This window comes from Anopheles arabiensis, chromosome 3 (assembly GCF_016920715.1).
Source record: "Anopheles arabiensis isolate DONGOLA chromosome 3, AaraD3, whole genome shotgun sequence".
NCBI classification, from domain to species: Eukaryota; Metazoa; Arthropoda; class Insecta; order Diptera; family Culicidae; genus Anopheles; species Anopheles arabiensis.
In genome coordinates this window covers 12,911,979-13,056,157 of record NC_053518.1, presented here as the reverse complement: position 1 = coordinate 13,056,157, position 144,179 = coordinate 12,911,979, and the positions used below count along the sequence as shown (strand labels likewise).

The following is a 144,179-nucleotide window of genomic DNA, read 5'->3' as shown; positions in this document are numbered from 1 at the left end:
TGGCTGTGGTGTGAAAGAATAATGTCAAACTATCGTAAACTTTAATAATTTGAAGGTGGAAAGAAGGAGAGCAGAAAATACGTTTGCCACGTTGCTATGTGCAGAAGCAAGCATTTTTTTGTTGTCTATAGGTGAAAATTATGGATTTCAATTTATTTTTCAATTCCTTTATGTTATCGTAGTTATCGTTGTTGGTAAGCAGAAAATATCGAACCCCCAATTTGGAGCACAAATTTAATGATTTGTTTGAACAGTAAAGTTTTGACTCAAGTTTAATGCCCAAAGAAGAAACAAAACCGATTTAAAACACCACCGAAGCCATTCCTACAATCATCCCCGAGTTATACTGGCAAATCATACCAATAATGTGCTGTTTGGTCCCTTCCGTTTCAAATTAGTTTTCCTTCACCATGATCGATTGTATGTACCTTCTGCAGGTCTGCTGACTACGTTTTGCTGACTCACTCGCCAGCAATTGCGACTGGTATGTGTTTTTTCCTTCATGTTTTCCACCAATTTCGATTTGCGGTCAGGGCAGAAAGTTGAGAAAGCAAAATCATTGCAAAGCACCCGATGATCACCGGATACGGAGGGATATGAAGAGATAAAGTGATGTTTGGGCGAAACTGTAGAATGGTCGAGGAGAAAGAAGGAGAGAAAAAACAACGGTACCATTCATCAGCCTTTATCGCATCGGTCATCAATCCGGTGACTTTCGGAAACGGACTAAAGGGGGAAAAAAGGAATGAGATGTGTTTTTTTATCCACGCAAAACTAGAACCAGAAAAGGAAGCATCAGAGAGAAAGATCCGATCGAGAATGCTCATAATTTGAGGAGCTTATGTTTTCTCAATTCATGTGTATGAAAACCATGAATGGAGAACACACAAATGGTTATTTCCGAACAGCAGTGGTAGATTGTAGAAAACACTCATTTTGCGATATCATGCATTGATGATCGAACGATGTTTTGTTGATGATTTACGGAACCAGTTTGAAAATGTGCTATTTGTGATAATCATTATGGATTATAAAAGTAGATGTATAATTGTGTCTAAAAACACGAGGTAATGCTTTGTTATCACGATTTCTTACTTTTTGATTTCGATTTTTATTCCATCTTTTGTTTTGCTTGAAAAATAGTAATTATATAAAGATTGTTTATACGACATCATTATCATAGGCTGAGTCAATGAAACATTTGAAATTTAGAAAAAATGAACGACTTCTTGTAGTTCAAATCGCATTCAGAGAGTTCTCATGTAGTATATTTAAGCTTAGTTGTCATTACCATACTTTAAATTAAAACAAAAGTAACTGATTAAATAAAAGTTTATAATATTGTTATCCTTCCTGGGTTTAGGCAACATACTCCACACGGTCATCAAACACCATGCGTCTCCATTTGCGAAACAAACAACTAGGCGCCTCCATTAAACGAAAGGACATCAGCTGGTGTTAATGATTCACTCGCAAATGTACCCCATGCAACAGTGGCGCACAAGTAAACAGCCTGTTGAAACCATTTACCAAAAAAAAACCTTCCCAGAAGGTAAAGGTGGTATAGTAAAAACCTTCCCTCTTAACGACTTGAGCGTCGTTTGGCTTGAGCGGTGGAAGTAAAATTCAAAAAGTCACCCAAAAATTGCCGCTGAAGGTATTAAAGAAGGTGAGCTTAGTGTCGTAACCGGGGCGAATCGTCTGTATGATTGTTCGGTAGTAAAGTCAAAGGTCCGTAGACTCAAAAATGATGCGAGCAAATGTTTATCGCCACGTTTCGTTAGGTTGTGGGACGATGAAGGTTCACTTTACAGTGTGTCGCGTTGGGAGTAAAAACTAGAGGTGACAACCGTAAAATGCGAATGGTTGCATAAAAATGCGCTCAAATTTATTTGGGTTTTGTTCAGGCCATAATGTTCCATCAATGAAAAGGATTTATTTTTATATTAAGTCACCAAAGGTGTACCACAAATCTCGTAAAGATCGCTTGCAATGATAGTAGTTTTATTTTATGATTATACATAATAATGATACGGATCCTGGTCCAATTCACCAACCACAAACGTGGGGTTTTTTTGTATGATTTTAAATTATTGTCGTCCGTCAAACGGAAACATGATTATTGCAATCGATAAAACTCATTTATATTGCATATCGGTGGATCGATTATTGAACGGTGGTGGCGTGATAATAGTGTGCTATCAACATGGCAAAAAATCCATTCCGCGATGAAGCCAATTGTGACGAAACGAAAAAACGACACAACGGGCAAACGGTGGGATTGAAAATGAATTCCAAACCCATCCACCATACGCGCATCACGATGCATATCTATTATAAATGTTTCGTTGACGGCTCCGGTACAGTAGTGCGGGGGGTTTAAAACTATGGACGCAAAAAACAGCAACCTTAATCGAAACTGACCACCGGAGGAGATTAAAATTTATATCAAATGACCCTTGTCTTCGCATGATGAAGTGTCAAAGTAATCACGCGGGACTAATGAAGAGCCCCGGTCCGAAGCCTTGTCGGTCAATGGCTTTGAAGTGTTTCGGTGTTGCATGTGGAAGGGCACAAAACATGATTGATAGCTGTTGACCTGAGCTGCCAGTCAGATTGAATTGGATTGGTGTACGGTATTTATCATCGTTTTATTTTCCGAGCGGCTGGTGTGGCGGTGTGCTTCGGAGAGCGTGCACATTCTCACCCCCCAGAGCGCTGTTTTATCGTGCATTATAATGTATGCAAATTTAAATCCCCAACGCAGCAAACGATGTAATTGGACGTGTAGTACGAAATTGCTACTGATTGATAGTTGAAAGGCTTATTTGCGTTTTGAATACCTAATTAAGACGAGGCAAGGAATGGTTGCATGTTGAGTAGCAGAAGCAAAAGATAAAAAAAATAAATGCACTAAAACATTATTGTTAATGTTCTCGTGTGGATTAAACGCAAGTGCGTGGTATGCCGATTTGCATATTGCGTGCTGTTCGGCAAAATGCGTTGAATGTATTATTAGGTAAATAATTTTGAGATGGGTTTATCTAATTGCAAGTTTGCGTGGGATTAAAATAAATGTAGCAAATTTAGAGAGCCTTTGGGATATTTTATTTATGTTTTTACTTCCATAATGTAGCATTTGTTAATTTAATAAGCGTTTTATATAAATTTGTCAAAAAAAATTAAAAAAAAACACATTTTGATTATGATATCAGCTTCATACGATACTAGCAAGAGCTTGATCGGGTAATCTATTCTAGCTACGGAAAGGCGGTCCAGATGAGATCCTACACCTTTCCAGTTTTGTAAGAGCAGATCTATTCAAGAGACCTAAAGTGAGTCATTACATCGAAATAAAAAACATAAACAGTACAAAAAAATATTTACAAAATATAACGTTGGATTGAATCCTAACAACATTTAGCAGCAAGTTTATCACTTTTTTAAGAAACTTTAAAGTCTTTACAGCCACACAACAAGACGTTTAATAATTTTAGATCCAATCCTCGCAAAAATGTGTCATCTCCTGTTTTTAATAAAGATAATAAAGATGGTTCATAATCATCAGTAAAAGCATTGGTTCATTGCCATTGGTATACAGTGAATCTTTTAATTCAAAACATTTATAAATGTATTTAATTTAACAGTTTAGTTATCAAGCATACAATCGGATACAGTCTTACAGTATTTAAGTATTTCAATTAAAGTTACCAGCGTTTGATATTTACCGAATATCTTTTTTTGGTAGCGTAACATAAAAAGAGAATTTTATTTGCGATATTCGCTCATATTTAAAGACTTCCCGATCGAGCCTAATACTTCTAACTTAACGAAGAATGTTTGTATTTCATTTCAGTGTATATCATACACATTTTTAGCATTAAATTGTAAATCATTGAAATGAAAGCTGAGCCCAACATTACCAAAATAATATGCAGTATTGCAAAATTAAAACTGAGCAAGCGGGTTAATGAGTGATACTCTTTTTTTGTTGCTCTTAGAATGCTTACCATTATTCAGAATTCAAATATACTATCTCTAAGCATATCCAATCCTTTTTTTTGCTACTTCAACCCTTGTTAAGTATCACGAATGTGGTAGGGAGAGTACCTTTCTGTGCGTGAATGTTTGCGCGCAGCAGTGACAAGGCTTATTTGCTCAGCTGGGATAATAATGTTGCGTTCGGTAAATTTTATGTCACCCAAGAGTTCCAAGTGGCCTCGAAATCGATCTTCTCACTTGTACCACCACATTCACAACCAACACCACCACCACCAGCAAGCAATCATGCGCTGCGGTCGATGTGGCCTGTAGTACTGCTAAAGCGCACGGGGCACGCACAATGCCGATTGCTTACCACGAAATGCAATCGTGTCGTGCCAAAAACCGCCATGGTGTATGCTCGTTTGATCGTGCACGGGCTTTTGTGTAAATGTTGCGGCTTACAAAATGGGACCATGCGGGCTTCCGGCATTTTAGCTGGCACAACCGGTAGAACGGTTGTTAACAAGGAGTAAACAGTAACAAATCAACCGGTTTTCGATAATCACAAGTGGATTTAAGCGCATGCTGGGAAAGGGGGGAAAACACACACACACACACACACACACACACACACACACACACACACACACACACACACACACATACCACACACAAAGAACCAAAAGCATTGGTGTTTGATTGTTTGCAGCCCTTTTAACTCAGCTGGTCACATTGGATCACGCAACATTTATCATACTTGGGGACGTAAATTTAGAGGCATGTTAAAATTTGCCCAGCTGCCAAACAATGCTTGGCTTCGGTCAATATATCGTACTGCGCTGTTACAACAACCTTTCAATCATTTCAGATTGGCAGATGTTTGATGGTGAAATATTACGGCTTAGTACTCAAATATTTACTACCATAAAATGGGATCGTTTATGAATTATACGTAGAGTCCTTTATTTTAACTAAACGTTTTGCGGCAATAATGATTATTTTCTCCTACTGCCCAGGATAAGAGCTAATTTTGCGCAACAGAAAAAATCCATTCCGCAGAACATTATTAGCTCAACACAATTGTCTGTGGGGAAGCATTGAGCACAAAAGGCCATAACGCATTACCTTAACATTGTAACAAACTATCAAAACGCGCCTTGCATACACGATATTCGCAACGTATCGCTCTACTTCAAAGCATCCCTTTTGTCCCGTCACAACTTGGTGGCCCGAGTTCACTTGCTTGGCGCACCGAGGCAAAGAGGCCAACTCGTAAAGGGAGGCCCCATAAAAGTTTATGACTTTTTAAATATTCGCTTTTACAGCCACTCGTCCCGCTCAACCCACGGCTCGAAACAGGTCCAAGGACACCACGGTCCAATGAAGCGGTGTGGTTGAGAGGTAAGAGGTATGGGTATTTTTTTTCGCACGTGGAATTTTATTTAAATCACCATCTGTGTGTATGCCGCTTACGCCATTGGCACTGAGGCTTGACTTTTGCGTGCCAATCATCCACGATGCCAAAAGGCGCACCCGAAAGGAGCGAGAGTGGCAGCTTGGCACTTTGTTTCGATTGCTCGTTTTGGTTCGAAAGGCAGCTTGTTGAAAAGAAACAAAATGTGAAGCAAAATGCCAGACAGAGAGAGAGAGAGAGAGAGAGAGAGAGAGAGAGAGAGAGACAGAGAAGGAGTGGAAAAAAGCATTGAAGGAAAAGCTGCTGAATGTCTACAAAAGGCCAAAAACCGAAAAACCAATATTAACATTCACGATGGAGCGTTTCACTCGTGAGCTGCACTCGCGGCCACGCGTCTTACCCGACAACCCATTATTGTGCCGGGAGTGTGTGGGGGGAAATGAAGTGTGATGGAGGCCAGACGCACACGTGTGAATGTTCGTCCTGTCGGAGTTGTCAAGTGGCATCGCAAACGGTGGCATCAAATGGAAAAACGAAATATTGCCCGCGAGTTCACGCTTATGGCTGTAGCCTGGGTGCTAACAACAATAAACCAATGGTACGTGAAGATGCTCATGGGGTGGTTGTATGCGAGAGTTGTGTGCTTTGCTGGGGGTTTTGTATTTTTTTAATTTTGTTGCTAGTGTTGTTGCTTTGCCAACAGTCCAATGTGTCATTAAACATATGGCGCCGGTGGGTGTGGTTGGTGTTGAAGATGGTTGGGTTGAGTGTGCTTACGTGTGGGAGACGGTGTTAGTGATTGTTTTATTACCATGAATCTAGCGGTGTAGAGATTCGGTACCTGGCGGCAATCTTCATGTAAAGTGCATGTAAATGTTTGCATTGGTTAACTTGTTTTTATTATTTTTCAGTGTATTTGTTGCGTTGTTAACAACATTATCTATGAAACAAATCAATTAAGCCAATCTCAAAGTGTCATGTTCTGACACAAAGAGCATTGTAGAGGAACCTGGGGCAAAATGGTTAGGTGGGGCGAAATTGACTCCTGTATTATTGTCAAATTAACACGTTTATAATGATTTCTAATGATTGAAAAATATCACATACAATGTTTAAAGCCCACCATGTCCAATTCGAACATAAGCTTTTGTAAGAATTTAACATATAATTAGAGAAAAAAGTGCATCCAGGTACATGATATTTATCTATTATTATATGATATTGATATGATATTTATCTGCGTTCTCATTCTAAACTAACTTCTGGCTGGCCCTATTCTTACAGGCTATCTTGTGGTTTAGCTGCCCATGTGTGATAAACTGCTGCGTCGGCGAATCCCACGGTTGCCCGTTGAAATGCGTCAAATCCTTCTATTAATTATTATTAATAAATCATAGATTTGTCTACGCAACAACATACGTATTTTAAAATTGCAAATTCAGTTTCTATTTTAATGCTTTTATCGTATTTATGATGCTTTAAAAAAATATAAACAGTATGAAATGTTTTCACTTTTTTGTAATACATCAAGTAATTTTCTTTTTTTTTTAAATATTGCATTAAATATGGAAAAGCTATAGCTGCAGCATATAGCTAATATTATTTTAATTATTTTTCTTATTGCTTGCAAATCAAATTTATCTTTCTTATTTATTTTTGGCCCTAATTTATGTTGTTTTTAATTAATGATTGGATTTAAGTTATTTATTGGGAGTGAATGGATGTAAATAGTGTTTTTTCCAACCTTAAAAATTATTTTTATCCATCGTCCATATTACATGAGCATAAGGCATATCTCAATGATGACTAAAATATATATGCTTGTTGCCCTCACTAGCAATACCTTCAAACCATTCGAACATTACCTGAAAATATACCTTAGTTGGCTTAATTACTAACTATTGCTAAATTCTATCAAATGTACTGTTTGTAAAATGCTCACAGTTGAAGGGATCATCCTCAAAACAGATGTATAAAATTTTAGACCGAAGTTGTTTCGTTAATTGCCACAGCTAGACGGATTGGCCTGGGAAACACTACCGACATTCATTCTGATTGCACACATGATAGATTATACCTTTGGGAACACAGATATAACATGATCATACGCAAGCACCTAAACAACGAATGTGTGGAGAGAAAAAAAAAGGCCGAAAGAGACCAAAACCGTCCGAAATCGTCGAACAATCTGCTCGCAGCCGTACAGTTAATTATCCCATTCCAACTAATGGACGGTTCGATTTCAACATTATCAGTGCTGCCTTTCTCCCACGGGTACTGCCCTGATGCTTTCCTCCGTCCACTGGCCTGCTCTTCCTATCCTAAACCGAGCGGTATTGTTTGCACCGGCCAGAGAGATAATGAAGGACGGAATCCCTTTGGGAAGGGAAAGATATTCGAAAACAGACTCCGAACTGAAGCTTAATTTCGAAGGAATTGTGCTTTGGAGTTCGGCAATCGGCAATGTGCCGGCCAATGAGCTGCTGATTGATTTGCCGGATTGCTTTCTAAGCCATGGGCATTGATCGACAAATGTATTGTATTGTTCCCTGCTTCGGTCGGGTTTTCCTTATGCACGACTGAGCTGTGCAGAAAAGTGGGAGCATTTATCTGAAGCACATCTTTAGCGACGGTAGACAGAATTCGACTGGGTGATTCATCGAGCAGCAATTCCCATCAGAAATCAGCACATCAGGGGGGCTGCAAGAAAATTGGACAGAAATTGTGAGCTTCTGCTTCGTCCTATGATTGAATGCTTTCGATCTGGCTTCTTTGCGTCGAATGCACATCATTTGCTGCATAATCAAATGCAGTACACGCACATTACCTGGGTGCTGCCGGCCCGAACCACCAGCTCGAAGATCGAACGGTCATAGCTGTACCACCAGTGCCACGTATCCCACGGGCATGTTGGGTCCGCATTTCCCGCATATAAATAGAAGCAAATATTTTTCACCTTCTCAATTGACCTCTCCAGCTCGGAGGAAAGGTGCAAGGGTTAAAATCAATTCATTTGAAAAGTGCTGAAACACCTCCGGCTACCTTTGAACCGTACGGGGACATAGGGTTGAAAAATATTGCTTCCCTACCGTCGCTGCACAACAACATCAATCGGTTTGCTGTTTTCCTGTAGCAGGTTGCGTGACCTGGATTGGCTTCAAATGATCAAGCAAGACAACGCTGCTCGTGTTTTTTTGTTGCTTCTACTCACACAGCAACACTCACCTGCAGCCTTACTTACACAAAAAAAGAAGAACCGAGGGCAAAGAGTAAGCGTTTCATGCAACACAACTGTAGTGGGAAGTTGCAACTATGCTGTATGATGTTGGAAAACAGCAGATGAACAGTGTGCATTTTTTTGACGTTGTTTTGGTTCTGGTTCGCTACGCCTAGAGCTATATTTGAGTAGGTCAAAGTGGCAAAGAGACGAGAAGGTATGCGACAGGAAGTAGGTAGAAAAAAAAGGTAGAAAGGAAGAGTTGAAATTGATTTCGATGAGCTGATTGACCGGATGATGTGAAAATAGATCGTTTCGATAGCTGGAAATAGGATTGGACGCTTTTGATGCTTTGCTGACGTTAGTGTTTGCTCCGCTGGTCGATGCTGGCAGGGATCGATATTGTTTTGCCGTTGACGCTTGTAAGCTTATCGGGAATTTTGGGTACAAAAATAATTTGTTTAGTGTTGTAGATGTTGATATCTTATTTTAGTTAATTTATTTGAAGTCATGTGATTATAACATTGTATATAAAGCAAGTAATATTTTGGGGAACTAATTTAACTATTTTATCAATAGTATAACTTAGCACTCCGCCTAGCCTAGTTATTGGTTTGACATTATCTTTTTCCCTCACTTTACTTTCATCGCTTTGGGCGTTACATTTTCGTTGAATTTCTTCTTTTAATTTTAGTTATCAAACCTTTGCAAAATACAGTTCTCGAGAAATTTTAAAGGTATAGGCTCTAGGGCAGCTAAGTTTTAAGATGTAACAGCCTCCGATCGAAGCCTCTAAGTAAGGTTAAATGTATGCAAATATCACTGTCTTCCCTCGGTGGAATTATAAATCATCTGAAGACACTCTGCACCCCAAGGGCATAACCGAGCGATGAGATGTGGCAGGTAATTAATTCAATTCCCTCTGTTATTATGCAAAAACTTGTTTTCGCGTTACGATTTACATGCTTGTGTAGTATAAATATTTATTGACGTTCAATGATTGTGTTTGCTTTAAACTTTACCACATACACACGCCTGCGCCTGGGTAATTCCAACTAAGGCCCTTAGGGGATGTATTTTTTTGCTCATCCATATGCTTTAATGTGTGTGGGAACCAATTACGCCCGAGTGTGCATAAGAAATTGCCACAAGAAATGGTAATATCCTACAACGCACACTACACACAGCTTTAAGTTCGAGGTGAAAGCATTTAGACGGCTAATAAATTCATCCCACCGGCCCATCGCAATCGCTTTAAATTCCTGCCACCGTCGCGCAACGCTCGGAGAGACGGAAAATCGAGCCATAATCTCGTGGCTGGAATGTTTGTTGATAAAAATAGTCTGACCGTACGGGATGCGAAGAATGCGGCAGAAAGGCTATCTTCCGCCACGTTCCGGGACAATCTCCGGTTTCGTTTTACGCGTGGCTTGGTTCGGGGAAACATGTCTGGCTATCGTGATGTTTTTTTTTCTTCTTCTTGCAGTACTTTTTTCATTCCCATGTTCTGGAAACGACAAATATACACACTCACACACATAGCAACTTTATCCGCAAAAATCTCGATGGCAGGCCACACTTTGGCACCGGATGGATGACCCATCATTAAGAGGTTCGTTTTAGCTACAAATTGCTAGCCATTCATCATTTTCCTCCGGCTAGTGGCCGAAAGTTCCGCTCCTGGGTGGAGTGTGTGTGTGTGTGTGTGAGAGAGAAGGTTTCAAAATGTGGCGCGCCAAACATGACACACAATTCTATGTCACTGTCCCGATGTTGCTGTAAAGTTGTTCATCGAATTTCTTGGCCCAATCTTTGACCACGACAATCGGAAGTTTGTTGGTGTTTGTTTGTGGGCCAGCAAAGGGCAACGACAGCAAACGGAGTGAAGGTGTGTTGTGGTCTGTTTTGATAACACGTGTCTGCTGCGGACAGGTTTGCGGGGCTCCAAAAGGATGAGCGGGGGATTCAAAACTTGCCGAATCATTTGTCAAGGGAGTCCTTTGTGGTGAAAGGGCTTAATTGGATTGGGGACACAGAAGTTAATAGTTTGAAAGTGTGGTTGTGTGTAGAGATGTTTGGTGTTTGGACGTTGAATTGGAATGTTAGAGGGTTAGAGAATGGAGATATCATTTCAGTAGTTTTGTAAGTTTGTAAGAAACAAACTGATGTTATTTTTTTGTTATTTAATGAACTTATTCGTACACTCTCATGGTTTTATAGTGTTTTAACTGTCACAACCTTTAATGTTACTTCCAATGAAGATAAATTATAACTTTTGCAAACGCAAATGAAACCACGTAATCGGTCTATAAACACAGTATATGTTTTGTTAAGACCAAAGGATCTAGAAAACGTGGGATTTCTCATTTCCCGCGTACCATGGGAAACATCACATTTCGCAATAGAAAACAGATACGCAATTCGTTAATTAAGCATCTAGACAACGCACACAATCCACATAGAGAAGCATAGAGATAGTTGTAACCTTATGGTGCTACGGCACCAAAAAACTATACCGGTTATGCCAGTCCCGCTTTTCCTATGCACGGTTAGGTGGGTGTATTATTCCGATAAACCATGATTACGAAGTTTGTTAAGCCTGGTTGAAGCAAGAACAGGTAGCACTTGTACGTTTATGTTTAGCGATGTTTTTGCTCATTCTTAGAGCGAATGAAATGTAAAAGACAAACTTTGGCAAAGCCTTTTTTTGTTGGTGAAATGCTCAAGTGAGAAGATTATCATTCAATTAGTGTAAACGAAAACTTTCACCTTATGGAAAGGCACAAAGCTTATAGACGTAAATTACTTGTGAAGCTTTTTGAAAGGGGTTTGTTTTTTTTTTTACAGCGTGGAATTGAATTTTATTTACTTCATGTTTTCTATGTAAAATGTAAAGGAATACAGTGAAGCGCCTATTTTCCGGGCTCTTCGGGACTCGACCTCGCACGGATAGTCGAATAACACGGATAATAAAACAAAGTGTTTATTTTCATCACAAATTCCAGTTTTTTTTTGTTTTTGTTTTAAATTTATATAATGTTTTGGTAGAACCTAGCCATTTTCCATACAGTTCATGTTTTTCCGATGATAATATTTGAAATGTGCCGTGAATTATAGCGTTTTTTGTTATGAAAATGTGCTCTGATAACCGTTTTTTCAAATATCCTCTTCAGAACGCAATGTCATCTTTGTATTGAACTGTCATTTTTCAACAGCACGGATAAACGAACAACCGGATAAAAGGTACCCGGATAAACGGCGCTCCACTGTACTTTAGATGTACTGCACATATGAAATAATGCTAATAATTAAATAATACTAATCAATATCAGCTCAATGTAAGAATATATAAATTAGTCTTAGCTGTTTTTAATTGTTAAATTGTAGCTACCATATCGGATTGCTTTTTTGATCACTTCAAAATATAAGAACGCAGAGTCTTCAGAAGCTTAATCTGACTGAACCAGACAGTAAATAAGAGCATGTTTTTGTTATGTTTTCAAACAAATTGTGTTCAAACAAAATCAAATAAAAAATTATAACATATTAGGATCAGCAATATTGTTAATATTTTAAAGTACCTTTTTAAGGTTTACTGTTTACAATTTTATTCGATCTTATTCATGTAAGCGTAAAATAGGTGTGTTGATGCTATCATTATGCTATTTAAAACACGAATAAACAATGTAATTCATTAATGTAGTTAAACATGTGTTGGTTAACTATTTTATTTCCATTGTCTTGAATTGATGTTTGTCTAATTTTTTTTTAAACCTTAGATCAGATGAATTTGTAAATTTTATTTACATATAATTACGCTTAATATCAAATAAACATGTGAGCAATTCCGTAGCAACTTTTTTTACCATCGCTCCTCGAGTTGCGAAACATTTGTTGCACATTTGCAATTTGCCTGAAAGCAATTCCCAACATCTGATGCTGATGGGGAAAAATACCCCACAAACGGCGCTGTTGAAAGTTTCTCCCAGTACTTTCAATACCATTGTATACTCCCTCGCAGTACTGGAGCAACATTAAACCCATTCGCCTTGCTTACATTAGAAATTGCGTCGTGAAATGTAGGTCAGTTGTGCAGCACTCAGCGCAGGAACGGTGAGGCAGAAGAAATGGCAATAAAGATGTCGTTCCGCCGTCGCGACTGCATTGCATCATGATGGCGGCCGTTCCGCTTCCGCCCCACCCCTGGGGCCTGCTTATGCATGAGGTCGAGTCGTCAAGATGCACTGTGACGCTGAATAATGGATACAGTCCACGCCCTGCCAATGACGTAGGTCGTTTCGCATTCCGCGAAGAGTTGCATTCATAATCAGAGCAGGCCAGACGGTTCCTTAGACGGGTTTGCTGCGGCGCAAGGGTGGTGCGTAACAAATGACGGGGTCGCAGATGTATGGAAATTAAGCTCGAAACGATCCGGGGTTTCCCTTGATTATCGCTAACTAACGCTATAATAATTGCAACACATAACATGCTAATTAATGAGTTGCGTTTCACAACGTGGGACAGTTTTCATTGGATGTTGTGGGACTGATTTAGAGCCGAAGGACGGCAGGCTTGGCACCTTGCCAATGGCGCATATTGTTTGGGCTTCAATCAGGTTAGCTAAGATTTGTAGAACTAAAGTAAATTTCCCCTTATCTATGGTTTTGTGCTATGGTGGATCTTTTTTTCCGGGAAATGTGTTAATCAAAAGACACAGTAGTAGAAAACAAAGTGGTATATGAATATACTCAAAACAATGCGACCCTTTTCAATTCGAACCCTCGAGTAGTGGACGGTACCTTTACGCCCGTGTACCGTTCATATATTCCTGCCAATCCATCAGCACCACACAAGATCTTCACACTCCTTGTGCTGTTACTGGTGACAATTTGATGGAGCAGTGAGCTATCCCGGTAGTGTCGTTCTATTCTCCAGCCAGTGTATTTGTATCATTTTTTATCGCATTCAATGTCTCCCACTGTCCCACGCTTTTGGAAGTTCTATCCCTGCGAGTTAAGACCGTGTGCTACGTGATTTATTTGGGGAACGTGTCTTGAATTTATTTGCTTGGTGGCAGTGAGTGTGACTGTTTGCGTGTGTGTGTGTGTGTGTGTGTGTGTGTGTGTGTGTGTGTGTGTGTGTGTGTGTGTGTGTGTGTGTGTGTGTGTGTGTGTGTGTGTGTGTGTGTGTGTGTGTGTGTGTGTGTGTGTGTTTTCACTGTGTCTTGAAGTCTTGAAGTTTAGGGTTCTGTTGGTAAAATAAAGGTTACGCTGGAGTAGAAATCCCCCACTGCACAATCAGAGTGAAGTTGTCAGCCATCAACATCATCCACGATTCCTGGGGAAAGACTTTGCCCACCTTTGTTTTGGGCCAGCTCGAGTGGAGACAATGGAACGTGCCGTTTTGTGCGTACATTATCTTTCAATATAACCTTTGTGTGTAGTGTTTTCATCTTAAGAGCGGTGCTAAGTGAGATGGTGGAGATAGTTGAGAAACAGATGATTTTCTTACCGACTGTTTGCGTACTTGGGGTGTGTCCGGATGAAAAATGCCTATTCAGCATTGATCTTTGATGGAGTTCATTTAAAATTCCACTTTAAGAGGCTGTGAGGCACATCCATTCGTAAAGGTACTTGTTTTGTTACGGGTAATGTATGGTTTAAGTTGGGATTAAAAGATTCATTATGTGATAGATGGGATATAGCATAAACTATAATTATCTATTATAATTAAAGGTAGTAAATGGAGAAGAAAGTACCTAATCAACGTAGCAGTTATTTTAATTAATAAATATATCATTTCTGGAAGCATCCAACAAGACTTACCAAATTTTTCAAACTGAATTGTGTTTAAAAAATATTTAATGTTTAATTTAACTGTACAATTTATCTGCTGAAGCATAAACGTTAAGTTCAAACTAAACGATTTTTTTTTCATTTTACAGTTGCATCTCGCAGTTGTTTTGAGTTGTTTTTGAGCTTTTTTCAGGTGTTGGTGTTAAAGGTTTTATTAAAAAATGCATTTCTAAATCGTATAACATATGGTATGATCCAGATGGTTGGATTGGAAAAAATGACATAAACTCTTCCACCCAAGCATTATTCAATAATTCGTCTTTGTAAAGACTAAAATGGGGAGCGAATTTTATTTTGTAAGTTACAGATCGATCTAATATTTGAAGCAGTCAGCAAATCGAAAATTCACAGCATCCATCTTGACCTAGAGATTGGAGAGCATTATTTTCGACCACCAGTCATCGACTGGGTGGTCTGAATGTCTCTGCCCCTCAACTTAGAATAATTGTCTATTGTTACTAAAAATTGAAGCAAAAAATAAGTAAGAAAGGAGAAAGAAACAATAAACTACAGTGAAATCTCTCTAAGATGAACCTTCAAGGGACCATCAGCTTTAATTAATCTTTAAGCATTAATTCATGTTGAGGAAGACTATGAAGTATCCAAGAAACCGCGGGGACAAACATGGCCTCCAACATCCAAAAATTCATCTGAGACAATTTCGGCTGCCAAATCGCATATGCAACTTACATAATATTAGCCTAAAGGAAATATTCATCTTTCAGAGACTTAAAATGTATGAAATATGAAGGAACCGTCAAAATGTTCATCTTAAAAACTCAATTCATCTTGAAGAGACTACGTCTTAGTAAGATTTCACTCTACACTATTTTCATCAATAAGTATTGTTTAAGAATTAACATATTTGTAGTAATTTTGTGTTGCAAAATAAGTTAAATTATTATTTACATTTTTTTTAATCATTAGTTAAATGACACTCGGCAACATTATAACACGAGCAAGAAAACAGATAAAAAAGTCTGATTTAGCCTCTATGTAAAACTAAGCTGATTGCGTTTATGAAAAGTTGTTGCATTACTCTTTGCAAGAAAAGGAGCCTGCATCACTAATATTACTGCTGGATGTATTAGTGCAAAGGCAAAATATACAGAAAATCATTCATAATCAAAATATGCACCAGTTATTTTTAGCTCTTTTCGAAAGGTTTTGTACAAAAACTATTCTTCCTCCATTCAAAAACATAAACCATAAATACACTACAAACCAGCCTGTGCTGGCTTTTCCACAGAAACAAACAGTTGTTCGAGCATGCATGTGGCAAGATAAACATATGTGCTCAGCAAACGTATCGTGCTCAGAAAAAGAAAATACACACTACCGCCGCTCGTGCTCCGTTTGTTTACTGACGAGTAATAAAGGAATAGAAAAAAAACAGTAGCAAAGAAAAACAGCCCTGGCCTGGCTTTTGCACTGATGGCGATCCGGAAAAAAACGAGCTGCGGCACCCTCGATGCTCGTGGGAATTGGACCCAAAAATGGAACAGAACAACAGCAGCAAGCCACCAGACACGGTTGCAAAATGTTACGATTGTTGACCGCTGTTGACTAGTGAATGTGAAACGGGCCGGCTATATACGGCCGTCACACACACACACACACTGCAGATATGCGTTCACATGGAGGCGCCCGGTCCGGCACAACGCAGTACGTTTCGTCCACCAGGTCCGGCGTGGTTGCCGACAGTTCAAATAAAACTGGCGACACACCACATCGCAGCCCGGTCTTCAAGAAAGCACCAACACTACACGGTGCCAACCCCTGCAAATGACCCTGGCGCGGGTACGAATGACGAAGCTAATAAAACATACCGGGCGCACGTGGTAGCGCATCGGCGACCCTTGCGTGGAGCGAAACGCTCCAGTGCACTGCATCCCATATGGTGAGGTAAGACGCATCGCTAACGGGCCGGTGCCGGTCGGTCACAAACCTTCATTAGGTCCGGTCCGGTTTCGCAGGGCAGGTTGTATTTACTTTCTTTGCCAGCAAGCTTTTCTTTCTCTTTTCGCTGCTCGCCAAGGGACGCACTTCTGGGACAGTTGGTAGAGTTTTGTTTTGCAGAGAAAAAATATCGCTTCTTCGTTTTTCTTACACTCTGCCAGCAGCAAGCACTTTTGTTTCACAACATGTCGCAACAGGCAAGGTTATATTTCGTGAAAACAAGCACCGAAAAGCGTTCGTTTCAAGCAGAATCGCTTCCAGCCATATCATTGGACGACAACATCAGAAGAAATAAAAAAAACTGCGAATATATCAAACGGGTTTCTACTCCACCAACGAATCAGGATTGCTAATGATCGCTTATATTTGTGCGACGTCAACAGTGTGCCTTCTGGGAACTGGGAATCGCGCTCCGGTTGATGCTGAAATTGAATAACTTGCTCGCTTACGGGGCCTTTCGATCGAGGTGCTTGGATAGATTTCATTGGAAAAATTAATGTCCCGCTGGCTTCTGCCGAATCACTCACGACATTGACGTCCTTAAAGCTGCTCCTGACAGCCTTTAAAAGAAACCGTTGACACTGATCGTTGCTGCGTCGCAGTAGAAAGTTCGCAGTTTCCAAGAAAATCAAGCCATTTTACCTCTTCGTAGTGCGTGCGCTGGGAGGGTTTCACGATGCGTGCACGGGCATACATATTGGCTGCTAGGATAAGGATCTGAAAATGGGGACAAAGATGAAATCGAAGCAAAATATGTGCACATATTTGCCAAGAGAAAGGAAAAGAGAAAGAAATAACGAAAGAGAGAGAAAATCAAGGAGGGTATAAGGGGTTTTGTTTTTCATCGAAACGCCTCAGGTGAAGTCGTGCGAGCGTACGAGTGATGCGAATTAAGGATCAGACAGGACACGTATCACACCATTGACGTCAGCCAGTGCCGTCGGGGTGGAAGTATGTTAATATACAAACACGACAATCAGTGTTCGCTGTGGCAGGAAACATCCCACACACCGTCACACAACGCGATGTCGTTTGCTCGGATCTAGGCAACTCTGCTGTGAGTGTTGTTTATCGAGAAACGGAAGGTTGATGTTTGACACTTGCCTTTGGAACACGTGCGAGGCGAAAGGAAATTGGAAAATAATGTTAAAGAAAGTGGTTTGAAATGTAAAACGCGTGGAGAGTCTTTTGACAGCTTAGGAAATTATGGAATTTTGCTATTCATTGTAAATGATGGCTGTTTCGTTGGTTCAGATTATATTCTTTAGCTTTTACGATTTTTGTGTAGAAATGTATGGAAACTCTTCCAAGATTATTCAAGTATGTGAACATAAAATATGTGTATGTGTACCTTACCTTATGTTTGAATTATTGTTCAAAGTCTACTTTTTCATTAACCGTTGGTCTAGGTTAGCCCCAGTATCTCTTTTCAACCCAATGAAGAACTGAATCTATACGGAAGATCCGTGTTTTCATTTAGTTTAAGGAATTGAGGCATTTGACTCATCATAGCTATGTCTTCTGGTATCGCCATTTCCTGTAGCAATTATTTTTTTTATAATTTTTCTTAGAATTACTAAAGTGATGAAGTATAATTACCATTCGTTATCTTATTTTGCATTCTTATTGAGAACAATCGTACAACAATTTGTTGTAATAAATGCCAATACATCTGGATGTTTTGAAGTAAATCACAAAACACGACAGTTTTATGGCACCAACTTAACCTGCAAAGCATATTTGTCGTAACAATGTAAACCATATTCTGTTATAAAATAACATATTCATTAGGCTTTTCTAAATACTGGAGTTAGCTTTAATAGCTACGATAATCTAAGTTTAAGAGATCATCCCTGTCTTCTTAATACGATCGAGCGAATGTATGAAGGAAGAATCGAAGGTATCTTCTTGGGCAGTTCCGTGGTACAGTCGTCAACGCGCACAACTCAAGAATATGCCCGTTTTGGGTACAAACCTAGAATGGACCGTCTCCCCGTAGCAAGGATAGACTATCCGGCTGTGTTGTGTGGTAATGAATCAAGTGTCAAAAGCCTGTATGGGCCGACATGTCCGCGTAGGACGTTATGCCAAATAGAAGAATAACTAATCAGTTGAAGATATACCCACGCGGTTGATCTGACTGGTAGTTCCTTTGTATACTGGGTAGTTTTCATGGAGTTGACTGCGTCCAATTGAGCGTTTACGATGCCAAAGACACACTTGACGAAAACCGATAACTAGTTTAACAATATCGAAATGGCTATGAAAACCCTATAACATGGTGCTTCAAATCTTTTCTTACCAGATTCTGAGACAATGATACCGTAATAAGAAATAATTGTTCTTTTGATGTATCTATCCGTAGCGTTATAAACTCAAACATATAAAAGCTTAAGTTTTATTCCAGCCGAGGCGAAGAGTATTGAAGTACGTGGTAATGCACGGCAAAGTACACACGCAAAATAAACCCATTGCGGAACCTCTCGTTAGGGTGTTACAGGTAAAGTAATTTTCAATTCAATTTCATCCCTATTTGTCACCTGCGCTTGCATAAGCTTATCAGCGAAGAGGAAAGTTAATTACGGTGGGTTTTCACAGCCCGGAACCCTTAATTGGTTTATTTACCTTTTGACGGAGTGGAGCCGGTAGAGCAGAGCGAGTCTTAATCTTGATCTTCGCTCATTTACACTCAATCCAGCGTACGTGCTGGGTGTTGCTAATACGAACTTTGATTGATATTCCAGCTAATCTCTTCTTCAGTTCACGCACATAGATTTCACACGCACGCACACACACACACACACACACACACACACACACACACACACACAACTAACTTCAAGGGTACAGGCTCTTGGAAATGTTGTTCTACGGTTTGTCGGGTAAATCCCGGCTAAGGCAGAAAGTAAGAGCACCTTCGTTAGCATTCAAATGAAGTGCTATCAATTAAATTTTGAGATTCTTCCGGCCATGCCGATCCCATGGTATCCATTTTAATGGGTTTCCTATGAATTCTGTTATCCGAGGATGGAACTAGATGAAATGACGATTAGCAAAACGTTTGAGAAAGATTATTTGAGGCTCATGTTGGGTACGAGCTGATTCGAAGAATTGAAAGAGTTTCAGCTTTGATGACTGCTAAAATGTTTTTTGGAATCTTGTGCGGTCCACGCGGGAGTGATAGTGTAGGGGGGGGGGAATTGTTTTGTTTTGTTTGTATCTGCTACTATAAACTTATTTTATTGTAAACATAGATTATAAACATTGCAAACACTGATTATGCATCCCTAAAAATAATCATAACAACACATTGCATATCTTTAGGCGTTCTACAAAGAGAAGAAAGATATATTTTTGCTGAACCAGAACTTCTTTGCTTCTTTAATTACTTGAAAATAAATTATATGGTTTATAGTATAAAGTGAGATACATATTTGTCACATAAAGTTCACTTCCCGGAAGAAAGAATTAAGAAAGTGTAAATGTTTAATATGACAACCCTCCTGAAAAACCATATATGTTACCCTATTTGAATGTTTTACTAAAAGAAAATCAAAACCTTGCTCGAGTAGTGGACACCTCAACATTTGGTGATAGAATTTTGCATTTGCAGTTTGGCATTTGAGGTGTGAACAAATAAAGCATTTTACTCACCTCACAATTGTCTGCCAGTTTCACCACTCACCTAACCTAACGACACCCTTTTTCTCAAATATTCACCCAAATAATACCTGATGAATTATGTAACTTCCTTTGCAATCATCGCCAACGCCAGCGATTGTAATGCACGGCTTCACCACGAAAGCCACAAGCTCTGCCCAAGCCAAAGCGTAAGACCAAAAAGAAAAAAAAGGAAAAACATTTAACTTTGCCACTTCGTGGCAAATGCCAATAGCAAAGCCACACCAACACAACACGCCTTGCCACCAACTTCCAACACACGACATCAGCAGCAGCTCCCACCACCCCCGGTCCGCCGACCCGCTGCACCCGGTGCGGAATCGTGCGGAATCACGTTTGATCTGGTGGGCAAATATTATTCCTTCTCGAAGCTTACATTTTCCCTTCATTTCGCCTCTTTTAGCGAAAACCCCTTTTTGCGTACCCTCACGTGCGCGTAAGAGGGGTTTAGGAAACGAGCCAAGCTTACCCGTCACTCGTTTCATGTCCCTTCTGAGCGCGCCCGGCTGTACGCGTACGGCTGCTGTGTTTGTGGTGCTACGGTAATGACGGAGAAAATGGTTCGCTGCCCTTTTTCCGTCGCCGTGCTGCTGCTGTTGCGACAAAGGGGGGAAAACGCGAATGGCAAATCAAACAAATGTCGCTGCGTGCTGAAGCTGTGTTTGTATCGGATTTTGTGTTTTTGAAGTGCGATCAAACGAACCGTAAGTGGGTTGTTTTCGGGGAAATTCACTTTTGGAGTGAAGGCTGTGTTGAATTGTCTGCGCAGTACAGTGCAAGAAAATAGAATAACTTTAGCTTAATGATTTTATTACTTTTTTTTGCAATTTAAGACAGTTTATTCTGCGTCATTATTTAAAACTGAACGATGACTCAGCACACACTTATTCTAATTTAACCTCGAAGACTAGCACTCACTTCATTCGCTGCCCGTTCATTCAAATGAGCTTACGACAATCATTTTCCAGGTTCAACAGCATTTAAGAGCAATTCTCTGCTCCGTTCGTCTAATCTTATCGGACCTCACCCATCTCAATTTAGATGAGCTTTTTGTGTGCGCGTGTATGTGTGTGTGTGTTCTATTCCCAGCCACACTGTATTAGCTCAAGCTGGACACCTTTGCCAGTCTGTCTAGGGGTTGCTGGAAAGGACGAAACAGCGCCGATGATTCCCGAACCGCATCAACCGCACCCAGCTAACGAACGTGCAATTATTGCTGAGTTAATGTTTCTGCTCAAGCCACGGCATTCAGCCACATCTCGCTTCCTGGGGGTGGATTATATCGCCCGGCTTTTCTACCACAACCGACCCTAAAGCTTGAGCACTCTCGTTTTACCGCAATATCGACAAAGTCAGACGACAACCGCTCTTGCCTAGGAACAGTCTCTCGTCGCCTAGAACATACTGGTAGCTAGCTGCTCTGGGAAGGATTCAGCGTGAGCTCACACTAATTGAGATCAAACAATATTCCTTGCGTATGGTTGCGATGTACGGGATGGGTTGTTGAAATTGCAGGGTTCCTTTAATTGTGCATAGGAAAGGAGGAAACATGGCGGGTTTGTGTGGCAGCCGGTTAGATCATATTTACTGTGGGTCGTTCGCCAGACACCATTAGGAATGTGAGGAGCAAATTTGAGTAAGCAGATAGTAAACGCTTAATCGTGTTTCTTGTGGATGAAACGCAGTAACGTAATTGCAGCACCTCGGGTGTAATTATTTATATGAATACATTGTTATTTAAAAAAAATTAATATGCAGGTACCATAGATTATATACAAAAATATAATTGTATAGTGAGCGAAAGAGTTACTTCAGTTGCAGCGCTCACCTGAAAGAGCGTACGGGGAACGCTCTGCAGGCACAATCAAAAGGCTTCATACTCAGTGCTGAGCGAAAGAGCGATGTGGCAAATCTGCTTAGTTGAGCAGGATGAGCGGTGCGCAACTTTCGTTCAGTGTGTGTGATTTTCGCTCAAACGAGCAGGATTGTATTGCGACAGTAGTGTGCGATGAGTGCAACAGAGCGACGTATGTTATACACTGTAGGATGGATGTGAGCTCCATGAAGGTATTTGGAAGATGACAAATAACTATGTGATTTTCTTTGATTACTTAACACATATGTAAGAAATTGTGATGAAAAACATATTTCATATTATTATGTTGCTTCACTTGTGATGTATACTAGCTGGAATGCTCTAGATTTCATTTTATTGTAGACCTCTCGCTACTTTGGATCAAGGGGTTCACATTGACGCCGAGGCCACGTTTTTATTGTAAATTTACCGTTTACCAGATGCAAAATCTATAAAAAATGTTTGAATTATTCTAGTCACATTGTTCCAAAAATCGTGTTTAGTGTATAGTAAATATGTTTGTAATTTTTGTTCATTGTTGTAAGTTTCACCGAAAAAAAAATCAAAGCTATATAACAAAAAAAATAAAGAATAAAAAGAAGAGAATAACAATATTTTATGGAAAAATAGAACGCAAATTTAATACAAAAATAAGATCAATTAAAATATATATTAGAAATAGCAAAAATAATACAATCCACAACAATTCAGCCTAAATTTAATAGAATAACGCTTTTAATCGAAGGCCAACCAGTGAGTTCAAACTGTAGTTCTGTATGCAACGGTAAAGCTTTCAATGTACTCCATGATTGTGTTATGTAAACTTACAATAGTTTTGATTCCTCGGAACGATTGCTGCCTGCAAAATTCTTGTCTGTAAATCACCGTTCTTCATGACAAATCCGGAAAATCGGGTACAGTTTGGCGAATTTTTTTAGAGCAATTTTTGCCATCCAATGTAGACTAGATGGTATGAATCTTTGGTTGTAATCTTATGAGAGGTACAAAGAAACCTTAGTTTTGGCATCAATGTGCATGAGATTACATTCGTTTGAAGATTTTTAGTGATATCCATACGGTAAAACCAAGTGTTAATGTGTATACGTTAATCAAATTGCCATTGAATCCACAAAAAAATCGTTTCATGAACAAGCAAACGTAAACCAACTCAAAAACATAACCTTGCTGACCGATGTTGACTTGGTCCACATCTGTCTAGACATATCTGCGCATTTTCTGCTCATATCGGCGCTACATTCATGACGTGACCTCGGTACTGGACAAAGTCTTGAAAGAGTGTCTTGTGCCAAGGACGTAGGCTTGTGCTCACTTAAATAATTTGAAATATCAGTCAAGTATACTTATGCAAGACACACATTTTAAGTTAAAGCTGATTTAAATATGTAACTGGTACATAATCCTCCATTATGGTAAGTCAATTGAGACAAGTAGAATGACGTATTCAAGAAAAGAAACGTAATATTATTGCTGCGCCGTAACAGAACCGCAACAAAGACATGAGCACAACGGCTGCCGGTCAAGAAGGCCAACTTCATACACTAACTAATCAAGATGAAGAGTTATAATGACGGCAAACGAATCAGTGAGAGTGCTCGTTCTTTTTTTCTTCTGCTACCAGCTTAACCTTCCCACTCATACACCCCCGTTTCACAGTTTCAACCGACTTTCCCGAAGTGCCTTCAAAAACTGAAGCAAACAAGCAGCGGCAGCAGCAAAGAGCAAACTTTCCTCAAGGGTTCATTAATTAACATTCGTGGTTGTGGTGTGCCTACGAAGCTTTTTCGCCAGTTGTTGGCCGCGTCCGAACCCAGCCCGAATCGCCGAAACCGGATGTACTGGCGTGTTTTGTGATGACTCGCTCATTGTGCTGTGCGGACACTCGAGCGGGATGAAGGGGGATGAAGGGCAACGCAAGTACACAATCAGCCTGCAGGGGGGGCGATGAAGAGACCAGCCGGATACGGCATGAGCCGTGTGATTAAAGTGCTGCTTCCAAAGTTTTCCCATCTCAAGGAGGTCACTGGGCGCCATCGTTCAGAGAGATGCTGCTGATGGGGCGGGGAAACACAATCACGCCTCTCCTGGGGCGGAAGGGAAAAAGCAATACCGATGACGACTGAAGCGGTTTTCCTTCGTCACTTGCGGTAATTTGTCTCGCAGTAATTATTATCGATCGGCTCGAGTCCGGGAGCGTAGGCTCGGGCGGAGCATACCAAACAACACGACAAGGAGATACTCCTTCGCCACACAAGCGCCACAGCAATGCAGCCTCGTCATCCTGATCGCATGGCAGCATGTTTCTCCTTTGCTGCACAAAATGTGCTTTATTTTTAATGATGGTAATTTACGAGCCCGATCTACCGAAAGCACGGAGACGAGCGTTCGAATCTCGATGTGCTGTACGGTACGGTGTGTGTGTGTGTGTGTCTGTGCCTTTGTTTGGACAAGGGGAGACACATTTTCACCAGCTTTTTCCTGGGAGAGTCTGCTGTATCGTTGCCACAGTGACGCCATCTTTCGTGCGATTAAGGCGACTGAGGGATGAGCCGGGACCGAGGCGGATGCCGATCGTTTGTCGCAAGAGATGGAAAGTAATCAAATATTGGTTTTTCCACAGGCTTCCTCGTGGGGAGGGGGATGGGTAAAGCCACCCGTCCACCGAAGTCGGTAAGTGAAACAGAAGCGAAAATTAATTGAACTTGTATTTATGTGCCTCCGTGGGTGGATGTGTATCGTCGCCAACGTTGTCGTCATCGTCGTATTCGTTGCGGTCGCTGTCGGGTGAAAGTGTACTCTTTTTGTGCTTCCCGCGTTGCTGTGTGTTTGATTGTGTGTGTTGCCTGTGTTTGTGAGTGTATATTTATGTGTCCATTTGTTTCAATCACCGTCCGTACGTATTATGGCGGATGATAAACGGGTACAAATCGAGCGGAAAATTAAACAAATGGTGTTTCCGAAAGAAAGCGAGCGAGTGAGAATGGCAGCAGGGAAAGCTAGAAAAGCGATAATGTCCACCATCACCCGTGTGATTGGGGGAGGGGGCGGGTTGGGAGAGTGAAACGATACGGCGGTATGGTACCGAAAGACCCTGGTTGATGTTGATGTGTTTCTAATGCCATTGCTCAGTGCGCACCATGTCCCTCGGGTGGTTGAAGTCGAACCACAAAGCCGCATCGAATGGACCGCTTTTGGCGTTCGGTAGCCGCCAAAACGGTGCAAAAGGTGCCTGGTGCGGTCCAAGGTGACCTTTGGTCTCAATTTATAGGCGGGGATTTTGATTTCGTCCGGCTGCACGTTTGGGCTGCAGTTGAAGTTTGTAATTTGTAAATGTCGATTAATTTTCTGCCGTTGATGGCTCACTTCTCACGGATGGTGGGGGAATGGGTATATTAATCAATTTTGCGCTGTGTACGGTGCACACTTTTATGGTGAATTATTAATGATTTATTTGTGGTGAAAGGACGCCCGTCAGCAGCTGATATGGAGATTTCCATCGCATTGATGAATCGATTTTAATGAACAGTTGGTAGAAGAAAAAAAATCCAATTACAGTGTCAGATGTACAGTGCGTGTGAAAAGAATTCTGGAATGGTTGTGTGTCTTTATTGAAAGGTATTTGTTTTTACAGACTAATGATTTTGAGCGAAATTGATTTTACACACTGTGGTGTGAAATCAACAAGCGGAAACATGTAAAAAATTGCTTTGAGTAAGGGATACTATCAAAAATTGTGTTGTGCTTTAACTTATTCTTATTTGGAAGTTTTAGTACAAAGCTTCACAAAAATATAAATTGAATCGTAGTCTTTAAATGGATATATTTGAGTGTAAATTTTATCTAATTATAGATTAAAATATATTTTGATTTAATGACACAGACACGCAAAGAACAGTGATTATATGCAATTATACGAACTTATGGGAAGTTTTCGAGAAATTCCAGGTTTATATACTATTCCAATAGCGTAAACTGCGTAACTGCGTAAACGTTCCTTCATCACTATGTTGTTTTATGAAAATTCTAAAATAGTTATATTTATTATAATTATTTTGTTTCAGTTCCTTAGTTCAGTTCCAGATCAATTCCTTATGAAGAATGCTAGAAATACAAATAAAAACTAGAATTATTTTTTCCGTCTTCCCTGTGCTGCAAAGCACTGTGATAAAAATAAAATAAATTTTATTAAAATGTTTGTCTTCTATTATAAACCACGGTAGTTATATTTTTACTAAAATTTAAATATTTCACTTTTCGACGAAAGATCGTTTTAAAAAATTGCTCATTCAAACTTGCCACAACCCGAGCATCTTCCTTTGCCATGCTTCACTGCTCTAATATATGCTAATGTGCGTCGGCACCGATTTCATTCCTGAGTTTATACACTGCCATATACACACACACACAACGCACACACCATATGGTTAACCGGCGAAGGGAATCAAAGCTGACAAGTTTGCCGAAGAACTTATTGCTTCTCATTTTCTCCCCCCTCTACTCTACTGGTGTGCTGGTGTGATAGATGGCAAAAGAAAGTAATAAAGGCGTACGGTTCCGAGGCACGTTTTCATCGCTTTCATGCATTAAAATTTCATCGCAATTTTATTGCAGTGGGCTGATTTTGAAGGGACGTTTTGCTGTGAACATGTGTCTGTGTATTGGAATTTTAGGCATGCTGTTAATCGCTGTCTGATGAGCGAGTGTTTGTAGATGAATAATTTCCCAAAAACGGAGCTGAATGCTTAAATTTAGATGATAAAAGAAAGAAAAATGCTAAATGCTTAATGAAAACACTATGAAAAGGGGTTGAAAATGTAAAGGGGTTTATTATTTTATTTGGAGACAGTTGACTTCTTTTTTGCACTTTTGTGAAGAGAACTAAGTAAATGGAAACAACACATTTTAAAAAGGGTACCTTTGTAAAGCACATGTTTATCAAATTGAGCCTCCACTAAAGCACATATTTTATGGTAAAATTCAAAAGACATTTAAAACTAGCTGAACGCACGCGTTTTATATTCTTTTCAGCCTTCATAATTATAATTCTCTTATATTTTTGTGCTCCCACAATAAAGTAAAACAAAAGTGCATCCGCCCAACAGGGACGCCCCACTGGGACGGAAATGTGATCCGACAGAAATTGGAAAGGATTTTGCGATAATCATGCCCGAAAGTCATTCAGGAAAATGAATCCATTTATCAAGCGCAACTTGACGGATCATAAATCCAGCCAAAATACGGGGAAAAATTGGGAATGAAAGAGTGCTATTGAGAGGATATCTGTTTCCGTTATTTTCGGTGCTGGGAAGGAATATGATATTTTTCGCCCACAAATGTATTGTGTGGCAAGCCCGATTTTAACATAAAAAAGCTTTCCGTTGTCGTTGAGAACAGTGGTGAACGCAGTTTGGTTTATGGTTTATTGTGGTTAATGATTTTTATACCATACATAATTCATTTTTTTTAATTTACGTTCATTTGATTTCTGTAGTGGAAAGATAAAAAGAAAATTATCAAAAATTTATTAAAAAAATGTATGATAAATTAAAAAAAAATGATATAATTTGCTGCAAAGAGCAACATTCTGCAACGAGATGCAAAAACAGACGCTACAACACGCCATGATTATAATTCTTTGCAACTGCATTCCGATTGGTGATAGGCAATCCCGCCGCACTGGCCGTGTCGGTTTTCGTTTCGTTACCCACGTTTCATGCACCCGGGTTTGGGTGCATTCTTTTGTGGCCATTGATAAATCTGTCCAGCGCTTCGTTGCTGTTGGCCTCATAACATCAAAGTATCAATGCTGTCCGATCAAAGTGACAGCTCATTGATGCCGGCGGTGCCAGTTCGTTGGTGCGCTGTTTAAATGCACCCCAAATGGCCGAACCCCGCTCAGCACAGCAATGCTGCCGGGGTGAGGTTGGTGTTGCAGGGAACGGGAAACAGGCGAACAATTCGCTGAATAATTTGCAAATAAAAACGTCCATAAATGTCGCCATCAGTTGTCGGTGTGGGCGTCCGGTAGCAGCAAATGATGTGTGTGAAAATGGTGAATGGTGGATGGACGTGGGCTGGATTTCAAAAAACCCCAAAAAGGTGTCTTATTTTGGATACATGAAGTGGAATGGTAAAAATGAAATGGTATGAAAAAAATGGAAAAAGCACATATACACCAGAGCCTCGTGGGAAATGATACACCATTAGCTATTTCACAACGTGGAGCTGTATTGATTGAAGTTTGTTGAAACGGATTGAATTGGCATTTCACTGCCACCAGGCATATCGATTAGCGGGACGCTATTTCCGTCAGAATGATATGCCTTCCATAGTAGTACAGAAAAAAATGTATCGATATAGCGGTTGGGTTGATAAGAACTGATAGTTGATAAAAAATATTGCTAAAATTAAAGTTGTAATTTACTTTTGATTCCATGTTGGTATTTCATTAACGCTTTTCAATACTAGTTTTATCTAGAATGTAATGACTGCTTCGAATTACGGACACTTAAGGCATTTTTGGAATGTAATAATTTCTCATCAATTCATATTTCATTCGTCATACTCCAGCATAACTCATTTTACTACAGCAAACCTTCTCCAATTGAGAAAAAAATAAGATTTCCAATAATTTTACTCGAAACACTACAAAAACTTATGAAACTGCAACGATATTTTGATTCATATCCCGGACATTTTCGAGCTAATGTTTCAAATTACCGACGGAAAGCCTCAAAATTTCATTTATAATCTTCATATTAACACACACACACACACACACACACACACACACACACACACACACACACTATACCTTTTTTATCTTCTGAACATGACAATGCCTGTTCCCGAACAATTAAATATCTCGCTGAAAGAGTCAATTATATGCTCGCTGAACATGTCAATAATATCATCGAAAACCCTGTAAGGCATTGGGCACATCTATCTTCAAATATCGTTGTTTTATTATTATCATTGAACTTTGTTCTTGTTATTATCACTGTTCAAAAACTTATTTTTATGCAATTAATCACAATTTACTTCGGCTGCCCATAATTAAAATCAAGATTAGCAATAATGCTCCGAATTCATGACAGTTTTAAATACGTGTTTAAATGAAATTCAGAGCAAAATATGATATGGAACACTCTTGTTTTCACGCTGACAACTACTTCCACAAGGATGGCATTAATAGGATTTATCGAAGAAATAACACTGGTGTGGGTTTGAAGCAAAACTGCTAAGAAAGCCTCTGGTGGTGAACTGACCGACAGAAAATATTTATTTACTTTGTCATCAGGCCCCACTAAGGGGTCGGAAAAAAATTATTCTAGTACATCATGGCAAACATCTAAAATAAAAAAAACGGCATGTCCAGGGTGAAAATATAAAGAAATGAAATAAAAGAATAATGAATGTCCGGAATTTGAAGCATGACGGTATTTAAAAAAATCAGTAGAAATTCATTCACAGGGTGTCAACTCAAACGACTCAATAACATGCTCGTTATGGGTTGAAGCCTAGAATGGATCGTTCCTTCATAGCAAGGATTTGACTATCCGGCTGCGTGGTAATGAATTGAGTCTCGATAGCTTGTACAGGCCGGCCTGTCCGTGAAGGACGTAACGCCAAATTGAAGAAGAAATTCATGAACCGGATTTTTTCTTTAAAATCCGCCAAGAGTAAACAGTAGAGGCTTGGATTTCTGTCAAATGGTAGTTACCCAGTTTGCATTTTATTTATTTATCTATTTGCAGCTATCAATAGATAACAAAGATCCCGGAATATGATTTTAGTTATAGTCTCATGGTAGGCAGGACGACACGTGTCGATCATACGAAGATGTAGTCAACGATTAGCACCCAAGTCTTAAGCGATTTTTAAACGACTTCAGGATACTGCCAAAATCAAGCAAGTGGTTCACTTCAATAAAGTCTATTTTACGAACAAACCAAATTCTGGCACTTTCATCGTGACGATCATAACAAAAATCAATCTTACTACATGGCCACCGTAACTATCTTGGAACATACTAAAATATAATATTTAACAAATGCTGGGTCCTTGAATTCATGTACAATTCAGAACAGCACCCCTAGCAGTCGATTACACCCGGCAATCAACTCATTTGTGTGCCACTCAAAATTAAACTTGGTATCGAGTATGAGTCCGAGAATGACTTTAGATGAACAATAGAAGCGAAGCATAACATCCAAGCCATTTCAGCAGACGTTATATGCGATGCTACGATGACCCCACAGATAGCAAAGTCTATAAGTAGTTTAGACAGACCTTGATCAACTCATAGTCTAAATGACAAATAGGAGAGAAAAAAGACAACAGGCTTAATTACAACTCAGCAACAGAACAAAACTCTGATAATTTGCCTTGTTTTTAGCAGAAAAACGAACAAAATATTACATTTTAGATATGTATAAAATCTTACCTATACCACTGTTTATCATCATAATCTTTGAGTGCTAGTCACAGATGACTCATCAAGATTTGATGATGCTGGCTCATAGTCATGATGATTATAGTTTTTATCCGAAACGCAATGAAACCTTACACACAACAAACATAACATTCATAAGTAACGCAAATACAGTTTATTTTATTCTTAAATAAATCTCACAGTGGCAAAGTATCTTTTATGGTGATGCTTGATTTACAAGAAAGCGACAGCGGTGATAATAATTTCCCAAAACCAAAGCTTTCATTAGTGCTTACATCGTTTAGCTCATCCAGCAGTATTTAGTGGGAGGAGTGGCACAACCATCACACGTCGTCAATTATCATACCGGTGCAGCACGGGGCTAGAAAATGCTTACCTTGCCTGCCTGCCTTACCATGTCGCTAATTAAAGCACCGCAACGCTAATGACTATTCCCTTTGCGTACCAACAACAACAACAAAATAAAAATGACTAAAAATCTTGCTTGAAAAAGCTGGCCTGCTTTTTACAGCTAAACGACAGCAAGCATTTAGCCCTGCGCTGCGATCCGCTTCTTGGCAGTTAAACGACGGTGGATCGTCTCATTTAGCACGGGTAGGTGCAAAACGGTGCCACAGCATATCCTTACCGGGATGGTGCAGTAAAGAGAGCATAAAAAAATGTTTTTAAAAGGTAAAATTAAGAGAAAGGAATCTCCGGTCGGTTGTAAAAAATGTACCTTCAAGGTACCGAAATCCCTCCCCATTCCCTCCCAGCGCTCCCAGTCGAAGAAAAAGTAATTAATCTTTCAGTCAGTTAATGCAAGATGGTGTTTGAGGGTGCGAAATAAAAATAGAAAATGAAAATTCTTTCCATTGTGCCGAATTCATAAGAATAAAAGCTCACAACAACCAAAAAAAAAAAACAAAAAGGAAAAAGGAAAGCATCGTAAATTGGTCAGCAGAGAATGAGGCAAGCAGTAGGAAAAAAGGCTGTCATCCAATTTCATTATTTATGGGAAAGGTAATGTAGCAAACCACGGAAGGATGTGCGCCATAAGCCGAAACCGTGTCATGGTCTGCGAAAAGGGATGTCATTATTACTTTTTTAAATATTTTTTGTTTTAACTTTTTCCGATTTTAATTTGATCTTTTTTTTGGGCCACCAAAGAAAAAGTGGGTTTGCTTAATATGACCCAGAAGAAGATATGCTTTAAATAATAAATGAGCTTTCGATGCGGATGAGTTTTTAAGTTTACAAACCTCCATTTATCACTCACCTGCAAGAGGTGATTATCATAATGCATAATCGGAAGCAAAGCATGACTATTAATTAAAGGATAAAGACATAATAAACATAGCAAAATATTTCTCAACTCTAAACCTCATTTTTGAATTGTAAAAAATCAGTGTTTAGCATGCATTTTAATGATAGGTCAAACGGTCATAATAGACATTCATTTATTTACGTATATTTTCTATTTTAAACTAACGCCGAAACTGCTCCCCCTTCTGAGCAACACATTCAAACAAATCCATACACACACACAAACTTACACCAACATGGCTGCTACCATGGCTTGATGCAATTAAGTGCACTACAAAGTGAACATAACACAACACAGCAGCGCGCTGTGCATGAAATAACAAATTTCCCAACAATTAACCAATTCATTACCATCAAGCACCGCTTAAGCCGCTTCACCTGTGTGTTGTTGTGCAAACTGCATACCGGAGCCCGTTGGTTCCGGTTGCTTTTGTAAACCGGGTGCGCCTTTGCACATTTTCGGGAAACTTTCAGCATAAGCTTTTCCTCCTACCCGTCATCATAGCAACAGGTTACTGTGCTCGCTTACAAAAATTTCCTTTCCCAAAACTAGGCTAGGCTGGCTGGCCCGGAAGTAGAGGGAAGCGACTCATTACGGGTAAGCTTTTTCTTCGAAAAACCTTCCGACCTTTGGCATTGTGATTTGTTTGCTGGAATGAACCCTACGGACAAAAAAAAATAATCCTCTTGCGTGCCGCTACCATGAGACTGATTACATCAAATTGCATGTTTTCGGTATGGGTTTTTTTTTACTCATGTTTTATTTTGCAAACGAGCAACCTCACACGAGTGCAGCCCCGGAAAGGGAAACACGCGGATGATTTATTCAAGCGACCGTGCACACGGAGCTTTTACTGTTGGCGGTGTTGATGCAGCGCTGCTGCACGCGAGAATGCAAGTGTGTGGAAAGAATCCGGTACTATTAGTTCGTTGGGGTAGCTTATAAAATATTACTGGTTGGAGTGTGGCGTTCTTCGTAAGGCTGAATCCATTGGAAGCGTTCCACGTTCGATGGGTGCAGTGTAGGTGTGATAATAGGAAGTAAGTAATAATAATTTAAGAGCTAACCATTGTATGAACGGGCTGCAGCGTGGTTAAGAGCATATTAGGGAGTGTCTGAATCGTATGCTTTGCATTCGAATGCAAAGTACAACTGAAAGGGACGATAAAATCGCACCTTGGGTTTGACCTTGGTGGTTTCATCATTGAATTATCATTAAAAACTTATAAACGGTTTTTAATAGGGTAATAACGTATAAGGTTCGTAACGTTTATCAGTCCTGTTTGGCAAGATTTGACGGTAAACTAAAGCAAGAAACCCAAATGATAAGAGATAAAATGCTTAAAATAATTGATATGTGGATTTGTTAAAATGCTAGAAATTGTAAAGATTTGCATCGCATAATGTCTACATGCTGATGTTGTCCAATTATCATTAATACCATTTGATCTCATTTTCATGAGTTTTGGGGAACTTTTATTAACCAAAATAAACTTTATTCTTAATTTATATGTCTAAATGAGCCTTATAAAAGCCAAAGAATCTGGAGTCTGGAAGTCTATCACAGCCAATATCTATTACAACTAATGCCAATTGGGCTAAAATAGTGCACAACTGCGCGTTTTAAATAGAGAACATTACAAGTTTTTTCAATTCCTTATTTGTGTTGTTTCATATGTTTAACCTGTTTTGATTGCAATGCTTTTACTGTTGTTACCATACCATTTAATTACAATTCATGTTAATTCCAATTTAATCAGATCATGTTGGTACCAGGTCTTGTGACGTAGGAATGGATGTTACTACACCACTGATGTTTTACCATTTTCCGCATAATTGTTCCGCAGACTTGTCCCGGGAGTGGTTTAACTGGTTTACGCGCAAAATACGTAGAATCGATTCATAAATGTTTACTCAAATAACATAGGAAAAGCCCAGCAGGCTGAATATGTGATGTGTTATTGATAAACCAGAAACATACCATTAAATACAGAGACAAACAGTGCTACATGCATTTCTCTCACACAATTTGAAACAACACAATGAAGCATACCTAATAATCATAACGTTGAAGAACACTTGTAACCCAAAACATTATTAATTTATGCATTGTAACCCAGAGCAAAAACAAAGTGCCAGGAGTATAAAAAGGTGGAATTTTTTTTCACCACATAATCTTCCCACTAGTGATGTGCTGTATGGAGTACACCCACGACTCCGATCCGACTCTAACTATGGTTAGGCCGATTCCGACTCCAGCAAAATGGATCCGCTCTAGAGTCGGAGTCGCCTGGAGTCTTCCGGAGTCGTTCGGAGTCGTTCGGATTCGTTCGGAGTCGGAGTTGGTCGTAGTCAACAGGAGCCTTTGTGTTTGTGATCAGACATTTCCTTTCGTTGTGTTTTTTGTTTTTCACTTTGCGCGTGCACTTCTTATACAGGCCTATGTTTCGAGAGCCGACCTCGACCGACTCCAGACGACTCCGGTTGACTCCATCTGTAGCCGATTTCGGATGAATTCAGCCGACTCCAGACGATTCCGAACGACTTCGAAAGATTCCGTACGACTCCGACCAACTCCGGACGACTCCGACTCCAAACGACTCCAATCGACTCCGAACGACTCCGACTCCGAACGACTCCGAACGACTCCGAACGACTCCGAACGGCTCCGACTCCAAACGGCTCCGAACAACTCCGGACGACTCGGACCCCCAACGACTCCGAACGACTCCAGACGACTTCGAACGACTCCGGACGGCTCCGGACGACTCCGGGCGATTCCGGGCGATTCCGAACGACTCCGGATGATGAAGGGCGGACCTACCTTCCGGAGTTGATTCCGAATTTAACGGAGTCGGATCGGAGTCGACTCCGGATTTATGCCAACTTTACCCATCACTACTTTCCACCCAGCCTACCCAACACCGCTCAATTGCGGCCCGCGAGAATATTTTCAACTGTAATCCGGTCCGCGACCCTAAACGAGTTTGACATCACTGGTCTAGTTGATAATTAGAAAAAGATAATTGAATTGGATTAGAGCTGCAGTGTCCAAGTTCAACTGGGACCTGGGAGAAAGACAATTTTCTTTTCTGGGTTAACTATTTGTATTTGTATCTTGATTATTAACTTGTCTTCATTTACATTATCATAACAAAACATTATCATGTTCGTTTTCTTTGAGGATTAAGTGGTAAAAGGGTTGTTAAGCCTACCTTACAAGTTCCATGATTGGATGCTTACCAACAGTTGAACCTAGGATTTAAATTCACTTTTCAGGACACAGTAATATCAAGTCGTTCATGGAAAGATGTTATTTAATTATAATATCGGATAGTTAAAGAATAGTTAACAAAATGTGTTTGTCAAAAGACGGAGCGCCCTTTTTAGTTTTATTCCAGCAGGCAAACATGTTCAATGTTCAGTACACTAGTTGATGGTTGAACGTATGAAACAAAGGATCGTTGCTTAAATATAATTATCCGTGAAACGAAAGAGCAATTCAAACATTCATGTATAACATTATGGAACGTGAACGTTTCTCTCAACAGTTAAGCGCAGTTAAGCACATTGCAAGGAAGCATACCTTGCATTAACAATGTTACTATGCACATTGTGTCCGATTTACGCTCGTTATAAAAAAACGGATGCAAAGAAAAAAAGACAGCAAAGTAAAATTACCTTTTTCCATTCCATTCACCGGAAGTGCTCAGGTAATTCGACAGAATTAGGCATTCATTAAAGGATGCTCCTGGTACAACGGGGACGTGTGTATGCACACATAGTGCACACATAGATAGTGCTGCCGACACATTATGTGCCAACGGCAGCCGTGCCGGGAGAATTATGCCAAGGGTGGGCGTTAAAACCTCTCCCGTGCCAGGGAATACATATACATCTACGCGCACCTGGCCCTGTGAAACAGCCCGCCCCCGGAACGCCCCGGTATTGAGTGCTAGTTTTCCCCTGTGAAACCTGTGCGGCAATTGAACGTTGGTTGGGGGTGGTTCAGGCAGCGAGCGATTCGTTGCCAGCTGGTTGAAAAACATAAAAAAGCCTCAAGAAAAGAAAAAGCAGCTTGCACTGTGCAAAAGGATTTACCGACAAGCTTGTCGGATTGTGGACTCCCTTTTTTCGATTTTCTGCTGACGCTACGTATCTAAATAGGTAAATTGGACAAATCTTGTGAGTTACAGCGTCTAAAGGGGAGCGAATTGAGGGGAAGAAAAAAAACCGGCGGAAGCAGAAAGAAAATTCATCCTGAATTGCTACTTACACGGGGCAGGATGTATGTGGCAAGATTGTTGGAGACAAATTTATGCCCGTAACATATGACGCTGTCTTGTGGGGGGGGGGGGGGCGCAGTGGGTGAGCTGTATAAAAGAAGTCCACCCCAACCCGGTTAGTACCACAGAAATGGGGTAAAAAAAAGGGAAGGTTTCCGGTAAAAATCTATTGCACTTGGTACCGTTTGGTCGCTTAGTTCTTTCACTCGATGCTCTCCGCCGTGCGCAGTGAAAAGGGGATTATGTTCGCAACGACGGCACAGTACGACGCGGGACGGTTAAGGGCAATGAACACAGCAGTGAATGGGGGCTTTTATTTCTTCCGACCGAACGAGTAATCCTTTTCTCACAACTTATTACGTTCGACAAGCGTTATTGCAAGTGGTCGGTGCAAGTTGGGCTGCACAAAGTGTGCACCATTTTGTGATGTTTTGCAGTGTGCATGGTGCTGTGCTTGCCGAATCGAATTATGCACGAACAAATGCCTCGATGCAGGGTTTTGCAGGAGTGGCTCATAGTTGTGGTACACTTTTTTTACTCTTTCTTGCTTGAAATGAACTTAATGTAATTGGAATCGGACTCTATAGCAACCTTGTTGGACAAATCTAATAGGAATTTCCAAAAAGGGTGCCATGGAATCCAACTTCCATCATATGAAATTCACTACCCATAAGAAAGAGTCAAGGAAGTGTCCCACTACTATAAGAACCCCCGGAAAAACCCTGTAATGTGGGAAAATACCATTAAAAAGCACCTCTCAAGTAAAATGTAGCTACAAATTTCTTTCCGCTCTAAATTAAAACCACTCAAACACACAACCAAACTCGCTTCGATTTGTTGGAATACATCTCTTATACCATTAAAATATGCGGGCTGCTTTTTTATTTACAAAAATCTTTTATCCTTACACACGGCGATGAACAATTTCATAAACAAAGCCACATTGCCTTTCTCTCTCTCTCTCTCTCTCTCTTTCTCTCTCTCTCTCTCTCTCTCTCTCTGTCTCTCTGTTTTATCCTTGCTTTTGTCTGTCCACCCCCTTTTCGGCCAGCCGTAACACGCAATACTAATAACTCGCACCACAATCACAAGCGAAGCGAGGAGCTCGTCCTGCCCACCAAAAAAACACAAATCATCAGCATATGTATAATACTTTTTGAGCACACGGTTAGTTGGTTTTGGTTTGGTTTGAGTTGGTTCACAATGTTCCTTTCCTTTCCGGCTCGACTCACCAACCAATCAGTTTGCGTTTGCGTATTTAATCACACCCAATGTTTGTGTGCTTGCCCTGCTCTACGGTTCTGCTTGCTTTATAGTTATATCTAGATCTCGGGTCGCATCAATCGATGCAGCTAAATACATTTCATTTTTTCTTCCTATCTGATTTTAGCTCTATTTATGCGTTTCTTTTTGCCGTTTTTTTGTTTTGCGCATTATCCTGGTGCTTTTGTACATTGCTTAGGGAGGGGGACCTTGCTAGTGGTGGTTTGTATGGGTGGATTGCTTCACCTGCCTGTCCTGTGTTATCAAAGCTCTCGAAACTTAACGATTTTACATACGATTCCTTCAAATTTACGGGCCACCTACGAGGAGTTTATAATCGCAAAAATATCACGCGGGTTTTTGGTTATCCAGGGACAGATCGGTTCGTTTGCTTACTGTATGTGTTTTATTTGTTGTGGTTCCGGCAGACAACGGTGGCGAGTTTTACGGGCAAGTTTTGCCCGCACTGCTGCAAAGGTGAGATCTTCTCAAATAGGACATTTTGATAGAGTGGTGTAAAATTCCGAATGAAGCGTTGAGTTCAAGTTCGAGTTAAACGTATATGATATATATTTTACTAGCTAGAGAAGGTGTGTAGCTTTTGTGGGACGAAAAATGAAACGAAATACTCACAACACCTATCCTGCGCATCGCTTCTCAATGCTTTTACGAGCTTAAGGTGCATTGCACTAGTGTGTACAAAAATGAACAATCTAACCCTCTAACCGTCGTTCAGGGCGGGCGTCACCCAGCCATACTTTTCGTGCGTTTTCACCAGCGATCGGAAGGCTTCCTCGGCGGAGCGTCTGTGTGGTGGGTAGAAAATTAGCAAAAATTCAACAACAATAATTAGAAAAGGTGTGTTTATAAATATGTCTCATTTCATGTTAAGATTATTGCACAAATTGGCACACAAAAGAGGAAAAGTACTACACAACGAACAAAAAGATCTCCCCTTACTTACCGGCTAAAGTCCTTCGCCGACTTTGGCTTGCGCGACACACGGCCTTGCCCCTTCACCAGGCTCGCGGCAAACTGCATCAGTATCGCCTCGACCGTGTAGGCACTGGCCCAGCCGCGGGGCGTCAGCAGCTCCATGCAGATAGCTCCACCCTCCATCACGAACCCCTTCTCGATCCGTGGCTCAACGACACGCATAAACGGTGGCGCAAACGGGAAGTTCTCCGGGAACACTAGGTGCAGCAGGATGAAGGGTATGTTCAGCTCGACCAAATCTTCGGCCAGCGGTGAATCCGGATCGATCCGGAACAGCCGAGCGTGCCACTCGTACAGATTATCGTTAATCAGCTCAACCTGCACGGCGAAGGGACGATGGAAACGCGTTGAGTTCGCGCACGGGTATATGGCACATAGCAGGCGTTTGAGTTCGCGACTTACCGTAAAGCATGGATCCGTCCGGGAGTGCTGTAACCGCTCGATTTCCTTCAGCTCCTTCATTAGCCGCCTCGACCGAATGGTGGTGTCGAGCGGTTTCGAGACAGGAACGTGCACCATAGTGGTGGTGGTGGGTGCCACGACACTAGACAAAGGTGAAAGAAATAATAAGGGAAATATAGATCAAATTCATATGACATTCCAAATAATATTGAATGTTTTATAATGAGACATCGTAAATCGTAAAATGTGTGGTAACAAAAGACGTTTGAGGTTTAATTGTATCTTTAGACAATAATAGTTCTTTTATCTAGGAAATTGGAAGGATGATAAAGGTAAGAAACGGTTTTTTTTTTAATAAATAAATGAAATCTATTGGTTAGATGAATCCTTTCACGACCATAAGATGTCAAAGACTAAATATGCCAATACAATACTTATGTGAATGTATGCTAAGAGAATATAACCAACAGGTTCGTTCATTTTTTGTGCGTTGAGAAATAAATTTGGCACCATAAAATACATTTTATTTCTCTCAATAATCTAATTTTTCATCTGATCTAATCAATACTAATTTAACCACTAAAACGAGTTTTTTACAAAAGATTTTCCCCCTAGGTCGTGAAAGGTTTCAACATAATATGAAGACGCGTATAAACCCAAACCGCAATGAAAATAACCAAACAACATTACAGGGTTTTCCAGGAGTTCTCATAGCTCATAACTTTATAAACACTTTCTTTCGTGAAATGAACCTGATGTAATGGGAATTGGACTCTCTAGCACTCTTGTTGAACAAATCCTATAAGAATTTCCAAGGAGATTGTTCAAAAGGGGTGCCAATGGGTTCAATTTCCAACGTCTGAAGTTCACTTCCAATGGGAAAGAGTCCAGGAAGTGTCCCGCAACTATGAGAACCCTTGGAAAACCCAGTAAATCTTTGCGCCTGAATGTATGCAATCCATGGTTGATTGAAAGACTGTGTACTATGCACTTACGACTGTGTTTAAACAAAATAAACAAAAAAAAAGTAAAGTAAATAAAAACACAAAATAATAAGCATCTAAAATAATAAACATCAAACAATAATACATATAATGAATAAAAAAACAATGCAACGATCCGCCTGAGTGTATGCAATCCATATTTCATTCAAAGACTATTTTAGTTGTCTAGAATACTAGTGAAATAAATATTTAAAATCGTCGTACCTTTTGAATAAAAATTGTATCTCAACGAAGTGATCAAAAACAAAACTAACACTGAATACTTTTCACATAACAACATCAAAACAAATATTTCAAAATGGTTAAGGGATTCTAGTGTCACATTTAAAGAATTAATTGATTAAGAAAACAGTTTATTCATGATACATTTGCACCAATTTTGTACATCCTACTTATTTTAATCCTTTAGATAATTTGCTTTTATTTTTCAAATTTAACAAACTATTTCTCGATGTGGAATATAGCAATAAAGTTGTTTTAAAATCAATAACATTTGTTAAAAACCAACAAAAACATATTTGTTTTTTTAAATATTATGAAAAATGTCAATGCACTTAGAATAAAAACACAAAAAACTAAAATAAAGATGACTCAATAAATCAGCTAAACACTTCAGAAAAAAGCTAAAATTCTTCAATTTCAGCATCAAGGGAACAACGAAATCAAGTGAACATTTAAAATAAGCTGCAAAATACATTTGCAAGATATTGAACAATGATTCAATGATTTCAAAGAACAATTAAACCCAATAAAAAAAACCTTACATGATTGCAAGGATGCTACTTAAAATGAAACCGAAATGTGTTGATCTTCAACGTTCTTTTTCTCTGCTCAAGTAACTAAAGCAAAAAAAAAAAACCCTCACACGTGCATGCGGCCATGAAACACTGCAACATGATATACACGAGCATCCTTAAGCCAACACAAACTCACCATCGTAATCGCCGCATGGGGCTGTCGGTGGTGGCTTTGCTGTTGCTGCTACTGCTATTACTGTTGCCACCGGTGCCATTCGACACTGGGGCACCGCCGTTCGCCATCCCACTGCCGGCGACTGCTGCCGTCGGTCCACTCGACCCACTACCGCCCATCCCGCTCGCACCCGGCCCGGCCGGATGAGCTACGGACGCCGCGGACGGATGGTGATGGTGGGCGGGAAGATGCAGGTGGTTCGAATCGGCGCCCTCGGTCGGGGCGGCCGTGTGGGTGCCGTTGCCATCCTTGTCTTTACTTTCCTTGCTCTTGCTTTCCGAGCTTTTGAAGAACTTCCTAATGGCGGCCGTTACTTTCTCCTTTGATCTGGACGACATTTTGTGCGGGAGCGTTCGGTACGGTGGAACCGGTAGTTCTTTTCCCAGGACCGGCTGTCGGTTGTAATGCTATACCGCGCAAACCGTTCGACGCTTGGGCGTGATGTTTGGACAGGATGTGCTTTTGGGGAGGGGAGGGTACGAACCGAAAATCCGTCTGTCCGGAACGGTTTGGGCTCTCGGCAGGCGGCGCTAGATGTGGGCAAAAGTCACCTCAAGACAAGCTTTACAGCTTTTTCCTTCCAGTGTTTCGTCGGCGTTTCTTTTTCTGTGCCTCCTCTCGTTCAAACAAACCGACCCCAAGCCAGCACAGTTAAACGGTCGCTCGTGTAATGTGTGTTTGCGTTCGGTGCAGGCAAAATATTAGTGTAAACTTTAGCGCTTGCCTTTCGTCCGGGTGAAACGTTTCTGTACGCGCCAACTGCACCACACAACGGTTGACGGATCGAACTGAAGAAAGTTCACTGCTGCTGCTGCTGCTGCTGCTATTGCTTCCTTCCTTCGACTTTCGAACTGTTTGTGATTTGGTTATCTTTATTTCACATTTCCAACTCGGTTCCGTTGCGAGGTTTTACGTCACGGGGCCTGCAGCCGCTTTGCTCGGTTGCCGGTTGCCCTGGAGAGTAAGAAAAACAAAAAAGAAAGGCAAGGAAGATACCATAAAGTTCTACTGTCATGGATATTGATTTCGCTTCATTCGCAGGCCCCGGTACTTTTGCTCCTGCATAACAACGGAAAAGGTTCCATTTGGAATGTGGTTCGGGGAAAAAAAAATAGAAAACATTCACCGTAACGTTGCAAGATAAACAGAAACGCGCTTGAGTCGATGTTTTCCCCTTAACATGTGTGTATGTTTTTCGGGTTTTTCTTTTGCGTCAGACATGAGGTGGTTTTGCGTTTGGTGTGCATTTAAAAGCTCACCGGTATTTTCACAATAAAAAGCAACGTTTTTAAAATGAACTTTTTTGGGATAAATGCCTGTTATCGTACTTCATTGCTGTTCGTACTCTTTTATCCAAATTCGCAGTATAAATCTCGATTAAGCGATACATTTTCTCTTCGTTCTTGAGTTCTGGGCCATCATAGCTCTTTGTTTAAAATATATTATTTACAATAGCAATCCACAACCGATTTTGCCTTGAGAGCAAATTTAAGATGGTAGGATAAATTAGCAACAAACATTTTTTAATAAATTTTGCTCAGTTACGAAAAGAAGATTTTTTCTAACAAAACCAAAATAAATGTAATAGATAGTTTGAAACAATTGTTTTTAATTACATCAAACCATGTTAAAAGTATTACCAAATTGCTTTGAAAATCTTAACAACAAATGCTCTTAATGAAATAAAATCACACTTGAAAGTTTCAAAGAAGAAACAATCTTTTAGTAAGCAATCTTTGCTGATAATCAGTAAATGTTCAGTTTGGCTTGTGTATAAAAACTCTTTCATTATAACACATGATTAAACGATATCAACAGTCATTCACATTTAGACTATGAAAGCGCTTGAAACGAGACCGAACCATCGCCATTCCTTCCATCCAATCCAGCTCTGGGAACGTTCCTGTAACGAAACAAAACGAGAGAAAGAGAGAGAGAGAGAGAGAGAGAAACAAAACGTTATTACATGTTTATTAAAAATAGTTGCAAACTAACATAAATTAATCTACCAAGACAACACAATAAGAGCTGCCCATTCATTCGGTTACAACTCTATCCATCCAGCTAGCTTTCGAGCATTCTTCCCATTAAATCATTCATAATCACATCGTCCTGCGCCAGTTCTGTGCCAGCGCGCATAGCAGCAGCAGCCAACCTGCAGCAGCACGGCAGATGGACAGTTTACCAGTATTTGCCGTTGCACAGAGGGCAAACACGTACCGTTCGGTCGTAAATTACGATTCCAATTAAGGCTTAATTCAATACATCCACCGGTAGTAAATGTTGCAATCATAAGAGCAACGACGAGCAGATCGGGTGCAGTTGGCCAGCCAAGAATGTATTATTCAAAAGGACGACTGACCTAGATTTGGCCGATGTGGCAGAGCGAAGGATCCGGTCACGGGGCCGGTACCAGAGAGATAGCTTAAACAGCAATTTAATCGCTTTTTGATTTAAATGAATAGTTGTACAGATATCGTGGCGGATTAGGCTCGAACGCGCATAAGCACGGTTTAATGGAGAGAATGATGATGAGATTGTGATAGGCTTAGCGTGCGTATATTTATTGCCGATAGGGTGTCGTACAGTGTGGGATTGTTTTACATTTAGTTGGACGAGCAGACAGTAATTGTAGCATGCACAGTTTTTGCTCCAATAGCAATGACAGAAAATGTTGTGTTGCGAAGATTAGAGTTTTATAACATCAGCCACCGAAATTGCAATGATTTATTTGTCAACGCGCAAACTAGTTTAAAATGGCTCAACCTACAACTCACCCTCAGGCAAGTAAAACATTTTCTAACTCTCATTTGAAGTGACAATGTTAAACTTTTTGCTGTCCCATTTTTTGCTGTCTGCAAAGTATCATGATCTCACATTCATCACTCATCAGATTGACGTAGACAAATACTGGCAAACTTTATCCTGCCCCGGTATGGCATGGCGGGATCGGCAAACGCAAACCTAGTTGCAATGTTTCACCGTTTACCCTTCAAACAAGCGAAAGGGAGTAGCGAAAGCGAATGAAAAACAGCCCGCAAGCATCGGTACAGCTCGACAGGAGAGCAAAACTAACCCACCAATCCTAGGACCAGCAGGACAGTTGACGATGAATGTCATGTGACGTTGCCTGCTGCTGCTGCTGCTGCTGCCATTGCAGTTGCTAAGCTGTGGGATGCAGCTAGAATAAAGCTATTTATGCAAAAACTAATAAACTACAGGTGAGGCTTGAGATGCACCGAGAGCCCAACGACGAAGCGGAGGGGGAAAATGCGGAAAAGCGTTCAACACACACAAACTGAACCGGGCAGAGGGCATAAGGAGCATACATAACGGATAACGGGCGGCGAGGGATGGTTGTCGTTCCTGTTTCATATCAAATTAGTGAACCACCAGGCAAAGGACGAGGTTAACGAATGCGGTCAACCTTCCCGGTCGCCTAAAGTGTAGACATTTTGTGGATCGTTCTATTTGCACTGTGTGTGGAGAGCAAAAACAGTGAGGGAGGGGTAAAAAAACGAATTTTAAGTTATTCCATTGCCAAATGTGCTTTAGCGTGGGAGGATTGGTTTTGGGTTGGCCCAGTGCCTGATGTTATGCAAAGTGGTTTTATGTTTATTTATTTTCCTATTTCTAATGCAAAATGTTACTAAAACAGTCAACAACCGACGTTGCGAATGCTGTTTCTGTAACACTAGCAGTTGCAAAACATTGCATACTTTTAGGCGTTTTATCTTCATGCTTAGTGGGAAATCTAGTTATCGACCTCTTTTTCCTATTGGAAACTGCCTTTAAAGCTTTCGTTGTTCTGTGAAACAGACTAGATTTGAGATTTTGAGATTATGTCCGTTTAAAAAAATGCCGCTTTTTTAATGTCCCAACCACATCGCTTCGAAGGACACGACCTTTACCATCACGTACATAAAATAAATAAAACGATTATGCTTTCCTCACTACCATCCCCCACGCACCCAACGAACGGGTCGTCCTCAAAACAAACAAAATGCCAGCTCATTATGCTTTTAATGGGACCGGTTCTAAAAATCCAATTCGCAAAGCAGATGCTCGATGGCCCGGAATGATAATGTAAAAACTATTTTCTAACCATCAAGCACGCACCACGAATCAAGAGCAGAGGGTGGTGACCGGTGACATGATGTTTATCTTCTGTTCACCGGCACAACAGCAGACGCACCCGCCAGCCAGTTGGTTTAGCAGCCGAAGTGTGCTGTAAGAGGGAGCCCGGGAGCCAAGCGAACAAAGATCCAAGATCGGCATCAGTAGTGAAACGGGGATCGCTTTACGGGTTTGAAAATTGCCATTTTTATTGCTCAATTTAGTGTTCGGCCATCGAGCACAGCGTTGGACGAAGGTTGTCCCCTTCCCGGTATGGCCCGGCAGCAGGAGAATGTTACCAGCCTCATGAAAATAAATAGTCCCCGTCGGCCCGGTTCGTTGCGCATGGGGATGGTTGGGGGCTTTTGTTTGTTTGTTTCCGGCATCAGTCATATGCCGCCTGACGGGCGTTATCTGAAACGCGTATCGTTAAAGCGTTTTTAAAGTTTAGTTTTTGATTTTTGTGAGCTTTACAAGAAATGGATTTTTAAGGAAGAAAAAAGTGTACGTAAATGAATTAGATTTTAAAGACTTTTCAAAGAATTTTTTGAGATATAAGGTAAGCTTAACAAAAACATAAAAAATAAATAAACTCATAACCGATATATAACTTCCAAGAATATATAACATCTGTAAAACTTTATTGCAGTATTACCGAAACCGATAAAGCCTATAAGCAGCTTTGTGCAGCTTTGTAAGTGTACTCCATAAAACTGTCCAATAAGATTGGAAAGTAACATTGTGTAAGGATTAATCTCCATTCTTTTTTTTTTAAATCAAACTTATTTCTCAACTTCCTCTCACACATAAAACCATACATCCCAATTCGCCTCCTGAATGATGGGCAGCAGTGTAAGGTTCAATCCTGTGACATTTGCAGCTGCCTTGGTGCGTTGTTTTGTGCAGCAAGAGAAAAAGAGAGCTCGAGATAGTACTCGTAAATTGCACATGCACTCACGAGTTTTTTTTTCATCATGGCAAAAGAGTGCTTGTTACTAGTCAGTTTTTGCATTACGCCGTCGATTGCTCTCCCCAGTACACCAGTTTCGGTTTTATGGGCTTGATTTCCGTTTCACCTAGTTTGCAAAAAAAATGGGGTTGCGCAAAAAAAAAGATCAGGTAGAACAAAAAAAAAAACAATAGGCAAAATTGACAGTGCAAACGGGGGCAACAGAAAAAAGGACACTCGAGAAACTAGACACTCGACAGCTAATGGAAACCATCCATCATGGAATGCATACCTCGTTGCGCACAGACGAGTAGACTTATGCGGGCAACAGGAACAGGACGCGCACACGCAACGCAAACAGCGCGCATACACGTGCGGCGGAAAGGAAGCGAACACAGCATGGCGAAAGGTCACCGCGCTAGTCTAATATCGCGCTCACTGATGTATGTATGTGTGTGAGTGTGTGCACAGTTTTTTGAACAAACAAAGCATGATTGCAGTAGAAAGCAAATGGGGGGAAAAAAGGTAAAAAATGAAGGAAAAACTCCAAGTTGATCCTTTCCCCGAGCGCGAGTGCAACATTGGTGCACATGGTGAGCGGTGATTCTTTTCACGTTTTTATCGCTGTTCGAGATCTGGCTCAATTGAATGTGTGTGTGTGTGTGTGTGGTAGTGTGTATGGGCTGTACGCTCGAAAAGGGAACGAACACGCTGAAACCATTCAGTGTCCGATCGATGACGAGAAGAATAATGGGAGTGTTTCAACGACGACGACGACGGGTTTTATTGTGTGTATCGTGTGCCAAGCAAGGGGAAGGAATTGCCTAGTTCCACCCAGAAGGAAATGGGCTCGGATGGGTTTGAAAAGCTTTGTCAACGACCTCTCTCTGCCTCTGCTTCATTCATACGAGAATGTCAATTTTGATGTAATAAATATTTAGATTAATGATTGGCATTCAAAGTTGTAGCAAAGGCTGTACGCATGAAGCAGCATATCGGCGTAAAAATTGTGTGCCTGTTTTGGTGCTGCGTGATGACATAAATCATCGTGTCATGCGGTACTCACTTGCAACTGTCACTTATAGAAACACGCCTATTGTTGTACTGCTGGTTTTACAGAAACATATTTTTTTCGGCTGAATGTACTTAGCAAATGCTATTAGTGTGATAAAAAACAAGCATATCGAGCTGTATCAGTACTAAACCAGAGCAGAGCTGGAACCAATTAATTATTCTTTGCTCGACTGTGGTGTAGTCTGTGGTTTTCTCGGAAGGGTTTGCATTTTTTATGTCGACAAATTGATAACCCTGGTAGTGGTTGTTATTGTGGTCTTGCGTTCATGTGATCGAATAGGCAATGTTTTTTTTGTTGTGATTGACCAGCTGATCAAACATGTTTTTTATTGAAAAGTTCTGTGTAGACGAGCAGAAAATTCTCTTTTGCTGTACACATTAATATATTCTCAGAATACAATATTTTAAATAATTTTCAGTGTTCATTTCAACCATCAAATTGTTAATTGATTGTTTTTTAATTGAAATATTTTATTTATATTACTTTTTTACTAGGTAAAAAGTTTCGCATCGTCTCAGCTTTTATTTATTGGACTAGGCTATGAGCTCATTTTTTAAATTTTACGATACATCCTATATTTATACATTATTAATAATATTATTTTCGCTCAATGAACAAGATAAATTAAAAGAATTAATCCAGTGTTTGGATTGTTTTTACCTGTATAAACAAAACGGTTTAGAAGCCCATGTAAAATGCATTTTTATGTTTTATGCTTATTGTATCATGCTTATTGTATTGTCTTATTGTGAACAAAATGTAATTCAAAATGCTTCGAATACCACCAAATGTAAATCAAACGTTTCCAACTCAAATTGATAAATATAGCAAAAATGTGTACAAAACCACTCCATTAAACAAAAAGAATTATTTTTTACAAGCAAAAAAGCAAAGAAATAACAAAACATCATGTATTTAAATAGTAATTAATTGCTTCATAATAGTAGTAATCGTAATAGTAATCTTGCTTCATAATACAAATTGGACTCAAAAGTTACTTTACTTAACGTTATTTTACAAATAAAGATACTTAATAAATTTCATAGAGAGTAAAAGGAAAAACACAACTCAATCAGATAGTACAATTTACCTTCTAAAACATGATGAATATCTAAATTATCTAAAATATCATGAATATCTAAATTTTAAATTAGATGAACATGAATTTAGGAATCTAATACGATGGAGACGCCAGGTTGCTTTTAAGATGTTGTTATTTTCAACAAGACTGATAAGCCTCTGAATATGAAAACGGCACGGTGGGTCTATTCATAGGAGGATATATCCCAAAGATCGTTTACTTAGAAGAAGAAGAATCTATTTTCAACAAATCAGAATGTACGTAAATATTATAACCAGATTTGAACCATATTTCAGTTATTTGTGAACCAGTTCTCATTAATTGATAAAGCTACTGGCAGAAAATCCTACTCGGAATAAGTTTGAATCATAACCTGCTACCTCAAAATGTTAATATTCTAATCCGCAAAATTTAATACCTATTGTATTGCAATTGTTTAATCATCTACCATATGTACCCAATAAGTGTGCTTCTGTTGAATTTGCGACGTCAATTGTGTTCAAATGACTGTGACGAAATTGTCACAAATATTTCGAACGTACCCTAAAGGGTGTCCTTAACTTTATCCCTACAAAACATCTGCTAAACTCTACAAGAAAGCGACAGAACGCATAAAGTCATTTTACAACCCTTTTCCTTTTCCCACTCACCGGCTTCATCAATCCCATCCAACGCTTACGCACACGTTTCCGGCACACACTTAATCATTGTCATCGTGTCTATCTACGACAGGCGTCTATCAAAGAAAATCTATCATTCCACCCCACCGGATGTGCTTCCTTCCTTATCATCCGCCCCGGATCGATGGGGTTGAACGATTTCGGAGCGTATTTTACGCCCAGTTTCGCGTCGTGCGCCCGTTCCCGCCACGGCAGCAGGCCGCTGACCCATTTATTGTACGCATCGAGGGTGCCCTTTTTTCGCAGCCAGCCGGTGTTGTCCCGCATCTACTTATGATCTGTCAAGGCCGTGTAACGTGATTTATTTCTGGAAACATTTCATGAATTCATGTATAAAGCCAACGCACGCGCTATCAGCCGCCCCGTACACGTACGCTCATCACCCACACACGCCTGTCCTTTTCCTTTGGATTTCGGTAAACTAAATGCGCCTACGAATTCCACGCTTTTCTGCCACGCTTGCTTCTTCTTTTAGCGTTCCACTCACACACACACACACAATACAGCGCGTGCGGGGAGCGTCATGGTTGGAGTTGGACCGCTGAAAGCAATGGTAGCAATGTTTGTTTTCTGTTCCTTTCTTTTTGCTTCTTTTTATAGTCACACTGCCATGGGTGTACCATTTAGATGGGGCGCTTTTTCCCTCCCCAAAAACGCCTCCTCCTTCCGAACGATCCATCAACGATCAATGAATTCAGAACACACACCACCACACACTGCAATACTACAGCACGTGTGTGTGGGTTGGATATTTTGGGATGAGCTCGTTTTACAAGGACGGCCGAAAAGAATCGTCCGGAGCGAAAAACTAGAGCGAAAGAAACACGATCGATTCCTAACCTCTCACCTGCTGCGAGGTGGAAGTTTTCACCCCACACCCCCCCAAGGTAGCTCCATCCAAACCCACGGGTAATGGGATGGGAAACCGGCGGGAGACAGGGAGAAGCTCGTCGATGGATTACGACAAGCCTATATTGATTGGATTTTCAAATCGAAATGAAATTCTTTTGAAAACACCACTCACTCGGTGGTGGAGGCGTTTTTTTTCTCTCCACCCAGCTCAACGGTTAGCCCTCGTCAGGATGTTTGTTTGTTTGCTCGAGTGAATCCAATAAAACTGACGACCGCACACCAATGCGCACAAACACATAGACTCGAAAACGTTTCCTTCTCCCTTCGGAATGCCATTTCCTACCGATGCTTCGCTTTTAAGCTCGTAGGTTTGATTACACCGAACCCCAGCGAAGAAACACAGAACATGGGCTTTACGGCCACAATAAAGCACGGCTCGAAGGTACGTGCTTCGGCGGTACAAATCGAGTGGAACGCTTAAGTCCTAGCTTTGCATTTTATTTAAATCGCTCTCCCACAACCGTAAGCTACGTAGTAGTAGTAGTGGTCATCGAGACTGGTTGTAATTGAGGCTGGTGCGGTGCGGCCGCCGAGACGAGCTGGCTAAGGGAACGAGTACATCGATGCCCAATTTATGCACCATTTAAATCCTCGTACCGAATCGATCGATCTTCGATAGAGGGTAGTGTGTGTGCGAGTGCAGTTTTTGTTGTTTTTAATTTGTGAAAGAACGAAAACATGGTAGAAAATCACAATGTTCCACCCTCCGTATGGTTGTAAACCTTCAGCTTGGTGCAGCTTACCACTTAAACAATTCATTTTTCACTTCTTACACAGCAGAGCCGCTTCTCCGCCGTTCCGTACGTTGAGCCTGTCGAAAGTTTAATGCCTCGCTTCAATCGGTGCATGATTTATGGTAAAAGTTTCCTCTAAATCTACCTTTCTGCTGTATGCCTGTGAGCTGCATACAGATTTGGTGGTAGTGGTGGTGGTGGTCCGCTTCAAAAGAGCGCAAACGAGATGAATAGGGATGAGAATGTGAAAAATGTTATCGAGAATCTCGGGAAACTCGAAAAAAAGCAGCACGGACCGAAATTTGCATTACCAAAGTGCATGTGCCCATGTCGGAGCTTGCACAGGCGAACTTTGCGCTGAAACAAGCATGCATAAGAGATTCGGCACGTTGCGCTTGTCGAGGCGTTGAGGATTTTTTTTAAGTTTTACTTTTCGGAATGGGGTGTTCGGTAGAAGATTTAGGATGGTGTTACAAGCTCGAAATCGAAAATGTTTCTAGGATTAGCTTTTATGGTGGAAGGTGGAAGAGCAAAAAAGTACAGGTTTACGTAAGCTTACATCACATTTGCATGTAGATGAGCGATTTTTTTTTAAAGTGGGGGGGGTTTTGTTTCAGGTTAAGTATGCGATTTTGGATTGCTGTAATTTGCAGTAAAATCAATGTTTCAAACAATGTTGATTTAATTAGGATTGGACGACTTGAATTTGAAATGTAATCTTGAAAATGCTTCAGTTTAAAGAAACCACAAAAAAATGATTTTGTCAACATTGCGAAGACACGTGAGCATTACGAGTAAAATAATCTCTCGATTACAATGTTTAGACGAAAAATGGTCTTGATGTTAACAGTTGTTCAAACAAATTCATACTTTTTTCAAGGATGAACAACCACACCTGACGGGTCTTTCATGATAAACGATAATAACATTTATTTAAATTATTTCTACATTTCAGCCAAAGTACAGACATTGCATCTGATGCTACCGATCTATTAAATCGCAGTTTATTTAATTTTATTTCAAAAGTTCAGTGAGCAAACAGTCGACATTTTGTATATGACCCGACAAATGTAGTAATAATTGATGTTGTATTGTTGTTTTATTGTGTTGTATTACTCAGTTTTATTAAACAGGTCACCAATGATAGCCTAATTAGAAGTATAACCAGTGCTTCAAAATGTCTTGATTATAACGAGATTTTCACCAACGAAAACAATGAACATATCCGTGGTAGCTTGATGCTCATTGCTGATAGTCAATAAAAGTGCGTCATGACATGCTGAACACGACATGTGAATTCTTGACTCATCAACACTCATGACTGAACAAAGCTCAAATCAGATCACGCACACAACTGAGATGATCAGTGACGATATTCAAACAGTTGGAGAATCAATCACATGCTTGGTGACATTTTGATTAGCACCCAACTCATGGTTTCTCACTTGATCACGACATTTTTGTCACGACATATACTTGGCGCGTGGGCTCTAACAACAAAATGAGCATGCTTTTTCGCTCTATCGGTTTTGATTATCTGTCGGGTCAAAGAGAGCGAGAAAACATGCTCATTTTGTTTCTTGGAACCACTCGCACGCACCGCATATCTCCCAAAACCATCGCGATGATCATCGACTGAAAATGTCACGATCAAGTGACTGATGTTCAGCATGTGATGGTAGCACCAACTGTTTGAGCCTCGCCTCTGATCATCACAGTAGAGCTCGTGACGCTGACATGATTTTGTTTCAGCCGGAATTTGTCATGACTTTGTCAGTGACATTTTGCAAAACTGATTACAGCAAAAAAAAAAAGGCGTGACATAGTGACTGACCAAGCGATGGTCGCAAACATGTCTTGAGCATGTATTGGCCACACCAATCGTTTTGAGTATCACCTCTGATTATCACAATGGAGTACGTGACGCTGATATGGATTTTGTTTCAGTCAGATTGTTTTGTGACATTGACAGTGACATTTTGCAGCACTGAGTATAACACGAATATTCTAGATACATTGTATAGTATTGTAGCTAAGAATCTTTGCGGTATATTTCAGCTAATTTTATGTTTGTCTAAAAATCAAAAATAGCGAGTTTTAGAAGTTTTATTAAACTTTAAATTGCAAATATATGCTTAAAGAGACAACAGAACCATACCAGGAAAGTAATGAGTATTGTTCAACAAGAACATAATTATTATCTAAAATCTAAAGTGAGTGAGAAAAAGCAAGTTAGCAATGATTAGGCTTCATTTTAAATCATCACATAGTGCCGATTCCTTTTTTAGGAGTTTAAATTGACCACTCAAATAATTATTTGCAAATTTGTCATAAATAGATGGTTTTACCAATTTAATACTTCCTCTTCACACACGCAAAAGGATCGGTTCGACACGTTCGGTTCGGTCTCAAGTCGATCCCAAAGGTACACCCTTGCAAACCAAAATTAAAACTTGTTTTATGCCAATTACGCATTACACTAATAGAAAGAAGCTCTTTTGGGAGTTTTAGTTAAGAGTGCTCACGGGAAGCACGATAAGTTGAAAGTATAGCAGCATTAAAGACTACTCAAATAATTTATGGAACAAGAATAGTGAACTATCGTTAGTGTTTGAATAAGAAATGAAATGATTAACATAATCATTTAACCTTGTGTTTTATTTCCATTTCATAACTAGGATAGTACAATGTTAAATTAAAACCATAACTTATAACAATGTTCAATACGGTTCGCTTGCAGATCTATTATGTAAAACAACATTATAAATGCACCCTAAAATCCCAATCTATGCTATTGCTGGCGCTTTAACAAACGCTGATTTTTTCTTGCTATAATTTATAATACAAGGCTATATTCCCCACCAAAACAACGCCTTTTCGAATGAGTTTGTACATAGCTGGTACGATAAAGCTATCGCACAGTTGCTTCGAAGCATCGTACGGTCTTCCCTAGACCCTCAGCCTGCTAGCAAGGAGGGCAATATTTGTTCACCACGAACCATAGCGTTTGAGCGTCCACAGTGCAGCATACCGTCCGGTGCAGCTGGATCGTCCGGGCGTGCAGATGAAAACTATAAATTTGCAAACCCCGGGAAGCAGCGTTTTCGCCATCGGGAGGGTTGAAATATTTTAAATTCTTTCTCGTTTGTGTTTATCGACATCATGCAATGGATTGCTCAAGTGGAATTTTCTGACTTTCTCCTGTATATTCTTTAAACATCTTTCTTTTAAAATGAATTTCGAACGGTAATGCAACCAACGATGCTGTTATTTCTGTACGTACAGGTTGTTTTTAAATATTGTAAGAAAGGGCTTGTTTTATTGGGTATAAAATAACAACAGTAAACAGGAAGAATTTCTTTTAAACGAATATTACGACCCACTTTGAAGGTACTCTTTTTGGTATGGCATATTTTGCTTGAAGCTTTACACTTTCAATCGCTTTATCAACAACATTCCATTCACGTTACGTGCTCCCATTTTTTATTGTCGGATAATATTGCCCTCATTTCAATTGCACGTTCACAGCTAAATCAGCTGCACTTTTCGCTCCTTCCCAGCACGGTACGGGCTACTCCTTAAAGATACACGGTACGGTGCTACTTTTCGAATGCTCCCACAATTGCTATGCCGTAGCACACTCAGCGAAAGTGGACGAACGGTTTTGGAAGACGCTTTTCAGTAGCAAAAGCAAAACTTTTCCTATTCCGTTTTCCCCATTGTGCCGTTGTGCATTCCGCGCTACGGCAGGGAAGTTGTGCAAGCAGCAGCGTGCACTTATTTTCAATAGTGATGCATCTCAAAGAAACGCGTTACGACTGGTGCTTTGGCGAAGGGATAAAGCTTTTCTTGCACTGACAGGGTTATGTCTGTATGTGTGTGTGTGTGAGTTGAAAGAGGAAGAACCAGGCGGGGATGTTTATTTGGAATTGCATCCCCGTTTAGATAAGACGTTTGGGCAACACGGGCAACAAGCAATAGAGGAGCGAATGCAGCACTCTTTGCTCCATCCTCCATTGAATGTAGGGTGTGTGTGTGTGTGTGTGTGTGTGTATAGGAAAAGAAATGGAAAGACATGCTCGGCATGATGATGATGATGTGTTAGGAGCAGATAATTTCAGTCAATTATTGGCCCTATCTGTTTACTCGGAGCGGTGTGCGGTTGGTCAAGTTTTGGGCAAGAAGAAGTTTGTTTTTCCACCACCACCAGTACGGAACGCTATGTCAAGCGGTCAATAGCAAAGCAATAAAACGGACAGTATATCCGGTTTAAAGCGGATCGCAGGGCGTGTTATTGTGATAGAGAGTAGTATTTTAATTTTAAAAGAATGGAAATTGTAGGGTCTTGAGAAGTGTGCAATTATATTCTCAATTCTGCAATAATTACACACTAAAAAGTTTCCATTTCAAACTTGTTGAGTTAATTAGTTTTGTTATTTGACACGTATGATTTGCAGACTTTTCTTGTTGTTTTTCACACGAATTAATTTCTTGTTCATGAATTTACTCTTTTTTTACATCTTCTTCTTCTTCTTCTTCTTTTTCTTCTTCTTCTTCTTCCTTTTCTTATTCTTCTTTTTCTTTTTCTTCTTCTTCTTCTTCTTCTTATTCTTATTATTCTTCTAAGAAGACTTCTTCTTCTTCTTCTTCTTCTTCTTCTTCTTCTTCTTCTTCTTCTTCTTCTTCTTCTTCTTCTTCTTCTTCTTCTTCTTCTATTTGGCGTAACAGGCTTTCGGGACTTAATTCATTAAGTCGTAGCCGGATAGTCAATCCTTGCAACCGGGAGACGATCCTTGCTAGGCTTGAACCCATTACGGGCATGTTATTGAGTCATTCGGGTTGACAACTGTACCACGGGACCGCCTCCATAAAAACCGCTTTTTTACACAAAAACAACAATTAGCACATAGTGTGAAATGATTGCATAATTGCTTGTAGAGGAGTTATGAAAATCAAATATGGCATAGGGCCAATGCCAATAAATTATGATATTAATGATACAACGCGCTACCACATGTTTGCTAAATTTTTGTTACATTTGTTATAACACGACTCAGTTCTTGATCTACAAAATCAAATTCTATACGTGTTATATCTTTTGCCAAATGCGGGTATATAATTATTGAAGTTTTGGAATAAAATAATTTCTGTTGTTCCAACAATATTTTTTTAAATTATGTCCCTCTTCTTTGTAACTGAACCTAATCCTTAATCTTTTATTTAAAAACATACACACATACACAAACACTTCTCATTTGCCCTGACGGAAAATAAACCACACAATGCTATTTTTACTTATGCATGAAAACATAACAACAAATGCATCCCCACCACATCTACAATCTACAAGCTGAACAGGTGTGGTAGATAATCCACACGCTCGAATCACTCGAATCGGGGCATTCCTGTTCATGCCGTTGTTCGCCATCAAATATGCAAAAGACCGGGAAGCACAACTTCTACGGAATCTCACAATTATCATACTTATTGTGAAGCGCCCGGCAGCCCTAAATGGCTCACAATAATCGACTGCCCAACGGAACGGCACTTCCGTAATCCAATTTACGGCCAAAACCTCGACCAGCAGACCAAACACTGAACCATTGGCCGTTTTCCTTTCACCCGTAAGACACAGCACAGCACAGGGCAGTATGGGCAACAGAACCCATTGTCATTTACTGCTCCCGTACCAAGAAGGATCCTCGGGGGAGTTGGGTTGGGTTACGTTTGGTGGTGGTGGTACTATTTCGTCTTTCTCGTTGGTTCAATATTGCACACTTACTTCATAAATTATACAACACATGAAACATATCCTTTTTGCCCGGTTTTTTGCGCCGTCGGAATGGATGGATCGCCTCGGAGCGCCCCCGAAAAGCTTGCACCGAAAGCTACGAAATGCTACGAGTCCGGCAGCAGTTTGGTACAGGTAGCTAGCTCGGTAATGGCATTGTCTGAAGTGCTTTTTTGCGTTCGCTTCTTACCTCGGTTTGCCGGGTGCCGGGTGATAAAGGATCGGTTTGCAATGAACTGCTCCAGCAAACATCGGTCTACCTTGGCTTGTTTGTACAAGGCTCGGGGTACTTTAATTTATCCCAACGATGTCAGTTTGTTTTACACCCAAGCCTCGTGTGCCGTGTTATTAAAGGGACCGATTCCCGGGAGAAATCGAAGCGAAAGCAAACCTTGACACGGCACAACGTTAACCTTGAACGTGCCCCCAGTGGTTGCAATAACTTGTGGCAAAGCCGTGCTGCTCAAATTATCTCTCCAGAGGGCGCAAGATCAAATGGTACCACACGCGGGAAGTACGCGTTAATAATAGTCCTGAAATGTCCTGTTGCTCCAGCAGTATGTAAATTAAGCTCGCACGCTCTGCTTCGCGCATGCAACTGTGGTGTTTTGTTCTTACGCTCCCTATGACGTCAGCGGAATGAATGTTTTACCACCCTCTCCGACGTCAGAGCACGTACGCAGGGTACACGGTTTTCCCTTTTGTACAATCATTGTTGTTGGCAGGGTATTATTACATTAAATAAAACAGCAGCAGTTAGAGCAGCAAGAGCAGTAAAAAATGGCACTAATTTGCATTGATACGATCGTGCTGGTACACGCAATTGTTTTATTTGACGTTAGAAGACGTAGCAAAAAAAAAGGAATTCTATTTTATGTAATCATGAAATTCTATTCTTATACTTCGAACATAAGAAAGCTCCCTTCTTTTTCGCAGGGCGGCCTGGTTCGATGAACTGGAGTTAAAATTAATTTCAGCTTTTATCGACCCACCCGCGTCGAAATAATTTCACGTACCTACTACCTACGATAATGTATTTCACAGGAAGGAATTCATCATCAACCTGAGACCTGCCAGCAGCGGTCCTGTACGTTTCACTCACTGCGATTGTGTGCTGACTGGGTGGCAAGTTAAACACTGTGACGGAGCCAAAAAAAAAACAAGTACCAAACCGGCTACTAGAGCAAACGTAATTACCCTCTATATATAGCTGCTTTATTGATCAGTTCAGTTTCTTGGAGTTCTTCCTATCACTATCGTTGCTCCAACGCAAAGGTTCTAAAAACAAAACGGAAAACAAAACGCGAACCATCTAGCCGTGGTATTATTTACCGCTTTCGAATTACTTTCAATCGCATGGTGAAGGTAAAATGGGTGCGCAGGGTGAGCGTATCTACCTCCTGTTCGTGATGTAATGTGTTTAAACATGCTGAATTAGTAAATTGGTATTGATCGTTTTTATTCTGTTCTGTTCTGAAGACAGTGGAAACCTAATCAAATAAAGGTGAGCTTTGTAAATATACAGGATATATGTTAATTGCATGTGTGGTGAAATGGTCATGAGAGCTTTTACATGCAGCATGTTGGTATTTCTATTCAGAACAAACATTTCCAATGAAGTTTTATTTTCAGCTTTTTTATAAGAATAAATGAAACTAATTCGTTCGGAATCTACTTGGTTCGCTCCGTTCCGTTCAATGGAACGATCGTACCTAGGTTCAAACAATACCACAAAACAGGATTTTTGCGCTTACTTTTTGATATTCATGAGATGGTCAAGATGTGTACGATTTCTTATCATATCGGAACGAAAGTAATGCTTAAAACATTAAAGCAAGTGTTAATGATTGTCTAAAGGTTTTCTAGACAGTATTAGTGCCGGAAACCTAGGTCACAACATGAGAGAAAAGAGCAAGGTATATTGATAGAGCGAGAGAGAAAATAAACCAGCGAGAGGTATGAAGCGGAGATACGATAAGTTAGGAGATAAACTGGCAGAATTTGCCTGCCCTTGTCCTTTTATAGTTAAAAAACGATAATCGCTACAAGTGGGCTAATGTTTTGATTGACTATTGCCACAAAAAAAAGTATTTATCTAAAAAAAATCACCACGTTTTTCAACAATTTGTATCACTCGAAGTATTGTAAGGATCTCCTTGGCAATAGTTATCAGTGTACCACAATGTTGTGTTGTAGACAAGGAGATTAGACACATGGCTGCTGTATATATTTCTATTTTATACACTATTTATCTTTTTGTTGCAACTGTTGTACAGAAGTTTGCTATACATTTTGTTGTTCGTGTAATTCGTTCGTTTACTGATGTAAACCGTGAAGAACTCTGTTTCTACATGGAAGACAAGTTTATCTTCGTAAACTTAAAACAATCCATGAATTATAGAAATTCAAACATAAATATAACTTTTTATAAACATAAATCCTTTGAGGAAGCTTAATTATGGAATATTCCTTGGGAGTAGATTCTAGGGTTGTTTCGTTCCTTTTTGAAAAGTAACTAGTTCCGTTCCGTTACGATAACAATTAAAATCCACCCTCACTTCTCGTTTTGATGAATAAATGATAAAGGTGCAAAAATAGTGCATTGAATTCAGCATTAACTTCAAATTTATTAGTTATAAACAGTCTGCTTTTAAAAAATGGCTTCATTTTATCAAATGAATTAAAACATCCTAATTCAAAAAAACAACTCATATCTACAGATTGTTGGTAAAATAAATCCTAACGAAAACAACACCCTAAGATAGCACAAACCTTTGCAGAAAGTGTCCCGCTACTCCCTCGACAGCGCAAACGAAGCGTAAAGTAAATTTATCTACACTCGAAAAACAAAACCCCGGCATCCGGGTAAATGAGTTAGATCCTGCAATCGCCCGGTTATTCCCATCGGGAATCATAAATTATACTTTATCCTTCTCAATTTGATTATCTCGGGCCGAGATAGCCGAGGCGGCCGAGATTTGTTTCATTGCTGTAGGGAATTGTAGCGAAAGTAAAGACACACCGAGCAATCGGGTTAAAAAAAAAGTGTGGGTGAATGTTGGTGTGCCGGTGTGCGTGTGTGTGTGTCCATAGAAAACGACAACAAAAAAGCGCACCGGCTGCGGACGGTATGGCGAAATTGAATCGGATTTCTTCTTCTTCAAGTGATAAGTTTCCGAGAAAATTGTGAAACCGGATTCTAACTAACAGCACCGGGAAAGCGTACCGGTAAAACGGACAACAATTCAAAAGATGGCCAAGAATAGTGCGGAAAGTCGGAAATTCCATCTCTGTTTTCTACCCCTCACCCGTTTGCAGGCGACTGCCATCGTTTGGTCAGGGTTTTGAAGGACACCGAAGGATGTGAAATGGGGTCTCTCCGTCCGAGAAGGGGAAAGTGAAATGGGGCCAACCGTCCACACACCAATAAGGCGCCGTGACACTGGAAAGATATGTATGCTCTTCACTTTTGCTTACTGGCAACATAAAAAAAAACCCGGAACAACAACGAACCCGGTGTGCGGCAGCACATCGCGTATGCAGAGACCTTGCCACCCTTGCAAGGACATCTCGACCGAGCTAGCGCACGAGCGAGTCGAAGGGGGGCCGACGATTGCTTCGCTGGTCTACTTATGCCGGGCACGGTACGGTGAAGCACCCGTTGTGTCCCGGTTGTGTAGCATTAATTCTAATGCTCAACCACCGTAATGCAAGCGCTTCACATTCTATATACCATGTTCAGAAACCTCACCCCTCACTGGTGTGTGTGTGTGCTTGCCGTGCAGTGGTGATGCTTGCGTATTGATGCGAGAAACCGTGCCAGAAGTGGTTAGGGCTTGGGCTTTTCATACTCGATTCACATAATCCTTTCCACTTTAAGTGCGAACTTTTGTTTTAATTTTGCATGTGAGAGAAGCGAAGATACATTCCAAGTGTGTGTGTGTGTGTATGTGTCGAACTAGGAAAATGCAATGAAAAGAACTTTTTTCTTTACTGTGTACCACAGAAAAACAGTTTGCACTTTTTATACGAACACATGTTATGAAATTAACAAATAATTGAGGATGTAAGAAATGACGAGCAAGGTATTAAGTATGTGAGAAATGTTTTTAGCAACTTGAAAACTCCTTCAAATAGAATCTCTGGATCAAAAGGCTGGAAAAAATCTGGATAAAGAATACAAAGTAAACAGAAAGTTAACACTAAATGAATAAACAATTAAATAAAGTTAGTAAAAATAAAGGTAAAAAAATAACAAATGAAATGGATAGCAACTTTTGCAAATATTAAACGAGACATCAAACAGAACAAACAGAAGAATGTCAAAACTAAACAAGTACATGCATGAATAAATCAATCAAACATAAATTGAATACATAAAAAAGGAAGTTTTTGAACGTAACAAAATATAAGTGAATATATGTATAAATGATTAACAACATAGATAAATGTTAAAATATGAAACAAAGAGGACAATAAAGTTGATGAAATATAAAATACAAAGAAAAATTACAGTTGTAAACCGTTCCACTTGTTAAAAGATAGTTTAAACGTAACGATCAAATAGCATGTTATAATGGCGATGTTTTAGGTAGCAAAATTACTACAACAAATACTTCCTAATCGTCATTTCCTCAACTCTTACACAACAACGTACAAGTTTTATTGCATCCTTCTATCCAGTAAGTGCTCATAAATCTTCTTCGCACAAGACAAATTTATGTAGCTCTTCCCAAGCCCAAGAACAGCTCATAGCACATGCTTCACAGATGAGTATCAGTCTGCCGGGACGATGGTATGTGCTCATCACACATCACACCGACACCAACACAACCCGTGCAGCCCCGAACCCATGGCGCCGTGTGCAACAATGAAACCAGCCTCTTATCATTCAACTTTAAACCGATAACGAGGCCACTAGCGACGCATTCAGGGCACACTATCTCTCCCGTCCATGCTCCACAATGCACAATGCACCGCACTCGATGCGTTAGGTGCCGCCTGTCGGTTGCAGCGATCAACAGTGCCACTCATGGAATGCACACGGTTTTCGCCTGCATTCCGAAAGGATGGGATCCGCGAGCCACCACACGCACACACACCCAAACACCGGCACACACATACACTCACCCACACGGTTGGTTGGAAAATGTACTATATCTCCTCGGGCAACGCGCTTCGCTATGTGTAATTAAATCCATCAACGTAACCACGCACGGGAGCTCCCAATTCCTTCCGGGCAGAGAGAAGATCCTGCTGCTTGGTGCCTTCAAGCAGTTTGGTCCCTCACAGTTCCTGCCCTGCCCCACTGCCTCCTGTTTTGTGAAGGAAATACATACACACATGCACGATTTCATCTCGTGTTACAGTAATCGAAACCGTACGGCTACTGCTACTACTACCACCATTGCCACATTGTATCCGATGCGCTAATGAAAAGCTAACTTTAATTAGGATCATATTCATTACCCACTTATTACCGCACACTCGTCATCGGGCGTGGGTTTGTCAAAGCGGTGTGAGCTTTGGTACGGGATCGGGAGCGAGAAGGGCCCACCCGATTGTGCGGGTCCCAGCGGGAGCAATAAAGTACTTAATTATTATGGCGGCAGGAAGAGTAAATCATTCCCAGGTGTCCCAGGCGGGTGTGAAATCTGTATCGGCTTGAATGTGCCCGAAGATGCAAACGATTGTACGTGGGCGCGTGTTGTGATGATTATCTCTATTTTAGGATCAAATTAATGTGTTGCATACATTAAGATGCTTTATTGCGCTATTTCAGCTGTAATTAGTATTAGCAATGAGTGCTTTTATTAGTTTGCCTTAATTTAGTAGTAAAGACGATTTGCGGTATCAAAAGGATGAAATGTTCGTTTGTAAGAAAGATTAAAGCCATAGTTATGCAAAGCTGATCAAATAAATATTACGAAACATATTATGGATAAATTCATCAATTTTTTTAACTTAAAGTTGTATCATAAGTGGTTGTCTAAACGCTTTTCTTTATATTAAATACGGATGAAATATAAAATTGTTAAAAAGATAGATAAAATTCATATTGGGATACTATTCTCCAAGAATATAATTATCCATTTCTTGATTTTTAAGAAAGGAAAGAGCTTAAGCCTTTGGATTATCAGTAGGAATAGTTCTAATAATGGCGCTCTTTCCGTTTTAAGTTGGCGGGCTGAAATATATACATCTGTCAGCTGTTTGCAGTGTATAGCTGTTTTCGAGCAGCTATCGAAGTGGGTATAATATGAAGGTGGGCTTATCCCACGGTGTATGAATTCAGAAGACTGATTTTTATCGCTTCTGCTTCTGATTGAAGACTTTAAGAGTGTTTTTTGTATTCGTCAAGCCTCCAGAAAGCTTGTTTGAGCAAAAGTGTTCACCCGTCCTGTCAAAAAGTGATGTTCAAATTTGGTTATAAAAAACATGCTATGAGCCGAACCACCTGGACTACATACACTTTGATTCTGGATTCCATCACCAGATCTTTTTAATGCACCTCGGGATAAATGTAAACACCACCTTGTTTTGCCATGTTTTCGAGTAGGTACTCGAATCTAATTCTAGTTTTGAGGCTAGAATAATCTAGACTGAAAATTGCAGGCTTGTTTTATGTGTGGTTTTGTATGGAGTGTTTACATGATTTCAGCCTCCAACTGTCAAACTCCATATAAAAATGCTGACTAGAATCGAGAAGGGCCCTAATATATCATTAAGTCGAGTTTGTTGCTTAGGTTAATGATTCCGATGATTATCATGATTCCGCATTTATCTCTTGAGCCTTTCGATTTTTTGTGGCTTTTTTCCTATACTAACATTTACGACTAAAGCGAAAACTTACGAGGAAGCAACAACTATGAGAACTCAAACATGTTTTGCTGCAGACAACAAATCTCCGGAATTATGGAAAAGGAAAAGGTCTGACTCACAACAGAGTATATGAAGCTTTTGAACATGAATCTGCTTTTGAATTGTTATGCATGGCGCAAGGTACATGAGTACTTTAAAATAGTGCTTTAAAATTAATTACAAGGTTTGCTTAAACTTGTGTTACCTCTGTACCTGCCGATTTATATTGGATAGTATATTCATACATGAAAAATCGTTTCAGCTCAAGCATCATCAAGGCCTTTTGACAGTTCAAAATATGCGGATGAGAACTCCAAATGTCAAGATTTTGTAACCCATTTCGCTTCTGAACTGTTTCCTGGGCCTCAACAAATCTTAGCCATATTCTAGTCTTATTGTCGTAGGTCTGTGATTGTTCCACCGTCCTTGTTATTCGTTACAAAGCACAAGTTAAATATTCGCCTATTAAAACTTCCTCCTTTCTCGCGTGATCAAAACAACTAAAGACCTTTGAAAAGGCCATCTGACAATGACCCCATCTACCCATGACTCATCTAATAATTAATGGTAGCGTTAGAAGCATTAAAAATAACACACAAAACAATTAAGTCAATAACATTTTAAAAAAGCATCAACTAAAGACATTACAAATTCAATAAAATAAAAACAATTTCAAATTCATGTCTTTAATCCCCGTAGTTAGCCATGAACTTAGTGTGGTACAGTTATTTTTTTCCATAAATTGCATCCAAAATCCGCCCACTTCATTAGCCATCTGTTCAATCGTGAGCGTAATCGATGCACAAAAGAGTATAAAAATAGCAACGAACAAAGATCGATTGAAGGTAAAATGAAACGGTGCAACCCTCACAGGGCGACACCATCGGCCATCGGGTGTGTATCGGGCCGGGTGCACGGGCGGAACACAAAAATGAAAGTCTTAACAGGCAGCAACAAAAGCCGCGTCCATACGCGCCCAGCGCCACAACGTCCAGCACGAGACGCGAGCAATTAATGCAATCACGCGCGCGCGCCATACGTTACGCCTCGCGCGTCCAGTCGAGCGGTTCAGCAGTGTCGTAAATGGTTTTATTCCCCACAACCCCAGCTACCCGGACCAGTGCCGCCAGCTACCATTACGCAGTGTGGTGCGTAAGTTTTATTTTTTACTACCGTGCGATTTAACAGCAAAACGCACCACGCAGCAACGCGTGGAAGCTCTTTTGACGTGCGGTCACTTACGCGTTACGTTCACCATTTGGCGGCCAGGCCTGTGTCGGGCGGGTCGGGCAACCATTCCAGACGCGTTCTAGACACACGCTGCGCGCATAGTAACCAATCGATCGTCTATCCCGGAACGGATTATCCGATTAGCCGTTTATCGACGTTGTTCATGGTGGTTTGGCTGAACAAAAGCCAACGAACAGACTGTGAAGCGCATGAGAATAGCGCAACGCAGCGTGAAGTAAAGCGTCTGCGGTGGAATAGAGTAGAGGCAAAAAGGGAACCGCGATGACGACGACGGCGTGCTGAAGCTACAAAACATAAAAAAGCTCACTCACCGCAAGATGAATGCTGCTGCGGGTTCGAGGAATGGTAGCGCGTTGAACGCGACCGGCGACCGCAAATGGCATTCGCCGTGCTCAAGGACGCGCCGATGGCAAAGAACTTGAAAACGGTTTAGGCGCTGCCGTGCCCGGAACTTGTGCGATTTCTTGCGCAGTTAACCCTTCGCTGCACGGGATGGAATCATTCTTGGTGGAGGAGTTTGGCTTCGATTGCTGCTCGATACATAGAGCTAGGTTTGTCGAGCTTTTGGTTGAGGGTCTAGTGAATATTGAGTAAGGAATGGGCCGGCTGATTAGGTTATGTGCGACGGTAGTTTTGTTCGATTGTTTCCTCTCCTAACCCTTGCTAGCTTCCTAGTGCCTAGTGACTAGTGCCGCTGGTAAATGGATTTAATGCCTAGTTTTGATATTTATCTCATTTTATTGTGATTGTAGTAGAATGAGGAAATGAATGCGCCCACAGAACAGCTTTCAAATTTCATTCAGCTACCTAGTCGCAAAAAAACACAATAATTTTCACGCTAAATGCTGATCAATTATAATTAATAATCTTACTTATTAATCATTTGATGTTGTAATGTCCAGTGTTTCTCTCTATCTGAACTATATCAATTTTGCTGCAGGAAAATAATGAAAAATATGAATTGTGTTTGAAACATTTTGCTTATTTAGTTCAATTGTCTAGTTTTTTTTTTGTAGTTTCAATAAACATTACAGAAAAATTAATAAAAAATAATTTTTTATTATAAATGAAATCGAAACAAAATAAATTAAAGTTTTGTTCACAAGTACTAATGCTGCAGTTTTTATGAACTTATAGTTTAACAGAAATAGCAACAACAGAGGAACAGAGTGTTATAATCAGGAATGTAAACGACTTTTTGTGGCAATTCAGCCGGTGTAATCAATCTGTCACGCAATACAAGCAGGCAGTTGAACATTCATGTAATTCACGGACGCGGTTGATTATTCTTGCAATTTCTTGCTACATTTCTAACCAGTAAAACAATAACATTCACAACGCAACTCGCAACAGGGTTGTAGGTTGTTATCTACACTCTTTTTCAGATTAGTCAAACATGATATTTTAGTAATTGTTAATCAAGGATTAAGATAAGTGTGTTTTGTTAAAAAAAAAACATATCGTTTCGTGTACTGCTAGATTAAAGGTTTAATGGCTGAACTTATGTAATCTGTACTGGTAAACTAATGTGAATAATAAAGTTAAATAACGAATGAATCAATAAAACTTACATATCCGGCACTTCGACGGCTTTGTGTTCTTGGAATCAATTAAACAGGGTAAAATTTTACCCTTTAAGAATATAATACACTAATAAATGAGTAATACCATTCCATACACATTTTCGTTTAATATTAAATTTACTTGAACTTCGATCAGATTCTGAACATTTCATTAATGATTGCAAGTAACATAAATCTATCATATCAGGTACAAATCGTTAAGATACAGATTCAGTTCTTGAATTTGAATGGATTAAAGCCGAATTCAACACGAAACAAAACACAGTCGTTGCCACCTAATTTTGGCTCTAAAGCATCAATTTTTGACTCTTGTAAGAATCATGGTACTGAAATTTAATAAATTTTTGAGCCGTAGTATACACTTACAAATACATGCCAATATTTTCACTTCATTAAAACTTACAAAATAGACATACCAATGGTTGAAATTACGTAAAATTTTGTAAATAAAGCGATTGATAATTGAAAATTGCGAAAATTGTAATATAAAATTACAAAAAAAATTTTGCTTGAGAAAGCCTTTTCAAGAAGTTGTATGAATTCTGAATCCTTTGTTTACACCTACAAATACATGCCAACTTTTTTTCACTCCTTTGAAACATCCAAAATTGGCAGAACAGTTGTTTTATTTTGAATTCTTTCAATCAAATTAGTAGCTACTTAACATAATTTTAATACTTTTGGAATACACAGTTTGGAGTTTTGTAAATAAAGCGAAAGACCTGCAGAGAAAAATGTATGTCTTAGAAACAAAAATTGATGCTTTTGAGGCAAAAATTGTGACACGCTGTCAAAAATTGGTCTAAGTCAAAAGAACAAAAATAGGTGAGTTATGATTAGATTGGCAGCCACTGTAAAATGAAACAGCATTTTCAATCCAAAGACCATCAAGATTCCTAGAACGACATTCGTTGGGTAGCAATATATGATGAAAAATAACAGTCGATGATAATTAAATAAAATTAACGATAATGTAAAGCACTTTTTACACAACTTCCTAGAAACACCTAACAATTACTGACCAAACCAACATACGAATGAAATACACGACAAAAACTGTACGAAATACAAATCGTCAACTGTAAAACCTTTTAATTAAAACCACATTTATTGAGCGAAAGTCAGAAAAAAGGTCCATTCCTTTCGCCCGATGTAAAAGAGAGGTTTTCAAAAGCAGACATGATTGTTCGTCGAGCACTCATTAACCAACTTGAACATTTCATTACTTTGCCCAGCGAAACAGGAACTGCTTGCATTAGCATTTCAGCTCTTCTTCGTGCCCTTTCCGCTTAGCAGCCCGCATCAACACCGTACCGAGTTGCTACAAGAGGATTCGCTCGTTCTTACACCACCAGCCCAGCGTGTCCCAGGCTTTTTATTGAAAGTACGAGTGCATCCTTCGGGAGAAGACACTTGCTCGTTTCATTACTCATTTAAAACGACTTGCCTGCTTCTCCCGTGGTCTGACTGCGCTTGCATTCCTTCGACCTCTTTGCCGAACCACTAAAGCTCGTTAAAAAGGATCCCCCCTTCTTAGCACACACTGTTCGAATCAGGGAAGTATTCCCATTGCTCCCGAGCACACAACAGCCCGTCAATCCGGTGTGTGTCTCGTTACCTCCTGATGCTGCTTTCGTGCGCGCGTAGTTCATTTACCGATCGGTGCAACCCTGACGTACAGCGACGTAGTGCGTCTATATCCTCCTGTGCACAATTTCTCGTGGTTCAAGGTTCTAGCTTATACGCAGCACCAAACTGCCTTACAAAGCGGTGACTAACGCTCCTGTCCCCTCCTCAAGTCGGCCGGTTCTTGTCTCTCTCTCTCTCTCTCTCCTGGAGGATTTTGTGTTGTAACCCTTCCCGTGGATATTGGTTTTAAAACGCGGAACCAAACCCCATTCAACCGTCGTGCTCGATGCAGAATTACGATGTACCGTGTGCGAGGGCGTCTAAGTGTGTGTGTGTCTGTGTGCGTCAGATGGTGCATGAAAAACCAGTTTCACAAAACCAGCAAGGACAGGTTGGGCGTGCAAATGCGAGCGCACTCTCTCACTGGCCCTCCGACCGGTCGCTGTCTTGTCGCGGAACGGACAAAGAAAACAGACGATGGGTGCAGTTGCAACTCCCCTTTCCAACGCGTTTGAAGCGGCAGGGCCGCCGTATTTCACTGCGAGTTCTTTGACTTGCGTTCGTTGCGTTGCGCGAGGTTTTTGAGGACGGAGGAGTTTGGTACAGTCCCTGTGCCCGTCCCGTTCAGCTGTTTTGATGTTGAGGTGATGAAGCGAACGAATCCATTCGCTCGCAGCATTTGCATGCGAACCATGGGTGCTTTATGGGTGACACCGAAAACAACACAGCAGCTGGGCTGCGCGTTGTGTGACAGACGGCAACGACCGAAAACCCGATAAAGCCGTACCAAGGCGACGACTCCGGGATGCCTCACGGAGGGCGTATGCATTGATAAGTTCACGGAACTAGCCAGGAAAGCGGTCCGGTTGCCCCGGAAAGCGATAAACGCCACCATCAGCCGCACCAGGGGCAAGCGTAATGTGTGGCGTTGATAGTGTGTTAAGAATTCATTTCCTCTAAACAAGTGTCATTATCGGTGAAAAGGATAATATTATGACTAACCGCATAAAAAAATAACTACTTCCTCCCCTCGCCAAAATCAATCACCCTCGCTCGGGTGAGTTTCTTATCCATCGATCCGAGCAAATGGGCAAATAAAACGTAATAAAAACACTCGCGATAATGAGATGGCACGCGAGCGCCATCTGGACACGCCGTCATGCAGGCGCCTGCACGGCCGGCAATCTGTGTGTCATCATCAGCAGCCTCCCTCCGACCGTCATTATCATAAACCAATACAATCATCTTGCTAAAAACGGCTGCCGCTGTTTACTGATGCTGTGATGAAAAATCGAACCAAGTGGATGTAAATCCGGTGGAGTTCTGCTCGCTTTTCCACCTCGTCGGACCGCAAAACCATTCGGGTGGAACCACTCAACCAGAACAGAAGGCAAACTCGAACGGAAGAAAAACGCCCACCATTCGCACCGTTGCTGCTTAAGTAATCTAATCTTCTTTCTTTCTGCCTGCTGCTTTCCACTGGAACCACTTCCGGGGCGTGGGACCGTGGAACCGTCCGAAAAGGGAGGGGAGGTCTTTGTTGGAAAGGCTTTTTCGGGTTTGGAAAGTTTCAGTGCGTAACAGTGCGAGATTTCCTTGCGCACTTTTGTGTTAGTGTGAAGTGGAATCCTTTTTCGGGGTTTTTTTGCTCTTTCCTTGGACTGCTTAGCAGCGTTGAAAGCCGTTTGAGGAAGCTCTGTCGCATCAACGGCACCATTGCGAATCTCGTCCCCTAAACACCTAAATCCCATACACACTAACCCGACCTACGGTGAGGAAACTAAGACACCAGTCCATGCCGGGAAAAGCCACGGAAGCAGGAAATGGGAAACTTTTAATGAAGGAAGAGAGAGAGAACAAGGCAAAACTAAAGCTGAACAAAAAGGCACGAAACACTATTAAACGCTTCTGTCCAACCATCGGCCTGAAGGACAAGCAAAGCGCACCGGGGGATATACATTCTCACACACACACACAGCCAGTAGGCAGAACATCTCTCTCTCTCCGTGTGAGTGCGAGCATGGTGGTGGTGACGTTGTCATCTTGTTCTGCTATTCCCTTTACGCCATTTCCCTTTTTTCCGGCCAAAGGTTTTCTTGGCGGTGGAAGCTTCTTCAGTAATCCAGTGATAATGACCGGATGGTGGTGATAATGCTGGGGTTTGGTTTAAGCGCACCAGTCCCTGCTTTCCTCACACCAATCTCGGTGGCCCGCCAAGGATGGCAAGTTTTTACGCCCTGCTAAGCATTGAGATTTTTTCTTTTGGAATAACGACGAAGCATACAGAAGGCCCAGTGGTAGTAAAGTACGTAAGAAGTGGTGTTTGCTGGGTGCTATAAATTTATTATTTAATTAATATCTTATAACATTATTGCGGCCAACAGTTCGTTTAATCAATTCAGCTAACTGGAGTTGGAGTTGGGACGCTGTTGCGCTTGGTTATGTAATTTTGGCATCATTTTAGCAGGCTTGTATAATATAGAGATTGCGTACAGTAAATTGTGTTTTTTTGTTCGATATAAAGATTATGTCAAACTTGTCCGTTTTAGTGAGTAAACAATGAGGTTTCCCTGTTCAAAGACCGTTTCAAGTCCCTGGTTAGTTTCAGCAGTATCTTGTATCCGTTATGATACTGGGTGGCAATCTCCAACACTTAAAAGATAAATCTGAACCCAGTTAGATTGATTTGCGTATGCATACTACCAAACAGACAACATGTTCTGATCCGTCTGGAGACTTCGTGTCAGTTACATCGTGCTCTAACACCAATCAAACAAGACAACAGACTCAAATAAACGTATGTAGTTATATGGAGCTGCACCGTCAGACATCTCGAACAAACAATGCAAACATCTTCTCTAACCTGTTAAATTCCATACATTTGTCGTGTCTGATGTCTTGTACGATAGCAGCAAGAACGCGGTATTACTTTTGACCTCACAGGAGCTTCAGGAGAAATTGTATCCTAGAAGACACAATTGGTGATATTTATCCAACTCTTCATAGTCCTCTTCTTAGAAGAATTATAGATGATGGTTTTCTATGTTTGGAAAAGGATGAACTAATGTTTTGATTTAGAACATGGAGTTTTTTTCCAAAAAAAACTATTGAAGAATTGTCAGCATTGTTCTATTATTAACATAAGATTAAAAGGAAATGTTTATGCTTATCAATTATCAATTTTTCATGCGTAGATCATTGTTAGAGCATCTTAAAGACCGCAATAAGATCACGACGGTATCGACTGGTAAGGACCGAAGCATACATATATTAATTCTCACACTAACTCACACTTTGGAGTTCATTTTCTCAATTGGATCTCAGAATGTTACAAGTATTTATGTCGTCAGATGAACCGAAGAAACGAACAAATCCAATTAAAGTCTGTAGACTCTAGACCAAAGAACACAAAAGGGCAGTAGAAGTACAGTCTATACTCTAGGACGGGATATTCAAATAAGAAAGTTCACCAGTTAGGTACCCTTTTGGCACATAACAATAGTAGTACATTGTTGTTCCTCTATAAATGTTAGTAAACCTCAGTAGTATTGATAGTAGTAGTATCTGTCGAAGTATTAGATGAAGAGAAAAAGATCTTCAAAATTCTTGAAATAATTTTGTACTTTATGTCTTGTGTCTCTGTTTTCTACCTATTTGTGACGAAAACTCTGTCATGTCATGTACATCTTAGTAATTAGGCACTATTTAAAAAGTGTCCTCAAACGATATACATAGAAGCTTTTCCACTTCGAATATGAGAAAGTCACAGGAGATACAAAAGAACAGGAATGGTATAATTTGAAGCAATTTTACTAGTTCCAAATATTTCATTATTGCATCTTTCAACCAATTCTTAGCACCTTTCCTCACAATTGCATGATTACCTTTAATTCAGTTTAAAAAAAAAAAGTGAACGCTCACACTTATACATCGTCGTCTAAACGGTGGCGGCCAATTTCACGGTATGTGTGATGCAACACAATTTTCTTATTTGCGCGCGTTCAATATCAAAGCAAGTAAATCGAAACCAATTGCAGACCGATTGATTGTCAGCTCTCCCACCGGGGGGGCCCGTACCGTGCTGAGCAGCAAACCATCGTCAAATAAATCGTGCGTGCGCCGCTCACGGGGTGCGATGTGATGGTCATTAACGCTTCGAGGGTCACCATATGTACCACGGTTCGGTGGTCCAAAGTGGTCGCGCGCCCGCGCTCACGACTCCCACTTTGTGTTCAGTGAACTCGAACACGCAACACCCAGCCACTTGTCCGGTAGCAGCAGCAGCAGTTGGTGTCTCCCACCCTCGCATCACTTATCAACTTGTGCCCCAGTGACAGCCCGTCTCGCTTGCGCGCCCGTTTGAGGGAGGCCACCCATAGTTTGCTGCACAGTGCTGCGGCGCTGGTCGTTCCAAAATATGCAAGTTAAAGTTCAAACGAGCTTCGGCCGCAAGCTGACAAGCAACTTCATCTTCACGACCTTGTTGCGAGCGGTGTGTTGCTGACCTGTGGCGTGCTCGCACCAAGGAAATGGCCACAAAAGGTGGCGCTCTCGCTGGTCGTTCCACCGGCTCAAGATTTCCATACACACACAGCTAAAACAAGTGATCAACAACAACAACTGTAGCAAAAAGTATGGGTAGCATCACCCACCACCACACGGTCTGTGCTGTATTGCGTTGCTTTATAAATGCCGGAAATTAATGCTTTGTGTTGCGAAGGCTCCGGTTTCTGGCAGTTAGCAGAGCGCGGTGGCCGTTCAGCAGCCAATTGGCAGCCGCAGCGAGAGCTGGTAGATCATTCTGTTTACAAAAACCGAACCGAAAAATATTGTTTCGCCGCTCTACAACGGCTGATGCGCTTTTATGTCTTTTTCTCCCTCTCTCTCTCTATCTCTCCCTCGCTGTCTATCTCTTACAACGTTACAACCGGAAGAAAGACGATGGTTGATGTTTAATTTATTAAAGCTAATATTAATCCACCCGGCCAAATGAGAGACGAGCTGGAGGCGAACCAAACGAAGTTAGCGGAAATATAAATCGCACCGGGTGAGCTTAATGGGTTGAGCGATTTTTTTGTTTTGTTATTCAGGAGGAACGGTCCGAAAAGGCCGCTATTGCTATATAGGATGAGCGATTTATTCACCAAAAAAAGGTCGGATTGATTAATTTTTAATTTCAGTTTTAAAGCGACAGACAACCATTTAATTGCAACGCCTTCCATCACGCTCTGTGATTTGGTTTGATAACATCTCGGTAGGGGGGAGTGGGGGTTCTTTTAAAGAAAAAAGCTTTATCTTATCTCTGTTTTTTTGGTTTGCTTTTCTTATAAATATTTACAAACGTCTTTCATCCTTATTTTTACCAATTTCAACATCAATTGTCCGTCAATGATAACGTTAAAAAATCAGGCAAACACGATTCACCCCAGGCCTTGCAGTGGGAATGTTATGGGATAACACCGCGACATCACTGACCTTTTTTGAATGATCCACTTCTGCCTGTAGCAGCACCACCACCACCACCTTCATAAATCAATTGCATTCCCTCCTCTCTAGTCCAGCCAATTGACCAGCGCTCAATCAATACGGATGACCCTGGGTTGCACCAGTGGCCCCATCATCATCATCATCATCAGCAGACCCGATAGGTCATAAAATGAGTCTACACATACACACGCGCCCATAATAAAGGGTCTCTTATTGATCAGTTTTATTAATCACTTGACTGCACTTGCACTGGAAGGAAAACTTTCATCATCATCATTATATGGAGGTCATCACGGCAAACATTCTAACGGTAGATTTCTGCCGTCCCCTTTCACCACCAATACCATCACCACCAGATAAACGTATGCAAATCTTACCTTTTCCTGCCTCACTGCCGCCCACTGCCGCTGGTCGGATGGAAGAAAACGGTCCGCGGACCGGTCTCGATGCAAACTGATCCTCCCGACAACAACAACAACCACAACAACAAACACCGTTGGATGCAAGAGGAAGGCTTGAGAATTATTGCAGCTGCTTATTATCCGGTCCAGTCGCCGGCGGGTGCTGCTTAACCGGGTTCAACTTCCGGCACCAATTCCGCACCCGGCGTCTCTGATAAGCAGCAATGCACCGAAGGCGCGCGCTCACACACACACACAGCCACACAGTGCCGTTGGTCTGGCTTTCCAACGTTTAGTGGGATTTTGTATTTTATTCTATTTGCATACGGCTCAGAGATGCACTCTTGGCTGAGGCTGACTGCTGCATCTTCCAGCCAGCGAGAATGGCCGGCCGGATTTAGTACTGTTTACACTACTTTGGGGGGGGGGGGGCGGAATCACCAGATCCAGGGGGGTGTTATTTTTGCGCAACACAACACCGAGCTTGCCTGCACACACACACGCCCGACGGAAGAGGCGGAAACCATTTTAGGTCACTGAACGATACATTGTAGCGCTGTACAAAGAAGAACTTTTGTGCATAACATCGCGGGCGCGCGATTGCTTCAGCGTGTGACCTTGTGCACTTTTTCGCTCCGATTTCACTCACAGCATAAATTAGCACACACTTAAACACACGCGCGCGCGGGGGCACAGTCACTCGCTCACAGCTTCTTGTGCACGGGGTGGCAAAAAAAAAGAAGGAAAAAAAAACACACACACGCACACGAACTAATCCTTCACCTTGCGCCATCCGGGGCAGGGTGCCCTCAACGCGAAAACAGCTGTCCGATAGCTTTCGCGACAAAACATAAAACCCCCCGAAAACACTACGATGGTGACCTTCTGTCGTGCTGGTTTTTGGCAGACTTTAAGCTTGTCCCAGGCGCACCCGTCAAAGTCGCATCAAAGGCGGCGATAATTGTGAATTGAAGCGTCCGCGTGTTGTCGTGGCGACCGTAGCAATCAATAAAGCCCAAAAACGGACGCCCTAAAATTCGCATAAAACTAACCTCGCTGAAAAATAGGGTTCATTATTGATGAAGCTTGTGCGTGTGCTTCCGTTTTTTAGAGTTGGAATTTTCCGACAATAATTTGCTTCATTTTCATTGATATATTTGTCTACAAATTAACACGTTCAAAATCAAACTGCTTTTCACGACACAAAAGCAAATCGTTTTGCAACGAACGCTGCACATAAATTATTTCAGTGACTTCGAAAACAAAAACCGATACACAATTTCGCATTACAAGCTTCTTCCCTACCCACATACACACACCCATACACACTCACCCAACTCACTTTGTTGTTATTGTACGCCGTATTCTTGCTTCTCCGGTTCTTGGGTTCGCCCTTCACTTATGCGCCAGAACCAGCGTATGAAGCCACGCGTTCAATAACGTTTTGTTAGCTCTGCTCTGGTACACTCTGCGTGTGATCTGATCCGCGGCAGCACGCGACGATCCATACACGACCACAGTTCGACACAAACTTGTGCGTGCGACGGAGTTTCGCGCTGGCCGTACCCGCGTCGCGTGCTTCGAGCATGGGTGCACAACCCGAAACCCGAGCGGCCGCATGGTCCGACCCGAGCGGGGGCCGATAGTTTATCGATCCGCTTTGTTTACGGCTCGGGGCACAGCGGGCAAATTTGAAATGGCGTTGTGGCAAACATATATTTATTTATTTCTGAAAAATTAAACAAAATTCTTTAATTAAATTGTAAAATTGGTCGCTTAAAATAGATAAATTGGAAACTAATATTTAGAAACGAAATAAAGATAATAGGAAAAAATGTAAAAACAAGTTTTATCGTGTAGGATTTGTTCCTATCTCTTATTGAATTGTTGTTGCATTGAATGTTTGAAAAATAGCATAAGAACATTTATTTATATTTTTGATCTAATTTGTATTAAAAATTTGGGTTTCTTATTATTTGGCCCTACAAACGTACCATGAACACTAACGTACCGTACCACTAAAAGGGCTCGGGATCGTTATACCCATAACGGGTGTGTGATGCTCACTTATAACTTAGCAAATTGATATATAAATATACAGGATTTTCCAGGAGTTCTCATAGCTGTGGGACACTTTATTGACTCTTTCATTTGTGAAATGAAGATAATGCAATGGGAATTGGACTCTATAGCACCCTTATTGGATTATCCAATAGGAATTGGCAAGGAGCATGTCCATAAAGCGTGCTATAGAGTACCATTTTCCAACATATGAAGTTCATTTCCAATAATAAAGAGTCAAGAAAGTGATCGACAACTATGAGAACCCCTGGAAAACCCTGTAACGATAATTTCATAACAACGATAAGCAAAATAAAGCACAATGAATTACAAGTATCACTCTGTACCTACTCCAAGTACATATAACTACGCTGTAGCAAGAAACATCCGAAAGCTATAGCCATAAAGCCGAGAAAGCTTTTGTTTATAGCACAGAATAGCATACGGGAGCTTTCAAGCTCCGTTCGACCAACAACACCAGGCGACTCCATCGGGACAAAAGCTTTTATCAATATCAAATTATCGATCAGTAAGTACGTATTCTGAAAATAACATTTAATTTTAGTTTGCAACTATTTCCTTATTTCTAGATTAGCAGATAAATAGAAATATCAGCAAATATTCGGTCAGTGACTTTGATTTTCAGTTAAAAGCTGATCTGTTAGAAGCTGTAAGTATCTGAATATAATAAACATTCAACAATAAAATGAGCATAATTGACAAATTGGGTCAACAGCAGCCCTAATTTTAAATTTAAATGTAAATGGTAGGGCGGTAGACAAACAATTGGAATATTCATACTTCTATACATTTTGAGGGTTTAAAAGCATTAGGACGCATTAAAAATAATATTAGCGATAATTTCTTTCGTTCGTTTCAAAAATGTTACCTTATATCTCGATTATATTAATCCATTTTCTGTTTATTTACCATGTTTGTTTCCAACCGTATTTCGGCCTCATCTTTATGCTCCTCGGTTTCATTCATTCCTCTCTAGTATCTTCTTCTACTATCACTATGCTTTCTTGGGTATGTGCATTCATGAGGTTACGAGGGAGAAACAATAAACAGATTGAACGTCCGATAGACGCCAAACTAATTCACGCGATGTCATCCTTTGGCTTTAAATTTATTTTTACAGCCAAACGAAAGTGGGAAAATGGGAAAAAGAAAGAAATCTAAAGTCAAATATTTTACAAAAATACACACTTACAGATACAGGGAAGAACAACCGTCGTTCGAAAACGTATTGCAAATCATACCGTAACAAAATTAAAGTAGATCCAAAATGCATTTCAACCGGACGCAACACATCCGACGCATTGTGTACGGTTGTTTCCCATTTCTTTTTAGGATATATGTTTACTCTTTTCTCACCAGAGCGATAGGATTGATTGGTAGTGATTACTCATAGTTTGTAGATAGGTTAGTTGGTTTTCTTGTGTTTGTTTCTAAATTGCATCACACTCAAGTCTCTTCTAGTATCGTTTCGTTTTAAAAGGCAATAGAATGTAATTCAGTTACATTGCAGTGATTTTAAGTGTATTGGTTTCCTTCCATTAGCTTGCACTTCTCGTGCCCATCCGATCGTACTACATTTCCCCCCTTCTGATATACGTTTTGCTAAGCTCAGCTTTAGTTACGCTGGAACTTGCACCAAACATTTGGACCACAGTGTTCTGAAAACATATATTCCGCGCACACGTACGGTAGTGTGAAATGATTGGGCAAATTTAAATAGATGGCACTTGGCTGGTTTATATACTTGCTGTTGCTACTCTCTCCTATCGATTATGTTGATAGTACAGTTGTGTTTTGCTGTTTTTCCCGTTCCTTCTCTCTCTCTCTCGCTGTCTCTCGCGTTTGATTGATGATATTACAATTAAATGACAGTGCTTCGTCCCTAAAAAAAATGATTGCTTATTACGAATACGTCCAGTACTGCGATTGCAGTTGATTGAATGATACACATTGCTTCCATTAAATACAGCGTGTTGGTGTGAAGTTAGCATACTATTCTGCTTCTGCTTCAGCTCCTTCTCTTGCGTGACGTACCACCTTTGCGCCAGTAGAGTTTAAGAATTTAATTAAAAAAAAAACAATTCTGTGGAAACTTTCGTACGTTGGTATCTGTTACGTTTCGTACAGTAAGGGAAGATATAGATTACATTGCCCCATTTTGCGTCCGTTTGCTAACATTACCAACACACTCTCTTCATTTCGATGCCATCGCGTACCCGTGTGCAGTATATGTATGTTGAAAGTGCTTTGTATTATTTCGACTTTTAAACTACAAATGTCTTCTTTTATTGCCCATCGTATGGAAGTAGCGCGTTAAGTATACCGCATAGAACTGATTAACAGTGCAACTGTGAGGGTGGGGGCGCGTCATCGCGCACCATGGCCTTTTGCTTGATTTAGTCATCTCTCTCTACCTGGCTGCTAGTGGTTTTGTAGGTTCTTTCTTTGCTTAACAAAATGAATACATTCAAAACAGAAAGTACAAATACACACACACACAAACACAAATGGGTTACACAATGAAACACATGAAAACTCCTAGACCTCGTCAATATTAACTGGCTTTAGAAAAGAAAATTCGAAAAAATGCAGGACAACTAAAACAAACGGAAATATAAAAGAACACAAACAGGATGTAAATTCATTGCAACAAGAATTCCATTTCTAAACTACACACTTATGTACGGATTTTCATTTTAAATAACTAAAGCGAGAAATGCTTCTCATTTGCTAGCTCACGCCACCTGATTGCAGCGAATGTTTGCGCTGCGATTGCGTCCAAGTTGGTGGTGCTTTTGAAGTTACTTCCTATAGTAATTTGTAGATCGATGTTTTACATCCTTATACCGCACTTTACGATAAACACCGGAAACAGTACTCCACTGTCACCTGAACCACCCTCTCTCTCTCTCTCTCTCTCTATCTCTCCTTTATGATGCCACCATGGAAAGAACACGTTTTATTTTGTCATATGCGGGGAAGCAATGAGGATTCTTTGCTGATTGTTGGAGTTAATCGTGTTGGTGTTGGTAAGGAAAAAGGTAAAACTCATCATTTTACACCACGCTCGCTCGCGCTTTATCCCCCCCCTGCGCCCAAGAGACACGCCCGACGCAAACGTTAAACCTAATGACTTACAATTTTGCCGACGCAAAACCAAACAGCTATCGCTACAAAAATAAAGTCTCTGTCTTTGCTACCGCGTATGTTACACTCGATCTCGTAGTCGTCAGCGTTGCCCTACCCCACTATTACTATACAATTTTCGATAAATAAAGGCCTGCCGCACACCACCACAGCCGAGTTTCAGCTGCATCCCTCGTGAAAGGATGGAATGAACTCAGCCTGGTGCAGGCCTGGCTGGCTTTAGCGGGTTTTAGCGTTCTGCTGTTTTTTTTTCTTCTTAAAAACCCCCCAAAAATATTATTCTATTCAAGTGCAATGTGTTTGTTACGATGTTTTGGTTGTTTCACACACACACACACACACACCCACACATACACATTGTCCCCGTTCCGGTGTGTGTGTGTGTTTTTTTTTCGTACCTTTTAGCAAGAAAGCATCCATTATTACCGTTTCGCTTTTTTCTCTCTCTCTCTGTCGCTCTCATTTCTTTGGTCTCGCTCCTCATAAGGCCATCGAAGTTAAACGAGGAAGGATCAGTGCCGACCACTGCTATAAAATCACTTCCGGACTTTCCTGGATGAAATAGGCGTCCAGGGAGTCGAGGCGCGTGGCCAGCCCTTTCACACCCGCTGGTGGTGGTACCGTCGTTCCCGCGTCGCCATCGCGCTGCTTCAGCTGCTCGTTCGCACTGGCCGCGGCAGCGAACGCGTCATCCACCGCGACAGTCGCCTCGTGCTCGCAAAGGTTGCGATTGCTGTCGCTGATGCTGGCACATCCGCCTGAGGACGAGCGGAGCAGCACCGGAACGGTGATGTTGGCACGCTGACTGCCACCTTCGCTGCTGCCGCTCGCCGAACAGGACCGTTCGTTCAGTATTTCCAACTTGTTGAAGTTGAACATGTTGTTCGCTGCCACCAGCCGGACGCGGCGCGACCGTTCCACCGCTTCCTCGTCGTCCTGCTCTTCCTCGTCCTCCTCGTGATCGCTGTTTAGCTCCACTGCCGTTGCCTTCAGCTCGGGCTCACAACGCATCGGTACGGATTCCTGCGATCGCGCATCGCCATTCATCGTCACACCTCGACCGTCGATCTGAAAGACTTCTTCCTCACCGTGCTGCGAGCAGCTTTCCACCTCGCCAGCAGCAGCAGCAGCACGGCCCTTCCTCCCGAGCATGAACGGTTTGTCTTCCTCCTCGTCGTCGTGTCCCAGCTCAGGCACCAGGGCAGACACGCTGGCCGCATCGTCTCCGCTGCAGCAGCACGGACTAACCCCTTCGAGCCGATCGGTTTGCGTTTCAACCGAACGCATCGGGCGAGATTCACGCTCGGTGGCGGGTATGGTCGATGCCGCCGCTGCTCCTGGCGATGGCTGCCACCGGCTGTGATGCTGCTCGAGCCGTCGAATCTGTTCTACACTCATCACTGGCCAGAAGGCCAGTGATGCGTGCCGTCATAAGATGTCCTCGAGCGATTTCGCGTTGGTCGGGTAGTGGTGTGTTTTCGGCTGCACGGTTGCGATCTTCTCGTCGTCGGCTTCGGTGGTTTCGTTCCGGCCGGCACCGCGCTCCGATTGTGACGCGTTTGGCTGTCCCTTCCGATCGCCACCGAGCTCCACCATGACCAGCGCATCGTCGCCGGTGTCGTCCTTGCGAGGCCTCTCGACCACACAACCACCACCGGCCAGCAGCGCATCGTAGTGCTTCAGATTGCTACGATAGTGGCCACAGCCGAGTATGTACTGCTCTTTGTAGCTGTTGCTGTTCAGCGTGCAGCTTGAGTCGAGCGTCTGCAGCGGACCACCACCGCCCAGCCCGGACGTTGCCGTATCGAACGAGCAGTTTTCACCGGCTTGGAACGTTTCCTCCGCTGGCAGATTGGTACGGGACGACGGCCGCTCCTCATTACCGTTCTCCTCCACGCCGGTAGCGTTGTTGGCCGTATCGGGCACGTTTAAACTCAGCTGCCGCCGCTTCGGCAGTGGTAGCGAGGCCGTCTTTTGCCGGTCGCTAAATTTCTCCGACCCGCCCCGCACACCTATGACGAGCGAGTTGCGCACGGGCGTGGTTTCGCGCGGCGACGACGCAATCGAGTGCGATTTGGAGTGCTGAAAGCGGGTCGCCAGGCGGGTGGTGGTCGCCTGGCTGCTCCGGCCGGGCGTTAGCGAGCTGCGGTCGCGCGAACGCAGCGAGACGGAACACTCCGCCCCCAGCATGCTGCTGTAGAAGGAAGACGCGGCCGACGAGGAGCAGGCCGTTGCGAGCGGTGCCAGCCCGAGCAGCCGGTTGCAGCCGACGCCCACGTCCCGCCGGCCGGGAAGCATCGGCGCCGTGTCGTGCGAATCGGGCGAGGCGGCGAGCAGCGCACTGCAGCCGTTCCCGGGGGCCGGCGGCGGCTGGGCCGACGGATCGATCGTCGCCCTACCGCAGGCGCTACGAATTGACGAATGATTACGGTGCGAATGGATGCTGTTCTTGCTGCTGTTGTTGTTGTTCACGTTGCCTTGAATAGTTATACTTTGGGGGGCAAACTGCTAATCGCCACGGTGCGCATTGCGTGGCGCGGGATTCTTACGATAAAGGTAGACCTGCAGCAGGATGGCGAGATCCAGGCTGACCTGGAGAGATGGAGCGGAAAAGGCAACACACGTGTTAACTGCTGTGGTCTGTATCCGAAGCCGGTTCCGGACAAAATTGCAAACAAAGCTTACCTGCAGCGTGCCGCAGATCCAGAACTGGGTCGGCGCGTGTCTTAAAACAAAGTAACCAGTCTTAAACATATCACCAGCGGTCCACATGATCACCATGCAGATGCTCATCCCGTGGGTGGACTTATTTTTATAGTTCCTTACAAACTGTGGAAGGCCTGCCGGTGGGCAGCAGAGTAACAAAAAAAGATAGATGAAATCATTGGGAAAATGTCTAGACTGCACCGGGCGCTCTCGTACACTTACCCAACATTGCCTCGGTGAAGACGGCCAGGAAGCCAATCGTTTCCATGAACCAGGTAACGGAAAGCATCAAATAGGTAATGGCAGCGCCGATGGCCCACACGAGGAGCATAAAGTCGACGTACGACTGGAAGTCCGTCCACTGCCAGAAGTAGCGCGAATCGAAATCTGTTCCATTCGATGAAGAAAAAGATAAACATATAAATTAAATTGTTAACACAATCTATAAAAGCAAATGTACAGTTCTAGTATCTAGTCTAGCTCGCACAAATGGTATCTGGTGGTTCATGAAAGGGGGACGAACAGGACACAGATGAGGTTTTTTTATCGTTGTTTCGCAACGCAACAGGAAATGGAAACGAAGTAGAATGTACAGAGTTAGAACATGATCCTTGCAAAACGTATAAAGCTAAATCGTTAAGGTAATCATAAACTATACTTAAAATGATTGAAGACGCACACACACACACACACTGGCCATAACAGTTCCCTATCGAACAGTTTTTGTTAGCATAATGAAGCGAAACATGCAAATTGTTAAAAATAAAATCCATTTCCCAAGGATGGGCACGCGCCGGTCAATTTTTTTCTTTTTACAACCGACACCAAGAGGGTGTAGGCTAATGTTTAATCACAGCAAAAGCACGTCGTCAACGAACGGAATGTGGTCGATTTTTTCTTCTCCTTTTCATTTACTGAAACGCAAGGGAAAGGCACTGTGTTGCGCCCTGGGGGGGGAGATGGAAGGTGCTGCCTGGGTGTAAATGAGATTATTTTTCCTATGACAAGTGCTTTTTGCCCCGTTTGGCGAACGAAAACCATCGGTCATAATTTTACTGCCATCGTGTAGGATCGTACGCTTGTAGCAACTTGCAGGTGTGGCCGTTACTGCGTTACCTTTACGGGCAACAAAAGGATATCCTGAAACGACGACCACTCCCTGGGCTGCCGGTTTCGTGCTCTATTTTACGGCGAGTTTGCTGAGTGGTGCCGGCGTCATGCGGGTTAGGAAAGGCTACAAGCTCTGTAGTATCTGAATTGAAGCAAAATATAGAACTGCAGGACTATTTTCTTCTCTGACATTGAAAGCGTTCAATTTAAACACGTGCCACGTGCCGTTTTCTGTTTCTGCTACATAGTAATGCTTTCTTTTTTCTGCTGGACAAGAAAACTGACAACACGTGTGACAAACCGAACGATGCAACAGACACTCCATCGTTCTCAACAGGCGAAACTAATTCCAATCCAATGGATTGGAGGAAAAGATTCACATTCTATAAATAACGCTCCCACAGCAAAGCGACACAAACGAGCATAAAGCTTGGAATTTCAATCTACCATCGCTAATCGGACCTGATCGCTAAGAAGATCATAAAATTGCAATCCAAGTGAGAAGGTGACACGGCTCTGTCCCTGCTGCACCCCACAGTCCGACACAGTCTGGCCTTGGCTGATAACCTCCTAGGGAACGCTCCTCGCAAAACCCACACTGTCCTTTTCCTTGCTGTCCAATAAAGCTTGGCAAATGGGATTGACTTTTGTAGCTGTTTTCCCTTGTTTGGGCCAATCCCAAATCCAACGCCACTATTAATTTTATCAACCTGTCAATATGTTTTATGCCGGCGAATGGGAAAGTGGAACGCATTAAGGCCCTACGGCGACGACGACCATTTTGTCCGCTGAGGGGAGGTTTGGTTCTCGTTTCAATCCCCATTCTTGGCTCATCATTTGGATCGAGAATTTCTCCTCCCCGCTATCAACAGGACACCATGGTCGGTGCTGCTGGTGACATCATTAAACGAACGCTTGATTGATGACGGTAAGTACCAGGCGCACACACACACCCACCAGTTCGTTTATCTGTTCTGCTGGTGGTGGCAGTTTTTGGTTGTAAACGAAATCCTTCACCACTCCGGGCCGAGCCCGACACACTAAAACCACATCAATTCAATAAAACCTACACGCAACGGATTTCGGTTTTATGGGGCAGCAGTCAGTGCCTGTTGTAGCGCGAAAAGCTCCATTTCCTGTGTGTTGTTGCTTCTACTATGTCAAACGATCCGAACCGCTGATTGACGTGGTCGGTGAATAATCCCTCAGCTAAAAAGCTTTGCTCCACCAACAGGGTTGAGGCGGGCGGTGAGACAAAAGCAGGAAAATGCACAACCACCCAACAACAGGCGGACATCGTTAAAGCGTGCTGCTGTTGTTCGGCAACAACCTGTCGAGCTGTAAAGGGATGACTTTGATTGAGGCACTGAGCGACGCAAGCAAACGCGCAGCACAAACGCTTATCCCATCGCGCTCTATAGAAAGGCACCGTAGCGTGACCGATGCCACGCGGCAAAAGCTTCAAACTTCTGTAGGCGCGGATTAGCAAAACAAATTCAAATAATGATTTACTTTGCCGCGCCCAGACGGAAATGCGCACAATGCGCGAAGAGAGATCCTTTTTGCTCAGTGTGCCAACGCAGCAACGACTTGCTACGATATTTACGACATTAGAGCTTGACTTTATTGAAAATCGATTTACGGCAAGTTTTGTTGTATCAGCGGATGGATTGAAATTTCCGGCTGCACCGTATACTACCGGCAAAACATTGTAACATAAACAAAAAAACATACACACACAAACACATTTTCAACGAAGAGTTCGGAAAGCTTTTCTGCGACCTTTTACGTGGTTCCGATTTGTACCGGAGAGTTGTTGCGGGCTACTGCCAAAGTTGATGGGAGTTTTTTTTTGTTTCTTTTTTCGAAGGTTACCACATCCGTTTCATTGTTCGGGACACATTGTTCCGGTCCGTTTGACGACTTCTTCGCCCTCTCCCCCTCCCGAAAAAGGATGTATGGTTTTCGATTACTTTAGCTCGTCCTTCATTGGACGATTGGTGCCTTGAAGCCTTGGAAAGGGAGTGTTGCGGGTGCAGTAGCTAAATATCGATCCTCATTTTATAGAAAAACAGTGACCTTTTACTGCTAATGCAATGGAGTGGAGTAAGGGAAACTGCAACCAGTTCATGTTTGGGGGGTTCCTCAATAAAGAACAAGTTTATCTAATCCTTTTTCGAGCATACTGGGCACACATGTCCATGGCAACTATTTATTTTGGATATGAGTTTTGAGCGTCCTTTGGGTTGAAGTTTTCCCTATGAACTATCCCTATTCTAGGATAGTTGATCAAAATGATACTCAACTTTGAGTAAAACCCCTTTAAGGACTAATGGAGTTTAATAACCATTGTTCTATATGTGGAATTGTGCAATTAAATGTGGCATATTTTTTGTTGCCCCAATTACAAGATCATTTCCAACACAATTAGACCATTGTTAGAGATATGTTTAACAAATATTTCTTCTTCTTCTTTGGCTCAACAACTGTTGTCGATTAAGGCCTACCAGTACCACTAGTGGGCTTTAGCATTCAGTGACTTATTGATTACACATAGGAGGATAGTCAGTCCGTAGGACGTGGGGGCACGGTCGATTCGGAGCTTGAAGTCATGACAGGCATGATGTTAAGTCGTACGAGTTAACGACTGTAACACCAGACCGGCCAAATGTTTAGAAGATATATAAAGATATATACATCCATGTAGAACGGCTTTGTTTACTTTGTCCATAGGCATAAGGATCTTAACATAAAAAAGGTATAAAAAACCCCGTTACATGGAAACCAGCATGATCCGAAATCGTCCGAAGTCATCCGGAATCGAAGTCCTACGGAGTCGCAGTGGGAGTCATCCGAGGTTGGAATCGACCGGAGTTAACTATACTCGGAGTTGGCCGGGATCAAGAAGTGTTGAGGCCTGAGACAGCAGGCGACTCCGACTTCAGTATGATTATGACTTTAGGCGACTCTGGACGGCTCCTGCCAACTCCAAAATTGGACGTTTCCGACTTCGGACGACTACAACTCCGAACCCGGGCGGAATTAGTGATTCCGATTTTGCCGAAGTGGGAATCGCACTAACAATAACCGGATCGGAGTCGTGCGTACGCTCCACAGCGTATTTCACTAGATACTGAACTTGCGTCATGGGAAGTATTTTTTTTAAATATTGTGAACTTGTCGAAAACATTTGAAGAGCCAGTGTTGTAACAAGGCAAGATACTCCTAAATTACTATTTTTATAATAAAACAAACTAAACCATAGATCCAAAGATCCGTCTCGCCTGTGTTGAGCTTTTACGGGAAAGAGTGGATACAAGTTTTTCCCTTCACCACGTACGAGATTATTTCCGGTCATTCTGGTTGGCTACTTGCCAGACTACATCACATCTGTGACACTCTCAAAAAAAAGCCAATCAGTTAGTATTGAATAAAAAATCAGTCCAATTTAGGGTGAAAAACACAACTGTTACAACTTTGCAGCTTTCTCCCTTTGTGTCTTTTAAAATTGCGCAATACTCGAACCACGCCATTCATATATACTTGCTCCTTCAACAACAACACAATAAACCGACTGGGTATAGTGGTAACCATTGTGCTTCCGCTTATCTCGAACCCTCCGCCCCCATCTACAAATCCCAATGCCACTACATTGCTGTTAGGTCGTGACTTTGTTGCGAAGCAACTAAGAGAACAAACAGCCAAACACAGCGGCACGGGGAAAAGCTGTTTTCTAAATTCTATGGTGAATTTATGTATGGTAGCGTCTGTCTCTCTGTGTGTCCTCTTTATATTGCACAAAGCCTTAGAAAACGTTTGAAACAACAACAAAAAAACGCTTCTATTTATTCGCTCACCGGCTCACCCATACAGAAATACGTTGTTGCACAGCCCGCACAGCCTTCCAGTGGATGACCATATCAACGCAGTGAAAGCATGCAAAGGTTCTACACCCTTCAGCCAGCAGTGCGATGAAGACTCGCTTTCATGGAGAAAAGGTTGCGCCTTACACCGGCAAGAAGCGGGCGCCGTTGGCCACACAAACCAGCACACTACACTATTCAAACTGTTGATATTCACTTAGTGCATGAAAAGGGGTTGCTGTTGTTTCTTTGCTGCATAGTGAATCGCTTCCCCGTGGGGATCTAGTAGCTGCTGTTGATTGTTCAAGAAGTCGCCTGCAAGAAATTGGCGCGCACACGCTGGCTCATGGGCACTGGTGTCCGTCTTACGACACAGCGATGTTCTTGTGGGGGTAGCGGAAGGTTGTGTAATAGTGATGGGAAATATGAAGAATTTCGTTGGAATCGATTCCGGCTAGCTCCGCAGTTTTTTGGGATCGATTCCGAATAGTAGGTCCGAAATCAGTTTGCGGAATCGATTCCGGAATCGGCTTCGGATTTGGCTCCGGAAAGCGGCAAAGAATCAAAATTTACTTGTAAATGATCTATTCACATGGGGATTCCCGGACTTATTTCGCTTCCCACACTTCTTATTTCAAATCAAACCATTCCATTTCTGGAAGCCTCAAGCCTGATTCCGGAGCCGAATCCGATTCTGGAATCGACTCCGGAATCGGCCCCGGGATCAACTCCGGAATCGGCTCCGGAACCAACTCCAGAATCGGCTCCGGATTCAACTCCGGATTTGGCTCCGGAACTAACTCCGGAATCGACTCCGGAATCGGAATCGATTTCAGCATCGGAATCGGCTCCGGAATTGATTCCCGTCACGGAATCGGAATCGGGTGGGTCCGATTCCGAGATCCCTCCACTATTGTGTACCTTGCTGGATAATAAATTTACGCCAATCTGCCCACAGTACTTTGGCTTTCGTTGGACCATTCGAATATGTTTTAGTCTCGAAACTGTTTGTGGTTCGAAAAGTTCTGAGCCAAAGGGAGTAAAACACACACACACAAACACACACACTGTATGCTAATAATACCAGTTGGTGATTATTTTGTTGGAGGAGAGCGTTCCTACGCGACATTTTCCATACCGACCGAAATTATGTCCGTGGCACAGGAAGGGCGAAAAATAGAAACGCTTTAGCAGCATTACCACCCGCCCATCGGGCGGGCAAAGCAAAACAAAACCAGGTACATAACTCTTTGATATTTATGTGCCAGCTGCTCCCGGCCGGCAGGACACAAACGTAGCGGGGCAAAGCAAAATAAAAGCCCTGAAATAGCGACCGAGGACACGGATGACTTCTTCGGTTCCGAAATGTCAGCAAATATCATTCACACGGACGGGCGAATGTCAACCTGATTATGGTGCGATTTCAGGTCGTCCCGTGGCTACGCAAATATTAAAACGAGCTATTTCTTTCGGCAAGCTTTGAGCTGCGTTCGACCGTGATGAGACCAGGGAAAGTTTTAAGCTCTTTTACAAGCAACGTATTCAAACTACCCCCGCAGCAGAAGCAGCAGGTCCTAGCCGGTGGGTTTGTAAAGCTCGCACAGCCCTGCAGCCTTGGACGGTTGCCAGCAGCGATGGAAAAGGATAATGCGGCCACAGACCACGGGCCACAGCTTTAATTGCCACGGGGTGCACGCGTTTTAAAGGTTGCACACTTCACACCTTTAAAGGTAAGCGGATGCATGCGCACGTGTGTGAAGCAATAAATATCATCCCCGAGCAAACCGGAGCAGCACGTACCCGTGAAAAGTTCATCATGACCTTCAACCTGTACATCCATCTACCCCTGGAAGCTTTCTGGGATGGCGGGAGTACCCCCACGCCCGTGAGCGGTATTGATGGAAGTTAACAGAACGCAGAACAGTGTGAATAAAGCGTAATTAAATAATCTCTCGTCTGGAAACTGCATCATACCGAAGGGGCGGTGTACGTGAGCCTTGTTGCCAGGGAGCGCTAACAACAGCCATCCAAATGCCGCCGCTAACCGGGCAGCTAGGAAACTAGAAACGATAATTAATCAACATGTTAGACGAAGCGAATGCATTGAATTGGCTTCCGGAGCTCGGGGGGAGAACAATTTTGGTGAGTGTTGTTGGTACGATAACCACTCTCCTCCGCTCAACTCGCTCCCGTATATTTTTAGCACAAAAGCACGTACTTGCGTTTGTTGACGTCAATTTATATTTGTTGATTATAGTTTCTTTTATTATTTTTTCGCTTTTGCAAGAATTCGACCAAAAGCTTCTTCGACACACACACGCACACACGGGACTCGGGTTAGTGTGCACACACTCCACAAGTCTGAAATATGCCCGACGGTATGGTGGTCGGTCCGCCGAGAATTAATATTCCCATTGTACACGCAACGCAACAATGCGTCAAACAGTGCTCTACACAGCAACCCCCGTGGGGATACCGATGCTTGCTTGTGTGTGAGTGCGATGTAAAAGGACCCATCGTTACGTGTGGAAGGTCACCCGGTGTAAGAATAGAAAGCTTCCGAAAAGGCAGGATATCTCGTGCTAACTGACTATTCCCCGTCCTTGAGAGCCGCCCGAAAACACTTAAATTAGTGAAAGCAACTCGATTTGGAGCATTCTTTTCAACAATCGCTCCCTCCGCGCTCGAGTCCTGTTGCCAAGTCACACCACTTGACGTGATGTCGTTCGCTAGGGCGGAACATTCATAGCGAAGGTGGTCGGTGTGCGTCTGTGTGTAAGGATAAGGCAACGGAGGTAGCCGCGAGTTGATTGGAAATCTTTTGGTAATCTTTGGCACCGTATTGGTGGCAAACACAGCTGAAAGAAGCCTGAAAGCTTCCGAGTCTATGCTACTACGGGTTTGAGGGTGCTCGAACTCAAGGGCAAGGATAGATTGATGGAACAGCCCGTTGGGAGTTAATTTTCCTTTTCTTCGTTTCGTTTTTTGGGGATCGTGGAATCTCGCCACAACAGCTGGCTCGTCGGCTAGCTTTTTCGTGGTTTCACCGCACACACAAATAACATGTGAATATGAGTTCTAAAATTAAAAAAAAAGTATTTTAGGTTACAGGCGTAGAAACGTTCAAGGACACATAACAAAACACAACGAAATTGTTTAGTGAAAGGGTTGTGATGAAGTCATTAGTATTAATTCTATGATTTATAAGCAAAAACCGGGATGGCGTGCACAGCAGTCCAGTAACACGTGCGCTACCGAAGCTGAACTGAACATCGTCATTTTCCTCTCCAAACATTATTGACATAGAAACACGTGTGCGTCAAGCCAGCATATAGATATCCTTTTCGTGAACGGATGGATGATTAGCCAGTGGGAGATGAAGCGAATGTTATTTGTTGTATCTACTGTCGTACGGTTAGCGTTGATGTGAAAGGAATGATGTGCACCGGGGATGATTTACACACGTCGAAATGAGAGCGCAGGGACAAATAACAACAAGCCGTGGTATGTTTTTTGTTTTGATGTTGCCATGCTTTCCACCCTCTCTCCTTTTTCTCTCGGACGTACCCAGAATGTAGTGGCGCGATCGTGATTTCTTCAGCGTGCCCGGATGATGTCCGCCACCAGCGTCCGGCGGTGGTTGCGTTACCAGGGCCGATCCGATACCGATGCTGGTGGTGTTGTTGGCATTGGCCGTGACCGTTGTCGTGGCGGTTGCGTTGGCGCTGCCCGTCGCCGTGAGATTGGTGCTTGACGGTCGGCGAATGTTAAGCACGTAACCGTCCCCGTTCTTGCCGTGCTGTGCTTCGGTTACGATCCCGTCCGCTCCTGTCGCCTCTGTGCACGTTGGTGTTCGTGGTGGTAAATGCAATGCGAGGTGGCGAGCGAGGGAGGAAAGGGTAGTAAAAAATGTATATCATCGATTTGAGAACACTTTGGCGAGGTTGGCCCCCATTCGCGCGCGCACACTAACGATTGTTTGCGATAGAAAAAAAGGACCGAAAAGGAGAAATGACACAAAAGAGTCAAGTGCCCCAACGCTAAGAGGAACCAGATTGTGGCCGGGAATGCTGAGAACACACACTTCGGAAAAGCGAACTGCTGGCATTTTTTTTCAAGTAAAAGCGAACCTGCTCCTCCTAACAAAGTGGTCGAGCGATAAAACGGTGGAGCGAAACGAGGCTAAACAAAAGCGCTGATTGATGAGATTTTTGCGCAGAGTAAGTGCGTGCAGACGGATGGCTAGATAAATTGTGCAGCGCGCGAGTGTGCACAACACGCTTCCCCTGCTCTCCGCTATCCTCTCAAGCACCTATTGAAGCCAACCGGGGGGAGGGAATGGCTGTGCCACTTGAGGGTATTTGTTGAGTGGTGCAGCCGGTTGTTATCCTTGGTGAGATAGATATCGTTTGGAGATGATAGCATGGTAATGCTTCCCTGCAACGCAATTTGCTTGCGGTACTAACGATGGGATAGAACAACAATTTTAGCTCCAATTTGGGAAAAGAAGAAAAGAAAAAATAGGCACAAGTAATCTCGTTAAATCGAGTTGAAAACGGTTCTACATGAAGCACATGAACCACGCCTGCACTGATCGTGAAAAACAAACTTTTTCCGCGCTTCGGGAGGTAAGTGTAGCCCAGAAACGAAAACATAGAAAATATGGCAAACTCTCCCCTCATTCCCCTCTGCTAGGATTCGTTTTCTCATTTCCATACGAACGCGTTTCTGTGCAGCCCAAAGCGGTGCAGAATTATGCTGGCTGATGCAAATGTGCTACTGTATACTTCCTATAGTGACCTGCAACCTGGAACCTTGATGGTACGGGGGGGTAGGACGACGACACAAACGAGTGCTTTCGAATTGAAAACCGTTCCTACCCAAAAGCTGTTCTCGGGCCGAATCTACAGCCGAATGAAATATGGAACGACTTCTGAAGCGCGCCCGTATGTGTGCCGGTTAGTGTGCGCTATGCGCTTTGCCTTTTCTAACAAGGTTTTCCACCGGAACGGACGAAGACGACGATGATGATGGTGAACGCTAAGCTCCTGCGCTTGTCAGGGATCGCAGTGGGTAGAGTCTTTAATGCCGCGGTATAGGGCACGATGTGTGCACACGGTTGCATGTAATGGTGTGCCGGGTGAAGCGCAAAGCCCACCTTGAAACGCAAAACCACCCACGGCCGTCGTCGCCACAGCGCATGCCGTGGAATGCGGAACGGAACCAAGCGGAAAGGAGTAGGAACTATCCGTACGAGTTGAAAACAGGGGGTTGAAAGGGGGGAGTAGTAACACCAGAAGCATTGTTGCCTGCATTCGAAGTGCCCTTGCGGCGATGCGGCGGTAGAAGAAGGGTGCGACGACGATGCATCGAATAATCGCTCTGCACTACTGACCTGAAAAGACGCGCTCCCGCATACGCATGATCGCATTGTTCCGGCGCACCTTCACGCACAGGTGTATCATCAGGAACATGGTTAGGTTCATCACCACGCTCTGCACCAGCAGCGGCAGCTCGTAGCGGCTGGAAAACCTGTGGGGGAGAAAAAGGGAGAAGAGAAAAGGAAAACACATGATTAGTGATCAATCAATGTGGGCGCTGGTAGGATTGTTTCGGTGAAAGAATTAATGCAATTAACTTAAAATAAAATAAAGGGATGCCCACTTGTGTGGGTGTTATCAATGTTTTTAAATAAATGTGTTTTAATTCTGATTCAGCTGAATTCTGTTTTATATTTCCGGTCGACCTCCGTGCTACAGACAGCTAGTCTTTGCTATGGGAGGACATACCGGATATAAATCGAACCACATTTTGCCTATCCAAGTGAAATTGATTGAACATTCTTTGATATTTTGAGGGAAAATTGGCAAATTATAATAATACTTCTATAATTCTTTCTTCTCTGGTGGGGGGTGTACATAGAGTTCAGGAAGATGAAATTAGGCATACTAATCTCATTGAAATAAGCATTACGGTTGAAGTTATGCAACATTTTGAGAATGTGTCATTTATTGTTGTACCTTTTCAAACAGTAAATGAAACATTTCTCAAGCTATCTCAAAATGCTGTTAATTTTTAAGAGTTAGGTATGAAATTTCATATTCATCATGTGTTAAAGATTATAAAAACGATGCTCTCATTCGGACATAAATGAAGATACACTGCATGGATACAGGAACGGGAAAGTGATGTATTAACGAGTACAATAGCATAACGTGTACATCTCGCTTAGTTGCTGCAAACCGAATAATCTTTAAAAGATTTGGACAATGCTCAAATGCCGTAAGTATTCCTGCAATAAGTATTCCTTATTGTCTCCATATTCAACTAGCCTAGAATAACTTCCACTCTATAGTTTATAATTCCTAAAGTCGTCCAAATTCTCTTACAATTCATGAATTTTGAAAGCTACAACAGATAGAAACCAAAACTTATAAGTAGTATAAACAATTCAATTAAGTCAATTTAAAAGAAAGTTAATGCTTAACGCAATTAGAATTTACAGATTCATAAAGCCCGGTAACATAAGTCGTGTGTTTTCCGACCATTTATCGCATTGTAAATATTTAGCAATCCTATGGAATAAATTCAAATGTTGATTCTTTATTTGTGATGAATCACTCTAGTGAAATCATGTATGTATTAAATTAAATAAATCATGATTCATACACTGTTTCCGACACAGTTTCCAATGAGAACAACATTATTCAAATCTTGCAAGATGTTTTTCAACAGCTGTCATTATTTGTGCTAAAAAATGTCTTTATATTGATGAATAATCCCGTTCACATTAGAAACTGACCCGGAAAACAGTGTAACATTTGGGTAAATAGCATCAATTTGATGTTTTAATAAACAAAACTTGTCAATTAGCGAGTTTAAAATAGCAACCTTATTGACAAGAGAGAATAGGGCTGGATTTGGCACACATTTTTCTCAGCCACGTGTGCATGTCAAACAATATGTAGGTCATCATGCAGCAAAAGTGCATTTTGCTAAACAATGCATTGTCTTTCGACTCGAGCAAAACTACGTTCGAAATGCATCTGCATCTTACTTTGCACGTACATACAAAATGCATTAACGCTAGTTACATTGATAGACAGAAAATTTGCAACGTCCGCGCAACCAAAGTTACTAATTTGACAGCTAACAATACGCCCGCTCGGCACAACAGCGGACGATTCAATTTCCTTCCCATTTTCAGCACATTCACCACTTGCGCGTCCAGGTCAAACAAACAAAGTGCATTCTCTGGATGGGGGACGCTTGCCCGCTGCCGGTAACCGAAACGAAGCGCAAATTTAATGACTCTCTTGTCGCTTGGTTCTGGCGGCAGCAAGACCGGCCATCCCAGCTACAAGTCCATACGATTATGATTTGCAGATGTTTTATTTTTAGATCGTGCCGGCGCGGCCAAACACAACGCAAAGGTACGGCGCGTCGGGGTGGATCATCGTCATCTCCGCTGACCTCACCAGGGGTCCATTGCTGTTGGAGGATGAAAATTCACTGCAAAGTAGAAGTCAAACACTGAAAACACTTCGTACATTTTGCACATGCTTTTGCTTCCGTTGTTTTTTCGCTAGTACCGAGCGCAGGTGCAGGTTTTCTTAGTGACACACATATATACTACTCTGCTGTACTTTTATTTTGGCGACGGCGATGATGATACACCTACAAATGGTGTATCGCTTCGCAAAGGATGCTAGACACTTTTGGTCACACGGTGAACTGTGAATTCTAACCTTGTTTTTCTTGGACGACTTGTGCGCTTTGCTCCATATTGGTTTTGGTTGATATTTAGCTGAGTTATTTATATCGATTTTCCACCTACCACACACTACAGTCTCCCGATACAAGCGTTTTTTCAAGCGCCTTGTCATGTGAGATCATTTTGCTGGCCTCATTGTAGAAGACATTACAATGTTGATGCAATTCAAGTTACACTATGATTTTAAAATAGTCTTAATGACGTGATTGCTGTACAAAGCACCATTTTAAGTCAAACGTAAAAAGGATGTGATATTGATTTCACTCTGAATTTAGTGCTAGTTCATTGCAATAACCGACAATAAATATTTTTTACCAACTGCTATACCTGCTGACTTTAATGCGAGAAGTGTTGGCTGTGAAGTTTCATTTTTACGACCCTTCGAACATTTGTGAGATCAATAGATTCGCTTTCCAACTGTTTACATTCACATTTCATAAACAATTTTAATAGCTTGCAGTTTTGATATGGAGCAGGAATGGGTCGTACAACGCCCGAACTATAGTACCTAAGAGAGTGTCTGCACTTAAGCGGTCGAAGTGTAGTGTATGTAGGTGAGGCACTTTACGCTTTTGCCTTAAATTTGTTGGATCGATGAATTCAAGAACGGTACCAAAGTGCACACGTTCGGATGAAGTGCCGGTGCGAGTGTGACGGTTGAACCTCGTGTATACATACATTGCACGACCGAGGAAGTTCATAATCGTATCAATGATGCTGTGAGAATACCAACTTTTCAATCCTTAAAATGAAGAGAGTTGCAGCATAATTTGATGTTCTAGCGAAAATTAACATGTTTATCCAAACACGAAATAAGTTATTAGAAGAATGAATCATGTTGTTTAGATTGCCTTGAGTAAACTAGGCAAAATGGCTCATAGCTCATTCGGTTAATAGTGTAAATAGATGTAAATAGATAATTATCGGCCGTGCAAACACGGTCCTCTAACACTTTTTTGCACTGGAAATATTCCCTATAAATCACTAGAGGGAAGTTTATAAGGGATTTATCATACGAATTTGACTATGAAACAAAGTAGTTGTTTTATAAGTAAATATTTGAGTTTATATATATTACTGGATTAATGCAAATATAGCTGAGGGATGTTTTTTTTTCTTCTATGATTAAAACATTGACGCTTCAATGACTCAGAATTTCGAATGCAAACACTGAACAAAAATTGGAAACTAAATTGGTGTTAGTGAATTCTAGTAGAACTGCGACGTGACTTTGACATTTACATGACTAAGATAAGTTAATGTAAACTAACAAATAGATAAATCATTAAAAACTTCTTTTTACAGTTGATTTATAGCTAAATATGATTCAACGCACCAATAGCAATTTGTAATGGTACAGTGAGTGGAAATAAATTCATCATGTAGATATGCTTCCAGAAGCTACCCCAACAAATAGCTATACTAGCGCCCTGAGGCAAACACGCACGCTCGCCATAATGCGCCTGCAATCAGCTGTACGGCCGACCGCCAGCAGCTGGTGGTGCTGAACGGATCCTCCCAAATCCCCGCACGAAAAGGGTCTGTTTGTAAGCGCTTATCAGTGACAACGACGAGTCCGTGGCCTGCACAAACGGACCAGGCGTGCTCATTCGAGGTTGAGCAAACAATCAATAATAAATCTTGATGACTTGAGCAAATCAGCGCCTGTGAGAGGAGGAGGATGACGACTGTGACTAGACGATAAGCTGGTCGGAGGTCATCCGAAGATGTAGTGAACGAGCGAGCGCGTGCTTCAGGTTTTGCCCCTCATGTATTTTGCTTCCTTCTTGTTTGTCATTTTACGAGCAAGATTATACGGAGTAGTAACAATTTATTCCTGGGGAGGGGACAAAACCAAACCACATCACACAGATTGTAGTGTCTGCCGGCGAAATATGGAATATGGATTTCAGGGTTTGGTTTCTTCTTCCAATTTCTTTGTAGGTCAAGTTCATCACCCAGACTTTATCAGCACTGTGGTTGGCACAAGTTATTCAGACATTCAGGAGATAACTTCCACTGGGAATGCTTCCAGCCGCAAGAACAAGTGCCGATAATTCCAATAAAGCCATCTACCAGCCAGTTCACCAAACTGTCAAGAAAGTTCATTAGAAATAAGCCTATTTGAATTTCACGTCCTCTCCCTCTGCTCTCGCCACTTGACAGTTTAAGCCGATCAAAAGTTTCCTCAATATCCAGATGAAGATATTCCAGATGAACTTCTACCAACTCCAAACGAAAACTCTACCCTGTCTCCTACTACTTCCTGATCTCACAATATTTCCCCCTCCTTGGCCTTATATCCACTTTAGCATCCACTTTATCGACCACCAGTCGTTTCCAGTTCTAAACCGCCCCAAGGAGGAGTAGAAAAAAGCGTCAAGCACACGATGAGCGAGCATCGTCTCTCGGGCAGCATTCTTAAATGAGGTGCTCCTGTTATCCAATTGAGCTGAATTACTGGAAGGCCATGTTATGTTTTTATGATTTAATTCCGTGACATACCCATCCCTTCTCCCTTCAGCTGCCGTCCCCATGCGCCTGTTAGTGTTAGAGTGGATTATCATAAGCCCCGCTTGTTCAAACCAAGCGGCACTAACGGATAAGCGACTGGAGAATAGAAGCGTACCAAGACGAACGCGTACAAGCAAGTCGATAGACAGACATACTACACCCCTTGTCAGGCAGTAATGATATGTAAGGATTCCTCCTAGACGTGCCACACGGCGTACTAAACGAGATGCAGCAGCAGCAGCAGCAAGTACGAATGCACGCACTCGAAAACAAGTTGTTGATTCGCGGTCAATGTCACGCGCTGGGTGTAACAGGGTGAATATTGCCAGTTTGTGGGGCATCGGGCAACCTACGTGCTGAAGCCAAATGGTTTTTTTTCTCGCAAACTTGTGTTTGGCAGGGTTATAACACAATCTGTGGAGCAATATGTACTTGATGACAGAGTTGGCAGCATCTAGCTGGATGCAAACAAGAACCATACGTAAGTCTAGAGTGTAGAGAAGGAGCAAAGAGGAATACACTCAGTTTTGCATGCTATTTGATGTGCAATGTGGTTGGTGTTATAAGGATTTTTGTTTCCAAAAGAATGATATTGATGTCTGATATTGGATCAAAATTCGTTGACTGCTAAAGATACAATACCACACACTTTAAAATCGATTTTTCATTCTGAAATCAAACTTGTTATCCTAATGTTAAGACAATATAAATGCAAATAAAGCAAAATTATGACGATATCGCAACCTTTCAGTTCGGCTCAATGCGAATTAATAATTCATACATACGAATCACCATCCTTCATTGGCACATCTCAGTCACGTTGTATAAATCGTAACCAGTCATCATCTTCATCATTCGATGCAACAGGTGCTGATTTCGCACGAGCGATATCTTCTTTACCAAAATAGACGATTTACGCTTCTGAATCATAAACACACCAACACGCATACACAAATTCCAGTGATTCATACCCAGTTCCCCACACACACACACACGAAGCAGCGACGGTATAGATTGCTCAATTTTGCAACCACCGATCCATCCATCCCAGCGATAAAAAACGATTCGATTCAATTTGAAAATTTCATTAGAATTTCGCAGAACTTCAAAGCGAGCACGACATGCGCAACGGGACGACTCAGGCCGGTTTTATTAACAACGTTAGGAGCTATTATCATATCAAGCAGCCATAAAAGCAAACGGAGTTAATCATTCTTAAACGGTTCCCGGGGCCGAGAGTTTTGCTGCAAGAGTGCCCCCGCTTCTGAACAGTTGCTGAGTTCAGAGAAATTGTAAGAATTCAAGCATGCCTAGCGCAATCTAGACGACCCAAACAGGGAGATAATGAATAATAAAATGAGACGTGTACTATTTTTTGTGAAGGATTTACGTTCAAGGTGTGGTTAAGGTGGGATGAGTGATAGTAGTATTACCGTTTGAGACTGACACCTGCACCCACTGCGAGTACAATAGGGCCCCCCCCCCTGTTAGTCTCTACGGTTTGACTTGGAGTGATATATCTCCCATGATAAGTAAGACTGTTTTGAACGATTTATGAGCTTGGAAGAACTCACCGACGATGAGACACAGGTATGCCTATCAGCTAGTATCTAAACAGCGGCCGCTAAGCAGCGGGCAAATGAATGGGAAAAAGTATTTACACCCATACTCAACAGAAACGTATTCCTATGACACGTGCTATGCGAAAACGGAAATTAAGGAATTTGCTGGCGGACGGTGGGAAAAAGTTTACACGTGTTATTCGACTTTACCGGTATTAACTCATCAACCGAGCCAGCAATACGGTAAGTCCTCCATTTTAGCCAACCCCGTACCTTCGGCAGATTGTACAGCATTCTAATAGCGGAAGTTGTCTCAAACCAGATTCCTCCGTATTTCGTACGTTTCGGCAAATGTCAACTCGTGTCACCTGTAATTGGCACCCAACGTGTACTGAACTGACTGTAACCCGTGACACTACCCTCCGTCCGTCTTGCCAAGTCACGAAACCTTTCCACCAACACTTTCCAACTCGTCCAGCAGCACCACGATGCAACAGCTTCTAATTGGTTCATCTGTTCAGTCTACTGGCCACTTTATGCATCTCGTGCTTGCTCGTGCATCGTGTCCGCCTGTAAACGTTGGGCTGTTAACCTCCCCAACAGCGTCCATCGACATTCTCTCATGCTGACGCTAAACTGTAGCACACGCTCCAATAAACTGTTTGGGGGTGGTTTGCATTCGTTGCTTTTTTGTTTTATTCAAACCCCTCCGCTTTTCCGTAATACACAAATCATCTGAACGACAAATTGCGTTGGCTGCATTCGGGGCACGCTAGCGAAGGGATTCAGAGTGACCCCGGTGCTGAACGATGGTGGCCAGCAGCTGTGTGATGCTGTCGAGTGTCGGGTTCCATTTTTTCCAATTTGCACCAGCCAGCCTCCCTTGACATGTCTCGCACGTCGACGGGGGGAGGAGGGCTGTGAGTGTGTGCGGTTTGAAACTGAAATTAAATTTACTTGCCGAGCGGTCTCTCGGCTGCGGGTAAATTCAATTTAGGGCGATACTATGTAAATCACTAATGAACCTGGGACGTCATCGGACTAGTTTAGAATTTTTTCTAGCCAGAAATGGAACGATCAAGAGTGCACATTTTGCCTGCCATACATTATCGCAAACTGAGCAGTACATGATGTTGTTTTCGAAATGATTTCTACTGTTTACCATAAATATGTAAACAATTGTCCTAATTTTAATGGATTGATTTCTATTTGCGGCCAGGCGGGGCAAAGGCAAATATAAATAACATACTACAAACACTATTTGTGTGATGTTTTGGTATTGCAAATTGCAACGGCCCTTTACGCCTGAATCATCAATTTGAAAAAAACATACAAAACATGTTTTAAAAATGGAATTGATAGAATTATTGGTTCTAGGTTTATTTATTAAAGCCCACATACTATTACTCTGAGAACATAGGTTGTTAATTCTTAATTATTAATCTGATAACTTGAGCTTCAAAATTGTGCAACTATAAAAGATACATTAGGTTCTCCTGCTTCGCAATACCCTGGAATCACTTGTTGGTACCAGTGGAACTATACAAATTTATGTCGCAGTTGTGTTCTGATAAGTGGTACACCAGATTTATTAGCTGGGGTTTGGTGAGCTTTGTAGAGGATGGTAGGGAATACAATTGTAATCGATGGAGTTAGACCCGGTTTTCCTTAATGGAACTGTTTATGTTGGTTGTTTTCGAGGTGTGTCCGGTGGATTCCGCATAATAATAGCTAATGCCACCAACCCAACCAACCACTTGCACCAACCATAAGAGTAATGTTATTTTCAATATACTTCCGTCCTTCTCAAACCTGTATTGCGGTAAGAGGGGGAACATATCATCATCAACTATGAAGCATAAGTTTTTAGAATAAGCTTCAACATTCTGATACAGCCAAATGAAGCGATCGATTGGTTGATCTTGACGAATAGGCTGTGAGATGTGTTGGGATACTACAGTTGAGAGATGTAGCCTATAAAAGTGAACAACGTCAAAGGTCCCTGCAACACTACATTGAACGACAAATTACTGTTGAACAACAAGCTGTTTGTGTATTTTTGTTTGCTCCTCTGTCCCAATTTATCGCATCCTCTGCTTTCAACATGATTAATACATCTTCAATCATTCCAAAGCAGATTTGATTCCATGTCTAGCATGTCGTCCACCGACGTGCTAGTAATTCTACTACGATGGAACACACCCCGGCAACTGCAACCGTTACTGCAGCCAGAATAGAGCAACCAATGCGATAGCTTAATTAGAAGCTTAAATTTATGTGCACAAACAACCATTAGCTCTCTTAACACACCCAGTTGCGCTGGCAGCTACACGAGTGCGACCGAACTTCGCCCAACTTCGCTATCGAGATGCCTGCCAATTATTGCATCGTGTCGTAAGCTCCCGTCAGCACAGCTAACAGGAGTTTGCGTTAATTATGACAACTGCAGCTGCGACGCTACGATGCTGGCAACAGCTGGTTGGGAGCGATGTAAGGAAATGTTGAAGAAAAACTAACACAATAATGCTCACGACTTTAAAAGGCGACTTACGGGTGCGGGTTGCCATCACGTAAGAGTTCATCACAGTCGTCTTGACTCTGACCATGAATTCTGCCGCATGCAAGAGACGGTTGATGAGATCACGAAAACTGGTTTGACTAGAAAAGTTGCTAGTAAAGGTTGTGTGTACAGTCTCAACCCACCTTAGTCGCACACTCGATCTGACCGATCGGGCCGTAGAGAACGTGCAGTTTTGCACCGATAGTGCAGGTCATTGTTCTCCCGGTTGAATGGGGGTAATCTTCCAGCAAACTCGGTAGAAAGAGGGAATAGAATTTCTTATCAAACGACACCAGCTGGAGCTGCTGCTATAGCGCAAAACACAGTGAGCATTGCTGCTTCATCTCCAATGGAAGTTTATATCGATTATAGGTAAAGCTGTACAAACAGCTAACAAATCCGGAATACATATAAGTATTCGAGAGCTTTGTATATCTCACTCTGAAAATGAGGAGTGTCGGAACATGTGTTAACTTAAATATCACTGGTGACAACATGAATGATGAACGAAAACCTGACAACACATCCAACAAACACGCCAACAATCAACCTTTCCCCTAACGATATGGGTACAATTACCGGGCGATAAAGTAACTGGCAAACATTATCTTCTATTCCCTGTGCGTACGTTACTTCTTATCACCTGTCAGCTGCAATCGACGTGGGTAAAGGGAAAGAAATAACACTTGAACATACATTGATCTTTTCAATTAACACACGCAACGTCCTCGGGCATGCGTTGAGTTAGAAGACGACACATTACACCAAAAAAAGCGAGATCCTATCCTAATTGGCATCTGTGAAGTTCCCTTTAGCAACTTCTTTCAATGCTTCAATGCTCAATGCAGTTGTTGTTATAAACTATTTGATCAATCTCATCAATGGTGACAGTTGCGAATAATTCAACTGGTAGCTGTCACATACTCACACACAAACGGTTTTTGAGAAAATCACTTAAACTTGCCAAAGGTAGGAGCACTTTTTCCCGACCCGAAACGATACTCCGGTGTAAACCCGTTCGACCTCAAACAGTCCCACAGCCCAACTTCTAATGCCATTAGCGTAGAGGTACGCTCTGCAAAGCGCAAAACGTGCCCATTCCCGACCTGCTCAACTGGAAAAAAGGGACACAAAGTTTACCCCGTCATTGTCGCAGGCAGCTTGAAAGGTACCAGCCGATGGTGTGCGGCTTTCGCCGATCCATGACGCTTCTGGCGGAACAACAACGTTGCAAACTTTCAGGTAACTCACCATCGTTTGACGGCCCAGGAAGGTCACACACAGTAGTAGTGACCAAGAATAGGCAAAAAGAAATCAATACATATTAAAGAAAGACGACGAGTGACTTGTAGAAAACTAAACCACGGGAAACAAGTCCCCCACGCGAGGAGGAAGAAGCAATAAAATAGAAGGAGGAATGTTCGAGTTTTGCACAACCACAACAACCGACCAAGAAGCTCTAAGAAAACACAGAACCGCCAAGGGAAGCGGTGGAGGGACAGGTATTAGCATAGGCCCATCCGGTAGCACATTAGACATTCACGCACTAGCACGTGCTAAGCAGCACTCGCTCGGGCTTCGCAAATCTGTACGGTCGTTATGCCTCCAGTGCTGGAGAAGCGTTTTCAAAACCTTCAACGAATCAAGAACCTCTGAAGAAACCCTCTGTCTGACTTTCCTTATTCTTCTGGTGTGCATAAATACACCAAACCGATACCAGGCTCTAGCTCGTTGCACATTTTATCACGTTTCCAGCACGTCCAAAAAATCAACTATTCACCATGTCGGATCTTTGGACGACGAACAAAACGGGGAGTTGAGTTGAGTTTGCCTCTCTGGGCACCTCATTGCTATTCGAGGCCAGACTCGCGAAGGGAAGCGCGATCAAAAATCAAACCTATACGGAACGCCTGTGTGCTTGGATATATGTGTGTGTGTTTTAGTATTATCGATTTGGCCAAACTCGTTTACCTCCTCTACGGCTATGCGCATTTGGCGGTGGCAAAAATTCGATCAGCTGTTGCCGTGCTGGTAAAATACGCTATCGTGGAAATATTATATCCACAATAATGCAATAAGCACTGAGGAGGGACAAGGTGCTGCTGCTGCTTGCAGTTGATGCAATTCATTACGGGTTATCATCAACGTCAGTGATTTGTCAGTGCAATTAAAAGGGGTATTTTGTTCTGCCAGAACACATATCGGAGCAGTTAAGGAGAGAAAGAGAAGAGATAGATTCAAAGCAAAAACGTTCCAATAAAGGGATCATTGTTTTATTTTTTGAGTTTCAAATAATCATTCTTTAACAAATAACTCCAAAGAGTCGTCAGTTAAACATGAAAGGTTATTGGAAAAGTTAAAAAAAATTAAAAAGGCAATCAAAGCAATTACTATTTTGGTAGTAGCATGAGCAATTAAGAATTAAATTCTTGTTTCCATCCAAACTGAAGATTCATTTGTCATAAATAATCAATGTTTTTTTATGAAAAACTTGCAAAATTCACTATTGAAAAACGTTTTTTATAGTATAATGCATTTCTAAAACAAATATTTCGATAAAATGTGAAAAACACACGGTACAAATATAGTCATTTAAATTTAAATAACATTGTATGTTTAGGATAAAAAAAAATAATTCTGGGTTTGCACTTTCAATCGATGTTAACAAATAGGGGAAAGCGGGGCAAAATGGGCATGTTAGGCAGTTCAATGAATATTCCTTTGAATTTGCCACATAGCACAATTATTCTTACAATATTATATACCTCCACCATTTATCTATGGCTTTAAATTGCCACATAACGTGAAAATAACTTGAAAATATGGAAAAAGTGTAAAATAAAAGTTGATGTTTTACGAGATGCTATTTTAACACGCGGGGCAAAAAATGGGCATATGTAGGGGAAGGTAGGTAAAGACGGACACTGCGGGTAAGATGGACACTTCTCATAAATGCGTGAAAAAGTTAATTTTCGAGTAATTCAACAATGTAGAAGCCAAACTGAAGGTAAAACAACACATTTGAGAACATTTTTGGCATAACATATATAAAATTGGTTAAATCCACGAACAAAACAAATTTTCAATCATGTGCACCCTTGTGGATCTAATTTGACTACTGCCGATCTTAAGCTCTACAACTTGTATTGTTTATATTTCTGGAAGTTTTATTTCATGAATGGGTTGTCGTGATCATTAATGAAAAAACTGGCGAAAGAACGAGAGTAAAAGCAATACAAAATATTGTTTTTTGGTGGTTTAAACATTCTGACACCAAAGCGGGAAAGACGGACACTTTGTTGTAGGGAAAGATGGACACCGAATTTATTGATTTTTTTTACTTCTTATATCAATTGGTGATGAATATATTTCTTCAAATACCTTAAATAAGGGTATTCCGATGCTATAAATCAATCAGTAACTGGAGAAAGTATTGAAATAAGCGAGAAATGAAACACCGGTCAAAATAGTAGCCACTCGTTATGCTATTACTCGCTCGACGCTGATGAGGCGCTTCACGAAATCCAATATCTTCTCACGACTTGGACAACTTAAAGCAATAAAAATATGAGGCATTTATACGACATTGTTCAGGAATAGATGAGAAATTCTATGGGATTACAAAAATCAAATGTTGAATTTTGACATGGTGGAAAATGGATTAAACTTTTAACAAGTCCCTCATAAATACTGGGGTCATGGACTTTTCGCGGAGTAATTTCCTAAAAGGAAGTTCTAGACTGTTGTTCTGTAAGCTGGAGCAATGTCAGCTGTAAGTGCGCAATATTTCAATAATGCTTTAGATGCTGCATTCTACGATATATTACAAGCGCCGTTTACAAATCCTAAATGCATGGCTGAATGAATCGCCGTTGCAATAGGCCAAGAATTGGTTTATAAACGTACCAGGACGTGGAAAGCGATAGAATTTGTTAAAATGCTGTAAAACTCTTTACTTTCTAACCTTTTCTACAGGTGTCCATCTTACCCTTCATGGTGTCCATCTTTCCCATATAAGGTGTCCGTCTTACCCGAACATTTCAAAACTGCACGAAAAAAAACATGTTTTTCTTTCATGAAAAAAACGCAAAAATCGATGGAAACTTAAAAATTTCAACACATTTTCTGATAAAACATGAGTGTAAGATAATGTATGCACTTTTTCATGATCGTTGCACTTATATATCCCAAGATTTTTACCATTTCCCTTAACGTGTCCGTCTTTACCTACCTTCCCCTAAACAAAACGTGAAACATCAAAACACTGGGGCAATACGAGCCACATCAACAGCGCGGTAATGGTCAAAGCGTTTGCACACGTTTTGTAAAATATTTTCTCTTTCTATCTATTTTTGTGCTGTTCAGGAAAGCTCATATTTAATTTTATTTTCAAAAATACATTATTAAAATTAAAACACTTTTTACACGTATCATTCGACGACAAAGAATATATTGAAGCTGTTGCTGTAAGCATGATTGTGTGGACGAATACAACATCATAGCCTCACCAAGCGCCATATGTCAAAAACATCTGCCCATTTTGCAAACGTGTTTAGGACATGAGTGGCCATTTTGCCCCACGTGAATTTGTTTTAATATTTTTGGTTATATTAATGAAAATACGTATTTAATTGCCTTGCATTCTTCAGACAAACTCTATAGAAGTATCATATTTTAACAATATACCATGTACATCTTCCATGCATCCCTGTAACATCACTTGAAGGTTATTTTCTAAGGAGTAAACATTACATCAATATGCTACTAAACCTTATTGTGTGTTTTTTTTTTTTTTTAGTTTTTTGTTAATGACGGGTTATAAAACTTACATGCTGTTCATAGAACACTCCAATTAATACATTTTGAGCCTTGGATTTTACCTTAGCCGTGAAATAATGCTTAACTAGAAGGTGTCCATTTTAACCCACATGCTCATTTTGCCCCGTTTGCCCCTAAAAAACTTTATTTTGTGAAAATTTATTCAACGTTCTCGATTAAATTCCATGCAATTCCATGACGAAAAATTCTCGTAATGCAAAATGGACTTACACGTTCCCAATTATTTGCAGATGTTTAATATCATTGTATACAAAAATAAAAAATAAAAAAATAGGTAAATTTTGATAATACAACAATTAAATTAAAAAAAAACGCATAATTGAAAGCATTCAAACGTAATGCAGCTCATTGAGTTCAATTTGAAACGTGTCGTTTCCATTTTGTTATGAAATTTGCTTACGCACGTGTTATGAAAATCCAAATTTCAAATCTATCCAAAAACAACCATGTTCATTCTGTTTAATTGTAGATATAGAACAGAGAAATTGGCCATTAAAATAAATATTGAGATAGAACTGATTTTAAACTATTTTCTTTGCTGAAACTTGTTTCATCAAAAAAGCTCCCCAATTTCTCTCCTACGAAAACGATTCGTCCGTTATTAACGTCATTCACTCTACGCGGCCAAACTCTCCACGCCGCACGCGCATCGATCGCCAGGTTATCGGCCCAACTTTCGGCCCAACAATCGAAGCGCCCCTCGGTCCGGTCGTGGGGCAACACTCTCAGCTCTAACCATACCAACAACCGGCCCCCGCCGGTATGCAAATGGTTCTCGCTCGCACGTTTTGCACGTTGCAGCCACTACCAACCTTCCATTATTTGCATCTTCCCGCGAAGGCATCCGCATCCGCACTTACATCGCACACCGACAGCGAGGTGCGCGCCCACACACGCTCCCCCCGCACCAAAGGGGTCGTAATTTGCGTCCAATGCGGATTGGATGTTGATGTGCGCGCAATTGCGCTTGCTATTGCGTTTGTTTCCATTTGTTTTAACACCTCGTACCGCGCGCGCCAAACACCTTTGCGTGTATATCGCTAACTACTGTGCTGGGGGTGACGATCGTCTATTATCAAGAGGAGGAGGGTAAAGAGACTAATGAGTGTTTTCTTTTGCATGCATTTCATCCGCCCACTCGAAAAATGGGGGCTCGAGAGAGAGAGAGATTTGCGGAAGGAAATGTTTCATCTATTTTCTACCCCGAGCCTCTATCGGTAAAGCCTCTATCGGTCGGCGGCCGGTGGCTAGAGTTGCGCTAGTTTTTGCGTGCGCTTATCTTATCGCACCAGTGCCTCCCACCACCCCTACCACACCCTCGCAATCCGTTCGTTCAACGCGGGCTATTTATCGCGAGGTGTGGTGTGGGGCTTTTGCAATCGAGTGGCCATCGGAATAGGTAGTGTGATAAGTGTGTGAGTAAGCATAATTTTGTGGAACTCGGGTACAAGTAATGCTATTACAATTTAGGTATTTACTAACCAAACTTGTAAATTACAGTTTTTAGACATTTTAAATTAAAAAAATGTAATCTTGTTGTATTGAATTATGAGTTGAGTCATTTTTTCCCTCTAGATCTCTTCTGAGCAATGAAATTGAATGATTTCCAGTTCAAATGGGCTTTGTGAACCTTGCAAACATCAAACACAATGCTCTTTGTTACGCCAATACAACAGAAGATTGTTGCCATTCTGATTCAACACAGTTTTGTCGCCCTGTTAGAATGATTCACCGTTTAGAAAAACCTCTAAATATAAAATTCCATACTGCGACTGCCTTTTTAACAGTACAGTATGGTGTTTTCACTCCACTTATTCACGCATTAACTCAAGCGATAAACAGTAGAATCGCTTACCACAATCGCCACAATGAACCGGCACCAAAAAAGCGCTACCATTCCATCATCTACTGCCCTTGCCTTGGGGCCCGGTCACTGCTACCGATAAGACCCGCCGTCCCGCCCTGGGTCAGCCAGAATCCAAGGCCTCGCGTTAGAAGACGATAGAGCTGGCGAAGAAATTGTGAATCCCGTTTTTTTGCCCCGGCCCCTACACTACGTTGGGCAGTGGGTGATTGTTATCTGATTTTATGTTTTCAGGCTTCTCAGCTTTCACATTACGTTTAACCTAATCGAATCGAATTCTACAACTACAACCCAGTGCCTTGTGTCCGGGACCGGACATCCGGGTCGTTTCACTCTTCCAATAATCGAAAGAATGCTACCTTTTAGCCTAATTTCTATACAAAACACCAAAAAAGGGGCTGGGCTTGGTCTCGCACGGAAAGGTCACAGACATTCTCTTCGTCGGGTTGGATAAAAATGGCCCTTCGGAAAAATGTCCTTGCAAAAGGTTGGAGAAATATTACTTCTTCCCTTCCCCTTCCGCTGACGCGATCGATTGGAGTGTTTTTGAGAATATTTTACGCTCTCTGCGCCCGCACGCTAATCCTTGCACCACGGCGGAGGGATGAATGTGCTTAAGTATCCGCTTTTATATCATCCGGCGAATTTCCGGGTGCGAGATGGTCCCCAGAATTCCAAGTGCACCCTCTCCTACAATTTGCTACGAAGAAAAAGGGATTAAACGGCCGCGAGTTCGGCGAAAGGCCGGCCGACACACTTACCAGAACAGTATTCGCAGCGTGTTGGCCACCAGCAGGGCAAGGCAGACGTGCAGCGAGAAGCCTTCCGGGTCCTGCGTCTGCTTTATCTGCCGGTACTGGGGGATGTACGGCAGGACGCCGCCGACGACCATGAACGAGGCCGACGTCCAGCCCACCAGATGGCCCACCGTCAGCCCGAGCTCATCGTTGATAATCCAATCCATCTTGGGGGTCTGTCTGTGTCCCTCCTTCCTACCTGTTCCTTCTTTCTGGTGTGTGAGCTTGGCTGGTGTTTTGTCTGTGTCTTATTAAATGTGATTCACTCCCCTTTTCGGAGTGGTTGCTTCTCGCTTTTTTTGGAAGGTAAGCGACTCTATTATACCATCGCACCGGTTCCGGGCTCCGTCCGCTGCAGTTGTCTCGTGCCGCACGGGTTCAGCTGCTGCTGCTGCTGCTGCGGGAAGGGATGCTGCACCGTGGCAAGAGCGTCGTTGGCCCCGCGCATTTGCATCGTCTGCTCGGTTTGCCGCCTGCCGGGTGGGGGGAGGCGGGTAGATTCAACTATTTTCGATCACGGGTAAATAATCTTTTTCTAGCAGCTTGGTGCAGTTTGCCGGATGAAAATAGACATTGCTTCTGGAGAGCTTGAAGATGGGGGTTCTCTTTCTTCACAGCAGCGACTACTTTGTTCGGCTCGCTGACGGTCGCTTGTCCATCAACGAGGAGAGTGGTCACGGAGACCGCCTTGACACGGGTTGCTTGACGACACACTCTATCGGCCTTTGTGTGGCTGTTGGGAGGCTGTGAACACCAAGAGCTGGCCACAAACACACACACATACACACTATTATACGGCGGGTTTTGTATTGCGTTCAAAACTACAAGATTACGTAGCACAGGGCGTTGATTTTGGTTTTGTTTTTTTTTTCTTGTTCCAGATTATTCACATACACTCGGGTTCAAGCTCCCGGAAACACTGATAACACACGTGAGTTTAGACGAGAATGAAGACTGTAGACAACAAAACGAAGGAAATAAAATATTAAAAATACACACACACACAAGAGTAATTTCCACGTCGTCCTCGGTGCTTCAAAAGACGCGTCATTTGATGCCTAAACAACCCCTTTGCTTCTGACGCGCGATATCAAACAATTTTCCCACCATCACCGCCTCCTATGTGTTGCTGGCACCGCCGCTGGACGCGTTTCCAAATGTGTGGAAATTGTACACACAAACACACACACACACAATGGCACCTACAAAAGTGTTTGATTTCGTTCGCCAATCTCGTCTCGTCGGCGGGAGGAGTCGCCGGAATCTGGCCCAGCTTTTCCGCTCACTCAGCCAACGATGTGTGTGACTTTCTTTGGCCTCGTTTTTCTTTCCTTCTTTCTCCTCCTTTGACCGATTTGCGATTTGCAAACGCTTTTAATGGTGGTAGTGGTGTTAGGTTTGTTTCGTGCGGCGGATGCAACGATTGGAAGGAAAAGCGTCCGTCCGTCATAGGCGGCTTTCACGGAGTGGAAAATGTACGCGCAATGAAAGCCAAAAAAAAACTCACACACACAAGGTTTTTTTTCTTTTTGGTGAGGTGGAAGAAAGGGAACGTATTTTTAGCACACACACACACACGGTGACGAGATGACTTTTCCGAGGCCGTGTTTTGCTGCAGCACAAACGTTTGCGCTGCAGAATTGCCACCCCCTGCGGGCTTGCAAACTTTCTTCACTTCAGCAAGGGGGAGAGGAAGGAAAATTTGGGCGAAAAACGGTGGCCTAATAAATGCAATTACACTAAACGCTCCGAGCGGCTCGTCGTTCCTCGCACGGCCGCGATGATCGGCAGAATGAGTCGCATCTGTCGCAGCGCTCTTGTGAAATTCTATCAACGGCCCACAAACGGAGCTGCACCAACTGATGCGATGCAGAACAAAGCGCTCGCTCTCCTTCGCTGGTGATAACGAACTGTGTGTAGCGCCCGTACGGATGGGCAGTACACGCGCGACCGACTGCGTGCGTTTTTTCTTTATTATTATTACTGCCTTTGCTTCTTCCGCAGACGGACCGACGGACCCGTGCACGTACGATTCGCTCGCTACTTTCCCTACTCCTACTTGTTCTTTCTGTGCTCGCCTGCCGCACTATGACAACAGACAGTGGGCAGTGGTCAGAGTGACCAGAAATACCGATTTATATATATCCGCCAAAAGGTTTGAAGGAAAAAATCTCAATTTTTTAATCATTGAACTACAAAACTCAGCCAAACAATTAAATCAATCTAAATAATCCAGCGAAAATCAAATTACAGCACGTACGATAAAATCGTATCCAATGGAGCACTGCAGTGGCCCTAAGCGGTCGCGTGGAGCCCCAAGACAAAGAACTTGCCACCACTGAGAAAAAAGAATGAGCATCGTAGTCCTTCTTTGGCTTAGAATTCCTAGTACAATTTTCAGATCAACACTTCAGAAAGACCTTCATTTGTGTAACCGCTGAACCAAATCTAATCCATATCCTAGGTAAAGGATGCATATTCTTTTGAAATGGAACTTTCATCTTGTGCATTAGTAACGCCTCCCCCCCATCTCGCTTAACACTTCTTTTGCTTCCACTTATTTTAACTCGCGTTAAGTTTCGAGTTTTAACCTACCGAAAACTACCGATAAAATTTTGATGCGCCTACCGAAAACCGCAAAAATAATCTGGCTACTCTGATTGTGATTTTGTATTTGCTGACAACCGAACTGTCAACGGGCGTTTAATTTTGCCCAGCGTGAAATTCCACTGTGAACCGTTTTGGTTGTTGTTTTGTTATCGAAAAGATGAAAGAAAATCAAACGCAAAAGGGTAGCATGGTGCACAATATTAATCCAAAATAGCAGAATTGACACATTTGTGCGCAAAACAAGTAATGTGTTGGCTGATTTTGTGTTTATAAGTGATTATCTACAAAAAGTGATTCAAAGGCCAACAGTGATGAGCGCATAGGGCGCGGCTACACCCGGCAGGCAATTGACAGCTAAACTGAGGGCGCCGGAGGAGGAGAAACGGGCGCCCAACCGTGCATGATTCAGGCGCCCAACGGAAGACATGATTGGGCGTGGGGGGGTACGGATGAAACGGACCTCCCGTTCTTTCGTGTATTGTTTACATTCGTTTATCCGTGTATTTCTTTCATTCGGGTTGTATATCAACACAGCTAATTTTCAAATCGACCGTTATTTTATTGATAATTAAATATTCTAAAAATACACTATTTTTCATACAAACCTAATTCAGCGCAATAAAACGGCTATCACGGAGATTTCCAGCATTCATCTGTAATTAAATTAAAAAATAAAATATAGAATAAGTAAAGAAAGTTATTTGCGTTTCATATAAATAAAGCGTAGAGAATGCAATACATTACCAATAATTGTGAGAAGCCAAAACAACATGTTTGTTTCATTGAACATGTTCAAACAATTTGTTGTAGCCGCCTAAACAAACATGCCTCCAGTTAAAATGATAGTATGACGACGAACGTACAGGAGTTGCGTCGTCATCGAGGACTAAGCCAGCTTCATCGTTTTGGCAGCATTCCGTCACCTAGATGTGATTGTCCTTCGTGATGAAGTGTAACTAGCCGACCGTACATGGTACGGCTATGATGAGAACGGCTTATCTGAAACTAAAGAAAGAAGAATAATATCAGTCAAGTGCATTTCATGCTGATCGTTCGTGATCGTTTCTTGTATGTACAAAGGAATAAGAGGACATTTTTACATATTTTTTTCATTTGCACGCTTCCTACCCGCACCAGTGTAACCGGTGCTAGCGGACGAGCTAACACCCAATGCTATGCCATAGATTTGGGCGCGGTTGTTGCGTACCTGTGGGCCCGGCATGTTTTTACAATCTCGGAACGTCACCTCTGTGGCCCAAACATCTGTGCTAGCATTTTCAGAGCGCAATTATCGCCTTGCAATCCTAACGCGTCTACCACGACCATTCGTAATTCTTACAGCACAGCTGAAATAGACAAAATAAGAGAAAAATATTGTTAGTGGAGCGCAATCCATGTAAACCATTAATTTTAATTATATCGTCAATTTGTCTTTCTCTTACATTTTACACTGTCGCTAATTTCGGTAGCTTAGGTAAGCTAACAGTACGACGATAATCTGGATACCGCCAATTACCGGCTCGTAGAAGCGTGAACGCATTCATCATTACTGAAGATTTGGTACCTCCATAACAGTCCGCCTCAGACGACGAAATTATTAGCAGTTGCAATCTGATACACGACGCCTAAACGCGATGAGAAAAAAACACAGCAAAAACGTTTTAGATTAAAAATATAATGTCAGTTTAGCTTAATAAAACATTAAAATGAAATTTTTGTTTTTGCTATTTCGCACGGCAGATTAGCTGAAATGAAAAATAAAACAATGTTAATTTATCAAACAGTCTTTCTATTACTTTAGATACTGTCAGACTTACTTCAACTTTGCTTCAATTTAGCATGGTGGCCGGTGACCCACGGGGTTTTCCGCTGTTTCCAGTTTGTGGTAGTCCGGTGGTTTTTATAGAGCAGTGACTCCCACATTCTCCAGACAGCGCCGGAGGATGAGGAATAGGAACGCGTGCTCTAATTTTGTCTTAGGGGAGGCATTAATCGAAGCAGGACAGGTGCAGTATGATCCGACTACAGCGCGATGGCGAGTAACCCGGAAACACCAAGAATGGGGACATAAAACGCGGGTATGTGATAAGTAGCTTCGTCAGTCAGATGTACCAGTCCGTGTTGTTGGACAACTTCCGACGACAAGTGCAGTGCCATCGGTGGTTCCGGTTGCCATTCCTCGTGCTATCCGTCCCCCCAGATTGCCGGTCCGTGTTGTTGGACAACTTCCGACAACAAGTGCAGTGCCTTCGGTGGTTTCAGTGGCCGGTCACCGCGAGTCAACAAAGAATGCCAGTCCGTGTTGATGAACAGCTGAAGGTAACGGATGAAGTGTCAGCGCTGGTCTCGAATGCCGGTGATGATAATCATCATCGGTCCACATTACCTGATGTTCTTGCACCATTCCGTCCGTTAGGCCAGCAACATGGACAGCAACCGTCAACTAGTACTGCTGCGCCATCAGTGGTACCGGTTGCTGATGCTCTACCGCAGGAATCAGGCATGAAGATCGGTAGACAACAGGCATTGGCGGGATCTGCAGTACCATCGATTGCATCGCTTGTCGAAGTTCATGCTCCGAAGAATCAGCGTGATATGATGTCCGCTGTTGTAAGACAACAATTACCCACCAGTGCTTCTGCATCGGTGATAGCGACTCCTAGAGGATCTGTTTGTATTGTGAGCCGTACACCAGCCAAAATGATCAGCGTTAATGTTCAAAAACCATCAACGAGTACTGCTATATCTGAGCAATTTTTTACCTGTGTTCCTAGCCAGATCCGTCCGCCAGGCAAGATAGTTGATGGTGGTAATTCAGTGCCATCGACAAGCGCATAACTTACATAACGACTGAACGAGTAACTGGTCCTGTTGTGATAAATTTGCCTAAAAATATAACCAGGAAAAGTGATCAGAAACCGTCAACGAGTTCTGCTACGTTTCCGGTGTACGAACCTGTGCTGCCTTCGTCACTAATAATGATGATCACCGACGATGAACACCAGACTGCAGCAGGAGCAAATCAAGCAGTCTTTTCAATTACTTCTACAGAGCATTCTGGAAGCTGCTGCCTTCGTTGTCGGATGCTGTTAATGAAAATAGATGCACGCAGCGCACAGATAATGGTGATTTTAAATGAGCAGTCCACAATACTGAATCCTATGAAGGGTATAAGAAGAAATGCGCAGAGTTTAGCAATAGAAAAAATCGAAAATGAACAAAAGTTTGATGCATTTGAAGCAAAAATAGCTGGAGATGATTTTGCATTTGGCAGTTATACTTAAATAATAGATGCAGATATCAGCAGCCAGGATGCCAACAACAGGATGCATGAGGCTTTAGACGTGTTGTTTGATGGGACTTTTCTTGCACGGTGTACCTGGGAAGGATCGTCAGAAAAAAATAGCTTTTAGTAGCTACCCAAATACAGTGCAGTCTATCGCCACAAACCACGTGGGAATAGACGTAGATATAGAATATGATAAAGAATATTTAAAAAGAAAACTGACACATGCACCACAACTGACAAAATTACAAATACAACAACTTTAATTAACATACCTTCCTGCGGAGGCGAAATAGCTGCACGTATCTAACCTCCATCTATAGTTTTCTCCTGGTAAACGATAAGGACACCCAAAAATATGGAAAATTAGATAGATACAACCGAACATTAGACGGATACGTATACATATTTCTAATTTATAACACTTTAGCACACATTTTTGCTTCACACTAAGCACAACAAACTAACATAGGAAGCTTCAATATTTCAACGCTTCAATATTCGCCAACAGCACACAAGTGAATAGCACCATTGGTCATTACTTTTAAGTTCACATTACAAACTTTAACACTGAAATTATGCAACTAAAATACATGTTTATCACAAAGACGCTTCTGCATCAAACTCTTTCACTTTGTAAACATAACCTCGATCCATCTTCGCTGCCTAAAATTACACACACACATCCACACACTGTCCGTCGTCACATGCCGTTTGGTGCTGTTGCACGCACACAGTTGCAGTTCATCAGCGCTCGTCCGTGTTTCTTGCTGCTCTTCCATGCGTTTCAACGCCCCTCGCCATAGTATGAAACGTCAATTGCCTGCCGGGCACTGCTTCTATAGATGACCCAAAGAGCTTTTTCACACCAGACGAATGTGAGACCGCGAATACACGACGCGCGTTCGACGAATGTAGCTCAGTCCGGCTGTAGCTCAATAGAACGACACGAATCGTAGACGGACTCGCGAACTTGACAGTTCTAATGACTTGGTGTGGCCTAAGGCTAGAAATACTCGTATCGAGATCGTCGTGGCATCGCATAATTCGCGCCTTGTTTATAACAGTTGTAGACCAATTAGGCTGTCAAATCTTTCGTGCCTGCAATTGCGCCTGTTGTTTCGAAAATTGAAAACAATATTTCATCTTGAAACCTTCATACATTTCGCTAGAACTCGGATGAATTTATCATTGAACCGGGATTATCCCACCTGTTAGACAGATTTTATAACAGAACTGATAGCACAAGTCATATGCGATTTTCACGGTACCGCTCAAATCTTGGTTTGTGTATTTCCAGCCGTACACTGCTTCAAGATGACCAAAAACATATTTCGCGATTATCCATCTATCAAACCGTTCGAATGTCATTTCATTTCTATGGCTGGGTTGTTTTACGCGTTTCCGCGCCCGCGATGAATCTCAAAATGTCTTCGAAGCCGCGTAAGTCGAGAACCGCGTAACTCGGAAACAGACTGCAGGTTTACTGGGTGAAATTGGAGTTTAGTATTTAAGCAATCGTATCGTCGCTCTAGTTCTAGTGATGCATAACTTCAATGCGAAACCATTCAACAGTACAGAGGGAAGGAGAAAGCTCTCAAAGCGAGGATAACTCCACTGGCTGGGTGTTGTGTACAGAAACGGTGCAGTGTAACCGCGACTCGATGCTGTCGTGCAACTGACAGCATCCGACGTCTGAATGGCCGTTAAGGGCTTCGGGAGCGATCGGGCTACCGAGGGTCGGCACTCGATCCGACCGCGACCCGACACACACAACAGTCTTGTAGCATATATGTTATTTATATTAGAATATAAGTGGTTGATACAGAAGAGCCGTGCGTGTCCTTAATATCCTCAATTGTGCACCAGTCCGAAACACAAAACTGGGTATCCCACCAACAGATGGCAGCACCAGCTTTTTTTGCTATGTTAAGAATGCATCAGTTGTTCACCGTCTGCTCAACGAAGTCTTTCTATATTCCGTTTCGATAGAGAGCTTGATTCGTTTAGAACCCGTTTAGTGGTCGTTTAGTGGATTTGTGGCACTTGGGAGGGCTCGCAGAAAATTCGTTACGGTACAAAAGTTGATCGTATAGAAGTACAAGCGGTCCCTGAGTTACACGGTTAATAGGAACCGAAAACGATCACAAAATTTCCACGTAAGTTGAGTTTCACGGTTTCTCGCCAAAATATTACTTATGTTTGTGTAATTTTTTTGAAATTTGCACCTTGTTTATAACAGTTGTACTACAATTGAGCTGTCAAATTTTCCGCGACTTCAATGCAGCCTGCTGTTTCGCAGAGATACCCAGCTTCGTTATTCCTTAAATTTTCGTGGTAGCGCGAACCGATTGTTTTTACTTTTTAAAGGCCTTCCGATATAATCTCATGCGAAAAAGCAATGACACGGGCCTGATTAAAACGTGATTTATTTCGTTTGATTTGCAGCACAGCTGTAGGACAGTACGTTATGTTGACATCCGTGCCGTGAAAAAATGTTGTTTGGGAATCGTACCTTGTTGTTGTATCAAAATACGTAAACACAGCTGACAGCCAAAATACGGCCGGCTTTGCAGAATTTTAATAATTGTTGTATTTATCTAATTTAGTAAAGGGTTCGACCCAATTAATAGCATTCAATTGCGCTAAAAGTGTAGTAAAACAGAAGTTTCCAGCATTTTGCCACAAGGTGAGCTAGCTGCCATGTGTAGGAGCAGTACATTGCCCCTCCTAAACCATGGATGTTTACATAATTATTCCACACGGTATCGTAATTCCTCGTTGTCCAAGCACACTACAGCTCTCAACTGCATTACAGCATGTCCCTCCTGGCACTGCGTCCACTACTAGTCAGACAGCGCAGCCTTTCCCTGTCGCTGCTACGATACACCCGACCGCTTCCCTCCCTGGTGTGCCGATACTCAACCGGAAATGCTCCCAACCACAGCTCGAAATCCCTCTCGGCCGGCAGCGACCGAACCGACGTATCGACCGATGTACGCCCAATTGGGGAGCGGGTGAAGGAAAACACGAAAACCGCCAGCTACATGGGCGTAATATTGCTCGGTGTCGGCGTCACCGGCATGCTGTTTTACGTCATCTTTTGGGAGCTGTTTTCCTCGGACAGTCCGAACAACATCTACTCGGAAGCGCTGGAGCGGGTGAAGGAAGAGCCCCGGGTAAAGGACGCACTCGGGGCACCGATCAAGGGCTACGGTGAGGAAACGCGCCGCGGACGGAGAACGCGTGTCGCCCACACGCAGTACGTGAAGGACGGGGTCGAGTACATTCGGATGCAGTTTCACGTGCAGGGCTTCCGGAACCGGGGCACGGTGCATCTGGAGAAGCGCAAAACAGACGCCGGTGGGTACGAGTATCGGTATCTGTTCGTGCAGCTAGACTACAACCCGCACAGTCCGATCATACTGGAGGACAACAGGCTGCAGCAGGACGCGATGCGTTCGGCCGCCAGTCCGATGCCACAGCCTTTCCTTTGAAATCTGTCTCGGAACGAAATACATCCAACCATTGTGTGATACGGAGCGTTCGCGTGACTGCACTAGTTGTATTTATTCTTCCACGGCACCACTTCAACCGCACGCAGAAAGAAGCGTTCGAACAGATACTGCTTGCTCTTCTCCGCCAGCCACAGGGAAACGATCAGCAGGGGGAAATAGCTGCCCCAGAACTGGCACAGCTTCCACCACAGGGACGTTCGGTAGAGTAAGGCAACGGATGTACTTTCGTTTCCTCCAATTGCGACATCGATTTGCACACGTATCGTTCCCGAACCGTCCATCGTCCAGTCGGTGTGTTGGGGTCGATATTCATAGTACGCCGGATTGGCTGCTTCTATCTGTGCTCGTATTACACGCGGTTCAAATCCATCCAGGGTGGTATTTTCATTCGGATAGTACCGATCACTAAAGTGTGATTGGTGATGCCGCATAAAGAACGGACACTGCAGGGCGACCGTTTGCCTGGTGGCCATCAATCCACTGTGCACGATCGTGCCGGACAGGAACGTTCGTCCGGCAGGTGGTGGGACTTTTTCCAACGAGACAAATGCGGGAATAACGAACCGACACTGTGACTGCGAGGAGTGAGAAAGAAAGCGCATAGTAATAAGCAAATAATTAAAAAAAATCGTTTTATGATCTTACCGATACGGTTGCTTCCAGGAAAAAGTAAAACGTGTAAAACGACAACCGACTGCCCCGGTCGGGTGGGTTGAAGCTGATGCTGACGGAAAGATGGTCGAGTGTGTGGTCGTGATTCGTATCGGTGGGAATCACCTGTACGTCACTGCACGGATGTAGCTGTTCGGTGAGCGTGCTGTACGAAGGGAAGGAACTGCACGTTACAACCGAGGCGCTGGTAGCACGTCCCTCTTCGGAATCTTCCATTTCCGCCAGGAATAGATACGAGTACTGAAACGACATCTTCGGCTGTTCGTACACGGTGCGCTGTTGGTCCCACAGTTCGCCCTGCCTGATGGAAGACAGCAAGTAGTACGGCACAGCGAACGCACCTAGGGTTAGGGCACACACGATGACCGTCGTTGTGGAGCAGAGTTGATTGCGGTATTGAATGTAAACGGATTTATTGTAAAAATTGAACAGCTTCATGATGCCTTTGTAGTTTTTCCCTGCAGAAAATGTTTAGGATGTTTTGCTGCTGGTGTAACCATAGCAACGGTTTGAAAGCAAATCGCTCAAACGCTTGTGGCGACATCTGTGATATTTCGGCGGAACTATGGGTTTGAAAATGGAAAAAAAATCCGTTGTTCCGTGTTGTCTTATCTACGCTTTATTTTACAATTAATTGCACCAAGTAACATTTTTAGCAAACTTAACACAACACATTCTACAGAGTTTTATAGAAAATCTGAAAAAAACACAAAACCCAACAGTTTCTTGGGCACCGTTGGGTACTTCAGTCTGTTTCGCGAGTGGACAACAACGACAGATTAATACTTACTTAAGCATGTTGGGGCTTTTAGCTAGCAAAGCACAAGAACAAGCACATCTCGGCAGTCTAACGCCACTCCCCCCAACAAACTACAAATGCATCAACACATCGTCCATCAACTCGGACGGCCAGGTAAAATAGCTCCTAGGACCCGCTTAACTCGCCTGGGCTGGCTTCTGCTGCTGGTCGTAGTACTCCTTTCGGAACTGCTTGTTCATCATGCCCCCGATCATGGTGCGGATCCACTCCGGGACCAGCTTCATCACGCCGTACTGTATGCCGTGCGACCAGTAGCCGGTAGTTTGCTTCGTTTTACCGAGCGTAAATGTGGCAAACTTGGCGTACATTTCTGCGTTTGGTATGAACAGTCCACCCTCCATAATCGTCGTAGAGAAGTTGTTCATCTGGAAGCAGGAAGGGAGAGAGAGAGGGGGGAAATTGGTGGTTAGTGAACGTATTGGCACTAAAAATGAAGGAGAGACAGGACACTATGCCTGCATGAACCGTCACTGAAATAACCGTTGGAAAAGTATGGAAAAAATGTAAAATTAATTCGCAATTGCTTCAGTCAAGGACACTCCGAGCTAAGCAATGAATTCTCGTAAAGATGTTCAAAGAGCTCAAACATCGACTTTATGCCACCGTTCTGTAGTGTGTTGCACTACACGAAGAACGGTGCTTGCTGCATAATGATCGTCGTGTCGATCGAACGGAGCAGAATTCGCCACGAACGTTTAAGGTAAACTACTTCTCCTAGTGACGTGAGGCCATGTCGCGTGTAAGATACTATCGTTTGTGTAGCCTGAAGATGTTATTCAAGCTGTCGCTAGCAGTGGCAGTTGGCCTGTGGGCATGCCAGTATTTTTAAACCAGAAGGCATACCTTATGGTTGGTTGTTTACTGCCGTTGCTAGAGTTTCTTCTAGCGATGTTTCCAGACACCTGGTAAACCTGTTTTGCGATTGTGGAGTCATATAAATGATCACAAGAACTCGTCGTCTACCAGAACACGATCGAATGTTTGGTATCCCATTTTAGGTGGAGCGTGGAAAAACCAACATAGATTCCGCTATTTCGAATGGGTTTGACCCAAATAGAATCAAATAATACCATTTAGTAATAAGAAAAACTACAGAAACATTTACATGACTGTAGGAAACTTAACCCAAGCTACAACAACTAGACAAACAACTAGAATATGTTCTTACTGTATAAGAACAATTAAAACAAAAAACCGGAGAAGCTTAATAAAGCTTAACAAGACTTGCAATTTAATAGGAATAAGTACTAACCATCGATCAGTACAATTTCGTTTGCTCACATAGTAATCCGAAATATCTCTCACCTCTGCGTTAGCGAAAACCCTGCCAATCGCACCTAAAAGTTGAGCAGCAATTATGCCCACTTATCGATCGGAGCGAAATTGAAATGAACGATGGCAGCATAAGAGCTTGAACCACCTTGTCTATGATCAAAACCATTCAACACTCCAGCCGGACGGGCCAGCTGCTGCAACGTAAACAGCTACACATTCCCCGCTTGGATGATGCAACGGTTTCGAGCGTCACGGCCACCAACCGGCCACCGTTTTTGACCTCCCGACGAATGGACGGGGGCGTAAGGCGATTCGTTTGCATTAAAAATTACCACTGCCGTGGCAAATATTTGTGAAATGTTGAACGAGGTGGTTTGGGGTGTGGAAAAAAGTGAATTAAAAAAACCAAAAACAAAAACCAGTCGCCCTTCATCGCGTAGCTTCAGTGGAAGCCGAAAAGCTCTGGCGAAGCTGAAATATTATCTAAATGGTGGCTGAAGGCAAAGCTCGTACATCAGCGGGGAGTTTGGTGGCGTTGGATCAGGTTTTACATTCAGACAATACGGGAGAGCAACTGCAGCAACTGATATAGTGTCTATGGAAATGGTTTCAAGTGCTCAAGGAGAAAGATTGCAGATTTAGAATCTGGTTATTATTTTGAATCCCACATCAAAATAATAAATTAAAATTAATTAAAGGTAAAAGTTAATTGAAACCAATAGAACTGATAAAAGAAGTTAAACGATAGCAAATGAAACATTCTCTTCTTGACGCACTTTAACATGTGAGTAATGAAATAATAGGTATAAATCAGAAAATCGTAAATTCATTTCAACAAATATTTTAGTAAGTTTTAATTTATTTAACAGAATAATCAACCGGTAATAAAAAAGAGATAAAACATCATATATTAGAAAATGTAACAAAACAAATGAAAAAAGGCAATGTAGCAATATAAAAAATAAAAGAACAATGAAAAATGATAGAGTAATATAACAAAATAAACAAACACAAACATTGAAAAAGAAACAAAAAAAAAGAGCTTAAAGCAAAGTGTTGCCTTTGTCTCAAGCATACATCATATGATCGCTATCAATCATATGAAAAAAAAGATCCATTTTCAAGGCTTAACTGCACATTACTCATGCATGTTAGCGACGATCGACCTCAAGCGACGTTGCAACTTGCTCGGTGTGAAGCATCCAAACGAAGGTATGGAAGGCTACGTAAGATTGTACACGATCATCTGAACTGCATGCGACGATCATTATGTACACGATCTCCCACTATCATTTGCTAGAGATCGATACCGATCAACAAACTATTGTAAAGTTCAGAACCATCGGAGATTTCACATTTGCAGGCAAATGTGTGGTATCAGCTGCTTCGTAATGATCGCCGAAAGATCCTCACCAATGCACGAAGCCAATTGTTCATTCAATCATTATTAACGCAAAAAAGCGCTTTTCGCATCACTGCTTTTTAATGTTGGCTGGTCAATCGGTCAAACGACGCTTAACTAAATTGCGCACATTGTTTACACCGTTTCGGACACACTTTTACGACCCTTTTAATTGCTATTTTATTACTATTGCAAGGTCGATAGCGGCAGAAAAATGCCGATCACGTTTAACTTCAGGCATCCTTTCAGCAAGGTCGGGATGGCAATTTTTCGCGCATTAAAACGCATCGCCCGCAATGCATCTGCCTTACGATTTTCACGAATTGTTACGACTGCAAAACGCGGCATCGTCTGATTGCTGCCTTCAACTGCCACTATTTTGACGATCCGCTTGTGGCCTCCGGATGGTATTTCTCCCAGGCCCAGAACTTGTATTTCTCCCAGGCCCAGAACTTGTATTACTTCATCTGCTTCTTGAGGTTTGCGTCGTGGCATAGCGTCTCACGAACTGGCACCTGGTTGGCCTTGAGCAGGTGCCGCTGTCGTGCGATTCGAACGGGATTCGCGTGTGTGCTTGTGGAAATGTGGGGAAAAACTGGGTAAAGCGGTCCGGTTTAATACCGGACCTACCTCAAGATACGACACGAGCTCTTGTTTGTAGAAGTTGCTGGAGAGCTGAATTTTGAATCATTCATACAATGAACTCGATGGAACGGATTATTCCGGTGGAAGATCACTTCTAACCAAGGTTGGAACCGAACCGAAAAGGCTTTTAAGGTTCTCATTTTCTGAAAAGTGAATTGGGACATCGAACACTCAAAAAGGGCATCACTATGAACACTTTAATTTCAAGACAGCAGAAAACAAATTGCTGGACAAGTGGCTTCAGGAGCCTGTCGTTATCTTCTGCAATTTATCGTCCCACCGTCTTGAATGAGTCTTGCTTTGTGTGTCTTTGCCTGTCACAAACACAATCCATCGGTTGTTGGTTGTTGAAGCAGGGCCACAACTGTTAGCACACTATTAACGCGGCCACTGTTTGTCCTCCTTTCATTACTAATATTGAAAAAACACACATTAGGGCAGCGTCGAAGGCGAACATCGCTACTCTCCTCCTGCGCACTTTGCATATTCCGTGTGATTGCTGAAGCCAACACAGACACTTTGTGCAATTTGCTATCCTCACTGTCACTGTGCTGAGCGATCACCGGATGGGTAAAGTGTTGCTCTTATGCTTTTGCTTGCAAAACTTTTAATCATATGCCTCATGTGAGGGGTTTAGTCACCCAGGTGATCAGATATTGCGGTTCACTGCACTCACTCGCTCAATCACTAATCAATGCCTTTACCGTTCATACACACACACACTGAGTATAATGTTGCAGCATCGAGGGCGACTTGCCGGCAAAAGTTCACGACTGTTTGGAAAAAAGCGGTTCCACTTGACACTTCAAGCCCTATCGCTTCAGGCGAGTCTCTCTAGCCGCACGCCGTCTGCGTGATCAGAACTTGACACTCGAGATCGCACGGAGGACACTCACTAGACGTGTGAGACCCGTGATCAGCTTACCTTGGTCGTTACAAACATGGGGCTCACTAGCTGGCAGGTGATACCGAACGGTTCCAGCTCTTGCTGCATCGCGAGGGTGAAGTTGTGGATGTAAGCCTACGTAAGCCAGCGACCGATAAAAGAGAAGTTGTCCAAGCAAAAGAAAGCATTAGGCAATGATATTTCGATGCCCCGTGGTGGGCAGGATGCCGTCCGACAGTTACCTTGGTTGCCGCATAAACCGTCATATACGGTAATGGTTGAAGCTCGCTACCGGACGAGATGTTAACGATCGCGCCCTGGCCGCGTTTCTTCATGCCCGGGAGGACCGTGCGCGTCAGCATCGTTACCGCACCGACGTTGATGTTGATCAGCTGCCACAGCTTGTCCTCGGGAATGTGATCAAGATCGTCCGGGTAGTCCACATTCGCGCCAACGTTGTTTACTGTACGGACGGGGCAATACAAAAGCAAAAACGAAGTTAGTTAGTCGCCCAGAACCAGTCACCAGTCAAATGTGCGCCGGTTTGCGCAAATGCGGCAAACGTTCTAACGCCATTAAAATGTAGACTGTGCGCCGGGAGTAGTATGCGCGATGTGGATGCAGATTTGCATTTTGCACATTGAATATTCGTACCATTCTAAACGCTGCCCATCTTGGGGTGCATTAGTGACGGAGTGTGCCAGCTGCTTACCTAGAATGCCAACCGGCACCGATTCGAGCTCCCTGCGCAGGTGATCGTAGATCTCGCGCCCGCTGCTAAAGTCGACCGCGATCCATTTGGTCTTCACCGAGTACTTGGACTCGATTTCGGCCGCCACCGCGACCAGCTTGTCGGTGGAGCGTGAGACTAGCACGACGTTGAGGCCACGGCTCGCGAGCTGGAAAGCGTACTGCTTGCCGATGCCATCGGTCGAGCCGGTAATGACTGTGTGCGTGTTTGGAATGTAAAATGGAGAAAAAGGATGGAAATTAAATTTAAAATGCAATGCACCGGCGGGTCATGGCAATCACTGGAACTTCCGGCACCGCACAACACATACCGGCCCATTTTCCAAACCGCTCAGTAAGCGTTTTGTGTTCCGCCGGCGCGAAGTAGGGAGCTAGCAGGGCGACACCAATTTGTGCCAACGATTTTAGATTATCGTACATCCACCAGGCCAATGCCCACACGCCTATCAACGCCAGCCCCCACAGGGCAAGCTGGGACGCTATCAGCATGATTATCGGGTCTGCTCGATGCTACGACGGTTTGATAGTGCTCTTATCTGCTGGCACTGCACTTAGCCGGCCACTAAAGCTGCCCGTTGATTGAGTTCACTTAAACCGTGGCACTGTTAACGACGCACGCAATGCGCGCCGAGGTCGAGGGTCGTACGCGCGCACCAAACTGTCCGCCGGAACGTCATGGACGCTCAAACTGCACCGGCCACAAACGATTTGCTCCACAAAGATATCACGCACTGAATGTAATGCCCCACTGCTTTTAGGCAAACGCTAGGGGCATCTAGGCTCACTGCTGAGGGAAGTCGGCACCGTTTTAACACTTGGAGGATCTCACACACACAGCTCCGTCCTCTACCCGTTGGTTCCGACTCGTTCGAAGTTCAGCGTAGAACTGAAGCGTCGCTAGCTGTTGGAGCAGTCGTGCGATCGTGCTTGGGGTGGATTCGGCTTGTGCGGCCTTTGCGGCGATTGCGGTTCGGCTTCTGCGCTCCGTTCGTCGCTTTGCGCGCGTGACCTTTTACTAGGTTTCGGGGTTGGTTTCGAGTGTAATCAGAGAAGGGTTTTTTTCGGTGCCCGAACAGAGCACGTAAAGTTGTGTGTGTGTTTTGGCGTACTTGTATGGTTTCCATCAAAGAAATGTTTGTTGTTCGCGATGCTTGTGATGAGATCACTTCACATAGATCATCGAAATTATAGGTGGAAGGTATTGGTAAACAAAAATCTATCGAGCTCTGTCGAGCTAATAATTGTGTGGCATGTGTTGGTTATATCCGTACCGTCTTCGTGAAAGGACGACTCTCCGTAGATTGATTGGCAATGGACTACAGACTCTGATACATGTATACTTTTATGCTTTAAATAATAACATTATGCGTTTGTAGTAGACATTGAATTCCAAACATTATTTGTAGCTGTGTATGGATTAAACAATAGACAAGAGGCCTAAATAATTCATTCCTTACAAAAAATACCAAATGTATAAAAATCTATTAAAAGGTAACATAGAAGAATGAAATTGACTTTTTAATAAATGATGTGAATTTTAGAAGAAAAAAAGAAATATGCTAAAGGAAAGTAAAAGAAAGAGTAACAAGTAAAAACAAAGAAAAATCGCTATATCAAAAATAAATAAAACCGTAATGAACCAGAGGAATAATTAAAACATATTACAATAATTAAAATTAACCAAAATACGATACATTTTAACTAAATTAAAGAACACAAGAATATGTGATAAATATACAGGGTTCTTGTGTCGTAAATCTAGCTTATCTTTAATATATGTGTACGTTTACCATTTTTTTCAACTAATTATTGTTTTTGTAACAGTAATCAATTTTGAAATGATTATGAACATAGGAAAGACACATTCCATTTTACTGTTGCTTTATATTTTTACTCTTGTAGGACTAAACAATATAGAAATTATGTTTTAATCTTCCAGGACACTTTTACATAACAATATAAACATCAAGAATATTAAAAATTCATATTTTGAAGCATTAATGAAACATAAATTTATGACTATCAGATTTGAGCTAGTATCCATTATTTCGTAAATGAAAGATTTGAAGCTCTTGTCACTTGCCAAAACGAAATCATACGAGTTTATGTTTATGCTGAAACAGGAAAATAAAACTAAAAGTCTGGTGTAAAATGTTATAAACATATGTATAATCTGAACAGTTAAGCTAAATGCATTCGACAAGATTGGCCTTGAATAGATTTATTGAACTTTAGAAGATAGTAAAACATTCATTGGACAATGGTTGCAAAGGACATAAATATATAAAAAAAGAAAAAAATGATGTTTACAAAATCGATGCATGTCTTTTATCTCTTTCCTTGCCTGGTCGTATTTTTCGTAAACATCGCCTAACTTTCCTTTCACCTTATCCAAACCGGCCTTGGACTATCATCGCCTAGCCAAACTACGAGCGCACCGGCTTAACACATCGAGCGCAGCTCAAGATGTTTGGTTCGCACCGTGTGATGTCACAAACTGCCGCATAGTCAGCTTCATGTTTCGGGGCGCTTTTGACAAACGGTGTCACAATCACGGTGCATTTGTTGTCCCTCAGCGAAGAGGAAAGGGGGTAGCTTACCCGTCAAACTGGAAGAAACGACCGAAAGCTTTTGCAACCATTTTCTGGCAGCTAAATAGCTGAAATGGTTTCGCATTCATCCGCCCGCTGCATTTGCAGTTGGGTTCGGGTCTTGGGCCGTTCGAGACTTGTGCAGAATCAGTCCTTCGCTTTCCTACCCCAAAGAAGTTGATTGTATTTATATCATAGCTAATGGAGCGTAAGGACTGCGCGCGGCGGGGTAGAAGGGAAATTTTTAATTAAAATTCGGTTACATAAAGCATTGATTGGCGTTGAAAGTTAATCAACTCAAATGCAACAACACGTAGCTATTTGTAATCTTCTACATGGCTGTCGTATTATTAGTTTCTGCTCGAAGCGTGCAGCTTAGGTCTTCTTAAGTGGCCTTCAATTTAGAGGTCTTTAGGTTAAAATAACGGGGTTGCATTATAGCTAAAGTGGCCAACTGTTTTCCATTAGCAGATAATTTCTTTCAATTTAGCAAAATGCCAAAAACGACACTCGTGAGAGCATTGCAAAGGTGGCAGCATCACAATAATAATTATCTAAATCTCATGAGAGTTTGACACAAAAGAATGATGCAGTACCGGGCATGGTGAATGCACAACTTTTCGATGGACAATTCATCCAGCCGAGTGCTAGCTTGATGTTGCAGCACGTCCGGCTAGTGTTGAGGAAGTGTGTTTACCATTCCTGCAGTTGCCGGCTAGATGCAGCGAATTATAGCGTGCTTCACGATAAAGGTCAGGTTGGTGCATGCTAATTAATTAATTATATTTTTCCCACGCAATTGTGAAGCTGTAGAGGAAACGATTGGAGAAGTGTGGTCTGAGGAGGGGGGAAGGAGTTAAGTTTATTATTATATAAGTAATTCATCAATATGTAGCTATAAGCTGCCGAGTGACGTGAGTACAGTAGACAATTTTGGACAAAACTATGCAAAAAATAACAATGGTTTGAAGTAAAACAAAGGGAATAATATTTATGATTTTTTTATGTTGTATAAAAACTGACATTTCATAATATAATGTACTAAACATGGATATTTGATATATTAAAAATAAAACAAAATGAGTTCTACATCAGAGTTTGTTACGAATTACTTGTGGCAAATCATAAATTACACTTCTTCAGCACATGTACATCAACCGAACCTCGCCAATATAAAGACAAAAAACATTACAGTTCATCCATGTGAAGCTGCAGCAATCTGAAGCAGTTGAGTTGAAGCTCGGAAAATAAATTATGCCTGATTGCGGCCCAAGGCTTACGTTAGCTTGCAACCAATCGAACCTCGAGCAACGCTAAGAGCTGCCGCAAGATGTTGCAATCCATGCCTAGACACTATGGTTCTCTTGAACACTGTGGAAATACAAAAAAAAACGCTACAAAAGCAATCGATGCAAGATGATCTTCTCCCGTGCCCAGGTATGTCTCCCCTCTACGCTAGATCGTGTGTATGTGTGCTCTATGGATAACAGATGCAAACAGCGTTTCTTCAGCATCATCGGTGGTGGTTTACGTCGAGCACTATAATCTGTTTAATTGCCATCTGCTGCATGCACGCTTGGGGTGAAGGTTAGGCGAACTGGAACTGTTGATCGTGTTGGAAGGCATAGATAGAGAGCAGAAAAACAAATTTTCGAGCTGCAGCTGAACGTGGGGCTGCGGTGGAGTGAGCATTAACCGGGGAAACCGAACAAACCGTTGCCTTTTCCCTATCTTGAGGTGTAGATTGTTACAACCTGATCGTCATGGTACGATCACAGCATTGGTGGACTGTCACACGCCTTACTTTGTTGCTTTAGGTTTTCCCTCGCAAGGCGTTGAAGGTCGATCGTGTGGAGAAAAAGCCTGGTAGCTACTGACAGTATAAGAACAATTTGTGACGCTTTCGTTCAAAACATGAAACACGAAACACCACGCCCAGAGATTCATATCAACCCAGTGTCATCATAATTAAATATGATTTAACCTCGTTTCGGTTCACAAGAACGTGATCGGGCAAGATCTTTGCGATGGGTTCGCGTGGTCTAAATCTAAATCTGAAGCTTTCGATTCTTGCAACCTTGAAGTAGCTGCTGATGATCCACGTTAATAGGAGAGGATTTTCGACTCTTCCGATTGATATCAAATTATCATTAATTAGATGATGATGTGGTTGTTTCATTAATGAACACTTTAATGGAAAGACTCCTGCCGGTGCACTGACGTCAGTGAAGCATGTTGCATAACATTAGTTCATCCTGCAGGGTTTCACTTTCTGGACGCTTTGCGCAATCTTCTTTTTTTATTGTTATGACATATTATTAGATTATGCCAGAAAGAGTTCAGAATGCGTGCCAACAGCATCGCAGAGCAACCCTGTTGTTGGATATTTCGCACCTGTTTTTTCTCCATTAAAAAGCGACGTGCTTGAATTGCTTGGATCGCGTAAACATGCAGATCAAACAGCGGAGGAGTAAGAAACCAAAAAGGACGGCATGAGGCATCTGTGTGCAGAACAAGTGTGAGTAAGTGGACTTAAAAATGAGTGGACGAAAACATTCCAAAAACACTACCATTAGGTAATTTTTTGTTGTGTTCGGTTCCTCCATAAATCCACAACAAGAACAGTTAAAGACAAGCAATTCAAGACTTGCAGTCGACTATGTATAACTTAACAACTAAACTTATTGCTTTCAAAAACAATGGTTCGGATTACCTATCATACATCACCAAGCTGACGCTTATTTCAATAAGTGAGTATGCGTCGGTTTTAGTAAGGAGAAACCAGTACTCAAATAGATTCCATGAAGATGTCTATCGTCTAGGTCGTCTAGGATGTTTATACTAAGAAAAAATCAGCACTGAATGAATGCTCGATTATATTGTTTTTCTGTTTTCAAAACTCTAATAGTCTGAAAGACAAGATGTATAAGGTTATTTGTCATGTTGATATTTATGACATCCTGAGGAAAGGACAATTCAGAGGGACGTTCATGGGAAAGAATGCAACAGATGAAAGTTACCGAACAGCACCAAATACCTAGGGACCATCTACGCAATAATGATTATATTTCAATCCCCAATCCACAGACATATAAGAGACTCATTCCTGTTCTTATTCCTTATATAACGCGGCCATGCCGAGCTGTATAGGCTTTTACACTTAATTGGGCGTCTTCTGGCGGCCACGTCCATCTATAGCGTTACATTCACTGCTTAATTTCAGGAGGCGATTTGGAAGCAAATTGAACCTGTTCAGGTCTAAAGGAACCGGTGAGTCTATAAAGTAGGCCATCCGACTGTCTTTTCAACTATACTTTAACAAGATCTACATTAGCAGTGCATTTGGTTCGCGTGTCTTTATAAAAACGTAACAATAACAACATCCCTTCATTTATCACTTCCTTCCTAGGTGTGCACTTTACTATCCTTCCTGATCGTTCTAGCGCTATGATAAAACATTTAAAGAATGTACACGGTAGAACGATCACGAATAAACACTTCTTCTAATGAGTATAAAAAAAGTTAAAATACAACCCATGCGTAATGGTCTATTGAACGCGCTTTGCTTATGCAGCACGGAGCTCTCATCGTATGTGCGTACATGGCATCAGCTCCAGCCACGGAAGAAGTGTGCAATGGATCTCCCCAGCGAACGACTGCATACGCCCAGGGTCAAGTTCGTGTGTCTTTGGTAAGGGGCTATAAATTCAGTTCCGCATGTGTCTTCTTTGCTTTGTACCTGATGCGGTCTTCTCCATGATGTGTAAGAAATTAGGAATCCCACTACACAGCTTTGCGAATTAAGCGCTTCTCTCATTCACATCTTCGACGGCTGTGCAAAACTCAAGTCCGCGACTAGGAACAGCAGCAAATAGCAAAAATGGGGTAATAAATTGCTTGTTTATTAAGCATAAGGTCTAAGGTCCAAGCGTTTGGAAGTGATCGTGTGGAACTAATGGCGCCACAGTGCTGCCATGACAGTGAAGCCAGAGAGGGTCACCAGCGCCCTGGGCAGTTGGCAGGTTTTGTCCCACAGCCGGGTGGAATGTTTACACTGTAAAAGGCACACGCTACCAGCGGCCAACAGTTCGTAGCAGCGCGGTTCCCCGTTTGTTCATGAATACCCTTGAGAAATGAACTATCCATACGGTGAAGCCGATCGGACGCTCACACAATGCAAACGCTCGTTTGTTGTATTGTTTGCTGTGTAGTAAGCTATTACGTGAATGCATTTTCACTCTCGTTTGCCATTGCCATTGATCTTCAAAATACGTTCGTAAAGCGGCGCCGGTATAAAACGACCCTCAAGACGGAACAGCACACGCACACCGATGCCGGGCTACCGGATTGAAGAGCAGCAATGCTGTCAATGACTACAAGGCCATCCCTAGGTGGGGATCCGTCCTTGGCTGGAGTCAGTGTGTCACGAGTAATTATGAGCGGGCGAGTGTGCGTGCGAGCGTGTAGATGCAATTTTTCTGCTTTGGTTGTGCAGCGGAGCATGTTGTGCTTCCTAAAATGATACACGGTGGGCTATCGCGTTGAAAGAACGATGATGATTGACGCAGCATGACGCACAGACGCAAGTGGAGCAAATAAGGGCGTAGAGTGCTTTGATTGCCTTTTTTTTCTAAATCCCCTAGTGATCGCGATCGTAGGAATGCTGCAGTAGTGTTGCTAAAGGAATGTATGGTATCGATCACGATGTGGTCTGAAACAGGGGTTTATAATTATTGGCGATAATTGGAATGATCAGTGAATGGTTTTTGCTAGTTTATGTTTTATTTATTATCTTTTAAAGATAGCTTGTTTGGATTTTTTTTCGTTATATAGAATTTTTTTACTTTACTTTACGCGAACAGTTTTTAAAATATTGAACATGCATTTTTGCATCGAACATTTATGTGAGTGTTGTTTGTTTTCTTGGCTTGGCTTGGCGTTTTTTTCCCATGTTTTCTCTTAAATTTTTTGATAACAAGTTTTTTTTGGGAAAATATAAAAAAGGTGCTATTTAATGCGTGCATTTGCATTTTAATAAAAAACAGAATTATTTGTTTTTTTTTCTTAAAAATAATACAATAAAATACAACAGGGTTTGCTATGCTCGGGAGTTGGATTTTCAAACTAACTATTTTTTTGTAACTCTTCACAACTTCAATGCGATGATCGTTTTACAGTTATAAATTGTTTGTAACGCACAGCATAATTTTTAAAACATAGCCTTTAAATATAAATTATTTTTAATCATGAATTTATTGAACATGAAAATCGAATTTTTTTTTCATAATATATGTCTACTTACCTTAAAAGTTATTTAAGTATAAAATTAAATTGAAGTAAAATATATAATTTGTCATTCAGCATCCCATAGTGCTATGAGGAATAACTCATAACGTCTAATTTAAAATTAGTTGAAATATTTCAGTATGATGAAATGTTTTGAAATAATTCAGAAACATTTCAGAAAGCGTTACAAAGTTTTGGGACAAGATGATTTGAAAGCACCGCTTAGAAAGAATTCTACCGTTACATGACTTTTTCTAGTTTCTACGCTTAACTATTCATGTTATCTATAATTTAGCAAGACAACAAATTGAGACTATGTAAACTTAAAGTGATATTGAAGAACTTAATTTAATTTTCATTACTAGAATACAACTGCGCTTTTGTTATTGAAGAAGACTGGCAGATTATAAAATGTAATGTGACAACCACATCAAACAAATGATATTTCAAAGTGTATCTTCGTTAATGCTAATTCAATAAATCCACAAAACAAATCCATCAATGGAATAGCTAATGCGAAACAATAACAAGTTAAGCAGCTTCCTACCATCCGCCTGCACCATACTCGAAGGGGAGAGAAAATGTTTCCACATAAACAGATTTTCTTTTTGCACGAGGGTTCGATTTTTCCGGATGGCCAATGTTTTCCCTCCACCAACTCCCACGACTTTGTTTTGCCAACTCATCTAGATCGACAAACCAACCCGAGCCAGGCCATCCCAAAAATTTGCTGGACACGACACAATTTATGCATACATTATTGGCATAAATGTTTTATCTTCGGATTTTCGGTTTCGTTTTAGGATTTTTTTGTGGGCTGGGACATTTTCGAAACACGTACTGGACGGAGTAAAAGACGGAAAGATTACCACAGGAAGCAGGGCTGGCTGCCTGTACCCACCATACCCAAATAAAGGTGAATGATGATGAAGAAGATATCGGATCGTTTAGAGATTCGGTGATGCTGGTGTACAGTTGGTTTTTGTTTTGTCATACCACACCAGCATTACCACCCCACTCTCCCACTTTTTGTGAATGTTTTTATTTATTTATTTACGAGAAAAGGGTTTCCGCAGGAGAACCGTCCGTCCATGCATGGAACTGTTGGATATTTTTGCAAATTAAGCTGGACATTCTTAAGTTTTCCACGATTGGTGCGGCAACGAGAATGGGGAGAGGGCGGGTTCTTTTATCCGTTTCCCCCACCATTACCATCTCTATCGGCAATTTCGATGCTGGGATGTTTTTATTCATATATCATTGGATCTTTTTTTCTGTATTTTGGGGTTATGGGATCCGAACGAAACAGAGAGAACGTAAGGCTAGTGGTCACTGTTGGGTCCCGTTTTCGGGATAGAACGAACCTGTCGGACTGTCGTATACCATTGACCATCGCAATCAGGACGATGAAAAATGCGATTAGACTTGTAAAATTTATGCTAATGTTGTTAAGCGGTATGGTGGTCTGAAGTTTGGTCATCGGGGACCAAATACTCGTTGAAACACGCTGAGTAAGCAATATCCGAGCTTTATATGGGTTTTGTAAAAATAACTGATAGAAAGAGAAAAAAACGCAATAGCAACGGAATAGAAACAGGACACAAGATTGTGGGGTTTGTGCTTTGTTGTTCCGTTGTATCTGCCTTACAGACAATAGAAATGAGAAGGATAATAAATGAATCCGTTGTTATCTGTCATAACGGTCGTATGATGGAAATTTTTTATCAAATTTATTTATAACAAAGATGGATTACCATATGAAATCATGAATATGAAACGCAGTCAGCTTTTCCTACTCTTTGGCTTTTCCGTCACATGGGGTTGAGATAATTTGTAGGATCAGGCGAAAGGATCAATCTCAACAAGTGCAGAATAATGATGACGGACCCAGTGGTTTCGTTATTGATTAATTCAAAGCTATGTTCATTTTTAACGAGCAGCACGGTGTTTTAGTATGATAACACGTCCGTAATTTAAAATTATTACTGCTCAAATAATCAAAATTTAATTTTAAGTTCACATTGAGCATAATCTTACAAAACAAACACGTTTTCGTTGAGGAAAATCCAGTTTCGTTAAAGCTTAATTTTATATGACATCCTCAGCATGTTAGGATGAATGGAATCATTTTGTCGCTCACGGTTTGCGTTGCTGAAGCTACAAAAATCCTGAATAACATATGTATTCTTACAAGAATAAATGGTGCTTTTTCTGACAGTTTAGTCTAAGAGTAGCTTGTCCATCAGTTCACTCAGGTCTGCCCATGTTCGAAGTAAATCGAATAACTGCAGTACCAAAACCTTGTGAACACGCAAAAAGCTTCCCTATTTCATTTTCTCCAGGCGTACGATTATGCAACAAATAACTACATTCATAATAGTTGGATTGCATTGACAGCGAGAAAGTGATACCAAAAATATGTTTAAATATAAAAATTATGATAGAAATGATTGTCCCTGTAATCAAAATCTTCCAAAATCTAGTAGGATCTATATCTATACCTACTATGACCGGGGAATATGAATGTCGTGGCGTACGAATTTTCCTCGTTTGTTCTAACGTGCTGAGGACCGTTCACCAATTATTTCGTCTCGTATGTGTAGTCTCGTTAGATCATCTACAAATTATATGTATTTGATCATTAGCAATACGCATGACGCTTATTGTTTGTATTTTCGAGTGTAAGTTAATTTCGATTCTAAATACCGACATTCAAGAGCTCTCGATCGTAAGCTTACAAGGCTGAATTGAAAGAGAATTGAATCAAAGTTTCAAAAAATAAAATTCTGAAAATTAAAAAGAAGTATGCAGATTGCAGTCCTATTTTGAATAAAATTCCATATTATTCGATATGGTTTTGATTCAAATTCCAAAGTCTATTCATCAATCATTCATTCTTCTGCTCCGCCGGTTTCCCATTGGATTGACAGGACGGCGAGCTTATCGGCATCAGGATTTGAATACTACTAATAACGTATTCAACGTAGTGTGTCTGTTAGATTCCGATGTACTCCATTTGGCCCAGATCGCTGAAATGGGAATTTATGATAAAATTGCGCTGGAGTCGGTTTGTATCAAAACTGCTAAGCATACAGGTACAGGGATGAACAGATATTCGTATTTTCTTTCGATTTAAAGTTAAAAAATTTGTTTTTTTAAATTCTAATTTAAAATTAGTTAAAAGCAGGGTATGGAACAATGCAACTTATCAATTTATTCACATTTCTCATTTTAATCGTTTATCAACTTTATTAATATATCTCTTAATGAAAGCTAAACTGAAGCTACGACACAGAGCAGCAAACAAAGATATTGTTTAATTAATTCTACATTTTAGTACGTATCATCTATCCCACAAACTACATCACAATGGATAATAAAAATCACTACAAAGAGCGCAATGCATTTTGAATAAGCAGCCGGATTTAATTTGCTTTCCATTTGCTTTACCTATCCCTCGAAAAGCTAGGTCAAAGCTAGTTTACCTATAAAAAAAGAATTCCAAAGAGCTTACGAGATGCATCCCAAGCGACCTCACCGGAACCATTCTTCTACTTAAGAGCGAAAATTGATGCATTTTCCCAGTGGAATAATCGCCGGAACATCGGTCCGGTGCGTGTTTTCCTAAAAATGGCTTCTTGTGGCGCGTTCCCTGGAGCGTGGTTCACGCATTGTTCCCATTCTCTCGAGACGTGGAATTGGAGAGCAAGCGATCAAACGACAGATCCCGGCTGGACCTGTGGCGTGATGGTCTCAAACCACATCAGCCCACCCTTCCCGTGGTTGGAGCGGAGGAGCCAAACTTAAAGATGGAGACGCCAAACCGTTTGTGCGTATCGTCGTCGGTCGTGCAGTGAAGCGGGCAACGGCGGAGACAGTCCGAATGGACGCTTTTATGATGATTGGAGTTGCGTTCGCAAGCCACAGCCGGCCACCAATCGGTACATTTGTTTAGCAAGTACTTTTTGCTTTATTTTATTTACCTCTCGGTCGTTTGTGGCAAAGCCGTTGTTGTTGTTTGGCCGTGCGTCGAAGTCGCTCATAATGTAGAAAGACTCCCCCATGCGTACGCAACGCATGGCGGAAAATGGGGCAAAAAAGAAGGCAGGTAGTGTGCGTGTGTGTTTGTTTCTTTGCGACCGGAAAGAGGGAAGAAATTATCGAATTAATTCGCTTGATGAAATTGTTCCGAAGCGTAAAAGAAACCGTCCGCCATTGAGCTCGAACGTTTCGGTGCGTGTCATTTCGAGGGAAAATTACTGTGTGCTGGTGGGTTGCGGTGGAGTATCTTTTGTTGCGGTTTTTGTGTGTATGTTTGTGTTTTTTCCATTTATTTCATTCCTCTTTAAAAGGTTCTATTTTCCTTATCAAGTCTATTTGGCAAGGTCTATTTCATTAACTCGGTCACTGGAGAGGCACGCTTTCCGGTCCACGCAGGGGGAGCCGTTCGTTCCAATCAAAAAGGACCCGTTGGGGATTATTGGCAGTGGGTTTGTGCTCCGGTTCAGACCACCCGGGACGAGTCGAGTTGGGCACAAAAGCCAGATAAAAAAAAGCGCCGGAAACCGCGCTTGGTGGCGCCGGGCAGCTCGAAGGCTCAACGGTAAACAACCCCGTGCCGGGACTAACGACACCCAGAGGCGCTAATTTTAGAGCTTTTCGGGGCACGCGGAGCAATCGCTAATGATATGTATGCGATTGCGCTTCAGTCGTTTTGCAGCCGGACAAGCATTGACTGATCATTAGCATATGGGTGTATGCATACCTGTTTCTGGTGGCGTGCAAGTGGGGGGGCTTTTTTCCTCCTTCCAAACCCGCCTTCAGGGCTGGCGTGCAGGCGGTTTCGCATTCGGTGTAAATTAAAAGCGTAGCAACTGGAGCAAAAGCGTTAAGGAAGCTGACAAAGGTAGCAAAAAGAACACGGGAGAAGGACACTTGGTTGTTAAAATTATTAAGCTTGTGTGTAGCTGTGCCGCGTTCCAGTGCTGCCATCTGGGGAGCGTGCGTTGTAAATTGGAATATAAGAAAGGCGACCAACTTAACACGGATGTGCAAGCGTGTGAGTGATTTTTGCACATCCCAACGCAGTACATACAATTTCTGGCGTGTGACAGAGTTTAAGATAAGATGGGGGAAAAATAAATAATTATAATTATTAACAGAAACTGCATTCAATTACGGTTAAAAAGGTGCGCTTGTTTGTGTTTATGGGGTAAAAACCACGCTCCTCCACGCATGGATCGCATGTTGGGCACTTTTCGGTTGCTGTCGATGCCACCGCATTCAACATTCAATTGCTCGGTTCGGCTTAATCAATAACCGGTGTCTCGAATGGGACGCCAGCGACAACAGGTGACAACTGATAGTCACAGTGCTGATTGTCCCGAGGGATGGAAGGGTGTCTCAACGGTTTGCGGTTTGGTCCTTAAATTAAATGTGTAGCTGTGTGCGTCTGCTTACAGTGAAGCTGCGTTCGTGTCACTTGATTGGGCTGTTAATATACGAATAAGTGTTTTTTTAAAGGAAAACATATGGAGTATGGTGATGCAGTTTAGTCTTTTTTTCTGTAGTTTTGAAAAACAATTTCAATACGCTTGAAGCAAGTAATTAGTTTTAATCGAAATAAAATTGCTTACGAATTGCCTTTGAGCATATTTTGGTCGTACTCGGTTGCACTGTTATTTAATTAGCGAAACATACAATGTTATGCAAAAGAAAGTTGCATTTCAATTTGCAGAAAATAAATAATTATTAACTTTATTGAAAAATAAATAATTCTGTACTAATGATGTACTAAAACAAAAATTATTTTATAGATAATCACAATATAAGGTTCAATTGAGCACTTTGAAATGAATTCATCTGCGTTTCTATTGGTTCCATTGGACCAATGCTTTCTTCAAACTGTTTTCTGATCCTTGAAGCATCTCTTCTTCTTCTTCTTCTTTGGCTCAACAACCGATGTCGGTCAAGGCCTGCCTGTACCCACTTGTGGGCTTGGCTTTCAGTGACTAATTGATTCCCCCCCATAGCAGGATAGTCAGTCCTACGTATGGCGGCGCGGTCTATTTGGAGATTGAACCCATGACGGGCATGTTGTTAAGTCGTACGAGTTGATGACTGTACTACGAGACCGTGCTCCTTGAAGCATCTCATTTTCCCAAAACTCGATCGAAGAGGAATGATAGTTGCAGTTGCCTAGATACAACGGTTGCTTTATTTTATTTCATGCGTATCCTGCTCAATTACGCGAACAATATGGCAAAATGTTCAAAAAACATCCAAGGACTCATCCATTTCATGTCATCTTGATAATCGCTACGATCGTTCCAGAATTCGATCGAGTTTGGGAAAGTGGCTGATAATCTCACATTGAGTCATGGTCAATATTTTGACAAATAAGTTGCATTAAAACATTGTCGAACCAATATCCCTACGTGATTGCTCCCTTTACTATAAATGTCCTAATCATATGATTTTTTATAACGTAATTGGTATAGTTCATTGAAGTTATTAGTTACTAATCTTACTAGATTTTGAAACTGCATTCGTACAACGATTTCAGTTGGTTGGATGTGATCAATATAACAAGTACGCTATTCCTAATAAAGAGCCACAGTTTCTTATTCTTGAGTTTGAAGTTATATAGTATCTCCGAATAAATAGTGAAGGATTTTTATTTCCTTATTTCGAAAATCATGGCCAAATATAGTCACTCTAATTCGTTGTTTGATAGTTTTTAGACAAGGATGATAGTTTGCTTGCCCTTTAAGATCACAGTTAGGACACAGAAAACATAAAACTATAGCATGCTGTTTAATTGATTGGTGAGTTGTATTAAGAAATATTAATTGTTTGATCTTTTTCTGATTTCTTTACAAAAAAGTTTGAACTCCTGTTGAAGATATCAATAATACTCCTTGGAAAATATTTGTCTTTATATTTAATTTTTCAACAATACAGTTAATGTAAACCATTACATATTAAAAATGTGTTATTTCTTTAAAATTGTTTTTGATATTTACATTCAATTATTTTTCCATAACCAACTTTAGGTTCATGTTCAGATTGATAAAATTGATGTTTTCATTTCGAAGACTTTCAGCATCAAACAATGCAATGTTAGCGTTTCTTGAATTGACAATGATTCATTGAGGGACAATGATTTGATTTTGGTCGATCCAGTAACTGACTACGTACAAAAAAAAAGTGTATGCCAAAAAGGACACTAATAATAGAGGCAACTGAAAAAGAATTTCTTGTTTATTTACACTATCTTGCCTCTTTTAAACAACAGGTTTTGTTGAAACTATATCCACTTATCTTGTAAGAATTTTGATTCTGACAGTCAGACTATGGTAAGATTGGAAATGATCAATTTCCCGGATTATAGGAACCATAATATCCTATAGGCATTAAGCTGCAATTTGCTACCAATGTTTTCTTTCTAGTTGACTGAATCTAATATTGAGATTAACACTTTTGACATAATAAATTATTCTGCTTTGGTGTGTTTTAGTTCTATAAGAAGTGTTTTGGTTTCGTTTTAAGAAGTCATAACAACAACCTGTACCTGTACCTATATCAATACAACTTATACAAACCGATCTACTTTCAATGGATTCAGTACAGTACAATGGCACTTACACTAATTAACACTAACGCTCGCTCCGTAAGTCGAGTTAGCAACGAACCCAAAGCGAACCCCGATCTCACCCAAAATGGCCCATTTGTCCAGAAGCGCATCGTTTCAGCCACCGGTCGCAACATCGCGTGTCCAATTACGTGCACCGAAACGTGGTAATTGAGCTGTAACCTCTGTGCTCCCGCCTGGAACCCGATCCGCTCATCCTCATCCCCATGACCCCGAATTCAGCTTATCCGGCTGTCGTTTCTTTAGGTTTTCGCATTTTTTTTTTGGGCGAGCCAGTTGCGCGATATTCTAATTCGGCTGCTCGGGCGAGCTACAAAGCCGAACCCGACAGCCCCCTCGGAAAGGTGGCTCATTTGGGACAGCGGGGCCAAACAAACAAAAATCGCCATTCAAAAAACAGCCGCAGTCCCGGCTTAATTTGCTATCGTAAATTAATACCCTCAGTTTGCCGACAAAAGCAGACCAAATTGGCCGATGGATTTGTTGGGCATTAGTCAATTGAACAACTGTTGCATCGGCTTTCGCTTTTATGCTGTGCATTTGCATCCCGATCGGCGATCGGAAGTGAGGTTGCACTGGTAGCTGATCGCTACCACGGAGTGCGGGCCGACTTAAAGATGTTCCGGCCAGCAGTGCATAAGGTGCGAGGTCGCAGTCGACGTTTGCTAAATAGCTGCCACTTAGCGGCCACACGTTCCTCGTTCCATGCTTTCCTTCCTGCTTTCGGAGCAGCTCGGATTAACAATATGCGCACAAAGTGTACAAGTGGAGCGTATTTTGTATTCGGAGGCTTTTTTCTGTTTTATTGTTTTGTTGTTTCTCGTTTCCTGTTATCCTAATTCTCTCACGCTACGGCCGGTTTGCGCACACCGATGGCAGGATGCAAAGATGTGTACCAGATGTGCATCAGCGCTGGAAGCGATAGAATTATTGCCAACCAGGATCAGGTTGGACATGGATCCTGCAAATATACCACACCATCAGACGGGGCAGCATAGTTTTGGGAGCCATTTAGCCAAGGCAACAGCAGCGTTGTTTCGTTTCTTTAGCGGACAGAAAAATAAAAAAAAGGCTGCTCCAACCAGGCGGTGCAAATAACGCAAAACGTGCGAAAGATAAGAGCGCACCGGGCTCGCGTATAAACGCGCGCAAGCGCAAAGCCGACGCGCGGTCCCCGTGGGCCGGCTTGTAATAAAGGAGAAATCCATCTTGATAATGAGGGTAATCAGCGTTTCGCAAACCTACCATTAGCCCCGGGCCCTGAGCCTGGCCATTGCGTCGGTCAGCTCAAAGGGAATCGAGCGCGAGCGAAAAATCCACTGAAAGGTGCCGGTGCCGGTTCGGGCGTTCGATGGGGTTCTGGTGTAGTTTTTCCGCGACTCCGCAAGGGCGGAGAAAGAATAAGGATCGATTGGGAATCGAACGCGGTCGTTTGGGGTTGGACTAGACTGGACTGGGGTGGGGGGGACTGCTTATGCAGGAAGGGAAACGCCAAACGTTCGAATCGATCTCGGGTGGTCGAATGTGAGGTGTCCTTTATAGCGGGTCTCTCACACTACTGCACATGTTGGTACAGGTTGTGACATAAAAAAAGAATGTTTTATGCAACAAGCAACAAACTAAGGAACATTCATTTCGTTTTTTCGAAACTAAAAATAACAAAAACGGTATTAGTCATATGCTAATTTGATCAATAATCTCCAAAAAGACACAAAAATATTCATAATGAAGTAGATATTTGAAAAAATATAAAATTAAGAAAAGAAAACAAGAAAATGAAATAAAAAGAAAAGGAAAGAAAAGAAAGGAAATAAAAGAAGCACAAAAACAAAAGGAACGAAAGAAACGAAATGAAACGAAAAGGAAAGATAAGAAAATAAAATAGAAAGAAAAGCAAATTAAGGAAAATAAAATGGAAGAAAAAGACAAAAATAAAATAAACAAAATAAATTAAATGATACTAAAGAAAATGAGAAAAATAAAAGAAAAGAAAAGGAAAGATGAGGTTTTGTATATGTATATAATATTTACCAAAAACGCTGGTGTAACAATGGACCATAAATGACACCATTAAAATGGATTTAGTTTTTTTATTTTTTTTCCGATTGGTTGACTACTGAAAGTTATCGCTTAGCAGCACATTATAACAAGTGTTTAAAGTCGAGTCGAGTTCAGTACATAGCGAAACTCTACTGCTTCGTGCAAAAAAAAACATAATGCAATCAATACAAAAAAACAATACAGTTTTTTAATTACTCCAGATTATTTCAATTCCAGCTAACATTTAAATTTTGCCATAACAACCACCAATATAATCAGCACATTGGGGTTGCATCAACACATGACACTTCATTCCTGCAGCGCACTGTTTCGCGCTGCTCCGACTGTCTCCAGTGTCAACGTGTTGCTCCGTTACAACGATGGGCGATGGCACGAAAGCCGATCTCTTCGCCCCTACGAAGACCCACCACCAACGATCGATGCAGCGCGATTGATTTATTGTTTCGTGAGAAGTGCTAATTAAATTATAAAACCTAAAACCAACCCAGCCACGGTTGGGCGAACAGGGAAAGGTTGGTGGATGGTGAAAACAACCAGCCTTTCAGGCCACCATTCAGGACTGGGACAAAATCACAGCCCAACAGACGCAACCACAAGTCGCATAAATAAAACATAAGCCAAAAAGCTCCCAGTCGGACGAGCTTGGACCAGGGGGGTTGGCACGCGGTCGGACGATTGCTGATTGCTGTCGCACCGTCGCCAACACCGGAGCGCGAAGATTGTTCTCTGTTTGGCAAGGCGCGATCATAATTCGATCATGGGACGATCGTGGCCCACAAAACGGGTTCTCGCTGGATGCCTCTACCTTCTCCTCGCCTAACCCATCTGCACACACACACACACGCCTTTTGCAAGTGTTAAGTAAATAACTGCCCGCAGACGTAGTGTTTTTCTTGGCCCCGGGGCTCGCGATCACGATCGTATCCGGTGACCAATCATAATACCTTTGCCAGTATGTTTTATCTGTTTTACGTCCGTACGCGAGGCCGGGTGGGCATTGCGCCGTTTGGCTGCGTGTATTGCGTGATTTATGGCGACCAGATTGGAGTGTCCCCCGTGGTTTTCCTGCGGACAGTCCGGTGTGATCCTGCGAGTGGTGCGACAGCGATGGTGGAAAAATGTAGCTCGGGACGCTCTCGAGGCTAATAACGGAGCACAAACTGCTTTAATGCATATTAGAAGTCGTTCCTTGTCGCATAAATAGCGACGAGGTGTAGGGAGTTTTTAGGGGGGTGAGTTGAGGGACCGCATGGGAAATCACCAAACTGATGTATGATGCGAACATTAAATCAATTGGTTTGCATAGATCCCAGCAATGGTTTAGCTATTAATGGTGGTAACGATCTAATCGGATTTAAATGAACCCCAATTCGCTCTGGGAGAAAGATTAAAAGTCGGGGAATATTGCATATCCAAATAAAACTTCTTACCCACTTTTGATGAGCGCCTAAAGGTATGCAATAAGATGACACGCCATATTATTGTATTGTTGGCTCCGTATGTTTTTCTTTTTTTTGCGAGATAAATTTTAAATAACACGAAACATTTCCCTCAACGATATGTTGATAGAGAAAAAGAGAAAAAAAATATTAGCTTAGTTTTTAAGCCATATCAACTCAGAGCAGAGTAATATTGTCTATTTCATATTTGTTTGTTGTTGTTGCCTTATAATTTTGTAGACAATTTGTTTATTTCGAAAAGTCTTTGGTGCACTTTATGAAGGACTTAATAATGGATGAGGATCATCCTATAAATATTATAAAAAATTGATATCCCTGATTTTTTACGAATCCATATGATTTGAAGTCTCTTATGTCAATTTAATTTGAATGCCAAACATTCATTCATAGAAATTTCTTAATAATTGATTTCAGGTTTTTGGCAGCTTCTGTAAATTTTCTGTTAATTTCATGAAGAGTTTTTTACGCCATAAATGACTTAATTTGTATTACAGTTTCTTTGGAAATGCAAGACTTATCTCAGAAAATTAGTGGATCGTCAAAAGCGTTGTTAGAAGTGAGAGAAACTTTAGAACGTAAAAGAGTTTTATCTTTCACTCAAGATACTGATTTATGAGCTATCGAGAAAGAACAATTGTTGTGAACTGTATGTTGTAATTAGGAATTATTTATTGTCCTTAGAAAGGTACCGACTAAACAGGCCCGAGTCAAGCACAAGAGGAAGTCGTTAAATGCATGATAAAAAGATCGATATTAACTATTGTATAAGGACACATTCTAAACTGCTCATGGAAATAAACTTTCTTAGAGTGTTTTGCTTGCTAATGATAAATATACGCTTCGTTGAGCTCAATCGTAATTGATCGTGGATCGTTTTTCATAAGAAACTCTTTAGACTGATTGATCTTCTTCGCATATAACCAAAAAAACCTAAGAACGAATTCTGTAAGTTGTGTTTATTTATCGTGTATATGTGATTTTTTCTACTGTTTCTGCTTTTCACTTAAACGATGCAAAACAATTGAAAACAATTTCCTTAACAAATTCATAAACAAAACCGATTAGCATGCCGTACTTTGCAGCCACAAGTGGTACAAAAGCCACCACCGCCGTACTTAATAATCATTCCGACCACCCACGAATTATCATGACAGCGCTTTACCCCCGGCACCCTCCAAAAAAACGGTGGACAAAGTAAAGTAGCAATTCAAGTTGGTTTACCGAACCG

At 41.9% G+C, this 144,179-nt stretch overlaps 5 protein-coding genes and 1 long non-coding RNA gene across 15 annotated transcripts; 1 reads left to right on the top strand and 5 right to left on the bottom strand.

Annotated features, from left to right (window-relative positions):
- Positions 1 to 36,858: 36,858 nt before the first annotated feature.
- LOC120901933 (ubiquitin-conjugating enzyme E2Q-like protein 1) lies at positions 36,859 to 74,773 on the bottom strand. 2 transcript variants are annotated; one of them, XM_040310299.1, is made up of 5 exons: positions 74,551 to 74,773; positions 40,629 to 41,621; positions 38,692 to 38,833; positions 38,258 to 38,607; positions 36,859 to 38,099 (listed from the first exon to the last, which is right to left on the bottom strand). In XM_040310299.1, exons 2-5 carry the CDS (start codon positions 41,003 to 41,005, stop codon positions 38,015 to 38,017), a joined length of 954 nt encoding a protein of 317 aa, XP_040166233.1. In that variant the 5' UTR covers positions 41,006 to 41,621; positions 74,551 to 74,773; the 3' UTR covers positions 36,859 to 38,014. The 2 variants fall into 2 exon arrangements, with proteins under 2 accessions (XP_040166233.1, XP_040166235.1); XM_040310301.1 differs by having other exon boundaries at positions 74,560 to 74,773.
- Positions 74,774 to 80,930: 6,157 nt separating this feature from the next.
- On the bottom strand, positions 80,931 to 110,094 carry LOC120905137 (solute carrier family 66 member 2). 8 transcript variants are annotated; one of them, XM_040315925.1, is made up of 7 exons: positions 110,020 to 110,094; positions 108,000 to 108,989; positions 91,521 to 91,657; positions 89,693 to 89,962; positions 81,375 to 81,539; positions 81,132 to 81,286; positions 80,955 to 81,038 (listed from the first exon to the last, which is right to left on the bottom strand). In XM_040315925.1, the coding sequence occupies exons 2-7, from the start codon at positions 108,200 to 108,202 to the stop codon at positions 80,955 to 80,957; spliced, it is 1,014 nt and encodes a 337-aa protein (XP_040171859.1). In that variant the 5' UTR covers positions 108,203 to 108,989; positions 110,020 to 110,094. The 8 variants fall into 8 exon arrangements, with proteins under 8 accessions (XP_040171855.1, XP_040171859.1, XP_040171860.1 ...); XM_040315926.1 differs by having other exon boundaries at positions 110,066 to 110,081; XM_040315923.1 differs by lacking the exon at positions 110,020 to 110,094 and adding an exon at positions 109,543 to 110,013.
- Positions 110,095 to 111,183: 1,089 nt separating this feature from the next.
- On the bottom strand, positions 111,184 to 114,695 carry LOC120903960. 2 transcript variants are annotated; one of them, XR_005739680.1, is made up of 11 exons: positions 114,207 to 114,695; positions 113,926 to 114,024; positions 113,601 to 113,804; positions 113,408 to 113,531; positions 113,032 to 113,313; positions 112,463 to 112,958; positions 112,381 to 112,390; positions 112,088 to 112,270; positions 111,853 to 111,991; positions 111,390 to 111,650; positions 111,184 to 111,298 (listed from the first exon to the last, which is right to left on the bottom strand). It is a non-coding gene; the product is annotated as an uncharacterized LOC120903960 (long non-coding RNA). The 2 variants fall into 2 exon arrangements; XR_005739679.1 differs by lacking the exon at positions 112,381 to 112,390 and having other exon boundaries at positions 113,601 to 114,024.
- Positions 114,696 to 116,449: 1,754 nt separating this feature from the next.
- Positions 116,450 to 117,490, top strand: LOC120904008 (mitochondrial import inner membrane translocase subunit Tim21). Its single transcript, XM_040313707.1, has 2 exons — positions 116,450 to 116,620; positions 116,750 to 117,490. The coding sequence occupies exon 2, from the start codon at positions 116,751 to 116,753 to the stop codon at positions 117,426 to 117,428; it is 678 nt and encodes a 225-aa protein (XP_040169641.1). The 5' UTR covers positions 116,450 to 116,620; position 116,750; the 3' UTR covers positions 117,429 to 117,490.
- On the bottom strand, positions 117,477 to 118,589 carry LOC120904007 (transmembrane protein 231). Its single transcript, XM_040313706.1, has 2 exons — positions 118,095 to 118,589; positions 117,477 to 118,024 (listed from the first exon to the last, which is right to left on the bottom strand). Exons 1-2 carry the CDS (start codon positions 118,557 to 118,559, stop codon positions 117,491 to 117,493), a joined length of 999 nt encoding a protein of 332 aa, XP_040169640.1. The 5' UTR covers positions 118,560 to 118,589; the 3' UTR covers positions 117,477 to 117,490.
- A 128-nt stretch (positions 118,590 to 118,717) lies between these two features.
- LOC120903411 (inactive hydroxysteroid dehydrogenase-like protein 1) lies at positions 118,718 to 124,796 on the bottom strand. The gene is made up of 5 exons (XM_040312825.1): positions 124,211 to 124,796; positions 123,862 to 124,095; positions 123,392 to 123,612; positions 123,189 to 123,284; positions 118,718 to 119,306 (listed from the first exon to the last, which is right to left on the bottom strand). Exons 1-5 carry the CDS (start codon positions 124,386 to 124,388, stop codon positions 119,058 to 119,060), a joined length of 978 nt encoding a protein of 325 aa, XP_040168759.1. The 5' UTR covers positions 124,389 to 124,796; the 3' UTR covers positions 118,718 to 119,057.
- Positions 124,797 to 144,179: the final 19,383 nt, after the last annotated feature.

Excerpts from the sequence above, each read along its gene's own strand:
- LOC120904007 (XM_040313706.1), bottom strand. The coding sequence starts at position 118,559 with ATGAAGCTGTTCAATTTTTACAATAAATCCGTTTACATTCAATACCGC. Across the intron at positions 118,025-118,094 it reads TCCTGGAAGCAACCGTATCG|TCACAGTGTCGGTTCGTTAT; the intron begins GTAAGATCATAA and ends CACTCCTCGCAG.
- LOC120904008 (XM_040313707.1), top strand. The coding sequence starts at position 116,751 with ATGTCCCTCCTGGCACTGCGTCCACTACTAGTCAGACAGCGCAGCCTT.
- LOC120901933 (XM_040310299.1), bottom strand. The coding sequence starts at position 41,005 with ATGTCGTCCAGATCAAAGGAGAAAGTAACGGCCGCCATTAGGAAGTTC. Across the intron at positions 38,834-40,628 it reads CCCATGCGGCGATTACGATG|TGTCGTGGCACCCACCACCA; the intron begins GTGAGTTTGTGT and ends ACCTTTGTCTAG. Across the intron at positions 38,100-38,257 it reads TCGGCGAAGGACTTTAGCCG|ACGCTCCGCCGAGGAAGCCT; the intron begins GTAAGTAAGGGG and ends CCCACCACACAG.
- LOC120905137 (XM_040315925.1), bottom strand. The coding sequence starts at position 108,202 with ATGGATTGGATTATCAACGATGAGCTCGGGCTGACGGTGGGCCATCTG. Across the intron at positions 89,963-91,520 it reads GCGGGAGCGCGTCTTTTCAG|AGGCGACAGGAGCGGACGGG; the intron begins GTCAGTAGTGCA and ends CAACGTGCACAG. Across the intron at positions 81,287-81,374 it reads CTTCACCGAGGCAATGTTGG|GCCTTCCACAGTTTGTAAGG; the intron begins GTAAGTGTACGA and ends GCCCACCGGCAG.
- LOC120903411 (XM_040312825.1), bottom strand. The coding sequence starts at position 124,388 with ATGCTGATAGCGTCCCAGCTTGCCCTGTGGGGGCTGGCGTTGATAGGC. Across the intron at positions 124,096-124,210 it reads GCGGTTTGGAAAATGGGCCG|TCATTACCGGCTCGACCGAT; the intron begins GTATGTGTTGTG and ends ACACGCACACAG. Across the intron at positions 123,613-123,861 it reads GGTGCCGGTTGGCATTCTAG|TAAACAACGTTGGCGCGAAT; the intron begins GTAAGCAGCTGG and ends CCGTCCGTACAG.